This window comes from Equus quagga, chromosome 7, assembly GCF_021613505.1.
Source record: "Equus quagga isolate Etosha38 chromosome 7, UCLA_HA_Equagga_1.0, whole genome shotgun sequence".
Taxonomy (NCBI): domain Eukaryota; kingdom Metazoa; phylum Chordata; class Mammalia; order Perissodactyla; family Equidae; genus Equus; species Equus quagga.
The window spans coordinates 84,903,198-85,026,100 of NC_060273.1; the positions used below are offsets into that span (position 1 = coordinate 84,903,198).

At 46.5% G+C, this 122,903-nt stretch overlaps 2 protein-coding genes across 8 annotated transcripts; one reads left to right on the forward strand and one right to left on the reverse strand.

The window, feature by feature from the left end:
- Positions 1-41,418: 41,418 nt before the first annotated feature.
- On the forward strand, positions 41,419-49,692 carry IRF1 (interferon regulatory factor 1). 4 transcript variants are annotated; one of them, XM_046665394.1, is made up of 11 exons: positions 41,419-41,506; positions 42,237-42,461; positions 43,509-43,600; positions 44,859-44,958; positions 45,782-45,958; positions 46,072-46,121; positions 46,229-46,361; positions 46,556-46,678; positions 47,094-47,143; positions 48,280-48,415; positions 48,701-49,692. In XM_046665394.1, exons 1-11 carry the CDS (start codon positions 41,434-41,436, stop codon positions 48,811-48,813), a joined length of 1,272 nt encoding a protein of 423 aa, XP_046521350.1. In that variant the 5' UTR covers positions 41,419-41,433; the 3' UTR covers positions 48,814-49,692. The 4 variants fall into 4 exon arrangements, with proteins under 4 accessions (XP_046521350.1, XP_046521352.1, XP_046521351.1 ...); XM_046665396.1 differs by lacking the exon at positions 42,237-42,461; XM_046665397.1 differs by lacking the exons at positions 41,419-41,506; positions 42,237-42,461 and adding an exon at positions 42,486-42,737.
- A 10,832-nt stretch (positions 49,693-60,524) lies between these two features.
- On the reverse strand, positions 60,525-120,801 carry LOC124241554 (translation initiation factor IF-2-like). 4 transcript variants are annotated; one of them, XM_046665398.1, is made up of 5 exons: positions 120,205-120,801; positions 108,292-108,404; positions 101,937-102,048; positions 80,249-80,289; positions 60,525-61,152 (listed from the first exon to the last, which is right to left on the reverse strand). In XM_046665398.1, the coding sequence occupies exons 1-5, from the start codon at positions 120,735-120,737 to the stop codon at positions 61,055-61,057; spliced, it is 897 nt and encodes a 298-aa protein (XP_046521354.1). In that variant the 5' UTR covers positions 120,738-120,801; the 3' UTR covers positions 60,525-61,054. The 4 variants fall into 4 exon arrangements, 3 of the variants coding, with proteins under 3 accessions (XP_046521354.1, XP_046521357.1, XP_046521356.1); XR_006889246.1 differs by lacking the exon at positions 80,249-80,289 and adding an exon at positions 117,964-117,997 and having other exon boundaries at positions 61,035-61,152; positions 101,937-102,067; positions 120,205-120,282; XM_046665401.1 differs by lacking the exon at positions 101,937-102,048.
- Between the last annotated feature and the right edge of the window lie 2,102 nt (positions 120,802-122,903).

Genomic DNA, 122,903 nt, shown 5'->3' on the forward strand with positions numbered 1-122,903 from the left:
TTTCATGTAGAGATCTTGTTTTTAAATTGCTGTGCTTTCAGATCCATCTTATTCATCTCTGTATATGTATTAGTCAGAATAGTCTAGGTGATGCTGCAGTAACAAATAATCCTTGAATCCCAGTGGCAGGAGACAACAAAAGTCTGTTTCTTAATCACACAGAGTCCACTGTGGATGTGATTCTGGGCAACCTTCAGAAAAACTGTCCTCCATGTGTTGGCTCAGCATTCCAGGATGCTTCCATCTTATGGTGCCTCCATATCAACAATTGCTTTTACAATTCCCTTGGCAAGAACAAGAGTCATGTAGAATCACACAATAATTCTTAACTACTTCCTCTCACATCACATTGGTTAGAGCAAGTCATACTGCCATGAGTAACTTCAAGGGGCAGGGGGCATACAATTCTCCCATATGGCCAGAAAGAGAGGAGGATCAGAAATATCAGAGAATATCACTAATATCTAACACAATAGGCCCTCAACAAATGTTCACGATGTTGCAGTGTGTTGCCAAGACAGGGGACCAAACTACTGTTTACTGATCACCTACTATGGGTTAGGACTTTCCTAGACACTTTAGATCACTATCTCAGTTAATTCTCATCACAAGCCAATGTGAGATAGTATTATTCCTTTTTTTTTGATATGGAACCAAAGGTTCAGAGTTTAAATTATTGACCAAAGTCACATAGCTAAAACATGATACAGCTGGAATTCAAATGCTGGTATATGTCATTCAAAAACTTCCCATAATTTCTGAGGAAGCCTTAAGAAATCGGTGAAGTAGATAAGATGGCAGACCAGGCTGTTTGTCATCCTCAGCACAGTTAGTGGCACCCTTAAGTGCCTGCAAGAGGAGGAAAGGAGGGAGAGCAAAGGTGGAGAGCAAGGGTGGTGAAGGTAGAATGTGCTTCTTGATAGAATTCTATCTTTGCTGCTGTTTTTGCATTCCAGTCTGCATTAGAGGAGGTACAGGCATGTTTCTTTGGTTTGGACCTTGTCTATCAGTTCACTAGATCATGAGGTCTGTTTTCTCCCAATCTATCCACCTGACCCAGTGAGTAAGTAGAAGCTAATCCAGGTCCATAAGACTAGATATGCAGAGACAGGAAACTCACTCAATTCACTCATAGTCACTACACCCGTATTTACTTAGATCTGTAGCTGGTGCTATGGTTGTTAACAGAAACAAAGAAAAGTTGCTTTCCTTGAGAACAGACCCTGCCCTTTTCCGAAATAAACCTGTGAGAGCCGATATAATCAACATCTTCAATGTGAAATGCTCAGAGCTGTGGCCAGCAAACTGACAACTTGTTCCTAATAAACTGGACCACTTTCATATCATCCCTTAAATCTCAGTCATCCCAAACCAGGGACCAAGTGATGCACCACAGATACTCAGGCAACCTAGGCAGGTGCTTGTTAAGCAATCTTCCTCCAAACACTTTTGCACAGAGTCAAGTACAGAAACCTAAAATTTCCATGTGATTAGCTACCTCTAAGCAGAGAAGTCAATACTCAGAACACCAGGAGGAAGTGGCCCAGGTGCCCCTGAAATCTGAACAAAGCACTGAGATGGAACCATCTGACTTGGCCACATTCCGGTGGGGAAGACCCCCTCCCTCATCACTATTATATAACAGCAAAACTGCCTTCAGGGCCTTCAAAGAACTAATTTCCCCAAGCCCAGTCCAGTCCTGCTCTGCCGATGAACTAGCAGCTTGAAGATACAGAGCTGAAGCAAGGTGCACACCGTGTTATAGACATACCTCAGAGATATTATGGGTTCAGTTCCATACCACTGCAATAAAGCAAATATTGCAAGAAAGCAGGTCACATGAATCTTTTAGTTTCCCGGTGCATATAAAAGTTATGTTTGCACTATACTGTAGTCTATTAAGTGTGCAATAGCATTATGTCTCAAAAACAATGTACATACCTTAAAAATATTAAAAAATATTTCATGATTTAAAAAAAATTTAAAAATTTAAAACTATTTAAAAAAAATGTTAAAAAATATTTCATGGCTAAAAAATTCTAACCATCATCTGAGCCTTCAGTGAGTCATAATCTTTTTACTGGTGGAGGGTGGTGTGAAAAACGCAGCATCTGTGAAGCACAATAAAACAAGGTACACCTTTAATTTGCTAGGGCTGCCATGACAAAATGCCACCGACTGGGTGGCTTAAACAACAGAAACTTGTTCTCTCACAGTTCTGGAGGCAGGAAGTCCGAGATCAAGGTGCCGACAGGGTTGATTTCCTCTGAAGCCCCTCTCCTTGGCTTGCAGATGTCTGCCTTCTCCTTGTATCCTCACATGGCCGTCCCTCCGTACACGTGCATCCCTTGTATCTCTCTATATGGACCAATCTCCTCTTCTTACAAGGACACCAGTCACATTGGATTAAGGCCCACCCTAACGGCTTCCTTTTAACTTACATTTCTAATGCCCTATCCAAATACAGTCACGTTCTGAGGGACTGGGGATTAAGGCTTCAAAATATGAATTTTGGGAGAATACAATTCAGTCCATAAAGCACACTAAAAGGGAACATTTTCCTTTGGTGTCTGGGATAATGCAGAGGCACACCTCCATGAGGAGCAGAGAGATTGTATGTCCCCTCTATCTTAGGAACTCACAGAAGATGGAAACGGCAGTCTGCACATCTGATAAAGTGCTGACACACGTGTGGAAAAACCAACTCAGGAGGCCCTGGGGCCTTTCTAACACAGTGAAGCATGGACATTTGCACAATGTAGCCTCTGCTAGGACCTCTCAGGCAGACCAGGTGAACCTCATGGCACTCTGGTATGTGCCCAACCCTAGAGCCAGTAGCTTCTCTCCTCTGTGGGCCCTGTGGGGAGATCCCAAGTTCTGGGTGAAGATTTCTCACTGAGAAAGCTCCCTATTGTGGCCACAGAAAGACCAAAGGAAATGCCAGACAGCTTCCTGACGGGTCTTCCCATTCTTCCGCTCTCCAATCCATTCTCAGTGCTATTGTCAGAGCGATCTTACTAAAACAGAGCTGAACATGCCATTCCTCCACTCAAAAATCTTTCCTGGACTGCCCTGTACCCATAGGAGGAAGCAATAGGAGATATGGAGGATAAAATGAGAACATCTAACGCGTATCTAATCAGAGTTCTAGAAAGAGAGAGCAAAGAGAATGGGGAAGAGGCAATATTTGAGGAGATAATGACTGGGAATTTTCCAGTATGGATGAAAATACCAATCCATGGATTCAGGACATCTAGTGAACTCCAGGTAGGATAAATTAAAAGAAACTCATACGTAGATACATCATAGTAAAAACCTAGGACACCAAAGGAAAATATCTTAAGAGTAGCCAGAGAGAAAGATTAGATTACCTACAAAGGAAATACCATTAGACCGAGAGCTGATTTCTCAACAGTAAAAAATGGAAGCCTGGTGACAGCAGAAAGTTATTTTCAATATGCTAGAAAAAAACTGTTAACCTAGGGCCTGCCTGGTGGCCTACCAGTTAGGTTTGCACAGTCCACTTTAGCGGTCTGGGGCTCATCGATTCAGATCCCGGGAGTGGAACTGTGCACAGCTTATCAAGTCATGCTGTGGCAGGCATCCCACATGTAAAATGGGGGAAGATGGGCACAGATGTTAGCTCAGGGCTAATCTTCCTCAAAGAAAAAAAAAAACTGTTAACCTAGAATTCCATGATCAGTGAAAATTTCCTTCAAAAATAAAGATGAACTAAAAACATCTTTTTAAAAATAGACTTTAGGGGCCAGCCTGGTGGCATAGTGGTTAAGTTCAGCACGCTCTGCTTTGGTGGCTCAGGGTTCACAGGTTCGGATCCTGGAGAAGGACCTACACCATTCATCGAGCCATGCTGTGGCAGTGTCCCAAATACAAAAAAATCTAGGAAGATGGGCATAAATGTTAGCTCAGGGCCACTCTTCCTCAAAGCAAAAAGAGGAAGGTTGGCAACAGGTGTTAGCTCAGGACCAATCTCCCTCACCAGAAAAAAAAAAGGCTTTATTTTTTAGAAAAGTTTTAGGTTCACAGCAAAATTGAGCAGAAAGTACAGAGAGTTCTCATATGCCCTCTCACCCCACATGTGCACAACCTCCCCCACTATCCACATCTCCCATTAGAGTGGTACATTTGTTATAATCTGTGAACCTACATTGACATGTCATTATCACCCAAGTCCGTAGTTTACATTTGGGTTCACTCTTGGTGTTGTACATTCTATGGGTTTTGGCAAATGTATAATGACATGTATCCACCATTATGGCATCATATACAACAGTTTCACTGCCCTAAAAATGTTCTGTTTTTCACTTTTTCATCACTCTCTCTCATCTGACCCCTGGCAACCACTAGTATTTTTGTTGTTTGCATAGTTTTGCCTTTCCAAATGTCGTATTGTTGGGATCATGTAGCATACAGCCTTTTAATTAATTAATTAATTTATTTTTTTGAGATAACTGCTGAGATAACTGAGCCCTGAGATAACTGCTGCCAATCCTCCTCCTCTTTTTTCTGAGGAAGACTGGCCCTGAGCTAACATCTGTGCCCATCTTCCTCTACTTTATACATGGGCTGCCTACCACAGCATGGCTTGCCAAGCGGTGCCATGTCCTCACCCGGGTTCCAAACTGGCGAACCCCGGGCTACCCAAGCAGAACATGCGCACTTAACCGCAAAGCCACCGAGCCGGCCCCCGCATACAGCCTTTTCCGATTGGCTTCTTTCACTTAGTAATATCCATTTAAGGTTCTTCCATGTCTTTTCATGGCTTGATAACTCATTTCCCTCTGTATCCGTGAATGCAACCAACCATGGATTGAAAAGCCTGAACATGTAAAGACTCTTTTTCTTGTCATTATTCCCTAAACAATACAGTATAGCAACTATTTACACAGCATTTGCATTGTATTTGGTATTATAAGTAAGATAGAGATGATTTAAAGTATATAGGAAGATGTGCACAGATTATATGCAAATACTACCCTATTTTATGTAAGGGACTTGAGCATCCATGGATTTTGGTATCCACAGGGGGTCCTGGAACCAATCCCCCACAGATACCAAGGAACAACTCTTGTCCATGATACAGATGTACCACAATTTATTTATTCATTCACTTACTGACGGACATCATGGTTGTTTCCAATTTGGGGCAATTACGAATAAATCTGCTATAAACATCTGTGTGCAGGTTTTTGTGTGGACATAAGTTTTCAACCCATTTGTGTAAATGACAAGGAGCAAGATTGATTGAATTGAGTGGATTGAATGGTAAGAATATGTTTAACTTTTATTAGAAACTTCCAAACCGTCTTCCAAATTGGCTGTACCATTTTGCATTCCCACCAGCAGCCAGTGAGAGTTCCTGTTGCTCTATGTCCTTGTCAGCATTTGGTGTTGTCAGTGTTTTGGATTTTGGCCATTCTAATAGGTGTGTAGTGGTATCATTGCTTTAATTTGTGATTCCATAATGACACATGATGTTGAGCATCTTTTTGTAAACACAAGTCTACTAGGACCAGTTCAACTGACCCCATCTTAGCAAAAATTAAGAGTTGTTTTTCATGATCTGACATCAGAGGGCTGAAAACTTCACCCTTAGATTATGCTAACACCATGATTTTGTGAACATACATCCTATGAAGAGCCATGAAGCTTGACTATGCTTGTGAAGATCATCAATTACCTCACTTCTCCCTACCTCCAAGCATCTGCCTCCACACTTCAGACTGCCCTGTCCTTCATCCCATAAATTTTGCCCCAAGCCCTGGATTGGGGAGACAGATCTGTGAGCATATGCCTCCCTGTCTCCTTGCAGATCAGTCTAGCAACAAAGCTGTTTTCTTTTCCCAAAAGCTGATGCTGTAATAATTGGCTTTTTTTTTCACGTGCATCAGGTAGGAAAACCCCAATTTTGTGCAGTAACAATTTTGGCGACCATGAAGGGACTAGGTCCTGTGACTGCCTGCCCGATGCTCTGGAGCCCCTGATGGGGTGTGGGGTCTTTTTGCTGACCCAAAGCAGCCACCTAGACCTCTTTGTCTGGAGGATCAGCTGATTGGATTTCTGTTTCCCACCATGGTGTCCCCGGCTCCCTCAATGCTTTTTTTCCTTTTTAGAGAAGAAACAGCTCCAGGATGAGATATCTTTTGGGGGAGTGACCTTGTTAAAACATACCCATGCCTAAATTGTCTAATAATCTCATCATGATCATGGGTTAGAGTCCCCACTGGGGAGATTTTTTTCCAGGTTAAAGTCCCAAGGCTATAATTGTGGGTCCAAGTCTTACTCCAAGGGAGACAATATAAAAAAGTTACAGCCACTGGGGCACTCAAAGAATTGGGTTGGAGTCCTGAACTCTGGTGTACGGTCTCAGAGTATTGGATTTCTGTGTCTCTTCATGTTTTCTTTGCCTGACTGTTAAATTTGTTAAAATTGGCTGTTTGGGGACTGAGTTTCTCAGTGACCATAACAAACTCTCTTTAGAAATTACCTTGTTCCTTGCGGCCACCTTGGGAAAAGCCCCCTAAAATGAGGATAACTGTAAACAGCTGGAAAGATAACCTGGGATAATTTAAAATTACAATGGCCATTTTGGACTCTTTTTGTGTCTCCAAACCAAAGAACAAGGAAAATCTTTAATCTTTAGAGTCAAGTGCTCCACCTTCCAGCACAATTGCTCAAAACCTAAAGGTTCTAGAAGTTGCAAATATTTACAAAGAACTACAAAAGCTTACTAACCTTGTTTAGTGTCCTGCGGACTTGGTTTCATAATCATCAGGTTGGAGGTCCCCAAAATACGGTTGGACAAAAATGCAGTTACATTCCGTTTTGTGGTCAGAGATAGTTGGACAGACATGTGAGTTGTGCTTTCTTTTGCAGCTAAAGGTCCTACCAAACTGCCATCAGTGTCAGAGGAATTACTTTGGCCATTAGAAAGAATGTTGTGATTAGATAAATCATTTATAAGTGCACTTAAAAGCAAAGACTTCAAAATTCCACAGTAATCTTATTGAAAGTTTTGTTGCAAAAAGAAAAAAATAGTTTATAAAAGATACCTAAAAGAAATGCCTATTATGTCATGGCTTTACAGACACCCCAGTAATCTAGGAGGACCCAATATAAGCCCTTCCCAAAGTTAAAAAGACTCAGAGATTTTCTGGAAAACTGCTACGTTAAAGATTATTGGAATTGTTCACTACTGCCAGGTGTAATTACTGTTTGTCCTGGCTGAAACCTGACAAGATATTTGGAAAGATTTAGCAACTTACAATCAGAAATTCAGCCAAACTGGAGGCTGATACTCTGAGCCTGATAGGAATTTTTTCCAGGCTTTCTTCCTTAAATTAAAATAAAACTAATCACCTAGAGGGAAAGAAGCAAATTATGGATGCTGTGGTTGGACAGGTAGATCAACCTATAATGTTGTTTAAGTTGCAACCCAATTTTCAAGGAATTAAGAGCAACTGTCCTTAAAAAATCCTTGCAAGACTGGAAATGCAGCTCTACAGGCAGTTCAGATTCCACCCATTTCCTCTTTCTCAAAAAGCTTGTAACCTCTCTGAGAACTGTTATCTAGCTCATCATTAATTCCTAGACTGAAGAAAAAAAAAAGGAGAACAGGGGGAAAAAATGGCCATAAGAGCACCCTTGTCAACATCTAGCATCTTGAGTGTCTTCTCCACAAATATTAGTAGAAAAAGTTTAAAACAAAATTTGGATTCAATTATTCTTTCATAACTAGTGAGCCTTATATTACTTTAGCTGATTCATGACATTAATTTTAAAACAAAAGCTGTGGAGTCTTGTGTATGTGTGTCTATATGTGTGTTATATGTGTGTAATATTTTCCCTCTGGATGGTTTAATTTCTAAAAGAGCTCTATTCAATTGGCTGAAAGTAAGTGCTTATATAAATTATTTCTAAATGTAATAGAAACTAACCCAAATGTTTTTCAAGCTAACATAATATACAGTCATCTTTGGTAAATGAAAGCTTATTGAAGTATGTTGGTTCAATTAAAATAAACTTGTTTTCAGAGTTATTCACATTGGATATGATACAGACATTATCTCTGTTACAAAACTGGTTAGCAAAAATAATAACTTAAAATTATAGGTAATTTTGTCTAATGTCTTATGAAGTTTTGCAGGCAATCTAAATAATTATTAGGAACAAGTAAACTAAATAGATGTGAAAAAGATAAAGTGTTGGGTGAATTTTTAACAATAATTATGTGTTATGGTATATGTACTTAAAATGACTTCAAGACCTTTTGATAACTTGAAACCTTAGAGTTTTACTAAATTGAATTAAATGGTAAAGTTTGTCGAGTATCAAAATCATTTCCATGTAAGATATAATGTTAGATATTAATTACTAAACATAGATTTATCTACCCTTGGCTTTGTATTATAGAGAAACCAGAAAAATACTTGGATTTTATTGATAAACATGTTCTGTGCTACACTGAGAAAATTTCTATACAGTATTTGTGGATCTGCCAATCCACAAGATGTCAATATATAAAAAAATAAGGAAAGTAAGATGTACGTTTTAGTAAAGAAGATTTAAGGAATAAAGATATTTTTGTTTATTTTGCTAACAAAATTAAATTTGTCCTAAAGTACTAGGAGGGAAGAAAGAAGGCATGGGACAAGTCCTGAATGTAGAAAGAAAGTTATAGGTTTGTGGAAGAGGAATCCTGAGGAAAGAATTTTGTGCATGGTCAAGATAAAAATAAATTTAATTAAGTGAATAAGTTTTAGTATCAAAAGTAAGCTAGTGCAAAATTAGAATTTGGTTTTCTCTCTCTTAAGAGAATAATTTTCTTGAACGTTTACTCTGTTCTTGATAAAGAGATTATAAAAGGTTTTTCTTTATTTTTGAGCAAGTCTACCTAAAAGACAGAACTTCTATGTTTTATCAAAATAATTTCCTGTGTTCTGAAAGGCTTAAATCTCTCTATTGAGAGAACTTAGGGATTTAAAAAAGTGTTTTACTCTGTATCTTTGCCTTTAACATTTCTGTTGTCACTTTGGTCAAATGGATAACTAAGCATTGTTTCACAGTGAGCATTGTTTCCTGTTTGACCAAATGTTTTAAAAACTTTTGATATTTTGGGATGCAAACTTCCTGAAAATTTAAACTTTGAGAATTTCAAATGAGGCCCTAGGGCTTCTCAAAGAATTTGTTCTCTCTTTCTATTAAACAAATTAGGCTTATTTGGCATGTTGAATCACATGGAAAGCATTGTCAAATAAATAATGATAAACCTTTTTAGATTATACTGTGTGGGTGAATGTTACCGATATAGTGTTTTAAAAATCATACAACACTCCTAAAATTCTGATCTATCCTGGCTGTCAGCCATAATTCTAGTTATTATCTTAAAGTGCTGTATGTCACAGAAATAACCAAGTCTCTTTGTCAATTGCCCTTTTTGAGTCTTTTGTCATTTGCACACAGTTGTGTTTTTCTCTGATATTTTTGCAGATGTATTTCATCTTCAGAGAGATTCATGGAAAGGATGCTGATACTTACTTTAGAATAAAGTTTCTGATAAGCTTTCAGATTATAAGACTGAGTTGGGTAAGAAATTACAGAACTCTAATGGAGAAACTTATGGCCTCACAAAACTGCTAACAGAAGATTACGATCAAGAATAAATTACATGGAACTGGATGAGCTGATGAAGATGATTACAATTTTTATGACTTTAGAGATTTTGCTGATTTTTACTGTTTTACTTTTTCAGATTGAAGGAAACTTCTTCTCTTTTCTCCTAAGTTAGCTATGACTTATAGCAGTTTGGTGAATTATACCTTTGTAAGCAGAATAGAAACATATCTTTTCCTCCCTACCTGATCCCTCCAGAATTTGGAAACTCCTGATGAGTGAGTATTCTTATTTTCATGACACTATAGTTATTTGCATAAGTTCAATAAGAATCTGATTTCCTTATAACAAGACACAATTGAAAACATTGGTTGTATTACTGAGGCTTTGACTGGAATGTCATATTTGAGAGAAACATGCATAGACTCAGACAGCTTTGAGGAACAAAGATTGACCTTATGAAACAAAGCTGTGCCTGGTACCTTGCTTACAGGGTTCCCATCAACCTTATCTGGTGAGTAAATAAGATCATCACTTCCCTGGCAGGTGCAAAATATCCTTTAGGATATTTGGGGGAACCTCAAGAGAAGAGAGGAATTCACCCAAATCTATAGGTATTGCAGATGGAGTCTGATGACAAGTCCTTGGCTTGGCTTTGCTGGCCTCAAGAGGTCTTTAAAGTTCAATCTGAGATTACTTATAAAAAAGTTCCAGTAAAGCAGATTTGAAAGAGCCTATGTGATCAATTACTATTATTGCTGTACTTATGTAAATAATTGGGCCAAGATAATGGAAAGTAGACTTATTTTGCAAACCATTAGTCTTTTTTTTTTTTTTTGAGAAAGATTAGCCCTGAGCTAACATCTGCTGCCAATCCTCTTCTTTTTGCTGAGGAAGACTGGCCCTGAGCTAACATCTGTGCCCATCTTCCTCCACTTTATCTGTGGGACATCTACCACAGCATGGCTTGCCAAGCAGTGCCATGTCCGCACCTGGGATCCAAACTGGCGAACCCCAGGCCGCCGAAGCAGAATGTGCAAACTTAACTGCTGCACCACCAGGCTGGCTCGCAAACCAATTAATCTTAATTTGGCTATCTTTGGTAAAAAGGAGGTTGATTTTAGAGAGAAAAACTATGTTTCAATAGAAAGCATAGTACACATTTGTGGATTTTAGGTTCTAGTTCTGTTGTCTTTGAGGTTTTTGTTTTTTATCTGTAAACTGGACTGGATCCTGAATTCTCCTAGTCTCCTCAAATGTCTGGCTACAAATCTCCAAACTAACATTTTCAATTTTTTCATTTGGAATCATTGAGAACTGAAACCACTCTTTTTCCTGAAGCCCTGCAAACTAAGGCTGGACAACTTGATATAAATTTAAGAGAGATTCATGCCTGTTGCTGCGTAATCCACTCAGAAAGATACCTGAACACCTGAAGATATCATCGAGGCTATTTCAAACTGCAAAAGATGCTGCGATCCTGACAGCTAAAAATATTCTTAACTGGCTATGCTTTGGGCTCAGAAACAGGTTTATAATTTGCTCCAACTATCAACCTTGTTTTTCTAGAAATGCTTCTTACTAAATACCTGGTTACTCCCTTACATAATATAGGCCTAACTTTCAGAGCCCACCTTCATCATCACCTTACTAAGAGACTGGTTCAGAGAGATGGAACAACCTATACACCTTGTCAGTAGGAAGAATCCAGAGTGGTTCTTGACCTATAGCCTTCGTGATTGAAGAATGAACAATAAAAAGGAGGAATTTGTAACCACAGACCTACTAGGATCAGTTCGACTGATCCCATCTTATCAACAGAGAATTAAGAGTTGTTTTTCAGGGGGCTAGCCCCGTGGCTGAATGGTTAAGTTCGTGCGCTCTGCTGCAGGCGGCCCAGTGTTTCGTTGGTTCGAATCCTGGGCACGGACATGGCATTGCTCATCAAACCACGCTGAGGCAGTGTCCCACATGCCACAACTAGAAGGACCCACAAAGAAGAATATACAACTCTGTACCGGGGGGCTTTGGGAAGAAAAAGGAAAAAAATAAAATCTTTAAAAAAAAAAGTTGTTTTTCAGGATTTGAGAGTCCCCCGCCTTGTCCAGTTCAGGCCAGTTGAGACCACTAACCCATCAACTTGGCCTGTGCAAATGTCTGATAAGTAACCCTTTTGACACCAGAGGGCTGAAAACTCCACCGTCAGATCATGCTAACACCACTGTTTTGTGAACATATATCCTATGAAGAGCCATGAAGCTTGACTACTCTTGTGCAGATCACTAATTATCTCACTTCTCACTACCACCAATCATCTATCTGCATACTTCAGACCGCCTCACCCTTCATCCTATAAATTTTGCCCTAAGTCCTGGATTGGGGAGACAGATCTGTGAGCATATGCCTCCTGTCTCCTTGCAGATTGATTTAGCAATAAAGCTGTTTTCTTTTCCCAAAATCTGATGCTGTGATAATTGGCTTTCTTTTACATGCATCAGGTAGGAGAATCCCAATTTTATGTGGTAACATTTTCATATACTTATTTGCCATTTGTATATCCTCTTTGGTGAGGTGCCTGTTCATGTCTTTTGCCATTTTTAAATCAGGTAAAAACATTTCAAGAGGAATACAATCCAAGAGAATGTATTACCAATAAACTCTCACTAAAAGGACTTTGATAGGTCATACTTCTGGAAGGAGAAAAATCATCTCGGAAAGAAGGTCTGAAATGCAAGAAGGAATTACAGAATTGCTGTTTTACACAGGATGATGTTATCTTCTTCTAGAAATTATTTGCTTTACTTCTAGCAAGCGATTAGGGTAGTTTATCATCTTAATTTAGTCTGAGATACAGTTGATTGAAAGTTGGGTTTTGGTTTTAACGGACTGATCTATTTTAAGTTAGTTCTTATTCTTAAAGTATAATTCTTCAGGGGTCCCAATGGAAAGCCTGGAAGTATTTACAGGAACCCCTCCTATTTGGTGGGCCTTGGACTCCAATTTTTATTCTTCCATACTCATAACATTGCCTAAAATTCTGCTTTATCAACAGTCCCTCAGCCACAGCTTTTCTCTCAGCATCTCAACCTCTAGACCACTGCTTACTAATCACTAAATGCCTCAAGGCAGAAATCTATGCCAAATGTCAGGCTCACTGCTAAGCTTTCCTGTTCTCCAGGACTTTAGTCTCTTAAGTCTTCTTGGCCATGTTAGCTTTGTGTTTTAAATAAATTTGAAAAACTATCCGGCAGCTTTCTTAATTGTTCTTAGCTAGAGGGCTAGTCTGTACCAGTTGGTTTGCCATAACCTGAACTGAAACCGTCCTTCTGGCTTTTGCAGAGGCCAGAAAGGTAAATTGAACGGGAATATGATAGGGACCACCACTTGCATGTTTCAAGTTTATCACGGTGGCAATCATGCAGGGATACAGTATTGCCTTTCATTTACTATCTTCAGCAGGGTCAGGGTAGTTCCAAGGCCTTCCACTTGATCATTACTCCAAGAATTAGAGAACCAATATGAGGTTTCTCCCAGGTGCTAAGAATGTTTAGCCTATTTATACAGTAAAGAACTAGACCAAAAATCTTATGCCAAAGGTCCATTTATCACTTGTCTTATGTAAATTCCATTCTAACCAGAAAATCATGATGGCATTTGGTTTGCCAGGTGTCAGTGTCAGCTCAGATCTCATATGCATCAATCTTTGAAAAGTCTAAGTATTTCCTTTACCAGTGTATGATTATTCTGACAAATGGCTCTAAGTCGCTTTGGTAAAGAATCAAAGAAAGTTTATTGCACATACATGCAGCAGGATTGCAGGGTCCTCCTGTTTGATTAATGGACACTGGGTTTATGAACTGCCTTACATCTGTGAGATGGATGAAAGGCCTGATTCTCCATTGTGTTGGCTAATGTCAGGCCTCTACACATAAGCTCTTGATTTTATCTGACTATATATACATTGAATGGCAGGTTGATTGATTATCCACTTCTCTTGCCTCTAGGAACACTTTACTATATTAGCCACCACTATAGATCCCTGAGGGTCAGAGATCAAGATACTCTGATTGCCACGATAGCCTTGCTGCTCATTGTAGTAATTATGTCCACTTTGCCTCTGATGGTTAAGCACTACCAACCTGGCCTTTGTCATTCTAGGGATCCCATCTTGCCCACTGATATTAGGGAGCATCAATGCATCAATGGTAGCATCCCTCACTCACCTTCAACCCAGCTTACAAAGAACATCCACTACTTTATACATATACATATACATATACATAGCTTTATACATATACATGGCTTTGCAATGATGCCTATTTCTCTTCACTAGGGTGTCCCTTGCTGTGTTAGTGAAAGGGGCATTCTCTGTGCCCTCCAGGGAACATAGTCAGATAGTGGGTTCTCAGATCATACACAATAAGTCCATTTAGTGTTCCCACTTCCCTGAGCTATCTGCTCTCTTCTTCAACACTATGGAAGGGAAGATCTGGCATCTCCGTTTCATATTCTGACCATCATCAGGGTCAGGCTTCAAAGAACCATTCCAGCAAACTCTTAGGATCAGCTCTAGAGGTTCTTACCAAAACATTAAATCCTCAGTCATAGTGAGTAGCCCTCATATCAATGAATTCAACCCCACCCAACTCTGTATTCTTGTGGACTAACAGCCTTAGGATCTTCCCTGCCCTGGATTCTGACAGTACATATTAGTGAGCTCCTGCAAGGCTTATACTTCCCTGCCAAGACTGTATGTCAGTTGTGAACTATTGCCTCTCAGCTTCAAACCCACCTTCTATACTCTGCTGGAACCAGGATTCTGCAAACCAGTTTCTCCTTTGCCAGCTGATTCTCTCTTAGGATCTGTTAATAGGGGGTGCTAGGCCAGGAGGCTGGAAGAAGAAGGGTCTTGCTCCTTCCTGTTTGCTCCCCATTCCTTGTTTTTGTTTTCTAGTCCTCTTTTTCATGTTCCTATTCCTAATCCTAACGTTAACCTGGCAGCAGCAGTTTGCTCCAGTAGCAGCAATTGATCACGGTTTGCGGTTTTTCCACCATTTATAGAACCAACCTTAGCACACTTCATTTCCCTCTGAGACCCCAGCACCAGCCAACCAGCACCCCCTTAGATATCTGGATCCCATTCCCATAGGATCCCTTTTCTGAGCTCGGAAACACCACCAGCAGCCAGTGGAAGACCAGTGCCCCTTCCACAAAGGTTTGAGTTCCAGGTCCACAAGTTCCTTCCTCCAAGTTTCTGAGTTTTAATAATTTCAACCTCTTCCCTTTGATCCCCAGTTATAGGGCTGGGAGCTGCTCCCCACAGTTCCCACTTTCATAATGTCTTATTGTTGCCTTTCCAGTTTTCCAATATCTGCTTAACAATTATTTATATTCAATTCTCTCTATTACGATAACTGGTATAGTTTCTAGCTCCTGATTGGGCCCTAATTGATACAGGCTGTTCTGAGATCTGACTCTGATTATCGGTCTGGAGGCAATGAGGGGTGTTGAGGGAGGGTAATGAGGAGAATAATGTCATCTTGTGAAGCACATGTTTCAAGAAAAATAATTATTCTGTTTCCAAGCAAGGAGAAGCTGCTCTACTCTGACAAGGCAGAAAGGCCTGCTTCTGCTGGTTAAGGAGGGCTCAGAAGAATTTTGGGTTTCAAGAGTCTCAGGTTTGGGGGCCGGCCCCGTGGCCGAGTGGTTAAGTTCACACGCTCTGCTTCGGTGGCCCAGGGTTTCACCAGTTCGAATCCTGGGCACAGACATGGCACCACTCATCAGGTCATGCTGAGGCGGCATTCCACATGCCACAACTAGAAGGACCCACAACTAAAAAAATGCACAGCTATTTCCAGGGGGCTTTTGGGGAGCAAAAGGAAAAATAAAATCTAAAAAAAAGAGTCTCAGGTTTTCCCACCCACATGCTCCTATCCCACGTCTCATAGTCCCACCCTTTCCCTACGAGGGCCCCAACTTTGACATAGAAGAATGCCAAAGGTGCACAACTATCCTCCTCTGAAGCTCTACAAATACATGCAAATAATCAGATCCTGAGCCTAATTTTCAGCTCAGTCCGCCCTGTGGCTGCAGGAGATAAGGGTCTCCTTTAAAATTGCCATAGAAGTCTTCCAACATTCGGAGCATACCTTAAATTGAAATTCGATTGCCCTGAGCCTATCATTCTCTTTTGGTAAGGTTTCCCATGCTGTCAGAAGAGTCATTGTACTCTGGAATCTGTGTAATTGACATGGTTCCCATATATCCCAGCCACTTTATCTTCCATTGCCTTGCTCTCCATCTATTCTTCATCCAAATTAACCAGAGTTAAAAGCTTAAGAAATTGAAAAGCCACTGCATGCTAGAAACTATTGCCAACCCACATGTTCTCAGCAATAGGTTCCTATTATATTAAGAGATGAGCAATCCAACTTCAAAATTTCATTCCAAGGGCTTGTTATATCTGATAATAACTGTCATAGCCCAGGTCTCCTCAGAAAGCAGAGCCTGAGGCAAAGATTAAAGTGTTGACACTTCATTTGGGAGTTTAAGCCTGGATTGGTGAGGATGAGGATACAAGGAAAGTGAGGCAAGAAAGATGTGTAACAATGTGTTGTGGTACATTACCACACTGGCCACAACTTCACGCTGGGGCATGAGGAAACAAAGCAAGTCTCTCAGCAGGTATGTTTGCCTGTCACAGGAATTTCTCCAGAAGTGTTGAAGGGAGAAAGCATACCTTAGAACAGTGCAAAGAAAGGGCGAAGGAGTGGGGACTGGAGATGCCAGCCTCCCTTTTCTCTCCCTCATCCCGTTGATCAGGGTTCACTCCACAGGAGCTAACTGCCTTGACTTCCAAACCGCATCATCTGGTCACTGGCAGCCACTTAAAAAGCCAGACCCCATTCCACATAGCGTGGCACTTCATCTATGTCTGGAAGTGAAGGGATGACTTGGTGTGGGTGGGGTGCCATCCAAGAGAGAGAGAAAGGAGGAAGTGGAGGAAATCTGAGAAGGCACACAAAAATGTGTCCAATACAAATATAAATTCCAAAAGCTAATGTGAGAAGACAAAGAAAATCTGAAGTGTTCTATAACCATTAAAGAAATTGAATTAATGATTTAAAATCTTTCCACAAAGAATACACAAAAGCCAGACAGTTTTGTAGATGAGTCCTCCCCAATTTTCAAGTCACATCTATTTCCAAACACATGTAAACTCTTACAGAAAATAAACAAAACTAAATATTTCCAAGCTTATTTTGTGAAGCTAACATATATTAGAGTAGAATCAGAGGGGGACAGTATAAGAAAAGAAAATTATGATCCTATACTCACTCATGAACATGGATACAAAAATTGTAAACAAAATGTTATCAATCCAAACCCAGCATATATAAGAAGATATTACATAATAACTACATTGAGTTTATTCCAGGAATTCAAGATTCAAGATTTAAAAATCTATTAATGTAATTTACTACATTAACCAATTAAAGAGATAACTCACATTATATCAATGCAAAAACCGCATTACTGAAATTTAATATCTACTTAACATAACTTCTTTTAGTGAAATTGAAATAGAGGGGAATTTCTTTAATCTGATAAGCTTACAGCAAATAAGATGTGCTCAATGGTGACATGTTAAAAGTATACCTTTAAAAACAGGAACAATGCAAGAACACCTGCAAGACCACTGCATGTGGACTGTGCAATCCCAGGGAGAACCACTGACATCACAGACATTGTAGATTTGAATACGTATTGTGACAATTTCCTACCAGATGGAAATAAAGTGTCTTGAGGAAGAGGCTTCTTTTTCCAATTTGCACAAAGTCTTTATATGGGCTAGTGGTGGCCCTGGGTAATGATAACTCCATTTCTATTAAAAAGTGTGACTGAAGGTCCTGACCTTTGCAATAAGATCAAAAATAGTACAAAGAAATATGAAAATGGTAATGGAAGAAACAAAATTCATGTGTATGTATATATACGCATATATATATATGCAGATGATACAATATGACAAAAATAAACCCAAAAGAATGTAGAGTCAGTCAAATGATTATAATGAATAAGAGTTTAGCAAATCGCTGGATCAATATACAAAATCAATTACATTATTATACATGACCCACAAACAGAAATGTAATTTTAAAGAAGATATCATTTATAACACAAAAATGTAAGGTGCCAAAGAATAAATCTAACAAATATGGGAAAAATTTTAAAACTTTATTGAAAGGCATTTTAAAAGGACCTTAACAAATGCAGAGGCCCAGTACGTCCATGGATACAAAAACTCAATACCATAATTTGGAACCTGATCTATAAATTCAGTGCAACTCCTATCAAAAGCCTAGCAATTTTTTTCATGGTACTTACTAAGCTGATTCTAAAAGTACACGGAAGAACGAGGATCTAAGAACAGCCAGTACAATCTTAAAGAAGATCAGGATGGGAGAATTTGCCCCACTAGATATCAAGCTTTAATAATTAGATCAGTGTGGTATTGATACAGTGTAGAGTAGTGGCTCTCTACAGAGGGTAGCTTTTCCCCTAGGGAACATTTGGCAACTTTTGGGTTTCACAGCTGGAGAGGAGGGAGGGGATGCTACCGTTATCTAGTAGGTAGAGGCCAGGGATGCTACTAAACATCCTACAGTATACACAGGACAGCCTCCACAACAAAGAATTATCCCACTTAAAATGTCAATAGTGCCAATGTTGAGAAATCCTGGGATAGAGAGATAGATCAACAAATAACTAATTTTTTAAAAAGTAAATATGACCTTGGGGTGGGCATATCCAGCAGGAAACAGCTGGAATATTCATATTGGGTAAGTTGAGGAGAGCTTATTTAATAAAGGGATCATTACAAAAGTGAGAACAGAGTGTAGAGATATCATGAGGGAAAATGCAGTTCTCTGGGGCTAATAATAGGAGCAGTAACAGGAGAGGGAACTGTGATTGAAACTCAGAGATACAGATGGCTATGTGGAGAGTGCCACTGGTAGAAGATGGGACTTTCAGGCGAGGGACACAGCCAGACTGCAGCAACCTTGACAGGAGAGAAGTGAGGGGACAAATACCCTGACTTCACTTAGCTCCCATCTTTTGATCGCTGTCAACCATCCTCACGGCCAAACCCAAGAGGGAGCTGTAAGCAAAGTCATGAATATAGTCCAAATGGGTCTGCCTCCCAGGACACAGAGAAGGCTAAAGAAGAGTCGAGAGTACGTCTGAAGGAGCAAACAGGAGCTCTCCAGCATGAATGGAAGGTTTCATAAGGAAAACCCCCAAAGCACAGATCATTAAGGAAAAGATTGACACGTTCAACATTCATCAAATTTACTATAAGGAGAGTGAAAAAAGACAAGCCACGAGCTAGGACAAATATTTGTATCACGTATACATTACAAAAGATTAGTTTCCAGAATGTGTAACAAAGTCCTCTCAATCAATAAGAAAAAGATGAATAACCCACTAGGGAAAAAAAAGGTAAATGACATGAATAAGCATTTCTCAGAACAGGAAACACAGATGGCCAATAAACATATAAAGAGATGTTCAACCTTGTTAGTAGTCAGGGAAATGCAAAATTAAACCACAATGAGATAACATTTCACACCCACCAGACTGGCAAAAATTAAAAAGTCAGATATTACAAGTCTTGCCCAGGATGTGAAGTAAAAGGAATTCTTATACATTGTGCGTACGACAGCAAGTCGGTACTTTTGAAATGTAGTGCCTAGTAAAACTGAAGATGCACATACTCTATGACCCACAATTTCTATCTGGTATAGATTCCAAAGAAATCCTTGCACATGGGCATCAGGAGATATAAGCAAGTATATTCATAACAGCATTGGGTTTTTAAAATAAACTTTTTATTTTAGAATAATTTTCAATTTACGGAAAAATTGTGAAGAGAGTACAGAGAGTTCCTACATACTCCACACCTAAGTTCCCCTATTATTAACAGCTTACACTACATTTGTCACATTAATGAACCAATACTACATTATTAGTAATTGAAGTCTATACCTTAATCAGATTTCCTTAGTATTTACCTAACGTCCTTTTAGCATCATTATTTTTAATAGCTAAAACTGGAAACAAAAATCCTAAATATCCATCAGTATAAAATAAATAAATAAATTACAGTTTATTCATTCACCAAATTACAGTAAACTACATACAGTAGAGTAAATGAATGTACAGCTATATGGGTCAACATAGATGAGTCTGAAAATATTTTGTTGAGCAGAAAAGGCAAGTCTTAAATACATCCAACATGATCCCATTTATAAAAGGCTCAAAAATAGGCAAAATACACTCATATATAATTTTAGGATATCTATATATGTGATAAAACTATAAAGAATGGCAAAGAAATGATTAACCACAAGAAGAATCAAGATAGTGGTCACCTCTGGTGGGGAGAGGCTGGGATGCTTCCTAGGGGTGGAGTGGTGGGCACATAGATTTTTATTTTATGTTTTAAACTGTACGTGTAATTATATTTTCTTTTGTGTGTATGATATGTTTCATAATAATAATTTTAAGGGCTCTTATCCCTTTGCTCTTTTTTTTCTCCCTAAAGCATATTTTCCACACAGCCCTCATCCTCTAGAATCCTGGCTTAAGGGAAAAGGCGATGTATTAGAGCCAGAGCAAACAGGAACCCCGCCGTCCATGCCCATACCAAAGAAATGTGATTATGTCTCTTATCATCCTTTCAAACCCCATCACACATCATGGTGCTTCCTGTTTCTCAGAAGCTGAAAAAGGTGCTGACATCCTATAATGAGTGGAAGTGAGGCTGTTCATACAGATCCACCCAGAACCCTGGGTATCACCCCAGTGGACAGGGTGGACTCTCAGCCGTGGTCAAGAGCAAAGGCCAAACCCAGGCCCTAGTCTGGGAATGAGCCAAGTTTGATGATTCATGGAGCAGATGACTCTCGCTGTAAGAGTGAGCAAGACCACTGTCATCTGCTTTAAAAGATGCCTTCCTCAACAGCAAGAGGCAACTGCTCAGCAGACCCCTTGACCAGGCTCTGGGCACTGGACTCCAGCAGGGCCTGGGAAAGTCTGCGCCACTGGTGCGCTCAAATTCCTCTACACTCATCCCTCATTTGTCTGTTCACTTGGCTGTTTATCCATTCAGCCAACACCAAGCACCTACGACGTGCCAGGCACTGCTCTAAGCATTGGTGACACAGCAGGCAGCAGGACACAGCCCTACTCTAGCAGCATCATACCAGCAGAGGGGTCAGATAATAAACAAACAAAACAACTACGAATTGTGGTAAGTGCCATCCAGGAAAAGAGGTAAAATAACCCAATGTCAAGCATTAAGCATGAAAGTCAAGCTGCCTGAGTTCAAATTCTGTTTTTACCCCCATACGTTAGGTAAGCTAATTAAGTTCTAGGCCTCAGTTTCCCTTTCTATAATCAAACCTACTGAATAGAGTTGGCGGAATATTTGTTATCTCAAAAAATATTTATCGAGTGCCTCTATGTGCCAGGCACTCAGGATTAGTAGTGAAGACAACAGGCAAGGCCTTGCCCCAGAGGTGCTCACACCACAGTGCAGGAAGAGTTACCGGAGAAGCAAAGGCCATTTCAGATAGTGACAAGGGCTGCGGACTGATGTGATGGAGGGAGGTTAGGCAGGTTCTGGGGAGCAAGGGCCACCTTATACGTCAGGAGAGGCCTCTCTGAGGAGTTGACATTTGAAAGCTTAGTGATGAAAAGGAGGTAGCTATGTCAAAGTCTGGGGGAAGAGATTATTAAACAGAAGGAATAGCAAGTAGGAAAGTCCCGAAGTGGGAATGAACTTGGCGCGGTTGAGGAACACCAGGGTGACAGATGGCTGGAGCACATTAGTTGTGGGGTAGGAGATGAGGCTAGGGAGGGAAGAGAGGGCCGATGCAGGCCATAGAGAAGACTTCGCGTTTCTTCTAGCAATGGAATGTCACTGAAGGTTTAAAGCAGAGGAGGGATGTTATCAGACTTATGTTCTTAAAAGATCTCTTGCATCTGTGTAGAAACAGACAAGAGTGTTAATGTTTAATCAGGGAAATGAGATAGGAGGCTATTGCTCTAGGGTTGGTGGCTCGAACCTGTGTCTGCGTGTGATATGGGGTGAGTGGTGTAGGATGGGCTGGAGGAGGAGGCAGGATCCCACCACACAGCGCTTGTAGTGGCACCTGATCTCTGTCTTCTCCCACCCCTGCAGCTACTTCTCTCCCCTCAGGATGCAGATCTGAATTCCACTTTCTGCTGGGAAAGCCCTCTCCTCTTCTGAATGCTATTCTCTCTGCAGGTGGTGGGGGCCCTGGACCTGGGATCACTGGCTCCTTTCTCCTCACCTGCAGCCTCATGGCCCTGGAGCCTTCTTGTGTAACTCAGATATATGCTGGCCTCTCCCAGGCTCCTGAGACCTGGATTTGTGGGCACAAACTCCCATCTGCCCACATGGAAGTCCAAAGTTTTGCCCATGTGTCCATAAGACCTGAGGGGCTTGTGTTCTCACGACCACCGCTGGGTCCCTGCTCTTGCTCTCTGTGTGGTTCACCCAGACGTTCCAGGAGTGCTGCTCCCTTTCTGCACCCTGACAGAAGGCAGCCCTTTCCATTGAATCCTGTTCACACAGCAAAGCCGCCCAGCCACCCGGCTCTCTGTGGCAGAAGCAGTCTCAAACTGAGTGCGGGTGCTCTTGTTCTTTGAAGCCAGTGGCCATCCCACTGTGGTGGGTTTTCTTCTTCTCCACCCCCGTTTTCATTCCCCTTGTCTCCAACCTTGTGCTATTTTGCCAGCTCCTCTTCTCACCCGATTCCAGTTCATTTCTAATACAGAGCAATTTCTGTAGCCTTTGTGACCTCAGCTTGTTGGTCACTTGTGGACCCAAGATCTCAGCTCCCCACCCGCCTCTACTGACTGATCCAGGTATCTCCCCAAGAATTCCCGCCATTGTGGGATTCTGGGACGGGCAGCAAGGCTGCCATTGAAGCCCCTGCACACGCAGTGGTTCTAAGAGTTTAAAGTACTCAAGACATATGGAAAGGGGCCAGCCCCTCGGCGCAGCAGTTAAGTTCGCACGTTCCACTTCAGCGGCCCAGGTTTCACTGGTTTAGATCCCGGGTGCAGACATACGCACCGCTTATAAAGCCATCCTATATATAAAGTAGAGAAAGACGGGCACGGATGTCAGCTCAGGGTTAATCTTGCTAAAAAAAAAAAAAAAAAAGAAAAGAAAAGACATATGGGAAAAGCAAATGAAGCCTGTCTGACACACGAGCCAGAGCTGAAGGAAGCCAAACTGTTTACTGTTCCCTGGCTGAGGCAGAGTTTTTTGGGGTGTTGACATGCCCCAACACTGCCCTCTGGTGGCTGACAGGTGTTAATTCTAGAAGCGACTGCCCTACCTCAGAGGCGAAGCACCAGCCTTCCCAACCTGGTCCCCCAACGACCCAACCATCAAGTGTGGACAGAGCCACACTTCGACTGAGTTCTGTCCTCTGCACAAGAGCCACTAAATTTCTAGGGGTCTACTCAGTTAACTCTCAGCAGGGGCCTGAGTCCAGTCAAGGAAAGAGGTCAGCTGGCACCCTGAGCTTCGACGGCCTAGAGCATCTAGAGATCACTCACCCTTGGTCTTAAGTCCTTCTCGTGACCACTCCATGCCTCACAGCTTCTTGCTCCCCAACCCCAAAGACTGGCCCAGTGGGCAGCAAGAACAAACTCAGGGGACAAGGGTGACTCTGGCTAACGAGTTGGGAGCAAATGCACTGACAGAACTGTAACAAAACATCACTTTTTTAATCTCCTCATCCCATAGGCCCATATCAGCGTTAGCTCTTGTCGTACTCATCCCCTAGATGCACACAGTGCTGGCAATGAGATGGCAGAATTCACTCCCTCCTGCCTTCTCATCTTGCCCCTGGAGTGCAGCACGCTATGGGTCTTAAAATAATCTCCCACTCAACTCTCCCCTACCCTACCGCCTCCTGCCCGCAAGTGGCCTTGGTCCCAAAACTCTGCGCTTGTTGTCAGAGCACTGGGCTATGAGCCAGGAGTCCCAGCTCTGCCACCAATGAGTCCTTTAAGTCTCTCGTGGCCCCATTTGTAAACTGGAATGGGACTCTCTCTTGGCCCCAGGAAGGAAGTGGACGGGAAGGGACCCAACATTACTTAGGACTGTGGTGTCCTGACACAGAGTTGCAGTTCTCTCTCTCTCTCTCTTTCAGCATCAAAAGTGTTACATGCATAATATAAAAAAAACACATATATATATATATACATTCTTAGAGGTATAAGACAAAATCCTCCCAGAAGTATCCTGTCAGTTGGGGATATGTTGTTACTTTATAGCCTTGATGTCATTCACTCCTCACACAAACCCTGCCAGGTGGGCACTTGGATTACCCATGTTTCATAGATGAGGAAAGTGGGGGTTAGAGAGGATTAGAGAGGCCAAGTAACTTGCTCAAGGTAACGCAGCTTGTGAATGGTAGGCTGGGATACAGCGTGAGGACAAAAGATTAAGTGCTGGGAGAGCATTCTGAAAAGAGCAAAAATTTCCTCATTTTATCATGAGCTGGACCTATGTTTTCTGTCACTCAGGCTGTGGATGCGAAAGTTAAACAATGCTAGCTGTAACCAGCCACAGGAGGATTTCTGAGTTGCAAAAGGGTAGGGGCGGGTGGGTGGGTGGGTGGTGTTCCAGCTTTGGGCTCCCACAGCTTCTGTTCCTGTAGCTCTGGGTTACAAAACTGTCTATTTGCTCGTCACTGGATCCTGTGCTTCTTGAGGGCGGCCAGTGTATTTTATTTTACAGCTTTACCGAGGTACAACTAACGTAGGAAAAACTGGACTTAGATAAAGTGTATAATGCAATAGGTTTGGAATCTGTATGCAACCACACACGATGAAACATCACCACAATCAAGATAGTAGTGATCAATCACCTCCAAAAGTTTCCTCGCGCCACTTAACCATCCCTTCCTCCACTCCTCCTCACCTCCCCACTCCCAGGCAATCACTGGTCAGTTTTCTGTCACTACAGATTAGTTTTCATTTTCTAGAATTTTATAAAAATGGGACCATACTCAGCCTGGTTTCTTTGACTAAGCAAATTACTTTGAGATTGATCCATATTGTTGCATGTATCAATAGTTTATTCCTTGTTTGATTTATTTTATTTTTAAATTAACGTACAGTAAAAATAACTTTTCTGATGAACAGCAGTAGGAATTTTAACACAGGTATAGGTTTGTGTAACCAACACCACAATGAGCATACAGAACAAAAATTCCCTGGTGCTATCCCTTTGTACTTCCACCTCCCTCCACTCTGAATCCCTGGGAACTACTGATCTGTTCTCCATCAACGTAGTTTTGTCTTTTCGAGAAGGTCATATTAATGGAATCAGGCAGTAGGTAGCCTTTTGAGACTGGCTTCTTTTACTCAGCAAAATGACTTAGAAATTCATCCAAATTGTGTGTTTGTTCCTTTTTTATTTTTATTCTTTTAGCTAAGTAGTATTTCATTGCACTGATGTATGAGTTTGTTTGTCCATTCACTTGCTGACTATTTGAGTTGCTTCCAGTATTTGTCAATTGTGAATAGAGCTGCTACAAGCATTCATGTACAGGTATTTGTGTGAACATCAGTCTTCATTTCTCTAGGATAAATACCTGGGAGTAGGACTGCTGGATCATGTAGTAAGTGTATGTTTAACTTTATAGGAAATTGCCAAATTGTTTTCCAAAGTGGCTGCATTGTTTTGTATTTCCATCTGCAATGTATGAGAACTCCAATTGCTCCATCTGCTCACCAACACTTGGTCTTGCCAATATTTTTTATTCAACCATTCTAAGACATGTAGTGGTATCATAGAGTTAATTTGCATTTACCTAGTGACTAGTGATGTGGAAACATTTGCATTTAATATAATTATTGATAAACTATTGCTTAAATCTGCCATTTTATTTTTTGTTCTCTTATTTCTCATTTTGTTGTTTCTTTTTTCTACTGTCTGAATTCTTTATATTTTAGATATAAGCCCTTTATCCAATATAGGATTTGCAAATATTTTCAAGTCAACAGCTTAGCTTTCCATTTTCTTGATAATGTCTTTTGAAAAGCAAAAGTTTTACATTTTGAAGTCCGCTTTGTCAATTTTTTCATTTATGGATCGCACTTTTGATGTCATAGCTAAGAAATCTTTGCTTAATCCAAGGTCACAAAGATATTTTCCTATGTTTGCTTCTAAACGTTTTATAGCTTTAGTTCTTACATTTAGGTCTATGAGCCACTTTGAGTTAATTTTCACGCGCAATGTGAAGTAAGTGTATAAATTCTTCTTTATGCATGTGGATATTCAATTGCCCCAGCACTATTTGTTGAAAATACAATTGAATTGCCTTGACACCTTTATTGAAAATGAATTGACTATAAATGTAAGGTTTTATTTTGGTACTCTTAATTCTGTTCCATCTATATAGCTATCTCTATTAAACAGATAGATTCAGCTGTTTTTTCTTGATTAAGCACTTCCCTGGTTACTGTAAACTTTTGATTAGTTTCCAGAGTTCCAATAAAGTTGATTCTGACAGTTTTTGCCAGTTTATTTGCTGCTTTTGTGTAGGGATGGGTTTGGGAGTTCCCTACTCCACCATTTTCGCTGACACCACTCCTAGACCACTGACATTTAATGTAATCATTGATACGGTTGGATTTATGTCTACCATTTTATTATTTGTTTTCTCTGTTTTCTCTCTCTCTGTTTTCTTTTTCCTGCATATGTTTGGGTTATTCGAACTTTTTTTAGCATTTCATTTAAATGCATCTACTGTGTTTTTTAACTCTCTCACTCTTTTTTTACTGGTTACTCTAGGGATTACAATAGACAGACTTACCTTTTCAGTTCTGCTTAGAATAGATCTTTCACCATTTTAAATGGAATGTAAAACCTTACCACCACATAGGTTCCCTTATTCTCCCCTCTTTATGTTGTAGTTTTCCTATGTATTATATATTCACACATTGAAAACACCATCAGAAAATGTTATAATTTTTGTTTCAACCAGAAGACATATTTTAAAGAACTCAAGAGCTAAAGAATAGAATATTAAATTAACCCAGATTTTACCATTTCTTTTGGTCATCCTTCATTCCAGATATTCCAAGTCAACTGCTGGTATCATTTCCCTTCTGTCTGAAGAACTTCTTTTAGCAATTATTTTAGAACAGGCCTGCTGTCAAGGAATTCTGTTAGTTTTCCTTGATCTGAGAATGCCTTTATTTCACCTTTACTCCTGAAGGATATTTTACTGGATATAGAATCGTGGGTTGATGGTTCTTTTCCTCCAGCACTTTAAAGATGTGATTCCACTTCCTTCTGATCTCCCTAATGAGACTTCCTTCTGTCCTGCTAATGAGAATCAGAAGTCATTTAAAAGTATGTTATCCAATAAATAATGGACTTTTTCTGGCAAATATTGTATATATTAAATATCATATTTATATGTTAGTATTAATATATTATAGTTATATTATGGTTATATATTATATATTTAATGTATAATTAATATATAACATTAAATATGACATATTATATGTTATAATATAAATATATATAACATATTATGAAATATATAGTGAAATACGCTCCAATGACGTGACTGTTAGACCTTCTGGTATTGTATTTCAGGCTCTATTCATTTTTTAAAAAATCTTTTTCTCACTGTTATTCAGATAGGATAGTTTAATTGGCCCATCTACAAGTCTACTTACTTACTGACTTTTTCCTCTGTCATCTCTATTCTGCTCTTGAGCTTATCTAGTGAGTATCTAAATTTTGGTTCTTGTATTTTTAAATTTTCATTTCTTTATTTTTTATATCTTCTATTTCTTTGTTGAGACTTTCTGTCTTTCCATTCATTTCAAGAATGTTTGTTTTTATTTCTTGGAGCATTTTCATTATACTACTTTAAAATCTTTGTTTCTTAATTCCAACATCTCATTGTTGGCCTCTTTTGATCATCTTTTTCCTGGATCTTCATATGTCAAGTAATTTTGTTTTGAATCCTGGACATTTTGAATGTTATGAGATCCAGGGTCTTGTTTGAATACTATGGAGAATGTTGATATTTATATTTTAGCAGGCAATTGACTCTATTGGGCTCAGGCCGCAAGTTCCGACCAGCTCTCTGTGGATTGTGGTTTCAACGTTAGTTCTATTTGCAAAGCCTTTGAAGTACTGTTTAGATTTGTCCTGTATGTGCACCCTCCAGTGGTTAGTCTGAGAACAAGGTGGTGGTTTATCTTTTAGTTCAGTTCTCAAGTCTTTGGCATGCTGCTTAGGCTCAAATCCACGCATGCTCATCTTGGAGATGAGCCTAGGAGTTCATAAACAACGTTATAAGTCAGTTTCCTGAGTTCCTCTTTCTCCATGATCTCCCTGGTCCCTTTGAGTTCCCTGGGGCTCCTCTTTTTTGTCCTCTAGCCAGAAAGCTGGAGTTTTAGTTACTTTGCTTTGCTGTGTCCTTCCTACAGCTGTGCCCTCAACCAGAGCCAAGTGGTAAAAGGACAAAGAAAGAGAGAGAGAGCAATGGGATTTGTCCCAATCACTTGAGACTCCCCCAATCATCTCTAACTCCCTTAGAGTTTTAGGTGCCTGCAAGCCTCAGATGTTACTGCAGCAGGAATGTTAGGGGGCCGGGGCATGAGAGAATGGAGGAAATTTTAAAAGGGGGTATTTCCTCACTCTCTCTGAGCATTAGGAGTTCCTTTCCCATTCTTCGTCCCAGAACTAGAAGACTTCTCCTAGAGTTTGCACTGCCTGTGCCCCTTTGCCCACCTTCAGGTTTCAGGCTGCTTTGAGTCCAGCCTAGGGAGCACTAGAGGGAAAATGGGAAACTCACCCCCAGTTCAATGGCACTCCAAATTCTGATTTTCTTCCCCAATTCACCTGCTACTATTTGCTCTTTAGAGTCCTCCATGCATTCTGTCCAGATTTTATTGCTTCATTTAGTGGGAGAGACAGGGTGGAGTACGTTTACTCCATGTTACCTAGTGCATTCCTTTTTATTGCAAACTGGTATTCCATTCTATAAACACACTACAATCCATTTATCCATTCTCTTGTTGATGGTCATTTTTGTTGTTTCCAGTTTTTGCTTATTACAAATTAAACTGCTAAGAACATTCAAGTACAAGTCTTCATGTGGACCCATACTTTCATTTATTTTGGATAAATACCTAGGAATGGAAAGGCTACATTATATGGTAGGTGTATATATTTTCTAGAAACTGCCAAAATGTTTTCCAAAGTAGTTGTATCATTTTACATTCCTGCCAGCAGCTTAGGAGCATTCCAGTTGTTCTACATCATTGCCGACACTTAGCATAGTCAGTCTTTTTCATTCAGCCTTCCTAGTGGATGTGTAATAGTATTTCATTGTGGTTCTAATTTGCATGTCCTTAATGATGACTGACTTTGAGCATCTTTTCTTGTGCTTATTTGCCATCTGTATATCTTATTTTGTGCAAAATCCATTTAAATCTTCAGGCCATTTTTAAAATTGTGCTATCTTCTTATTATTGAGTTATAGGTACTTTTATTTTATTTTTTTGCTGAGGAACATTCACCCTGAGTTAACATCTGTGCCAATCCTCCTCTATTTTGTATGTAGGTTGCTGCCACAGCATACCTGATAAGTGATGTAGGTCTGCGCCCGGAATCCAAACCTGTGAACCTGGGCCACCGAAGCAGTGTGCTGAACTTAACTACTATGCCATGGGGCCGGCCCCGTAAGTATTCTTTACATATTCTATATACAAGTTCTTTATCAGATATATGAGTTGCAAATATTTTCTCCCATTGTGCAGCCATCACATTGTATTCATCTCTGTTTGGCTTCTCCTCCATCCTCTGCCTGGATGCATTCCCTGTTCTTTCCATTGACGCCACCATCACCCTGGTTCATCTCTCCTGGATCATCCTCCTACTCCAGCCTCCCTCGTGGTCATCTTGCTTCCATACTTGCAGAAAGATTTGGACTAGACTACAGCCCAGTCTGCAAACAGCAGTCAGTGAGCATTTAAAAATACACACAGGATTATTTCACCTCCATGCATAACATGCTTCAAAGGTTCTTCATTCCCTTGGCATAAAGCCCAAGCCCCTGACAATGGGCCCCAAATGACCCCCATTATCTGACCCCTGCCTATCTTACTGGTCTCATCTTCTATCATTCTCTCCCTTGGCCACCATGCTGCAGCTACCATGATCTTTTTCCTCAAATGCACTGAGCCTGTTCTCTTCCTGAGGCCTTTGCACTGGTTATTGCCTCTGCCTGGAGTGCTCTCAGCCCTGCTCTGCACAGTTAAAATCTCACTGCTTCATACAGACATTCCTTGAACACCAAATCTAAAGTGGTTACTTCCATACTCTCTATGACATCATGCTATTCTATTTCTCTGCAGAATAGTTATCACAATACGACTATTGTTTATTGCCTGCCTCCACTAGAATATGAGTTCCGTGAGAGCAGGGACTTTGTCTTGTTCATTTCTATATCTCTAGTGTCTAGAGCCATGCCTGGCTCATAGAACAGGTTCAATAAATTCTTCCTGAATGTCTGTGCCCAAAGCACCTACCTCTGTGCCTGGCACCTGGCCACAGAGTAAACATTTGCTGTCTGAATTTGCCAAGTAATCCATCCCCATGACACAACGGTCAGAAAGCATTCCTGGGCTAGAAGAGGGAGAGAAAAGACACACAGGCAGAAAAATGACAAGAGAAAATTTGCAGAGGAGCCTGAAAGAGAAGATCAATTCCTCCAGAAGTGTTTTGGGAGCTTTGTGACAGAGTTGCCCTGTGTCCGGTTCTGGCATAGGCTCCCACCCAAGGCAGAGTCTTATCTTGGTTGCTGGGGCTGTTAGGCCCACACAGAATGCAGACAAGGCAATGGTGCAGTTGGCAGGCACAGCCCCAAAGCCTTCACGAGGCCTGCCTGTCAAAGGAAATCAGACTCTTTTAACCTCATCTGTTCTTTACTGTGCTCCTCTGCTTCCTGCTGTCTGCAAGTCGGTTTTCCCATCCCACAATCCTCAGCACGGTGGGTCAGCCCTCCCACAAACTGCTGACAGCTCATGGCTCCCTTGGCTCCCACCCTCTCTCAGGCCATGTGGCACCAGGCCTACTGACTGAGCCTGGCTCCTAGGGTGCATGGGCATTTTTAACACATAGCGCCAGTTTCTTCTCTTCACGGACTCTCTCGCAGGTCTCATCTCTCCCTGAGAGCCTGGGAGGTGAGCAGTCTGAGGAGTCTCTGTGAGGAGCTTACACGGTCCTGGTGAGTCAAGATGGCTGCTAAGGCACGGTGAGGAGCTGCTTCCTTGAGCAGTAGGCCCTCTCTGAGTTCTAAAGAGAACAGTGGCCACCCACACTGTCTTGGCCTGGGAGAGATGTTTCCCTGCAAACAAGGCCCCTGTCTGGGCTCCCAGGAGCCAGGTGAGGCCTCAGCCTTCACTGCAACCGAGAGTCATAATGTAAACAAACTCCCAGAAGCTTCTTATCTGAGCTGGGGACTCCAGATGGCAGGGCCACGGGCGGGCAGAGCTCATCGCAGAAAGCCACCCTCTTTTTGTGGCAGAAACTTCTGGGAAGTGGTTGCCCAGGGTGTGGCTCCGTTTCTAGACTTCCTGGCTCAGAGGTAAGGGGACTGAGGCAGCTCACACGGCGTCCTCTCACTCCTCTGTCCACTGGGCATCTCATCCAGCACTCCAGATCGGTCCCTGTGCCCCTAGGCACTGAGGCCTGACTCAGGAGGGGAGTGAGTCCAGATAAGGTTTGAATCTGAGGAGCCAGGCAGCTGCTCAGAGACTCTCTGATTTTGTTCTGCTGACGTGTCCTTGCCTCCATTCTCAGCTTCAGGTGGATAGTGGGGGCAGGAATTCTGTGTGGGAATGCCTCTCCCTCTTTTTGGAGTGCCTAGGGCACTGCCCTCTCACAGGCCTGTCCCTTGGACCCCAGTCCCAAGCCAAATCCTCTATGGGGCTCAGGGGATTTGCTCTGAGGGAATCTGAGGCGGCACCTGAACCCACCTGAGGAGACGTGTGCTCAGCCTAGGATGCAGGTCTTCCTAGGCCATGACACCTAGGAGGAGAAGACAGGGTTCTTGTTCTCTGGCCTCCCTCAGCAGTCACCTTAGAAAATCCTATCTCTGCCTTTGCTTGAGTCCCTGCTCTCTGGTGCCTGCTCAAAGGCTACTGACCAGGAAGCAGGTGCTCTGTTTACCAGGAGGCACCTGCCTATCTGCCTTAGCCAAAGTCCATCCTCAATTCCAGCCCCGGCCCTTTGAGCCAGCATTGTCCCCGTACTCTTCTCTCTCCCGTAGATCCATCCCTATATCCCTTCCCCTAAAGGAGGAGAAGGGGGAGAGTCTCTATGTTAGCCAGCAGGGGGCACTGCTGCCACAGGGTCAGAGCTTCCACCGGTCTCGGGCTGGGAGAGCAAAACTGCTAATTCTCTGGGTACAGAGGTGGACCCGGAGATGAACTCTGGTCCGGCTGAAGAGCAGAGGAGCGATGGACTGATACACACACCCCACCCAGCAGTGGGGGCACCCTTATCCTGCCTTTCCCGACTGTTGTGCCCACACACCCAGTATCCAAAGGGCAGGGAAAAGCAGTGTTGGTGTATCATTTCAGGTTCTAGCTATGGACACCAGTGACCTGGGCATTCCTGGGGCAGGCTGTTACTTTTTTTTTTTTTAATTTTTTAACCTCTTTCCCTATTCTCTTTAGCTCAGTGCCCTCGGCCCCCCCTGACTCATAACCTAGGACAGAAGCCCAGGCCCAGAATCTTGCCTTGGCCCTGGCTGCAGGCATACATGCCCCTTCGGCAGAGTGGGGGTCTCCCTACATTTCTCCCAGGATGAAGAATCTAGGGAGGGCCTCCGAAGGGTCCTGCTCCAACACATTCCACATCCTGGTCATCTTCAAATTCTGTCCTCTGATCTTGCTCTCAGGCAGGCCCAATTCTCTCCATCCCCTAGGGCCACAATCTTAATCTACCTGGATCACTTGAGCTGCCCCTTGTCCATCACCCTGCTCCAGTATGCAGTAGGGTCCCAGACTAGGGTGAGGGTGGTAGGTGCCTCAGTTTAAAAATTTGAGCAGGCACTCCCTCTCGGGGTCATGCAAGTACAGAGTTGGCCCCTAAGAGTGGGTGCCTCCTTAAGTTTTGTGGCCTAGGAAGCTGTTTGCCTCCCTAGTCCTGCCCTGGTGTGCCACATGTTGGCATATGGCTTTTGGCATGTGGCCATGGCAGCCACAGAAAGTTTTCTAAAGCACAGGTCAGACTCCCGGTTACCCTCACAGGCCTGCCCTCGAATTTACTTCAACAAACATCTGATAATAGACCCTGGTTCTCCAGAAGAGGAGGAACCATGGGTCCTGCCCCAAAGAGGCCCCTGAATGACAGGATAAAATCTAGACACCTAAGTACAGCATTCGAGCTTCTTCACAGGGTGGCCCCCCTTGACTGCTTCAGCCTCCGCTCCTGGGCCAGCCACATATGTCTATATCGCGAGCAGCAAGCAGGATCTGTCCTGCACTTTTGAGCTTCCAGGCTTTTCCTTGGGCTGTTCCTGCACGCTTTCCCACTGCTGGCCTGTTGAACTTTGACTCATCCTTCAAGGCCCTGCTGAATGCCAGCTCCTCAGGGTAGCCATCTGTGAACACTGGCTAGGATAAATTGCTCCTATCCCCACACCCCAGCAACTCTGCCTCACCCTCCAGGCATGACATACATCTTTCATTCTGCAAACAGAGCACACTTACTAAGTACCTATTGTTTGCGAGGAGTGTGCTGGGTGCCAGGGAGTTGCCTCTGACCAGAACATCCACATCCTCTGCTTTCGGAGAGCTCACATCCAGGTTAGCAGTCGGGACCTTGGCTGCTCACTTCTAAGTCCCCTACACGGCTGGCACAGGGACAGGGCTGAGCAACATTCCATGACCATCAGATGCCCCCAAGTCTTCAGCCTTCTGGAGTCACCACTCCACTACAAGCAAAGTAATATATGTGTGCTCCAGCCCATGAGGTGGTGGGAAGTCCTCTCTAACATTCTTGAGGGTTCCTGAGGAAGGGAGAATGGCTTTTGTTTCCTAAGGGTGACCAGTCACCAGAGGCCTCCTGGCTCAGAGCTCCTTCTCCCAGCACACCCTGGCCCATTTTGCCCCCCAATACAAACTCAGTCCTCTGAAATACTCCCAAAGCAGCATTTCACATTGGCTATCTGACACGGTGACACACTCACTGTGGTTTGTCACCTGCCAAGCTGGAGAGCAGACAGTCATGCTTTCTCCTGGACCATCCAGGCAGGTGGGTCTCTGCTGATCCTTCACCCTTCCTGCCAGTCAGTTGGTCAGTCAGTCAACAGACGCTTTCCTGAGGACTTACTCATGCAGACAATGGACCGGAACTTCTCACATCTGGCTGAGGTCCTATCTAAGTGGAGCCCCTCTGTGGACCTACCTTCCAGGAGAGGCAGAGAGCACCCACCTGATGGTAACAGCCTCTTCCCCTTGTTCTGTGGCTGGCTGGCCCTTGTCACTGGACTCCCAGTCTCTCTGCAGGACTTAGAGGGGCCACATATGTGAACAGCGTTATGGGAAAGGGAGCAGAGGTTCCCTTGGAGGGACAGAACCAGACAGAAATTACCATAGTGCTGCTCAGGGAAGCCAAGTCCCTCCCTCTCTGCCTTCCTTTGGGACATCCACGAGTTTCTGTGGAAACTCTCTTGTTGCCAACACCCTCAGGGAAGATGTGCACGCTGCTGAGACAATCTGAATCATCCATCCCCCCATCCATCCCCATCCACGCCACACTGGTTCATAGGGCACCTGCTGTGTTCAGCTAAGGCTAGATCCAGGGCTATGGCAGTGAGCAGAACAGAGCACCGACCAGGCCTCCCTGTTCCTCTCCTGCCTCTTGCCCTGCTCTCCTTCCACGAATGAACCATAACTCGGCACTTGCTGAGGCCAAGTTACAAAGACACGTTCTTGTTGATATGTTCTAGCTTAAGCTACATCTACTGTTTCTAAAACATGACCTCAAATGGAGCCCAACACAGACATTCTTAAGATCAGGTCCTCTCCCAAGACAAATTTATGGGCTAGGATCAGGGTTGGGCTCCCTGCCTCAAAGATATTATTTGGACTAGGCAAAGGACCAGCATCAGTGGGTCCAGCCTTGGGCCACAGGAGAAGGAGGGGACAATGAACTATTGGTCTGGGGCCTCACTAAACTTCTGCCATAGTCACTGGTCCCCTTAAGGGGACCCCCTCACTGTCCTGAGCCTTATTGCCAGGGCAGCCCCTGGAGTAGGGATTCCCAGGCTGAGCTCACAGCACAAGCTCCACTCTTACAGCATTTGGAGTTTCCCTGGCCCTCTCCCAGGCCAGCCAGCCTCATCCTGAGCCTGGGCCAGAGGGAGTCAATGCTGGCCTAGACAAGGGATGCTTGAGGGTCTATCTGCCTGTCCCTCCCCTGGCTAGCTGGCTGCCGCCAGAGTGGCCACCACTGCTACCTGCCTCACTCCCAGCTCTTCTGGAGTGAGGGAGTTCTACTCATTTGATTTGTCTTCCCAAGAGCCATTGTCTCAGGGATATAAGGAAGGAGACCCCTAACGCAGACTTGGGGGCTCAAAAGCAAGAATTTAGGAGATATGGGCTTCCAGGTGACACTACCCACCTTGACCTCAGGTATTGCTTTGGTCTGAAGAGGTCAAGGAGGGTTCTGGACTCTGCCTCACCATTCCAAACTCCCAGCCTCTTTGGCTCAGATCGTGGCCCAACCCACAATCATCCCTGGCCTGAGCTGCAAGCCCTGGGGAGGGAAGGAAGTGGCTGACCCCCACAGCCAGCATTCCTCTGTGATGACTATAGTCTGCTCACTGCCCCACCAACCCATCTGGAGGGCAGTTCTCATGGAGCCACGGGAGAGTCCCCACAAAGGGGCTAAGGTCTCGCCTACAGAGTGGGCCTCCTTCAGCTGGGAGGATCAGCAGGACCTGACTGGGCTAGGGGGCTAGGAGAGCTCGGTTCAGAGGTCCCCTGGGAGCAGGTCAGAAGGCCACAAGGTCCACCCTAGATGCCTCTAACTCACTCCATTTCTTCACTTCTTCAATAGGCACTCACTGAGACCCTCTTTGTGGTTAGCCGCATTCTAGGCCCTGGGGACCCAGCAGGCTGGACTAGGCAGACAGGGCTGCACCCTCAAGGGGCTCCAAGTCATGTAGGAGGAATCCTCCAACAAATAAAGTCCACAAAAGGGTTAATTTCAACAAGGATAAGAGCTATGAAGACAGTAAAAAGGGATGTGACAGTGACTGGTACATCTGGGGACCTCAGCGTTTGAGGGGGCCCTCCCCATTCCTCAGACTCCACCTGCCTGCACATAGTCCGCTCCTCTCCTGCGTATACAAGCCCCCTCAACTCCCCCGCCCCGCACTCCCCTTTCTGTGGGAACACTACTCGGGAGGAGGCTGGGAGCAGGTGCATTCAGGTGGGGCTTTTCCGGGGCCGGTTTTCCCCTGCTCCCGCTGGAACTTCCAGAGGGCCACTGGCCCGCGACACTGGACGCCTGCCTGTTCCCCGCCCCCCTGCCGCCGCGCGAACATCACCGCTCCCGGCGCGGTTCCCGGAAACTCCTCGATTTCCCTGTCGCCGCTGCGTTTGCAAGAAACCGAAACCCAGTCCCCGCCCCTCCAGCGCGGCCCCGCGGATCCCCGCGCCTCCCCCGGCCGCAGTGCCCAGGCGCAGGGCTGGGGGGCCCTCTGAGTGCCTGGGCTCGGCACGGCGCTGACCCCCGGTGGGCATCGTCCGCCCTGCGGCTCAGCACAACCTTGCCTCCCATCGGAAAGCCTCGAGTCTAACCCGAGTCGTCCTGGCTGCAGCGGATGGCGGAGGGCCCCAGCGTGGGGACGCAACGCGGCTTCTCCCCGCGGCAACATAGAGGTGGGCGCCATCTCTGTGCGCCTACTGTGTGTCCGCCAAACCCGGGAGGCTGGGGGAAGGGGCAAAGGGTTGGCTAAGAAGGAAGGGCAGGGGCATTTACAAAGAGCTCTGCACCCTGAGTGTTGCTAGCTTCATGGGGGGAGCGGTGCGTAGGGGAGAGTATAGTGGGCACAGAGAAGTTTAACAACTCGCCCAAGGTTGCACACAGCCTGCAGCTGCGAAGCTGGCTGCAAAACCAGGACCCGCAGCGAGAGGCTGGGCGGGGAAGGAGGAGGAAGTGCCCTGGGCCGCGGGCAGGTGAGCTGCCTGGCACGGGCGCGGCAGCCAGCTGGGGAGGGGGAGGGGCGGTCCCAGCAACCACCAGGGCAGCACGGCTGGGAGGCTTTGCTTTTCTCCGTCTCTCCCTCCCTTTCCAGGAAGCCGGCCAGCGCGGAGCCGCCGCTCACCCCGACTCACCCCCAGCCCGGGGCCGGCAGGAATGTGGAAGTTGCCTCAAAAGACTTGTGCCCCCTCCCCTCCAAAAACACATCCAGCTTAGGCCCAGGTAGCGCAATCGTGGGTCACCTGGGGGCGAGGGGCTCCAAACCAGAACTCGGATTCCCCAAGCAGAAGTAGGGGTGCTGCTGCCCCCATAAAGGCCAGGAAGCTGCCATCGGCGCTCCGGGCTGACGACAGTGGGCGGAGGCCGCGCTGTGGGACCCATTCACGCGGAGGAGGAGGGTGCTGCTCCAGTCCCACTCCAGGTCGAGGCAGCCGGGCCTGGCCCCAGAGCCGCGCCCCCCCCCCCCCTCCCCGCCTCCTCGGGGCCCCAGGGGGCGGATGGGAAGCTGAGGCCTCTTTCCTCCCAAAGCAGTGTTTATAAGAAATGAAACTGCACAGGGCATCAGCGGCAGCCCACATGGCAGCCCACATTGACGCCCCGCTCCACCTCCGGGGTTCCGGAACAGCCCAGAGCGCTGGAGCAATTCCTCAGCCCACTCTAACATCGCAAGACCCCCTAGTGCTTTTCCAGCCATCAGCAGCCTCCCACTCTGCGTTTAGGGCTTTTATAACAGCACAACGTTTATTCTGCTGTGTCATACAGCATTTTGCCAGAGCTGTGAGAGGGGAGGAGCCAGTCTCGTGCCCCAGCATATCCCCAGGGCCAAATCTGGAGCTGACCCAGATCAGGAGTGCGATTCCTATTTTTGAATGAATTAAGAAACGACTTACTTTCTCTCCGACTGGGCTCCTTTCAGGCAGGGTGATTATGCCTGGATTCTATGTTCAAGTTTTCGGATGATTTTATGCCTGACTGGTGCTGCATACTTTATAGTTTAGGACTGCCTGCTTCCCAGGTTTGCTGTGAAAATAGAGATGATGGCTGGGAGGGACTTTGAGCATCTAAAAGAACCCTCCCTCTGAACCTGGAAGGCTGTCACACCTGCTGGGGGTTCATCTACTTTGGAGATTGTGGCCTCTTCTCTGGGTAGCAGGCCCCCTACTCTCAAAAACCTAGTTAAAGCCTCGCTGGGTCCTGCACTTCAGGACTAACTGGAGCCCACATAGGGGGTGCACAGTGTGTTCTGAGAGCCTAGGGAGGGGACTGGGGACAAGGTCTGGTCCATCAGGGAAGAGGCTTCCACAGGGGTGATCTTGCCTCCGGCATCCTGATGGCAGAAATCATCTCAAAGGAGGCTCTGCCGGCCAGTCAGCCCCTCCTGCCAGCCTAGAAACCCCAGGGCCTAATAGGGAGAAAGTGCACAATATATTTACCCTTATTGAGTGACAGTGTAGATGGGAGGCATCCTGTGAGTGAGACTGGCTCCAAAGCTGACTCCCAGCCAACTCCAGCTGCAGGTGTGAGGACCCTGGCTCAGGTCTCTTGCAGAAAAATGCAGACTTTGTTCCCCACAAGGTCACTACCCAGAAAGTGATAAGTGGAGAAAAGGCAACATGAAAGCTAAGGGCCAGGGTTTCTGAGGAGGGGAAGGACTTCTAGTTGGCTGCCTTGGGGGTACTAGAAGACCAGGCATTTGCTCTGGGCCTTAAAACAAAGACTGAAATTGAAGTGTGTGTTTGAGGGGGTGGGGGTGGGGGTAGGGGTGAGAGGGGGAGAACAGAGACAGAGAGAAGGAGAGAGAGGTGAGTGTTGCTAAGTATCCCAGGAAGTCAGGGATGAGGAGCAGATGGAAGGAACAAAGACATGAGGAGAAACAAAAAGTCTGTTCAGAGAATGGAAATGCATTGAAAGGTTCATGCATTACTGTTAACACATGTCATTTGACTAATGATTTACAGTTTCGAAAGGAGTTTGATAGTCTATCTAATTTCATCTCCACAACAATTAGGAGAGATGTGCAGAGAGTATCTCTATTTTACAGATGAGAAAACTGACACCCAGAGGGGGACAGTAACTTGTCTAAGGTCACACAGCAAGTAGCAAAAGCACAAGAACCCAGGTTTTCAGACTCAAATCCTGTGTTCTTTTTCCACTGCCCTTTAGTTACTGCCAAGGGTAGAGGAGCTGTGGAAGAGAAGGTTGGAATGGGACCCCTGGGACTAGAGTGAGCAGTGATTTGAATATGGGGCTAAGGAGTCTGGGAGAACTCAGAACGCTCCTTGGTGGACCTCAATGTTAGGGAGATCATTAAAGTTAGGAAGATCATCCTAGTGCAGAGGTACCGGGAGGGGCAGGCCTGATGAGGAGGGAGGCCCAAGAGAAGACCGGCCACAACAGTCAGGTCCTGGAATGTGAAGACAGGAATTATGCAAGGAGGGAAGACCACCCCCCCCCCTCCCCGCCCAGGGTCAGGTGAGGCAAAGAGGGGAGGAGCTTGGGAAAGACTTCACCAGGGAGGGAGCTGGAATTTGCAAGAGAGAAAGCTGCTGGGAGCAGTGTGGAAAGGGGAGACCAAGAGTTCTGCTTGTGTGTGTGACTCTGTGGATAGGGTTGTAGGGAATGTACAGAAGGCAGCTAGAGCTTGGGTTTGGAGGTCACCTGCCCAGAGGGGATGGCTGGGATTACAGAAGATGAGTGTTTTGAGTCAGAGAGGGGGAAGGGCCCACCCTGAATTACTAAGAACAACCTAGGGAAGACCATTCTGCTTAGGATCACAGGGAATGTGTGCTACATCTTAGAATGGCACTCATCAAGACCAGTTCCAATAAAAATTTGAGGAGCTTACATAGGGGTTGGCTTTATTTTGCTGATTTGGACACCCCCAATCATGATAAGCAGATTCTTATAGACTTCAAAATAAAATAAGAATCCCTAAAGTTAAAAGTGAAAAAAAAAAAAGTCAAAGAACATTTCAAAGATGTAAATGACAATTTCTTTGGTAAATCCTAACATTGGGGAATTTTTCCTAAGCAAAAAATTAATGATGTGTTCAAAGATTTAGCTACACAGTGTTGTATTATGAAAAAATGGAAATAACCTAAATGTCCTACAATAGGGGATTAATTGGGTAAATTTTTATTTATCCTTATGATGGAATAATATATACCCATTACAAATGATATTGCAGAAGTAGATTTCATGACATGGAAAGATGCTCATTATATATACAGATGATTATCTGTGAATTAAAATAAAGCTCTTGTTTTAAAGCACTTTTTACAGACTCCTGTTGCCTTCATAGGGTCATTTTGATCAATTTCTCAGGCCACACGGATGCAAACTTCCTCCCCCTAATCTCATTCTGAATTTTCCAGTGGCTGTGACAGGTTCTTAGAGACGACAAGCATCCATTTGCTGCACAGAGAACAGACTTAACAACTCAAAAACCACTTGTTTTCTGCTCTTCTTGCTCAGATGGTCTCAGTCTCTGTAGTGGGTTCCTGCTCCCATCTGTCACCTAAAGCACTCCAACCCTTCTCCGCCTTCCAGGGCCCCAGCACCTTCAATTTTGCTTACCACCCAGCTAGGCTCATTCCTCGCAGTTCCTCCTGCCTCTGCCTCTCCCAGCTCCTGCACCCACTGCTGTCTGGAGATGGCTCTGACCCACTCGTGTTGGTCTCCTGGGAACCAAGCTTGGCATTATTGACAGCATCAGATTCTGGTGCAGCAGAATTGGATTAACCCATCCATTTCCTCTGTGGGAGGGAGGCAGTAGAATGACTGACAGGTGGAATACTGCATCAATGTGTCTATTTATAGCCTGCATGGTTGCAACTGGGTGCTGCTGTGGAAGGAGAGCTGAGGTGCGGGGAGTGACACAATCAGCCCTGCTTGGAAGAGCAATTAACTTCTGAGTCAGCACCTTTGGGGGTCGGGGGGTCGGTGAAGGAAGGAGCCTGCTGGGCCAGTTATAGATGGAAAATGGACACAGGCCAGCCTCTGAAGTACAAGGGGAGCAAGGTCTCGTTGTAAGCGTGAGTTAAGCAGCTGCCCTTCCCAAGTGGCCTGTGACCTGGGTTCCCAACCCTTTGGCTAGACCCATGGCCTTGGCCAGCCCTAAGCAATAACCTCACACTGCCAAGAACCTCTCTGGGCCAAGCTTTGAGGACCCAGAAGCAACACCAAGGCTGCCACTGAGGAGCTCCCTTGCAAATGCCATGTGAGGATGTGGAGGGTGGACTAAGGCAGGAGTGCTAGGAGGGACCAAGCTGCCCCACCCCAACTCAGCAGTCCTGGATTCTCTGAAACTCATCTCCTCCCTTTCCCTAACGCCAGCCAGCCGTGAGGCAGTCCCAAGGATGTAGACGGCAAGGGGGAGAGGTGTCTCCCGGGTCTCTATTATACTCCCAGCAGGGACTTCACAAACCATGCAGCATCTGCTGCCTAAGTGGGGCATGGTGCTTTACAGACACCATCTCTCTCTGTCACTGGACCAGCAAGGTAGGGCTATTACTATTTTGTAGTTGACGAAACTGAGGTCCCTTGGCAGGCGCGCTGCGCCAGCAGCAGCAAGCCTGGGATTTCCTCTTTTCCGGCAGCCCCAAGGCAGCATCCCAGGCAGCGTAGGCTTTCCTTTACTTCCCCAGGGCAGGTGAGTGATCTGGAGGTGTGTCATCCCTCAAGAGGGGGGCAACGTGAGTCGAAATCCTCCCTTCTTGACACCCCATTAGCGGGCTTGAGGAACCAGGCTGCTTTTCAGGGGTTCCATCCCGGTGTTCACTCTGAAGAGGGCGGCAGGTGCCTGGTAAGCCCCTCACCTGCATTCGGGAGATTGATGTCCCCACCCCCCGGAGAGGAGGGTGAAGAGGTGGTCCCAGGAGCTAGCAGGCTAGGAGAATGCGGAGTGAGGGAAGTAACTGCGGGCCGAGGGCGTTCGGCTTTCCAGGACAGCTTTTCTCCCGGGCTAGCTGCTGTGCGGGCGGAGTGGGAGCGGGCGGGGCGGGCCCGCGGTCGTCCCGGGGCGGTGGCGCCGGGCCGGAGGGGGTGGGGAGGAGCAGCCGCCCTGTACTTCCCCTTCGCCGCTAGCTCTACAACAGCCTGATTTCTCCGAAATGATGTGGCGGCGCGGGCCAATAGGCGTCCTCGCGGCTCTTTAGAGGCGGGGCCCGGCCTGGGTTGGGGGAATCCCGCTAAGTGTTTAGATTTCTCGCCGACGCCGCTGCCCCGGCAGAGCGCGCCACTCCTTCGTCGAGGCAGGACGTGCGCCCCAGTCGCGCGGAGCAGAGGCCAGCAGGAGCCGTGCCAAGCCCAGACCAGCGTGCCCAGCAGCCCCGCGACGCAGGCATCCTCTGCCTTCTCCCCGCTCCCACCCGGAATCGCGCTCCCCGCGCCGGCACAGCAGCCCCAGCCGCGCCGGGACCCTCAGGCGCCGCTGCCGGATCGCGCCGCTGCAGAGGTGAGCCGCCTTCGCTGCGGTGGGGACCGGTGGCGTCGAACAAAGGGGCGCCGGGCACCAGGAAGTGGGGGCCGAAAACCCCAGCCGGGAGAGTCTCGGGCGCGCGGCGTTGCCTGGGTCCCCGAGCGGGCTCAGGAGGGCGCTGGAGGAGCGGCGAGCGGCAGCGCGGGGAGGGCGGGCCGCGGCGTGGCCCGCCCAGCCGGCCGAGGTTGCTGGCGTCCGGCCGTTGTCGCAGATCTGTGTGCGCGAAGCCGCCGGGGGTCTCTGGTTGGCTCGGTATGTTGGTTGCGCGCGTCTACAAGCAGTGCCGGGAACTCGAGTGTGCGTCCGTGCGTGGGCGCTCCAAGCTCCCGACGTCGGCTTTCGGCGGTCCCAGTTCCGCGCCAGGGCCCAGGTTTCAAGCTGTCTGTGCAAGGGGAGGGGGCTGAGGCTTGCTGCCCTGGGTGGCTGGAGGACCTGCTGGAGCTGCGGGAGGAGGCGCCACAGGTGTTCCTTGGGCCACTTCGCCCTAGGAGGGGAGCCAAGGCAGGAAGGGTTAGCGTCCTGGCCTGTGCACCGCGGCTGTCAGGAAGGCGTAGAACAGATGGGGGTGGCGGTGGGGAGAGGACGTCCAGGGTGCAGGGTGATTGCTTGCCCTTCGAGGAAGGCACACAGTTAGTGGCAACAACTCTAGTAGGGAAATTTCTTGGCATCAAGCAAAAGAATCCCCTTCCTTCCCAAAGGATTCGAATTTGGGGAGAAAAGTTCTGGTATCTGTGTATTTTGTCTCTTTTTCCTGCACGTAAATCCTGAAACTATCACTGGCAAGCCTGTCTTCTCCCAAGACTGTCTAGGAGGGGGTGAGGGAAGGGGCAGAAGTGTTTTTGCCCAAGATGCTGAAAATATTTGGAGGGCAGTTTTATTCCAGTGAAGGTCCCTCCCTCGTGGAGTACCTGGGACCTGGCTGAAGGTAGGGGAGGGTATCTGAATGACCTGGGGTGGGGCAGGGTAGTGCCCAGTGGCTGCTCAATAGATTCCAAACAGGAGCCTTCTGTCTTCTCTTTACAGCCAACATGCCCATCACTCGGATGCGCATGAGACCCTGGCTAGAGATGCAGATTAATTCCAACCAAATCCCAGGGCTGATCTGGATTAATAAAGTGAGTGTAACTCTTTGGGTTTTTCTGCCACTATTTTAACCCATTTTCTTTGGGGACCAAAGCTTCAGATGCAGCTAGAAAAGGGAAGTGATAGGGAGCAGGCAGATGTGTTTCCCAGTGGCTCCTGCATGCAAGGGGTGTAGGAGGCCCAACCCTGCGCCCCACTTGCCCGACTTCTGCTTTCCTCCCTTCTCAAGGTATGGACAGGGCACCCACCTGAGGGCACTGACAGTTCCCAGCAGCAGGACTCTCCCAGAATCTGCAGAGCTGGAGTTCTCGTCTCTCCTGAGGGAGACTCCTACAAATACACACAGCATCTACAGGGCTCCAGTCAGACAGATGGGAGACAGAGAAGTGGGCACTGCTGGCAGGAAGGTGGCTGACTCAGCAGGGAGCCCAAGAATTAACCTTGCACCAGTTGCCCAGGCCCAAGAAGCCTCTTGCTGGTGCACAAAGGGCAATATAGACCCTGCAAACTTAATAGTTATAATAGTATTCATAATAATAGCTAATGCTTACTGTACACTCACTAGAAGCATGGTACGATGCTAAATATGTTACTTACGTTGTGTCATTTAATCTTCAAAATAGCCCTTTGAGGTAGATCCGGTTAATATCTCCATTTTCAGATAAGGAAACTGAGGCTATGAGAGGTAGATAATGAGATCACATAAAAAGTGATAAAGCCAAGATTTGAACCTGAGCAGTCTGACTCAAAAATCCATACTGTTAACCACCAGTAATAACAGTGAGACCTCAGTCTTTATATTTGTCACTGTGTTTTGTCATTTCACAGCAGAGAAAACAATGAGGGACAAAGAGGAACAGTGACAGTGCCAGGGTCACACAGGTAGTCAGCATCCAAGTCTGGCCCAAGGCTCCCTCAAGTGTATGGCTGTAGAGCAGCCCCATCTAATTGATGGAGTTCTCACTTCCATGTTGGTGCTGACAAGCCAGAGAGAAGCATCCCAGGGTGCTCTGTATGGGTCCTAGCACATCTGTAACAGGCAGAGGGAGGTCTTTGCTGAGCTGAGGGTGGCACAGCTCATCAGAACCCAGGGCCACTTCTGAGAGATCCAAAGTGAGGGAGCAGCTGATTTAAGCCAATCTCAGGATGGGTCAACCCAAGCCAGATGTCAGGGTGAAAAGGGGAAGTCAGCCTTTTCCCAGACCTGGGGGGCTGGGCAGGGCAGACTCAGGCCAAAAACCTGTGGTCTCAGCTGACACAGCCTTATGTGTATGCGTGTGTGCTGTTCAGGAGGAGATGATCTTCCAGATCCCATGGAAGCACGCTGCCAAGCATGGCTGGGACATCAACAAGGATGCCTGTCTGTTCCGGAGCTGGGCCATTCACACAGGTGTGTGCTTTGGACTTCAGCCCAGGAGTCCCAAGGGCCAGGGAAGGACAAGAGGAGGCACTTCTGTTAATAGAAAGGCTCTTCATTGGCGTCTCTGAGCTCCCTAAGAAGGTGTATAGAATTCAGGGGGTGGACAGGGCAGACCTATGTTTCTGGGGAGAGGGTCCATCATTTCAACAAATTCTCAAAGGAATCTGTGAAGATCTGTGAAAATCGTAGAAAGTGTGGTTTCAGGTTGTGGCTGGATTAAGGTTCTCCCTGGCAAAAGCAGCTATGAGCCAGGACACTAAAAGAGACCCAGGCCTTCCTTTTTCTTGATGTTGACCAAAGTCCTTGGCCCAAGGTCCATCTGATTGGCAGCCTCCTTTTATTCTTGAGGGATGGGGCTCTTGGCCCATCTCAGACCAGTCAGTCCACCTATCAGTAACTGTTCTTTGATGCCTACTCTGTGTCTACTACCATGTTTGGAAATATCAGATAAGCCCCAGTCCCTATCCTCTAGCTGCTGATAGCCCAAGCAAGGAGACTGGGCATGGTCCGGGACAAAGATAGCACTTTTGGGTGTATGGGCCCTCTAGTGCTTCTGGCTGGCCCCTTCAGTGAGGCCTGCTTGATGTGTTTGAGCCAAGTCTGGGCATTTAAGAAGCCCCAGGGCCCAGGGCCTGCAGAGTGTCACCCAGGAATACCTGCTGGTTTGACCAGTGTGGATCTCTGGCAGCATGAGAATTTAGGGGTACTCTTGCCTTCCTCCTTCCCGGCCAGGGGGCAGCCGAGGATCCCCACCCATGGCCCTGACGATCCTCTTCACTCTCCTGCCCATTAGGCCGATACAAAGCAGGGGAAAAGGAGCCAGATCCCAAGACATGGAAGGCCAACTTTCGCTGTGCCATGAACTCCCTGCCAGACATTGAGGAGGTGAAGGACCAGAGCAGGAACAAGGGCAGCTCAGCTGTGCGGGTGTACCGGATGCTTCCACCCCTGACCAAGAACCAGAGGAAAGGTATCCAAGGGCTCTGGGTCCTCGGGAAGCCCTCAGGGAGGGAAGGAGGGAGGAGGAAGGGCAGCTGGGGCTGGCATGCCTGTACCAAGGCTGACAGCCTATCTGTCCCACAGAGAGAAAGTCCAAGTCTAGCCGAGATGCTAAGAGCAAGGCCAAGAGGAAGGTGAGTGTGGTCCTAAGCAGCTGGCCTTTGGTCACCTGTGAGTCAGGGTGGGCAGTGGAAGAAGTGCCACAGCAAGCCTGGGCCTAAGCTTCTTTGTCCTTCTGTAGTCATGTGGGGACTCCAGCCCTGATACCTTCTCTGATGGACTCAGCAGCTCCACCCTGCCTGATGACCACAGCAGCTACACAGCTCAGAGCTACATGGGGCAGGACTTGGAGATTGAACGGGCCCTTACTCCAGGTGAGGTGGGGCCCTTACTCCAAGTCTGGCAGGAGAACACCCAGGTCGGTGGGATGTCTCTTTTGCTTGGGTATAGGAGGCTTTATGTCTGTGGATGGTGGCCTGTTGGAGCAGGCTGCAGGGTAGGGGATGCTGGATGTCTTGCAAACTAAGAAAGCACACAGCTCTGACCTGTGGTTTCTGTTGTCCTTCAGTGCTGTCATCATGTGCTGTAAGTAGCACTCTCCCCGACTGGCACATGCCAGGGGAAATTGTGCCGGACAGCACCAGTGACCTGTACAGCTTCCAAGTGTCGCCTATGCCCTCCACCTCTGAAGGTTCGTGCTTCTGGGGCCTGGCCTGCCTGCCTGACTGGGTCCTGGGAGGGATTTCCTGAGGAAGAAAAGATGCTCAGAACTCCAGCTGGCACTGAGCTGACTGTGGTGGAGAGAAGGAGGAAGGGGGCCAGGGGCTGCATTTTGGTCTAAGGTTGCTGGTTCTCCTGCCCCCTCTGCAGCTCAGTCTCTGAGAGTAAGGAAGGAAGCAAGGGGTAGGAAGAGGTGTGGCTTCAAGGTTGGGGAGGCTGAGTCACCACGACAGTGTCCTGTTCTGGAATCTCTATGGCAGGCAGATGTCCGCTGGGAGGCCAGTGTGTGTGTGCATATGAAGGGGCAGGGGGATCTAGTGGGGCTGGAACTGCAGGATGAGCCTAGGTGACTGCCAGCCAACCTCTCTGCCCTTCCCCATCCACAGCTGCAACAGACGAGGACGAGGAAGGGAAATTAACTGACGACATCATGAAGGTAAGCCCCTTTCTCCCTGGGCACTCTTTTGAAGTAGCTGCCTCTCAGTGAGGAGAGAGACTCAGAGCTTCCACATTGGAGGGTAGGCAGCTGCTGCTGTGACGTGGCTGCTTGCATAGTCCTACAAGTGCCACTATATCCATGTGCCTGGGGACCACTGCCCTCCTTGGCTGAATGGGAAAAATAGTGTGGAAGTGAGGACAGGTAGGAGGCCTAATTTCCAACAGGCTGTTCTGGTGCAGGCCTCAGGGCCTCAGACACTCTGAGTCAGCCGCCATCAACGCTGGGTGGCTGGTGAGTGTCCTCCACCCCAGCGTGCCCCAGCCCTGCTAGTTTGGGAAATGCACATCAGGTTTCAATAATCAGCCTTGGGATCTGTAATATGATGGCTTTTGTTTTTGTTTGTTTTTTTGTTTTGTTTTTTTTACCAAATTATCCTCCAGGGTTTTTTTCTGCTTCTGTTTTAAAAGTGAATATATTGGGGCTGGCTGGGTGGCACAGTGATTCGGTTCGCATGTTCTGCTTCAGTAGCCTGGGGTTCGCCAGTTCGGATCCCAGGTGCGGACATGGCACCGCTTGGCAAGCCATGTTGTGGCAGGCGTCCCACATATAAAGTAGAGGAAGATGGGCATGGATGTTAGCTCAGGGCCAGTCTTCCTCAGCAAAAAAAAAGAGGAGGATTGGCAGCAGATGTTAGCTCAGGGCTAATCTTCCTCAAAAAAAAAAAAGTGAATATACAAAAGTTTTTGCAGTAGTTGTACCCAGACTCTGTTCCATCAGCACAGAAAATTGAGACATGAGTATGGTTCCTATCTCTAGCTTTTCTAGTCATCTTTTCTTGACTTACTATGCTAACCATTGCTTTAAGCCAGACTCCCAGTTGGTATGTCCCTACCCAGTTGAAAGGGAAGTCTCGGATATTCTGTGCCAGAGGCTGGATGAGGAGTGTGTGTGTAGGGCAGACCCTCACCTCCCAGGCCCCTGTCCTAACTGCACTCCACGTCTGCATCCATCTGAGAATGTGAAAATGGCCAGGGTGTGATCCTGGCTGGGAAGCTTTGGCTCACTAAGGGTAGGGCCACAGGGCGAGTCTGTACTGGAAGTGAGCTGATGGCTTCTTGTTCCTCTGTCTCCAGTTCTTGGAGCAGTCGGGGTGGCAGCCGACAAACGTGGATGGCAAGGGATACCTGCTCAATGAACCTGGGGCCCAGCCCCCCTCTGTCTATGAAGACTTCAGCTGCAAGGAGGAGACAGAAGTCGACAGCCATGGGGGTAAGAAACCCCAGGATCCATGTGGGAGGTGGGGAAGGCTTGGGGGCAGAGCCAGGGAGCAGCAGAAGTAAAGCATCCTTCTTAAACTCATCTGGGTACAGACAGCTTGTGAATTCGCTGCTGCTCCCGTGCCCTCAGTTTACCTAAAGATGACGGCGGCTCGCTGTATGGGGTGGAGAGCAGAGGCTGCTGTGTCTGTGGCCTTCAGGGATAGGGTTGGGGGGTCGAGGAGGAACACACTTGCCCCCACCCTCATCCTCACACAATCTTCTTCACATCTTCTAGGGTATATTGGGCTGATATCTTCAGATCTGAAGAACATGGACACCAGCTGGCTGGACAGCCTGTTGACCCCAGTCAGGCTGCCCTCCATCCAGGCCATTCCTTGTGCTCCATAGCTGGGCCCCTGGCCCCCTTTTACTCCCCTAGGTGAGCAGGACCTGGCATCATGGTGACTGTGGTGCAGAGAAGCAGGACTCCTGTGGGCCCTTTTGACATGGCAAAGTGTGACCCCACTGCCGAGTGGGGATGGGGCCTCCCTCCTTGGGACGGTGGCCTCTTGGGGCCTGCCAGGCCAAGGTCTGGGCTCATCTTGTGGGGGTAATGCTGGCCCTGCCTCCTCGGAAGATGGGGTTCTGAGATTGGTGTGTCAGGTGGAAGTCTCAGAAAGGAGTCAGCCTCCAGCTTTCCCCTCTACGCCCAGCTGCCTGGAGAGGGTCTCACTGTCACTGAGCTGGCCCAAGGGAACGGACCAGTGACCTCAGAAAAGCACAGCACCGACCCCAGGGCTGGCTCTGCACTAAGAGACAATTGCACTAAGTGAATCCTGTTCCCAAAGAACCACCTCCCTTCCCAGCTGAGCCCTGGGGACTGTTCCAAAGCCAGTGAAATGTGAAGGAAAAGTGGGGTCCTGCGGGACAGTACTCCCTCAGCCTCGGAGGAGCTCTGCCCTGCTCCCTGCTCGGGCTGAGGGGCTCGGGAAAAAACATGGCACTTTTTCTTGTGGAACTTGCCACATTTCTGATCAGAGGTGTACACTAATGTCTCCGCTAAGCTCTTGGACTTTGCATTTATTTATACAGTGCCTTGCCCTGCGCCCACCTGCCCCCTCAGGCAGGCCCCAGCAGCCCTCAGGAGGCCCAGGGAGGGAAGTGTGAGCGCCTTGGAAAATTTTTAAAATTGGAAAACGCCATCTGACCACTAAGTCATGTGTGATCACATATGTACATGTCTGTAAATTTGTACATTTGTCTTTTTATAAAAAGTTAATTGTTTATAAGGGGTGTGACCTTTTCTTTAGAGATAAATTGCAGATGGTTTTACTTTTTGTAGAGACAATCTAATGGTCTCATTCTTGGCATCCTGCCTGAGCTTGATTTTGGGGTGAGCAGTGACATGCACCTGTTGCAGAATCCTTTCAATTATGTTCATGGAGAAGATGACAGGACGAGGGGACAGTCAATCGCACAGGGACATGCCTATGTAAATAGAGACACTTGCCCTTGGTTTTATAGTCAGGGCTGTGAGTTGAATTTGGGCTTCTGGGGCCTGGGGTGTGTTAGGTTGTGAGTTCTTCTAAGGAATGTGCCATAGACCATATGTCCTCCTGAACTCATGTGCATGTGTACTCAGGTGCTGCGCCAAGAAGTTAACAGGTGGCACAGCACAGTCACAGACAGTCAGCACAGACATAGCCCAAAACAGGTCCCCAAGGCCTGCTGTGCTAGGCATTAGTTGCTGTCCAGTTTCTGTGGTGATGGAAATGTTCCCTCTCTGTTGCTGTCCAATACAGTAGGCAGCGGCACAGTCACATGTGCCAACTGAGCACTTGAAATGTGGCCAGTGCAATGGAGGAACTGAATTTTAAATTTTACTTAAGCAGTTAAAATTTAAATAGCCACCTGTGGCCAGTGGCTACCATATTGGACAGGACAGGTAGATACTGGATTGGGGGCAGAACTGAGGGAGAGGGGCGGGGGTGGCTGGAGGACTCTGGGGACAGGCTTGGGGCTCTTTACCTGCCAATTCAAGAATACTATTTTGACACCCAACAATAACTGTATTGGTGCTGAATACCAGCCCTGCAGTGTACTGTGGAACAGGTCCATGCACAAATGTGTTAGGAAAACCTTGGATGACCTCATACCAAGCAGGTTTCATTCTTCCACGTCTTTTCAGGATTCCAGCTGGGCTAATGCACACAGAATCTCTGTGAAAGGGTATATTTGATCAGAACAGTGTTTCTGAAAACCACAGGTTGAGAACCACTGACATGGCAATGCCCCCTTCAGATAAGGCCCCAGTGAGGAATGTCTGAGGGTGAGAGGTCTGGATATGGGCTTTTCTCATCTCCCTCCCCTGAGATGTAAACAGCACCCAGCAGTAGGCAGTCTGGCCAAGGGAAGCCAGCTGGCATCACTAGCATCATCTAGGGACTGAGGCCATGGCAGCAAGGGGGTTGCTCAGGGAAACCAAGCCCAGTGGACACATCTTCCATATTCTTAGTTCCAGAGACCACTTGGACTGTGACCCTCTCACTGGGCCCAGCCCTCTTGAAGGAGTGTGGGCCCTTGGTGGAGGAGGGAAGGCTGAGTGAGAAAGTGATGAAAAACCTGGGAAAAAGGCAAAGGTCAGTCTGACATTTTCTGCCAAGCTCAGGAAATATCATTCCCTGATCTCGGACATGCTGTGAGAGGGCATTCTGCATGTGGACGCCTGGATAGACCCCGATCTCAAACCCTGCCCATCGAAAGGTCCACCTGAATTTTTCAAGAGCAGTCTCATGTAGGGGCAGAGGGATGGATAAGATGGCCTTTCCCAGCTCCTCCAGGGCCCAGGCCTTACTGAGAAGAATTGGATTGAGGTGGCTAGCCTCCTGTAGCTTGTAAATAGGGGCTTGGCAAGGTCTTCTAGTGGGTGTTTTTTCCAGCTAAGGATGGCCGGGGGTGGTGTGAAGCCATGTAGAGTGGACTGAGGCGGGATGGGAGGGAATGGATGCAACTCAGGGCAAACAGCAGGAACTGCTTCTGACTTACCTACTCTTCTTTTGTCTTTCAACCTAATCCCTGACAGAGTAGGCAGTGGGTATGTGGAAGTCCCAGGCAGTCGTGGAAATATTTCAAGTTGTGATACACAAAATTCATCATTTATGTTACCGAAATGGGAGAGGAATTCCATTTGTCACCTCCCAAACTCCAGGAGTCCTGACCTCCTCCAACTCTTCTTACCCCAGGAATCCTAAACAATTAGGACCAACTCCTTGGAATGTCCAGGGAGGGACTCCCAGAACTCTACCCCCCCACCCGCCATCACAAGGTAGCTGGGTCCTAGGGACCAGGACTGGAAGAGGGGTGTGGCATAGTGCTAGACCTTCTAGGATGGTGAGCTGTCTCTTCATACCCCACCATAGACCTCAGCCCAGGCCTGACAGAAGAATAGTAAGGTCTGACCACTCACCTAAGGGCAATAGCAGCTGACACTAACTCATTAGCCAAAGAATGCCTGAAATGCAGCAACATCAGTATAATCTGAGCCAAATTTGGGCATAATAATTTAAGATCATTCTAAGGACTTGCCAATGCTTTGTGGGTCATTCCCAAGAATTTCAGTCTAAGCACTAATGGTGGAAGCTCTTGGCTGAGGGAGCTGGGAGGTCACTGAAAGATCTGTTTGTTGGGATTGCGATGACGTCATTGTTATCAAGGGCCATTTTCAAAGGGGTAAACTGGTAAAGTGGGGCTCAGCCACACCAGCTAGAACTCCTGCCAAGTCTACAGATGTTTAAGGGCATTTCTGGTTAGTCATAGGGGTTTCCTTGCCTTTCTCCAAAGGTGTCACTTTAATTGGGCTAGTTTATTCATTCAGCTCACCTGACAAGAGGAAGAAAGCTAGATGCTAATAAGCTGGCTGCCCATACAGAGGTTGATGAAGCAGAAGATCTTTAGGGAAGACAAGCAAATAATCTCTTTTGGTATATCAGTTTTCAACATCTCTCAGGGCACTGTGTGCAAGATAAGAGCTTTCTCAGACCTCTCTGGAAGTCTCAGGTGGGGACTGTCAAAGACAGAGCTGAAGTTCTGGGGAAAGTCCTGCGCCTGGCCGGAGGTGGAGTCCTTTCCTCTGAGAGTGATGCCCTCTGGCTAGTGGGGCTCTGTCACACCCAGGCTGTCATTCTCTGGGACCATTTGGTCTTCTTTCACACTGTTTGCACAGATCCAAAAATCTTTGTATTAGTGGGGTACAGGTTTCCTCAGCAGTCCTATTGGAGCACCCCAGAAGCCTTTGTTTCTGTCAGATGTAATGCCCTTTCTTCACTTGGGCACGACTAACCCTCCATTGTGAGGATGCATGAAATTCATCAGAACTCTGCACTTACCTTTCCCTACTTTTGCCAGTGGTCACAGGGGCAGAAGGCCTGGGGAGGGAGAATGGGGAGCCGGTGCACTCCCTTTTCCAGGAGGGAAAGTACTGGACAGAATGAGACTTGTCTTTGTTGGCCAGAGCTCCCTTGTGAGGCCAAGTCTAAGGCAGCACAGGGGCACAGCTAGCTGGCCACGAGGTTTTCTTACCTCTAGGCAGCTCCTAAGAGACTCATTTCTGCTGATTTTCTTGGGGTGGAGAGTTGTAGAAGAAGCCCCCACTTCTGCAGCCTCATTGGTGAGGCAGGCCTAGGGAGTCTATGCTAGGAGCTTAATTTTACTTGGGGAGATACTGGAGACAATGAGACAAGGACATGGGGACTGGTGCGAGAGGAGAGGCAGACATTCAGCCCGCCATCTTTCATCCAGCTCTTCGAGCTCAGAAATGGGTAGAACTGGAAAGGACCTCAAAGTCTGGATTGGTGATGACAACATAGGCCTCAAGTGCTCACTTTGCACCAGGTGTTGTGCCAAGAACCCCATGTGTACCATGGCACTGGCACCCCACCACAGCCCCCTGTTCACAGACCAGGAAACCAAAGCTCAACCAGCAGAAGGTGCTTGCTCAGGGTGACTCGGCTAATCAGTATGGAGCCTGGATTCCAACTCACATCTGTCTATGCCCAGAACCCACAATACCAGGCTGCCTGCAGAGGAGGAAACTGAAGCCTGGGGAGGAAGTTTGGGAGAGCTGGCCCAGGGCAGGGCACTAGCACCTCATGCCAAGAAGGCATTTGGAGACACTGAGGGAAGGCAGGAAAAGCTGCAGCTGCTCTGGACACTGTGTGGGACCCCACACTGTCTTCTGTTCCCCTGCCCCCATCCCAGGCAACGTGGTTCTGCTGCTACAGGCCCCAGGGCCCCAGTGGGGTGGGGTTTGGCTTGGTCCTCAAGGGGAACAATGCCCCACCTATGCCCTGGAGACCACCTGCAGTTTCGAGGGGTGGGGCACGAGGGGGTGGGACACAGGCCTGTAACTTGGCCTCAGCGGAGGGGGCAGCTCAACCACACAAGTCTGTATGTGAACCTGCTCCTAGCTCCAGGGGACTCTGTCCTGCTGGGCCTTATCTCAGCTCTAGGGTTCAAAGAGGACTTTCCAGCCACGTTTCTGTCTGAGCAAGGCAACCTGAACTCTCTTGTTCTCCTGCTCTCAATCAGACCCTTTCTTGGGTCCTGGGGTCCTAAGAGGTCTGGACTCTGGGTGATTGTACAAGTCAAGACCACTCGGGGGTGCATCCTAACTCCCAGTCACAAGACTGGAGTCACCCGATGGCTGTCAGGAGTCTAACCCCAGCTTCTTGGTCCCTGAGAAAACCTAGCACTCTTGGCAGCTGGCTGGTTGATGCCCCCCATCAGCAGGGCTCTCAGACTCACTCACAGACTTCCTTCATGGGAAGGCCCTTCCATGTCCTGCAGACCCAGCTGAGACACAGCCTGGGTAGGGCCCTTGCTTCCATTTCTGGCCAAATGCCTTGGATCGGCTTGGGTCTCTTTCTCTGTTTCCGCCCTCCCCTTTCCCTTAACAGCCAGGCGGATGTTGGGGTGTCCAGTTCTGCTACCTTCCACTGTCCATCCTGAATCAGGCCAGAATTAGGGCAGGCACAGTGGGTTCTTCCACAGCAGTTAAAAATACTCAACCACACCTTTGCTCAGAGAGGTGAAGAGATATGCCCAGGATCTGAGTTCAGGAGCAAAGTAAGTAACCCAAGCCACATGAGCCCTGGGGTGGGGTGGGAGGACTGTGTGCCAGGCTTCTCTGAGAAAGCTGACTTCATGGAACAAGGGAGTTCTGTGGACATGGAGTTGGTGTTTGGGGATCTGGGGTGGATAAGGAGGGAGTCACGCCGGAACAGTTATTACTTTTCTAAAACTAAGAACAAGTCAAGAAGTCCTGTCATGTCGGCCACACCAGGGCAATGGTGGACTGGGGTGGGGGCTGCTGACCTTGCCTGTGGGAGGTGAAGGGTAGCTGACTCTGCTGGGGACCCAGGGTTCCCCTCTACATGCCCCTTTTGGGCTTTCCAGGATGGACAGAAGAGCAGAATGTCAGGATGCTGAGAGCCATGGGGAGGGCTCGGTCCTTAGGTATGGGAGTCTAGCATTCCCATATAGGTGTTGGGGGGGGTGTGGTCATGGGGCAGACAGGAGGGTCTGAAGGGGTGTCCAACTTTCCAAGATTCGAAACAGCCTGGTAACCATTCTCACCACCCTTCCAGCATGGACGGCAAGCAGCCAGAGTTCTTGGACCAGAAGACTATCTCCTCCACTTGGGGACCCTGCCTCCAGTCACACGGGAGGACACCATTTTTGGCCTCCGGCCATACTAAGACATGTGCAATGTGGTCCTTGGACCCTCCTTTATCTGATGGCCCATGCAGGCAAAGTTCACCATCCAGTGCCTGTCCCCCTCCAGTCTGCCACTGCCCATGCTGTCTGTGGGGTGCCCAATCTCTCCAACCAGATTGGAAGCTCCTCAGGGGCAAGCAAGCAGCTTATCTCTTCCATACTCTCACAGTGCTCAGGCAGGATCGGCACTAGAGAGCATCTCTTGCAAAACTCTGGGTCAGCAAAACCCTGTAGTCAGCATCTGCTCACCTGCTCTGCCTACTGCCCACATGGCTTCTCTGAGTCCTTCCCTGGTGGACAAGCCAAGGGTGCAGGGGAGCAGGATTAGAGGCAAGGAGGGCACAGAGTTGCAACTGGCTCTGCCCCTGCATTAAAGCCTTAGGCAGAATGGGCCACAACCAACCAGCAGCCAGGCCAAAGGCTTCAGAACAAGGGCCTCTGTGTCCCACAACGTGTAGCACAGCCCATCAGTGTTCCTCAGCAGGACTGCTGGAGATGGAAGGCTGAGTCATTAATTACTTTCTTTTATTAAAAATGTACACAAGTAAAAGGAACATGGTTTAATTGTACAGAGTAAGAAATACAGATGAGTAAATAAAATCATTAATTAAAGCCACCTGCAGTATACCACCCAGAAGTAATCAGGCTGTTAAATTTTTAGACACTTGAGTGCAAACACAATTTCTCACTCCCTGGTGCATATGTAGGAGCTCTGTCCCATGCAGACCCAGGCATGGTCTCAAGTGATGCTCTTGCTGGGAATGCTGCAAGCAGCAGTCTGTGCTTCCCCAGCACTGGCCTGGGGCCCTTCCTCAGCCCCCAGGTCTCTCTGCACACAGATAACGTGCAGAGATTGGCATCCAAGAGCCAAGAGTCCAAAGGGCCAGCTGTCCAGGCCGCAAATGTAATCTAGAATACATTAGGAGGTGCAAAGGGCCTTGGCGGTTGGGTGACAGACTGTCCCAGTTTGCTCAGGACTGAAGAGTTTCCAGGGATGTGGGTAGTGCCAAAACTGAGAAAGGCCTGGTCAAACTGGGGTGAATTGGTCACCCTACTTAGAGGGACAAAGGCTTTGTCCAGCCCCTCCCTACACTGCCCACAGGCCCTCCTGCTGGGCCATAGATTCCCCCAGGCCCTCATTAAGCAGCCCAGGACAAAGCCTCGGCAGGGGCCTCCTGTTCCCTCTGGCCCCACAAAGGTTTCAGCCTGAGGCCCAGGGAAGGAGAGGGGAAAGGGAATGAGTAAAGGCAGACAGGCAGTTGCCACCTGAGGAAAGGCACCAGGTGAACTCCGGCTGTCAAGGGCAGCCAGGGCTGCAGAGGTGGAGGGGCTCCAACTCTTGGCCTCCTGCCTCTCCAGCCCTGGAGCCACCTTTACACCTCAGTGTCTGAGTCCTCCTGGCTCTGGCCCCAGTCCTTGGAAAGTGCAGGGTCTCTGTGCAGGCCCCAGGGGCCTCCCACAGCCCTGGTGCATCCAGCCTTGCATCTCCCTCTTCCTTGTGTCCATGCTCCCTGGCACTTGCTGCCCAGCTCTTCTCCACCTAAGACTGAGAGCAGAGGATGGGAGAAGAGAAGTCCAGGACTGGTTGAGCTGAATCAGGTAGGTGGGAGGGGACCTGGGCAAATAGGACCTCTCTGACAGTGGCAGCACATCCTGACTGTGCTCTGGCCAGGGCTGCTGTCTATGCCTGAGGAACCCAGAGGAGTAGGCAGAATAATGGTCCACAGTGGCCTAAAGATATCCACATCCTAATGCATGGAATCTGTGAATATGTTATGTTACATGGCAATGGGGAATTAAGGTTGCAGATGCCATTAAGGTTGCTAATCAGCTCACTCTAAAATAGATTATCCTGGATTATCTAGATGGGTCCAATGTAATCACAAAGGTCCTTAAACAGGGAAGAAGGAGGCAGAAGAGTCAGAACCAGAAGGATGGCATTATATGAAAGACTTGAGCAGCCATTGCTGGCTTTGAAGGTGGAGGAAGGGGCCACAACCCAAGGAATGCAGGTGGCCTCTAAAAGCTGGAAAGGGCAAGGAAACAGATTTTCTACTAGAGCCCCCAGGAAGGAATGCAGCTATGCTGACATCTTGAGTTTAGTCCAGTAAGGCTCATTTTGGACTTCTGACCTACAAAACTGTAAGATAATAAATTTATGTTATTTTAAGCCACTTAATTTATAGTAATTTGTTACAGTAGCAATACTGGGAAACCATCTGGGGGATGCAGCTGCCCAAAATCCCTTGGTTAGAGTCAGTCTCACAGAGTTCCACAGTCCCTCTGTGAAAGACCCTATTCTGTTCTGGGCCCATGCCCTGGGCAGGGAATGGGCCTCCATAGCTTGGATGGGTCAAGAAGGATGCCTGAGGAATAGTGCCCCTGCTGGTCATGTCTACAGGAAACAGCTGCCTCCTGAACCCACTCCTCAAAACTCTGAAGCTGCTGGCTCCGAGTTGTCCTGGAGGAGCTGCCCTGAGGTCAGGCCACCCAGCACATCCAGCCAGAGCCTGCACTCGTGGTTTAAAAGTCCCACAGCGGGGTTCTGTGTCCTTTCCACATACCTATAATATTCACAGCACTCTCAGTCCTTCATCTCACTAAGGGGATGCAGTTTGGCTCAGGAAAAGCTAGGACTAGAGGGAAAAAAGTTTAGAGACAAAAATCTCTAAAGTGGATGTCAGCCAGATACGCATACAATCCCTGCTCTGCTACTTACTAGCTTTGTGGCCTCAAATTAGCCACTAGATTTCTTGTAGCCTTCGTTTCTGTATCTGAACAATGGGTGTAACAGCTCTTGTCTTATCTGCCTCACAGCGTGAGTCTCAGTTGAGATAACACATGAGAAAACACTGTGCTGCACAGACTGAGATGCCCTTGTTATTAATAAACAATAACGACCACAACCCCATCTGCCTTTGGATGGAGTGGATGATCACACATCCTGTGCTGAGGAAGGAAGGGTGAGTGCAGACTCAGCAACTCGGTCTTGCCCACAGGCAGGAGGCTGCAGCCTGGCCAGGAGAGGCGAGAAAGGCTTGTCTTTCTCTGAGCCACAGCCTTGGAGCTCACACCGGACGGACGGACCCGCAGCCCTCAGGATGTCCTCCCAACCACCACAGACTGGGCTTTGTGCTTTTTTTTTCCTAAGGAAAAAGTTTTCTAGAGTTTCTTTTGCATTAAAAACAGTCCCTCCTTCTCACAAAACACTTACAATTTCACACAAAAAAGGTGGAACATGGAACTATACACAATACAATTCCAATCTAATGAATATATAATATATGATTTTGTTTTTCCTTTTTCTCCCCAAAGCCCCCTAGTACATAGTTGTGTATTTTTAGTTGTGGATCCTTCTAGTTGTGGCATGCAGGATGCCGCCTCAGCGTGGCCTGATGAGCGGTGTCATGTCCACACCCAGGATCCGAACCAGTGAAACCCTGGGCCGCCGAAGCAGGGCACGCGAACTTAACCACTCGGCCATGGGGCCAGCCCTTGATGTATGGCTTTATGTGGAATACCTACTGGGAGAAATGCATCAGAATACTAATGGTGATTATCTTTGGGTGGTGGGATTATAGGTGATATTTTCTTGTTTATATTTCTATAACTTAAAACTGCTCTACAATGACTCATAATTTTACAGTCAGAAAACAATTATATATATGTATATATGAAAAGTGCTAGGGACTTCCTTTTGTGGGGCCACAACTGGGCTTGAGGAGTCATTTGAGCTGGGTTCTGCACAGGTGGGAGGCTTGGCCCTGGTCCTTGCTGTGGGACCTTGGAGACTCACTACTTTCCCTCCCTGGCCTCTGTTGGCCTGGTCAGACAAGATGCTCTCTAGGATCCTTTGCATCTCAATAATTAAAATACTCACCTTCGTCTCACCCATCCTTGCTCCACATCCAGCTTCCAGTGGCTTCTCTGTTCCTAGAGAAGTCCTTATTCAGGCTTTGAGGTTGAGACCCCCCTCCCTCACCAGGTTTTCTTCCCCTAGACCTGCCCTGGGAGTCCCAGCCTCCTGGGATTTGCCTACATCACAATCTGCACTTCTCAGAACCCTGCCCTTCCTCGAAGAACAAAGCCTGGCCAAATCCTGTGCAGCGTGCTGGCCTGAAGTAACCCCTGCTTCCCTCTAATTTGTGCATAACAACAGCTACCATTTAGTGACTGTTAACTTCAGGCCACAAAGCAAAAGTGCTCTCAGTTAATCCCAGGTCACCAGCAGCTGCATAGACTAACAGGTGGAGTTGTGCTGTGTGGTCACCCTATTTGATCCTCTCTTGCCCCTGTAGGATGTATTGTTATCCCCATTTCACTGATAAGATAACTGAGGCTCAGAGAGGTCAAGTGAACTCATCCATGGCCACACAGTGGGTTTGTGGCAGTGCTAGGACCTGATCTCGAGTCAGTTGTTTCCAAGTCCAGTGTTTTTTCACCCTCAGTGGTGTCGTCCTCAACAACTCCCACATCCCAGCACTGGAGGGCAGGGAGGGTGTGTTCCAAGTTGAACACAAAGAAAGCACCCAATAAATGTCTGGTGGTGGGGGAGCTGATCACAATAAGTTCAACCAGGGTTTATCATTCAATCAACAGGTCTTCCCAGAGTGTCTGTGGGCTCTGGGGGCCAGGGCCAGGCCGATTCTCTTCATTGCTAAATTCCGGCACCCAGCAGTGCCAGAAACACAGCACCTGCTCAATAAAGGACACTGAATTCATGATTGTTCATTCAAATAATAAAACAATTAAGCAAATAATATGAGCTAACATCTGTGGAGTGCCTACCACAAGCCAGCTCTCAGGAAGTCTCCAGGAGAGTTGAGGAGAAATATAACACTGATGACAAGGACTGCAGCGTGGGGTTTTACATCAAAAAAGTGTCTATGTAAAGGCTGTGAAAACACCAAAGAAAGATGATCAGCAGCAAACCCAAACCTTCCTGCGTGTCTGAGGCCATGTCAGCAGCTGTCACAATCACGGTTTGAATACACAGACTGCCGAAGCACACAAACCTGGATTTTCCATCTGCATCCATGGTTCTGCCTGTTCAGACTGCATCTGGATACTTCTGTTGCCTCTCCAGAGTGGATAACCAGAATGCTGAGGGCTATAAAACAAAGAGTTGTGGAAACTGGTGATATTTAGCTTGGAGAAGAAAAAGGAGGGTCATCTTTAACAGGCGATGGGCTGCCAGTGGGCAAGAGCCCTGGCTACCCACTGAGGAAGCCCGCTCTAGCTGGCTGGGCTGTCTGGAGATGGACCAGAGAAGCAGGGAGCCTGGTGGGCTGCCTCTGGGACCTAAAGAGCCCTTATTCTCTCCAGCATAGACTCTACACACTTGCTCACACAACAAACGTTTATTAACTGTCATCCACGGCCTATTCCAGGCTAGGGAAATCAGGATGAATAAAACAGGCTTGCAACCTTAGAAAACGCCAGCCCTCTAGGAGACAGAGTCAGGAAAGCCTCATCCTGTGGCCTTAGACTCCTTATTGTACATCCCACAGGGTCCTGTCTCAGCCACTGCTAAAGGCCATTTTATTCCTTGCATTCTGAAGCAGCCAGGCATACGGCAGATAATCAACAAACACAGGCATCCCTGAAGAGGGGATCCTGGGACGGAAACTCCAGCGCCCTATGGGGGCTGAGTCCCATGCATGGTCATTTGCATTTGTCCTTCTGTCCCTTCAGATGTCCTCAGGTCCAGACAGGCCTTGACCGTGGTGTCTTCCAGCCCCTGTTGCCACTACCAGTGGTTGATCTTCCCTGGCTGTAGTGCCATGTCAAAGGATGTCCTCCACTTCTAAACTGCATACCAGTCTTTATCTTCCATTCCCTCCCCGGCTCCTCAGTCTGCAGTCACAGCTGTGGTTCAGCAACCAGTGTGGCACTCTTGTGTGCTGTTCCAAAGACGTCCACGTGGAGTAGAGCTCATTCTGTTGCCCTGTCCATTCACCACACCATTCAGTGCTGGAATTGACATACATACACTTTTATTTTTTATTGTGAAACAATAATTATGCAGAAAAATGCACAAAACATATGTTCAGTTTTAAGTATAAAATATAAAGCAAATATTTGTATAACCACCACCAGGTCAAGAGATAAAACAATGTCAATCACCCTCAAAGACCCCTGTGTGCCCGTCCTAATCACACTCCCAACCCTCCCCTGTGGTCATAATGAAATCGACTTTTGTGACAATAATTTCTGTGCTTTTTATAGTTTTACCTCCCCTGCATGTATGCTTAAACAATACCGTCCAGTTTTGCTAGTTGTTAAACTTTTCACAAAAGAAATTATACTGTACATAATCTTTTGTGTTTCATTTAACATTCTGTTGATGAGAGCCATCCACTATTAGAGTATTATCTAACATTACAGTATTACAAGTCACTATAGTTCATTCATTTCCACTGTAGGAATGTTGCACAATTTATTTGTATTCTTTGGTGTTGATAGGCACTTGGACTCTTCCTGGTGCTGTGTGGATATTCTGGTGCACATGGGTAAGAGTTTGGTTAGAGAAAATTCTGAGGAGTCGGGCTGCTGGGTTATAGGGCATATGTACTTTCCTCTTTACCAGATCACTTATGTACTTTTTAATTCTGAAAATGTTTCTCAGGGAAACAGTGCTTTAACACCCTAGCATTGTTTGGGGTAGAGGAAATGAGGTATGCCTGCCCTTGCAGTTTGACCGGCCCGCCTTCTGTCCTCAGAACCTCGCCCCCTCCAGCCCAGACACCCTGTTTCCTCTGGCACCCAGAGGCTGGAGCCCCTTGGCAGCAGGCTCCTCTCTGGCCTCCCCACCTCAGTGATGCAGTTGGGCGGAGGTGGAAGCAGGCTGAGAATGAGGAAGTGGAAACCAAATATGAGGGCCACAGAGAAGTCCGGTGCACAAACCTCAATGTTTCAGCAGCACACTCGCTGGGAGAAGAACGTGCAAGCTGCCTGTGGAGCACGCCCAGCAGGCACAAAGCCCACTGGTGCCAAGGCGTGCTACTGGACAACCCACCACTTTGCAGTGGGTTCCTGTTCATAAGTCACTCCGTGCCATCCTCACTCCATCCTGTGAGGTAGGTGTTATTATCCCCATGTCACAGATGAAGACACTGAGGCACAGAGACATTGAGTGACTGGCAATATAGTACAACAGTCAATAGTGTGGGCTCTGGACCTGTTTAAATTGGGTTTAGGGGCCAGCTCTGTGGCCTAGTGGTTAAGTTTGGTGTGTTCTGCTTTGGCGGCCCAGGTTCACGGGTTCAGATCCCACAGGCGGACCACTCGTCGGTGGCCATGCTGTGGTGGTGACCCACATACAAAGTAGAGGAGGATTGGCAACAGATGTTAGCTCAGGGTGAATCTTCCTCAGCAAATTAAATAAGTAAGTAAATAAATAAATAAATAGGATTTAAATTGTGGCTTTCCCAACTTACTGTGCAACCTTGGGCCAGTTACCTGACTTCATTTAGCCTTAGTTTCTCATCTGTAAAATGGGGCTAAGTGACTCACAGCGTTGTTGAGAGAGTTAAAAGAGATAATGTGTAGAAGCAGCTTAGCAGAGTGCCTGGCACAAAGCAGGAATGAGCAGAACTATGAAATGGAGCTATGGAGTTCCGAGGTAGACAGTCAAGACATAGGGGGACAGGCAACTCATCTTGGCAAGCTGGGACCAGGCCACTAAGCTGAGGGAGCTGATTCAGCGCTGTGTGAGGACTCAGTCAGTGGAGTGCTGCCCCAGTAGACTATGAAACATGGGCATCCGGGCAGTCCTCCCCCCCGGCCCCTATGCCCAGAGCTCTCTACCGATCTGTGGCCGCTTCAAAGGGCAGTGGTTTCTGACAGGGAGCAGCTGGATCCCTGCACATGTGGAAGCTTCAGCCCAGCTTCAGCGCTCGCCTCCAGAGACCGCATTGGCAGGCGGCAGCAGTGGCAGCCAATGGGCAGCGAAGCCTGTTGCTAAGGTCACTGGTGAACCTTATTTGGCGACATCAGGCTGACCCTGCATTCACCTCTGAGAACCCTGGGAAACGCCAACCACAGATGTGAAATGAACGTCTCAAAACCACAACTGCATTTCCTTTGAGAAAAGATTTGGCGCTCCTCTCCAGCCTGCCTCTCTAGGGCTGGATGCCTTTTGTACAATAGCTTGCAACCTCAGGAGAGAAGAGCCTGGGTGGGGAGGCTGCTGCAAACCCATCCTGGGCAGGCCCAGGCAGGGAGAGGGCAGGGTCTACTGCACAGGTGGCCTCAGGACCCAGCAAGGACCTCAAGGCTTCTGTTCTCACCCTGGCAGCTGCCGACCCCTGCCCAGACCTCCCCACACACACCCTGAAGTATTCCTGGCCTCACTTCCTGCAGCCTTGGGAAGTGGCTGGTATGAGGAAGACCCGCGGCACGCAGGGAGGAAGTGGGCCAGCCGGGCCGTCACCATCTGCAGCGGCCACACTGCTTCGGTGCAGCCTACAGCTCAAACGGTCGGTGGTTTCAGTTTTTCACCTCCCTTTGGTGCATCTTCTAGCTTAACACTAAATATGTAAAATTGTTGCCCCACCCCAGACAAATGTGGGAAGGAAGCCGTGCCTTCGATATTTCCAAAATAATAATTACTCTTTGTGCAGCACCTTCGAGGCTGGGAACTGTGCTCACATTTGCCATCTTGTTGGATCCTCACAAGCGTGGTTAAAGTAATAACAGACGATGGTGACTGAGCCCTCACCAAGTGTCAGGAATGTGAACTAACTCACGGAATCCACTCTAATTGTTCCCATTTTACAGAAGACAAAAACGAGGCAAAGAGAAATTCAGTAATTGGCTCAAAGTCACATAGTCTGGGAATGACAGGGCTGAGATTTTTATCCCAGATAGCCCAATTCCAAAGTCTGCCCTATTGTCTCCTGTTACATTGTCTTTAAAGGCACATGCACGAGAACAAATCCCATTTACCAATGAGAAAGTGAGGCTGAGAAGACACCGTTTAGTGGCATCCTTCATCTGCGCCCCCCTTTTTATCACTGTCACGTCCCTGCCAACCCCAGCTTGTCTCCTCCTGACCTACAGGCTAAAAGTGGCCTTTCTTTTCCAGGTAGCCCAAGGAGCCAAGTCTCCCTACCTGTCTGGAAAAGGCTATGAGAGCCCATCTGTCAGATAAGGGGGGCCAAAGCCAGGGCCATGGAGGATGTGCCACAGGAAACCCAACACACACACCCCACATCCCCTTGCTAAGCCCGCGGTCCTCAGAAACCACCTGCACACCGGGGCCAGTCAGAGCATTCCGCAGGCTGGGGCCCTGGGACTGCTGGTGGCAGAGCTGGGGGTCTGTCTGCAGCATCCTCAACAGAAGGTGCTCTGAGGGGCTGGGGCTGGGGCTGGGCACTGAGAAGGCCGGTGTAGATCCCTTGCTGGAGTGCTGGCCTTCTCTTGGGTTCTTCAGGCCGCCCTCACTCACTGAATACACACTTTTTTTGTGCACTATTCCAAGCACCGAGGGTACAACAGTGAACAACTCAGACCAGGTTCCAGGCCTTGCAGAATTTAGTTCCAGTGAGGGAGACAGACATGAAGCAAATAATCACACAGATAGCTGGAAAACACAGGGTACCATGAGAGGGTGCAACTGAGGGGTCCTAATCTAAGACGGAGTGTGCTAGTTAGGGTGGCTATTCCCTCGAGGAAGAGACATTTCAGGCATGTGGAGGGATGGAGGGATGGTGTGGAGTTAGCGGGGACAGTTCTTGGCCCCTGTCCCACAGCCCTCCTCTCCTCCACATTCCAGGCCCTTCAGGAAATCTGCTTCCATGAAAGCTGCTCTGCTGGTTTCGTCAGAGTTGCCCCCAAGCGGTGCCTTTGCTGGCAGCTGCTTTTAGTGTTTGTGCCTGGGCGAGTACAAACTCCTGTAGGGGGGAGACCAGAGAGGAGGGGTGACTAGGGTTTTTGATCTTTGATCCTCAGCTAAACTCGAGCAACTCCATTCCTCATCAAAGTTCCAAGTGGGCCTGTGGGAGAGCCCGGCAGGCCAAGGAGGTGAAGGCAGCTGGTGGGGCAAGAAGCTGCTAGTATGAAATGCTTACTTCTGAGAAACATTTTCAGAAGTAAATATTTTCAGATTAACCAAGAGCCACGGCCCTTCCTAAAGCACCTCTGAAAAGAGTTTTTCATCCAGCATGAAATTAGCTTTTCCTAAAGAGGAAACCCACCCAGGGCTGACAGCAAGCCGGCCAGCCTTAGAGGAAGCCGGTGCAGGGCTGTGGCCCTCCTCACTGGCGCCTCCCCAGCCCACAGGCTACCGGTGCAGCCCTGCTCGGTGTGCCCAGGGCTAGGCTGCTTTTGGAACACCCTCGCTGCCTTTACTAAACATGCTTCTCCCTGCTCCTTGGCTTCTTCCTCCCTTGGGGACTCTCCCTGTGGAAAAGAAACACCAGCTTTTGGGTTTGCGAGGCTGTGATTTCCAGTTTCGTTTTCCAGTTTCCATTTAGAAGCATCTCTGCCAGCGCTCCACTCCCCGTGCCCCAGGGCAGGGAGCTGAGAAGTAAGAGAAGAGTGTTGCTGCCAGCACCCTGCTCCCTGCGGCTCTCAGGGGTGGGGACTGGCTGAACTCTCCGTGGGGGAGGTTGCTAAAATGCAGATTCCTGGCTCCCCAGTCCTTGAGGTGGTAGGTTTGGGCCCTTCAGTGCTTCTGATGCAGGCTGTGGACCCCACTATCTCAGTCACAGCCTCAGAGGCCATCAAAACAGCCAGAGGCACAGCACAAGGCCTTGCCAAGGCTCTTCCCACAAGTGTTTGTGAAATTTTGTTCAGCATCCCCTGCCCCTTCCCCAGCTGGTGTTGGACGCACTTCAGGGGTCAGTTCTTTGGGACCTGTAGGAAGCCCAAGCTGTGGCCTTCACACAAGCCCCTCTCTTCATCACATTCCAAATTTCCCTTTACGATGCTAATTTGTAGTAGGCATTAATAGAAACAAAACAAGAAAGAAAAATTCTATTACGAGCCCTCAGGTCCTATTGCTCTGTCCTTTGCTCCATTTATTTGTAATTTATAGCCTAATTCCAAAAAGGATTTAAGGGCATTTATATCTGGTCCCGCCCCCCCCCCCCCCCCCCCCCCCCCGTGCGTGTGTGCGTGCCTCTGTGTGTGTGTGTGTGTGTGTGTGTGTGACTGTGTGTGAGGTGGGTTTTCCAATGTACCCTTGCCCTGGTTTGACCTTGGAGGGGGCAGGTGGGCAGGTCCCCAAGCCTGGCAGATGTAGACCTTTCCTAATCTCTAGGGCAAATTTGTTCTTCAGTGTTTCTAGTATCAGTTTTAGATCAATCATTAATGGAAAGTTGCAATAAAAACCTAATCCTCTCAGGACTGGGCTGTAAAGGTCCTGGCTGAAACCTTGAATAAACCCTTCTGTGGAGACCTCAAAACCGAGAGAGAGCGGTCTTGTGTCTGTAGCTGGATCTGGAGGCAAATGAAGGCACCATTCATCTCTAATCAGTGGGCACAGAAATGGACTTCAGTCACCTGAGTGGCTGTGGATTCTTGCTTTACCTCCAGCTGCTGATGAAGCTGCCTATGCTCTGACTCCTGGACCACGTGGCAAAGCTGGGGAAAGAGGTTGTAGTCGGGCCGGAATGTGGGGGTCCGGGGGCACCTCCACAGGTGTGACAGCTGTGGTGTGGCTCTGGGGTCAGGCCTGATGGCAGTGGACACAGGGCAGCCCCCTGGGCCCCCAGGACCCATATACTGGAGGGAGTCCCTATCTCTGATAGCTTAGCTCATTCCTGCTGACTTACCGCTGTGCATGGCAGATTGGTGCCTGAGATGAAGGAGAGGCCCACTTCTCATGAAGGGAAGAGAGGAAGCAGCTGCTCCTCCCCAAGGCCCAGCAGGGATCAGAGGCCATGGAACCCTCACTCCTTTCCAAGCTCCCTCAAAGAGGACAGGGTGGATCTGCTCTTTGGGGCATGAGGTCACAGGCTCCTGACAGGCTGTAGAAGCCAGATCTAGGAGCTAGAATCAACAGGGATAATGCGAGGTCCAGCACCAGGTCCAAGAAGCAAGGGCCCCCAGGCAGGGCACGGGAACCTGGTCAAAGCACAGCCTGGACCCACAGACTTAGGGGTTTAGTTGTCAGTAACCTCCGCAGGAACCACAACAATGACTGTATTATCCAAGAGAGCCGACACGCTCACATGGACATTTCTAAGATGTTCAGCCTCTGAGAAGCTGGGAGAGGCACTCATTCTTTTCTCCAGCCCCTTCTGACTCATTACTGGGACTGCTGTGCTACCATGTTTTTAGACACACGGAAGAAATGGGCATTTTGAGAGAAGTGAAAGCCTGGAGGTGCAGGGGAGTTGAAATTAGGTGTGAGAAATTGTTCAAAGAACTGATGTCCAGAACAGTGACAGACTTATTCTGAGTGGCTCAAAGGGAGGAAGCAGCATCACTGAGAACAGGGGAGAGAGAGAGAGATGTGAGGAGGAGACTTCCAATGGGTCCAATGTGGTCTCTAAAGATAGATGTATACATATATATATATATATATATATTTTTTTTTTTTTTAAGAGAGAGAACAAGAAGGGAATGAAAGATACACACAAAGTTTAACAGCAGCTCTCTCTAGCTGGTAAGATTATGAATGATTTAAATTTTTTTCCCTTGTGCTTACCAATAGTTTCCAAAATGTCCATAATACACCCAAATTACTTTTTTTTATCATGGTAAAATATACATAATATAAAATTTACCATTTTTACCATTTTTAAGTGTGCAATTCAATGGCATTAAGTACAGTCACACTGTTGTGCAGCTATCACTATCACCCAGCTCCAGAATTTTTTCATCCTCTTCAACATAAACTCCAAACTCATTAAGCTAATGCCCCATTCCCCTCTACTGCCAGCCACTGGCAATCACCAGTCTGCTTTCTGTCTCTATGAATTTGACGACTCCAGGTACCTTATATAAGTGGAATCATACAATATTTGTCCTTTCGTGTGTGCCTTGTTTCACTTCTTAGCGTAATGTTTTCAAAGTTCATCTGTGTTGCAACATGTGGCAGAATTTCATTCCATTTTAAGCTGAATAATATTCCATTGTGTGTATATATTACATTTTGTTTATTCATTCATCTGTCAATGAACATTTACTTGGATTGTTACCTTTTGGCTATTGTGAATAACGCTGATATGAACATGGGTGTACAAATATCTCTTTGAGTCCTTGTTTTCAGTTCTTTTGGGTGTATACCCAGAATTGGAATTGCTGCATCATATGGTAATTCTATGTTTAATTTTTTGAGGAAACACCGCACCATTTTCCACAGCAACAACACCATTTTACATTCCCCCCAGCAAAGCACAAGAGTTCTAATTTCTCCACATCCTCATCAACACTTGCTATTTTCTATTTTTTTATGATAGCCATCCTAAAGGGTGTGAAGTAGTATCTCATTGCGTTTTTTTTGTTTTGTTTTTGAGGAAGATTAGCCCTGAGCTAACATCTGCTGCCAATCCTCCTCTTTTTTGCTGAGGAAGACTGGCCCTGAGCTAACAACCGTGCCCATCTTCCTCTATTTTATATGTGGGATGCCTACCACAGTGTGGCTTGCCAAGCAGTGCCATTTCCACACCCGGGATCCAAACCGCAGAACCCTGGGCCACTGAAGCGGAATGTGTGCACTTAACCACTGCGCCACCGGGCCAGCTCCCTCATTGTGGTTTTGAGTTGCATTTCCCTAATACAACCATCTTATTATCATTATTTTTAAAAGATTTTATTTTTCCTTTTTCTCCCCAAAGCCCCCTGGTACATAGTTGTGTATCTTTAGTTGTGGGTCCTTCTAGTTGGGGCACGTGGGACGCCGCCTCAGCATGGCTTGATGAGCGGTACCATGTCCACGCCCAGGATTTGAACCAGCAAAACCCTGGGCCGCCGAAGCAGAGAGCTCGAACTTAACCACTCAGCCATGGGCCAGCCCCCAAACATCTTATTTTTTAATCTAATTCTGCCTAAATCAAATCCTCTGTCCTTTATTTCTAGATAATATGGACCTTTCTCCCTTTTTCTCCTTTTATGGACTTATTCTTTGCATTATTATTTTTTTAAATTATGGTAAAACACACATAACATATAATTTACCATCTTAACCATTTGTAAGGGTACGAATTACTGATAAGTAATTCGCATTGTTGTTTCTAACCCAAGTTATTTTTATAATGATAAAAAGAAGCAAAAAGCTATTAAAAAAAAAAAGGAAAAAGAAAGCAGCAGATTGGCAGGGCCTGGAGACGTGCATCCACTTTGGCTCAGACTTGGTAGGGACTGGCACTCGTTACTGAGCACCTCTGACACAATGGGCTCTGGAGGCTCTGAGATGAGTGTGATCTGGTCTCTACCCTCAGGTTGCAACCTCTGTGGGGAGCAGTTATACTCAAGGCTGTTGTGAGCCTAGAGGGCTACCCTGTCGTACCGGTGCAGTGTTGAGAAGGTGGTACAGATGAGGTGGCATGTGAGCTGAGCCTCGAAGGACGAATAAGTTTGCAGGTGCACAAGTGCAGAACAGATCTGGCCTGTGCTGTTGGGCTGTGGCAGCACTTATCGCAACTGCCATTACACAAGCATGTGTTAATAATTTATGTCTGTCTTCCCTACCCGATTATAAGCCTCATGAGAGCAGGGCCAGGGGGTCTTGTTCACCATGGAATCCCCAGCACAGGCTGGTGTAAAATAAATACTTGCTGAATAAATGAGTGGTTGAGGAGGAAGAGGAGAGCAGACATCTCCTTCCAGAATCTTGGCTGTGAGAGGCAGACAGCATGGCTGTTCTCCACGGGGAAGGGGGTGGAGGAAAGCATTACACAGATGATGGAGGCAGAAGCATGCCAAACGCTGCACGACAGAAAGAGAGAACTGAAGGGCATGATTGCTGTGTAGGGGCCCTGGAGAAAGGGGAGAGGCTGGGATGCAGACTCAGTAGAAGGAAAGGGGTCTCTCTTTTTATGAGACTCAGGTAGCCAACATGAAAAGGACGGAGACTATCAGTCATTGGCAAAAGTGTGAAGCAACTGGAACTCCCATATACTGCCGCAGAGAGTGTTCTTCCTGTCATTATCCCAGGCTTCAGATAGCACTCTGGTGGCTGGCTGCTGGTTCAGGCTACCCTTTGGGCCAATCAAGGGGACCCCAGCATCCACACTTGGACTATCAGACATGAAATGCTCTGTATCCAGGATGATTTCCAAGATGGGTCTGAATCCACAGGACATGGCACAACTGAGAGCCCAGAGTTGGCTCTGTGCTCACCAGCCTCCAAAATGTCAACATTGCCCGCATGCATCCTTGCCCTTCATCTCACGTCACACAGTTGGCAGGACTTCAGTCAACAGAAGGTGGACCCTGCTCTTTTCAAAGAGCACATGGGATGGGCACTGACGAGGTGCTCCCCCCCTTCACTGAGCTCTGGGCACTGCAGTGAACTCCATCAGGGTGTTCAGAGCCCCTGTGCCTCAGGGGCCTTTATGCACAGCCAGTCAGGCACCAACATCCTAGCCCCCTGCTGGTGGTCCAACTCTAGACTCCCTGAACAGAGCTCCATGCCACCAGACATGTGGCACATGTGCCAAAACAGTGCCCACATAGGGCAGCTCTGCTTGACACCTGCACAGTTCAAGTCTGAGGGAAGGAAAATGCTGACTCTGAGTGTGGTCTGTATTTTTATTGCATCTTCCTTCTCAAGTTGGAGGATGTTGTCACTGAGTTACCAAATGACACTTTACTCACTGTGAGGGAGCACAGAGAAGTGCCCAGTAGTCCCTAGGATGAGGTTGCAGTCCAGAGGCAGGGATGAGATGAGCACAGATGACACAATGGGGACTCAGTACAAGGCAGTGTATAATCAGGAGCCACACTGTATGCTCTCACTCTCAGTGCTGCAGGAGCTCAGAAGAGTGAGGGGATCAGGTAGAGGTCAGGTGGCCAGGGAAGGTCCTGAAGCAGGGCCCCCATAGTGGGGAGCAGAAGATAGAGGAGATCATTACAGGTAAGGGAAACAACTGGGACCTATATGCAAACCCACAGAACTCAAGAGCTGGCCAGGCCTGGACCCATGTGGGAGAGCCCCACTGGCTGTCTTTCATGCAGGAGAAAGGCCACAGAAAGCATGCCTCCCTCAGCACCACACAGGTCCCCAGAACACATGCTCCACTGTCCCCAGCCTGACCACAACCCCTATATGAGCTGTGTCCCATTCATGCTGGCCCAGAAACTGGGAAGTACCTGGCATGAGGCCCCTCCACTTTCTCCACATGATTGCCTGGGGCTCCAGGAGAACCAGTAAGGGGTCATTTTTGTGGTCAGGAAATGTCTGTGGCAGCTGTGGACACCACAGGCCCTCCCCAGACCCTTCTTAAGTGGAGGCCACATTCCCAAAGATTCTCAAAGGCCTAAGCTCCAGTTCCAATCTCTTTCTTCTTCCTAGCAGGCTCGTTTGGTGTAGAGGGTGAAGGTTATCTTTCCCCAGGTCCACGAAGTCCCCTCAGATCCCAAATACTCTTAAGTTCAAGGGCAGGACATCGAGAAACAGAGCAGCAGATGCTAACTTGCGGTTTAGTTCAATGGTTTTCAACCTTGGCTGCACATTAGAGCCACCTGAGGAGCTTCTTAAAAACACTCATGTCTAAATTCTTCAACAGGCACTTTGCAAAGAAGGGTCTAAATGGCTAATAAACATGAAAAAGTGCTCAACTGTGTTAGTCATCAGGGAAATGCAAATTAAAACCACATTGTGACACCATTACATACCCACCAGAATGGGTAACGTGAATAAGGTAGACAATACCAATTGTTGGCAGAGATGCGAAGCGACAAAAGCTCTCATACATTGCTGGAGGGAGTGTAAATTGGCACAGTCACTTTGGGAAACTATTTGGTATAAGGTACTAAAGCTGAACACACTCACATCTGTACTTGTCCAGCAATTCCACTTCTAAAAACATACCCAACAGAAATGCATACAAATGTGCTCCAAAAGACACCACTAGAATGCTCATAGCAGTAGTAGTCATAATAACCCCAGGCTGCAAACGACAATCCAAATACCCAAGTAGCCATCAGCAGTAGAATGGACAAATTGAGGAACATCCATATGGTAGAATGAGAGTGAATGAGCTACAACGACGACAAGCAACGGCTTGCAAGAACCTCACAAACACAAGATTGAGTGGAAGAAGCCAGACACAAAAGAAATATATACTGTATGATTCCATTTATATAATATAAAGCTTGAAAACAGGTAAAACTAATGTACACCATTAGAAGTGAGAATGGTGGTTACCTTTTGGGGCACCCAGGGATGTTGGTAATGTCATTTCTTGACCTGGATGCTGGTTACTCGGGGTAAGTTCACTTTGTGAAAATTCACTGAGCTTTGTACTTATGGTTTCTGCTTTTTTTTGTTTGTTTTTGCATGTACGTTATCCTTCAATAAAAACCTAAATTTTTTTTTAACTCAGATCAATTTAGTCAGTATCTTTGGGGTGGAGTAAGGTCCAGGCATCCGTATTTTTTAATATCCTAGATGATTGTAATGTGCAGCCAGGATTGAGAGCCACTGGTTTAATTTCTTGGGAAAAGCAGATCCACTCAAAGGCCTCAAATGGTCTGAGGAAAAGGCACGTCCAGCTCAGTGGAGTGAGATACTGGAGTGGGAAGAGGTCTATCTTTGCTGATGTGAGTAAGCCTCCTGCAGAGGAAGTATTGCAGCATGCTGTTGTAATGTGTTTCTTCTCTGGCAGCGTCTGTTGAAAGTTGGTTGCATCAGTTTGTAATGGAAACAAGGTGGGCCCTAACCCCGCCCCAAGGAAGTGGCTCACTCAGCACAGCTGCTGCACGGCCATTTATAGAGAGATGGCAGCTGGACTTCCCAGGGACTGCTACCCAGGCCAGAGGCACTGTTGAGGCTCTGATGCCCTGTATATTGGGGGGTGTATGTCCCATTCAGGGTGTCTATGTTTGTGGGTAACAGCCAACTCCGGTTTCCAGATGATGCCCAAACTCCCTGTCCTCTGGGGCCAGATTAGGAACTTGCAACATCTTGCTGAGGACCGCAGCGGGCTTGGCTCAAGTGCTCGAGCTGAGAATTTTCCTTCCTCTCTATGTGGTTAGTGGCAGCCACCCTAGTTAGCAATGGCCTACCTCCAGCATACTCTGGTCAAACTACAGGCAGCTCAGACAGGACAAGAAAGGACTTGGGCCTAAATACTACACAGGTGTTCTGCCCACCTGGGCCCCATCTACACTCCCAGAAGTGCATGGACCGTGAACCTTCTGCTGTGGGAGGAGCTGTGCAGAGAGGCCTCAGAAGCTTCCCCCAGCCCTCCAGGGCCCTCCACTATCAAGCCATGGGCTGGCTTTTCTGGCAGTGTCCCTGCATGTCTGCCTCCCAGCGTTGCTTCTACAGAGCAAGAGTGAACAGGAAGGGACCTGGGGCCACTTGCACCTCCCCTTGGTGGGACACTGAGGGGCTTCGCTGGGCTCACTCGGCCAAGGGACAAGAGTGGCGTGGGCTGGAAGAGGACAAGCTAAACTGATAAAGGCTACATTACTCAAGTCTAGCGACATTAAAGACAAACAGACCTGTCTCCAACTGCTCAGACCCCACTCCCTAAATTAAGAAAAAAAAATCCCTGGAGGTAAAAGAATCAGGAATGAAGAAGGAAGCCAGAGTGTAAGAGCGTCTCTCCACTGAAGTGGCGCCTCTCCACTTCCCTGGCTTCAGACCCCTCCCTGTGCAATGGGGGTGATGTCCCCAGGCCTTTTCCTCCTGCCCAGGAGGGCTGAGGGCCCATGGCTCTGCTGAAGGGGGCCAGGGGAGGCCTAGGCCCCTAGGGCCGTGCCTCTGCTGCCCTGGCTGGGACCTCAGCCCCCATGTGCCACCTCACCTCCCTGTCTGTGAAATACCACAGTGGTGACCCCTGCCAGCCAGGGTGGCACTACCCCTTCCTGTTGTCTGCTTTAAAAAGCATTTATGAAATGTTTCCTTTTCGTGCTTCAGGAAATGGGTGGTCAGGAAGAGTTCTTGATTCTACTTTTTCCCAGAGGTACATGTGTTTCAAAGCGGTGCACAAATTAAACAAAACTGAGGGCTGACCAGGGTGGCAGGGTGAGGAGGCAAGAGAATCCCGGGAGCGTTCCAGCAGGAGAGTCCTGCGGTGCAGGTTGACCTCAGAGGTGGCTGCAGGACAACTGGGCTCCCGGTGCTCCTTGGGACATGAAGTGTGAATGGCGGGCAAGGCTGTGGCCTCTCTGGGTTCCAGTATATCCTCATTGCAGTGGATAGACAAGTACAAGACGTGGTACTCCTCAGAGCAAAAGCCTCAAAGAAGCTGCTGACCTGGAAGGACACAGGCCTGGCAGGTCTACCCGAGGGACTCCCAGTGTCACATTGGGGAATCTCACCCAGACACAGCCTGGATGTCCCCCAAGCATCCACTTTACCTTAAGACCCAGCAAGGATCTGTTATCCAGGGAGGTACTTAATCCTTTTCTGAAACTGTTGATATTTTCCAGCCTGTTACATAATTTCTGAAAGTCATCATAATTTCCCTATCCTAGTTTCCTTTTATTTACATGCTTATTTTCCTTCTCAAAACACTCCAATAAGTAGTATTTCCCTGTATGGAGAAGTCACTAATCCAGCACCCTCTATTAATGTATATAATTAAAAATTAGGAAATGAATTTTAAAAAGCCACACAGTAGCCCAGAGATATCACAAAGCTCAGACACAGGACTTCTAGGAGGATCACTCAGGGTTCCCTCAGGGACTATTCTTGTTTTAGATACAAATCAGAAAAAGTTTCTGAATGGTCAGAGTCCCATCGGAAACAAATGCACATTCCCCGGGTAACAGAGGAGAGCTTAGGAAGGACTGTTCACAAGAAGGGGGGGATGGACGACGAAGGGAAACAACAAAGGCAGGAGACACACCCTGGAGCCAGCAACAGTTGGAGCTGTTACCGTGGCCTGAAGGGAGGAGGAGGAGGGAGTGGTTACAGAGCAAGAGAGAGCTCTAGGAACTGTGGCTTTAAGATGAAGAACACTCACCCTACTGACCTGAGGCCTGGCAAAGGAGGGAGGTGGGGGGAAAAAGCATCCTACAGCGCCTCAACATCACTCTCCAATCTCCTGCGGGGTCTTCAATTGGCCAAACCCAATTGGAACATGAGAACATGGAGGCTGGGTGACGCAAACCACAAAGGTCAAATGCTGGGAGGTGTGGGGAAGGGCGGCAAACGGGTGTGTGTGTGGGGGGGATGCCCTGCGAAGTCATCCAGTTTAGCCATTTAAAAGGAGTAAATCAGAAGTTAACGTGCTGTGATGTGGCACCCTCACCACAAATAAAAAGGACAAGAAGCAGCCAGAGACAGAGATGGCCAGGAAAAAACGTTTAAGGAGTTTTAGTACAGTGATCCGGGTGCCCATCATGGAGAGACAGCTCTACTTAGTAATTCCAACATAAACATATATGTTCATAAAGATGACTCTGAATTATCAACAAAAGGTTAAATGTGGTCACTGTACTACATAACAGAGCCTTAACAGGGCAGGGAAGATTATAACACAATTTAGAGATATATCCATCCAAAAGAAGGACAACAGGGTTTCCAGTTAAACATGTTAGGTTATTCACATGTTCCAATCTCCTTTCTCTCCTGAAGAGCTACTAAAATGCCCTTCACGAAATGAAATGATATAAACTCTCAAGAGTAAAATGAATGGTAAAGGACACATCAATGGATGAGAGAGCTCAGCTAACTCTGGGAAGCTGGAAAGCAGATGGAAGAATGATGGCTGACATGGAGGAAGTTAGTCTCCTAAGGGCCTGCAGAGGGGAATATGGACAGGAGGTCAGCCACTTCCCCCACAGAACCCTGGAGCTCAGATCTTGGGGAGACCAGATATTATGGTGGTGGGGGCTGAGGTATAGGAGGGGGCAGGGTAAGGAACCAGGGAAATTGGTAGGAATTATCCCAGATCCCACCCTACACTGCCCCACACAGCAAGAGACTGAAGACACTGAATAGGAGAGACTCAGGGAGAAGAGGGGGCAGATGAACACAAGGATGAAAATAGGGGGATGAGGGCAAAATCTGAAGACTGAACAGTGGGACTCAATGTCCCCCCTCTTCACACCCCATCCTGCCCCAGGCATATATCACCTCGTACTGGAATGCAGTAAGTGTACAAAATGGCTGCACATTTTTTTCACACTTCTTCCATTGAGAGATGGGTCTCTGTCTCCTTCCCTAAATTTGGATGGTTTTGCGACTACAGTGGAAGTGATGTCATGTGATTTCCAAGGCCAGGCCATAAAAGGCCATGCAGCTTCCATATTGCCCGGTGGAACATTCACATTGGAGCCCTGAGCTACCACACAAGAGGTCCAACTACCAGGCCACCGCGCTGGAGAGGCCATGTGTAGTCTCTCTGGTCACCAGTCCCAGCTGAGCCCAGTCTGCCAGCCATCCCTGCCAAGTGAAGACCCATCTTGGAAGTAAATAGTTCGTCCCCAGCTGTTCCAACTCCTAGCCATGTGAGCCACCCTCAGTCATTCCAGCCATCCCAATCTAGGCCCCAGACATTGTGGAGCAGAGCAGAGCTGTGTCTTTTCTGAATTCCTGACTTGCAGCATAAAAAAATTGTTGTTTATGCTAAGTTTTGGGGTGGTTTGTCATGCAGTAATAGACAACAGGAACAAGGAGTTAGAATGCTTCTCTTGAGAAGCTGAATGGCTCTAGAGTAGTGGTTCTCAGAAGGGTGATTCTGCCCTCAGGGGACATTCGGCAACGTTTATAGACATTTTTGGTTATCACAATTCTAGGAGGGGGGTTACTCCTGACACCTGGTGTGTATAGTTCACTGATGCTGCTAACCATTCTACATTGCACAAGAGCCCCCAATAATAAGAAATTATTCGGCCCAAAGTGTCAATAGCACCAAAGTTGAGAACCCTAGCTCCAAAGAAAAGAATCTGACCTTTAGAGGCTTGTTAATGAAAAGACTGGCTTGCTTCCTATAGTGAAGCCTCAGTTGATAAGTTCTCCCCAAATACACAGTCTAATGCAGCTTTTTACTGCTTCATTCATAAGTAGCAACAGACAGCCAGGACATTTGACATTCAAGGAAAGCCTCCAACACCAAGGAGAGAGGAAACAAACAGAAAGAAGCCAGCTGGGAATGAAGACAATATGGAGAATAGAAGAATATTAAAACAAATAGACAAACGAAAAATAAATAATACCTTCAGAGAGAGAGTATATCCGTAAAACAAGAACGTGATATTATGAAAAAGGAACAATCAGAAAACAAGAACGATTACTTGTATATTAAAAATATTAAAGCCACAATTAAAAAAATCAACAGAAGGGTTAAAGGATAAAGTCACAGAAGGTTTCCCAAGAAAGTAGACCCGAAACACAAAAGGAGGGGAAACAAGAGAGAAAATATAAGAAAATCAGAAGATTAATCTAGTAGTTCCAACAGATAAAACAGAGGGGAGAAAATTATCGCAGAAATAGTATACAATTTTCCCCAGAACTCAAGGACACGTATCACTACTTAGCTCTGCAGTGGAGAATATGTCCACATTCATTACTGAGAGAACCACAAGTCGTGTTATACTTTCCTTGGGAGGATGGAGGGAGGAGAGCTGGTGGTGCTTTTGCAGGAAAGCTCAATTCTCATCTACCACAAGAAGTTAACAGATGTCTAAAATTGGTAAGTCAAGAAACAACAATATAAACAGAAATAGAAACTAATGAAAGAGTTGAAAGAGGCAACCTCTAGAGAAAGTGGGACTGAGAAAGGTGAGGAGGGGATTTTTACTACGAGCCTCTCTGTACTATTGATATTTAAACCACGCATTATTTTGATAAATTTGATAAAATAAAAATTAATTAAAAATGAGTACAACAAAAAAATTATGTGACGGGATTAAATCTAACTCTTTGAAAAATTCACTTATGCGGACGAGCCAAGCCCCAAGAATGCTCAATAAATTGGCAGGGGGGCACATAAACCTTCTCAATGTGGAAGAGTTTCTCCTGACATCACTGGCGGGAAAGGCAGTTGGTGGGGTGGGGGTGGGGAGGGGGAGCAGGCACAGCAGCCCTTGGGTGGTCACCAGCTCCCTTTCCCAGAAGGTCGCATTTGCTTGGGAGACTCTGCTCTTGAGGATGAATCCTAAAAGGCTGGCAAAGAAGAGAGAAGCTAGTCATCCTTTAGGGTGACTTCTGGGAATTCACTAGGATTCCCTGCCTTTGCTATCTGGACACAGACAAGATGCTGGGTTTCTGAAGGTGGGGGAGGAGCTGCCCCAGGGCTGGAGCCACAGGGCCCCTCCCCAGATGTGCCAGAGTCAGGTTTTCTCAGCAGCTGAAGGTGGCTGCACACACTCATTGTCATCTGAAAGGACAGATAGACCTTGAGTCCCCATATCTCCTACCAGGGGCTCCCTAGAGAGGGGCCAAAGTGGGGAACATGCCTGCAGGGGCTTGAGCCTTACCTCTGAGGTACATCTCCTTGGGCACCAGCCCTCACACCCAAGGGTCCTTTTCTCTCTTTTCCTTCCACTACCGCCCTTCCTCTTCCCCCTCCTCCCTGCCTCCACCTCAGCCCTCCAGAGCTCTGCCTGGGGGCGGCTCAGCCGGCTTGCCTGCCAAATGGACTGCAGTTTCTTTTTTTAAACCTTTTCAATTGTTATGTCCTTTTTTTCTTTTTTAATTACACCAGCATTATATATGTAACACGTATTCCTTGTAGAAAAACAAGAAAATATTGAAAATCACCCATAATTCTACCAAAAGTAAAACCACTATTTGTCTATGAATGTCCAGAATGTTTCCAGGCTTATACACAGGTAAAAATACCATTAGCCCACATCTCACCTTGGTACCCATCTGCTAGGCACTCACCATATACCAGAGCCTGTGCTGGGGCCTTTAGATGTATAAATCCCCTGAAACCCTCACTGCTCTGTGAGGCAGGTGTTATCATGCCCATTTTACAGGCAGGAAGCAGAGGCTTAGGGAGATGATGACATCACTTGCCTGAGTTCCCATACCAGTTAAGAGGCTGATCTGGATTTCAACCCTCCAGGCTGAGCCTAAAGCTGCTTTCCTTGCAAGTTTTGTAAGCTTTTCCCATTTCTTTCTTTCTTTCTTTCTTTTTTTTACTTAGCAATATATGCAAACATCTTTCTTGTCAACATACACCTAGGTCATTGTGCTGCATGACATGCCCTTGAGGGATGCGCCAGGTTTTAAATGACCAATTCCTTTTTGTTGGGTTTTCCGATATTTCCTTTTTTTCTATAATAAACAATGCAGTTATAAACATCTTTGTACATACACCTTTGCACAAATGTGATTATTTTCCTAGGATAAATTCTGGAAAGTGGAATTGCTTGGTCAAAGGCTACACACATTTCTAAAAGCTGCCCCTCTTCCAGTCACATCAGGAGTACACCCGGCTGCACATTCCCTCACATCCATTACTTACTGAGTATTTTCAGTTTTTAAAATTTGGACTGCAATTTAACACAGAATCAGAGAACCCCTATGCTGGAAGATCTGGTATATTCTTCTAGATCTAGAACCAAACCATCCTTGCCTAAATATAAAAAAAGACCTAGAGACCCTGCTGAGGCCTGGCCCGACCACAGCAGGCTGGGCAGAACCTCCAGAGGGAGCGAGGAAGGGGAGAGGCCTGCAAGGAGGCAAGGAAGACAGGGCAGGAGGGCCAGGCTGTGGGCTGGGGGGAGTTTGCCATGTTTTCCCAAGGGAAGCACTGTCTCCCTCACTCTGAGGACCTCACCCCACCTCTGATGATCCACTCCCTGATACTGAGCTGTCCTCACCGCCGCCAGTGCCCACACTCCATCCAGGAAGCCAACACGAGTCCCCCGGACCTTCATGTTATCCAGTTGCCAACGCTTTCAGTACTCTGGCTTCCCGGAATACCTCCCAAGGCTTTTTAAGTTGAGAAGTCCCAAACTAGACACAGTCTTATTGTTTTCTTACCTTGATGTTGTTTTCCTCCAACAGGTTGCAAACGCTGGCACCTGGAGAAAAGAAGGAAAGTAAATGACTGAGGCAGAGCATGGAGGGTGGGCCTTCGGGCAAAGCAAGCCTGGCTGGAGAGCGAGTGACGAGTGCTCATCGACTGCGAGTTCTTCAGAAGCCAGAGAGGTGAGAGTTGACTGCAGGCAGGTCCAGGGCAGACACAGGCACTGTGACCTCCACACAGGGGCACTCTCTACTCGGGGCATTACTTTCTCACTTGGCCTGTTAATGCTCCTATGCTGGCAGAAACCCCAGTGCTCTTTCCACCTTGCCTCAAGGCCTTGTATAAACAGTAAGTGGTCCTTTCATATGTTTTTATTCAGACATCCATTCACTGGATATTTATGGAGCAGCTACTACATGCCAGGCACTGACCTTGGGTTCTTGGCGATACAGCAGTAGACAAAACAGACAAAAACCTTGCCTCATGGAGCAGCTTTGCAACAACCAAAGAAAGAAAGGAATAAAATATACAGTAGTCAGAAGATGTCAGTGCTCTGGAGGAAAAATACAGCAGGAATAGGGGAAGAGAGTGTTGGAGCAAGAGGTGGGAAGCAGTGCTGAAATGCTAAATAGCATGGCCAGGGAAGTCCACACATCTGAGAAGGTGAATTGTGAATAAAGATCTGAAAGAAATGAGGACATGAACCCTGAGAATTAATGGGGAAGAAGCTTTCTAGGTGGAGAGAACAGCATGTGCAAAGGTTCAGAGGTGAGAGTCTGCCTGACATGGTAAAGATCAGTGGGGAGATCAGTAGAATGAGTGAAGGGGAAGTAAGAGAGGGGATCAGAGAGGCAGTGAGAGGTTCCAGAGTGCGCAGAGCATTAAAGGAGGGCCCTTGTATGAACTTGAGCTTTGACTCAAATGGGAGCCACTGGAGAATTCTACAAAGAGAAGTGATATGATGTGTCACTTCTGGATGTGTATTGAGAATAAATTGGGGAGCATAGGTAGAACCAGGCAGGAGGCTACGGCAGAAATCCCAGAAAGAGACAATGGTCACTTGTCTAGAGAGATAGCATGGAGGTTTTGCGATATGGTTGGATTCTAGAAAGTAGAGCCAACAGGATTTGCTGATGGATTGGAAGTGGGAGCAAATTGGAGGACACCATTGTCTTTATCTGATTGCAGAAGCCTGCTAATGGAGCATGTCTGGGGTAAGAGAAGGAACTCAGTTTTGGACATTTTAAGTTTGAGATGCCTTTTAGATACTCAAGTACAGAGGCCTGTAGGCAGGTGGATAGATGAGTCTGGAGTTCAGGGGAGACGTCCAGGCTGGAAATAAAGACTTGTCAGTGCTCAGCATGTAGCTCTTTAAAGCCATGACATAGGATTAGATCACTAAGGGGGTGATTGTCAACTGAGAAGCTGTCCAAGGACTGAGCCCCATTCAACTGCTTAGCAAAAGAGACTGAAAAGGAGTAGCAAGTACAGTAAGAGGGAAACCAGGAGAAAGGGTTTCAAGGAGGATGGAGCAATCCGCTGTGACAGGTCAAGTCATATGAGGACAGAAAATTACTAATTGGATTTAGCATCTTGGAGTCACAGGTGATCTTGGTTAAGGGCAGATTCAGTGGGGTGGCTGGGATGAGAAGCTGATTGGAATGGGTTCCAAAGAGAAGAGCTGAAGTCGTGAGCTGGGGGACAGGGGGCTGCAGCAGCAGGAGTGTTGGGAGCGAAGGGGTAGGGGCTGAAGATAAACTGCTTCTACCTTCACTTCACTCGTTCACAAAATGTAAAGCACAAAGCTGGCACTTCCATAACACCTGTAAATGGCAGCCATTGTCACCAAGCTGGACCAGGTTCTCCAGGTTCCTGGGCTTCATCCAATTCTGGCCCCATGAGCTGGCTATCTGCCTGTTTCTAGACTCCCGTGAGATTGGTCTTGTGTTCTCACTGTCACGTGTAGCCTTAGGATCCATACCCAAAGCTTGGGGCTGCTGAGCAAGTCCTCCATTCCTTACAAACCAAGATCCCACCTGGGCCCCTTCTCCCGAGGAGAAGGCAGAGGGAGCAAGGCAGGCAGGGGCCCTGTTCTCAGGGAGCTTGTCTTCTGGTGGAGGAGACAATCACCAAGGAAACAGATGAGCAGGCAGGTCACTTCAGATGCAGACAAGTGCAAGGAAGACGAAAAAATGGGGTGAAAGAGGGAGAAAATGTGGGAGGAGCCTTCTTCAGCTAGGGCGGGTGGTCAGCTGGCCTCTCTGGAGACGGCATTTAAGATGGGACCTGGACGATGACACCTGGCTAATTCTCCTCAAGCTAGCTCCTACCCCACTACTCTCAGGCTTTGGAGTCTCCGGAGGCTGGGTGGGGCCTGGGGCCATCTAAGTACAGGGCCAGAAGGAGACTCTCTCCTTCTCTTCTCTCTCTAATGTATATTGCGGGCAATTTTTCTCCACAATTACAAAAGACATGCATTTTCACTGAAGGAATTAGAAAATATTGAAAACAGAAGAAAACAAGTCACTTACAATTCCACTGCCCAGAGATAACTACTGTTGATATTTGATATGCATCTTTCTAGACATTTTTCTATGCATATATGGACATATTTTTAAAAAATGAGATCATGTTGTAAATTCTGTTTTGTGTACGTTGTTTCAGTCAAGAATTTTGACTAAATCTATTAGGACTCTTCTCATTTAATTTTCTTCTGTATGATGATTTTTAATGGCTGCACAGTATTCCATTGAACGCAAACTTTCACTATGTTTTATTTAATCCATAAACATTCGCCATTTTGATTGTTTCCAAGTGACTGCTACTATGAGTAAATGCTATAATGAGCAATCTTGTATCTTTTTTTCTTAGTGAAGGAGGCTGATTGTTTCCTTGTGTTAAAACAAAGTGCCACTGCCCAACGGGAGTGCCACAGGTCTCACGGCATCAGGAGACAGCCTGAGGCTGAGGGCAGTGGAAGGGCAGTGCTGAGCCGTGAACCCAAGAAGCCCCGAGTTCACTCAGATGCCAGAAGCTGATTCAATCTTCTGACATACCCTGGTCCTGGAGTTTTCCTCCCTTGAGGGCCTGAGCAGTAGGAAAAAAATAGGTCCCTCCCGTAAACCCAGTGAAATCCAAAGGGAGTCCCCACCTCAGCTAGGAAGCGGGTGTCACTCTCTGACCCAACCACAGAGAGCACCCCCATCCTCCCTTGAAAACCCCTTAGGGAAGCTCCTCCCTCCATCCTTCCCTGGGGAAATAGCCCAGTGGTCAGGCATTTAGCCTCTTTGGGACAAGGCTGCTGGGGAGTCCTCAGGAAGCAGAGGGTTCTACAGAAACAGCAGCTCCTCTCTTATCTTTGACCCAGCTTTGCTCCTGAATCCTTGAATTCTCCAGAGGGGCTGGCAGGGACAGTCTACGCTCCCCGTGAGAGGAGTGTCCTGAGGGGCAATTAGTTCTGGGGTGAGGTGAAAAAAGCACAAGCCCAGGAGGCCACCTGGCTCTGGCACCTTCCAGCCTCATCTTGAGCAAATGCCTTCGCCTGTGGAATGTAAGCTCCAGGAGGGAGGGACTTGGATCCGTTTTGTTTAGTGTTATATTTGTAACATTTAGCACGTAGTAGGGGCTCAATAAATGCTATGCCAGGTCAATGCATGAGCCTTTCTGAGCCTCAGTTGGCTTGTCTGTAAAATGGGGATAATAACACCTATGTCACAGGCTTATTGTGAGGACTAAATAAAACATGGGTAAAATACTTAACAAAGTGTCTGGTGTTCAACAAACCCTAGACTCCAAAGCCTTGGAGAGTTGCTTCCCCCATGCCCCGCACCCCATGGCAGGGACAGGAAGCTCTGCAGTTTCCCCTTGTTAGACAGAAGTAGTTTGCCTCCACTCTGCTCACCATTGCACCCCAAACATGCCTTGGGTGTGGTACACATCACTCTGTGTGTGTGCTTGTCCAACTCCTCTGTTAGGCTTCAGAGCAGCTTAAGGACAAGACTTTTGCCTCTGTATCCTCTGTGCCTCTGAACAACACTATGAAGTAAGCAAGGTCATTATCTCCACTCTACAGATAAGGAAACTGAGGCTCAGAATGGTTGGGTGCCTTACCCTAGTCACACAGCTGAGGAGTGGGAGAGCAAGATCTAAACCTCTTTCTGTTTTCTGGGCCCCTGCTCTCTTCTAGGTGATTCTCTTGCAAATGGGATTCAGGAGTGAGGAGGAAGCAAGCCAGTTCCCACATCCCTGAGGGAAAAGGCAGGCAGAACTCCAAGAGGAAGGAAGTCGTCAGGGAGTCGGTGGGGCACTGGTAGTCACCTGACCCCCACATCATCTTCCCGTGGATCATCACGCATGCAGCAGCTGCAACCCCCAGAGGCTTGTGGTCTGGCTGGTCTGGGACAGGCTGATGCAAAGGTGGGGATCCCCAGGCTGCCTCTATCAATGTGGAGCCCAGCCAGCAAGGGGAATCGGGTTTCCTCAGCCCAGAGTTAATGGCCATGGCCCCAGCAGCAGGAGTAGTGGCTGCAGGGCACCTGCTCAGGACTGGCCTATCTCCAGCTACAGGGCAGGAAGTGCTCCCCACCAGATCACAAGCATCTTGATTTACTCATCTCTATGATCCCAGTATCCTGCTGAATGAGTGAGAACTCCTGCCCCCAGCACTAGGGAGTGAGGGACAGAAGGCAACTAGACCTAAGCAAGGGACACAGAGGGAGGAAACAAGGCACCAGGTAGGAGGGTTTTCAATGACCAAGAATGGCCTCTATCTCCTCTCCCCGCATTACATTTTATGTTTCTGGAGGGCAGGTCCATGGCTGATTCATCTGTGTCTCTACCACACCCAGTAGATTACTTTGCAGAAAATTAATACTCAGTAAGTGTAGTTTATTGGAGGTGTAACTGGAAGCCAGTACATAGGATGACAGATGGCCTCTGCTTTTCAAGCCTGGGTCATCTGGGAAAGGGGTAGTCCAGTCCTGCTGGTCTAGTGTCCTGACCAGGATGGCCTTGGGAAGGGGGAGGGACTCTTCACCTGGCGCATTCACAGAACGTGCCCTCCTCCCCAAACCCCACCCAGGCAACTAACTCTCCCTTCCTTAGCCAATGAGAGACCATTTAGGGGAAACCTCCTAGATTTAAGTGTCTCCCTGGTGATAGAAATAGACTGGGTGTGCGGTGTAACATCTTTTTCCTTGGGAATCTGGGAGGTCTGTGGGCCAAGAAAAAGAAAAATTCAGAGCAATTCCCTCTTTATTAAGAGTAAATCTGCTGCTTTTGCCTGAATGGTCAGATCAGCAGATTCTTTTTCCACCTGCCATCCTCACAGCAGACATGTACTGCATGGCTACAAATATTCCTGATGTCATATATTTAAAATAACTCCTTCTTGTTTGTCTATCAGTGTAAACTGTGCCTCCCTAGGCAGGTGTGCTATGAGCCAGCCTTGTCTCTGCAAAGCCAAACTTAGTATGTGTTTATCACCTGGACATCTGTATAGCTTTAAGCTTCTGGCTGAGGTTACCCAGACCCTGGAGTAGGATACCCTGGAGACCAGTTATCACACATGTCCATCCATGTAGCCCTAAATTAAGTCTATAGAATTACGTCTAAACTTCTCAGACAGCAGCCAAAGGCTTCCAGGCCCACTCTACCTGTCCACACCCCTCATCATCTTGCACTTGGCTTACCTAACACTGTGGCTCAAGAGAGATGCAATTGCCTGAACCAGCTGACTTTGGCCTAAGCCAGTGGTTCTCAAAGTATGGTTCCCAGACCAGCAGCATCAGTAGTACTTGGGTCTTGTCAGAAATGCAGATTCTCAGGCCCTGCCCCAGACCTACTGAATTAGGACCTCTGGGCTGGGGCCTAGCCATCGTGTTTTCACAAGTCCTCCAGGTGAGTCTGACATGTGCTATAGCTTGAGAACCACCTGGTTATGCCATTCCCTGAGCCTGGGCTGCCCTTGTCAGGCCTTTTCACGCCATTGTCTTCTCAAACCACCTTTCAAAGTTCAGCTCAATACCAGTCATTTCAGGAAGCTCTCCTAGTCCTCTGCACACCTGCGAAGGCCTCTTCGTGGAACCCACAGCCCCTTTGCCATCCCCCTCCCCATTCGGGTGAAAGGGCTTTATTTCTGCTTCTCTTTACAGCACGTGTTTTCTGCTTCATTTTAGAGAACTGTGAGCATCTGTTAACTGCCTCCCAGACTGATTCCACTCTAACACACACACAAACGTTACTCTGGAAACACCTTGGGGAGTAAAGGCCATGTCTTACTTCACTCACTCTGTCAACAAACATCTACTCAGGGCTGCTATATGTGGCAGGACCTGTGCTAGGCACTGGGGCTTCAGAGATGAAAGGTATGATCCTATCCTCCAGGAACACAGAATCGTAAAATATGTACTTTTTTGGTGTCTGGTTTCTTTCACTCTACAAGTCTGTGAGATTCATCTATGTTGTTATGTGTCGCTATAGTTTGTTCCTTTTTAAAATTGCTGTGGTGTTTTCCATTGTATGGCTATGATACAATTTATTTGTCCATTCTATTGTGGATGGATATTTGGGTTGTTTCCAGTTTGGGATGTCTATGGATAAAGATACTACAAACACTGGTGGATACATGTACTCATTCCTCTTGAGTGTATACCCAGAAGTGGAACTGATGGTTTATGGGACAGGTCTAATCTTGGCTTTAGTAGATATTGCTAAACAGTTTCCAAAGTGATTATACCAATTTACACTCCTGCCAGCAATGAATGAGGGTTTGCCACTATTTGGTATTATCAATCTTTTAACTTTTGGTCCTTTGGGTGAGTATATAAGGGTATCTTATTAGTTTTAATTTGCTTATTGGCTATTTAGATATCCACTTTTGAAATATTCCTGTTCAAGACTCTTGCCTATTTTGTCTGTCTTTTTCATACTGACTTGCAGGAGTCCTTTGTACATTCTGGATACAAGTCCTCTATCGGGTATGTTACCGAAGATCTCAGTCTGTGGCTTACTTTTTCACTCCTTTAATAGTAACTTTTGATGAACAAAAGTTCATGCAAGTTCAATTTATCTATCTTTTCATCTATGACTAGTGCTTTTTGTATCCTGTTTAAGAAATCTTTATTTTACTATCAAGAAATCTAGTGAACATAGAAATAATAACAAAAATTACAAATATTAAAAAACCCAAAAAGTGAAGGAGAAAGTTAGATGGTGCGTGTGAGAGGACAGCCTCTGATCATGAGGGTGTGCCCACTTGATGAGGCCGTCCAGAGCCTGGGCTTGGCTTTATGACATGATGTGGGTGAGAGGTGAGCTTCTGACCAATTCAACAAGGGTGTGCTGTGCCCAGTTAGAATAAGGTGCTGTGCCAGGTGCTAGGGATGGCTCTGTGGGGGCAGGGGGGTGGTGGCTCAGGAGAAGGACCACCCCTTTTCATGTGTGTTAAAGTGGGTCCAGTCCTGAAGACCCTGAAGACTCCCCCTAGTCCAGGCTCTGCTCCTCCTCCTCTGTGCCAGAGCCTACAAAGAGAGCAGTGTTGACACTTGTCCAGCTGGCTCAAGAAGGGGAAATTCTCCCCTCCTTGAGTCACCACAGACAGGAGGAGCTTCACATAACAAGCACGGGACTACAGATGATCACAACGCTTGTTTCACTATGCTGCCTCACTTCCAAAATCCCCTGTGATGCTTTCAGATGAAGCCTAGATCCAAAAACTTTCCCCATGTTTCCCCCAGTGTGAACAGAACAACACCCAGGGAATCACAAGGTGCCTTGTAAAATTGACTTCCCCAAAGAAAATAAAAGAGATCTCAGGCTCAAAGTTACGAGTATACAGTCCGGAGTGACTAAACCCCCACCTTTTATGCTGGGGGGTGGTGGTAGCAGGCTGATGGCCCCTGTCACCTTGTCAAGAGGACTCCAACCCACCAGATGGACACAAGTTGTCTTCTGCCTCCTCCAGCAGAAAGCCAGCTCCAGTGTCCACGGGACAGTTTTCTCCCCATCCAGCTTCATGGAAATACACTGCACATGGTCTTGGGAGCTCAGCGATGTGGTGCACAAGTTCCCAACATGACTGCTGACAGAAGCACACCTTCTCTCTAGGGCAGGGCAGTAACCACAGCCAGGTGACAGACATTCATTTCTGATAAGTTCACATTACTGCTCTTGGGGAAAACCACACAGTGATGTCTAGTAGCACCCAGGTTCTCGGTTTGAACTGTTGCCCACCCCTCACCGCTACCTCTTCCCATTTACCATCCCCTCATAAGAACTCACAACTCCAGGGGAGGGTCCACGGGGTCCTTGAAATCCACAAATGGTATGCAAAATTTGGGATGCTTGTACATTTTTCTGGGGAAAGGGCCCATCTATTTCCTTGGATTCTGGAAGGGGTATATGACCTCAAAAAGGCTAAAAACGACTAGACCAGGCCCTCTTTAAATAGAGTGCACCAGTTTGATAAAGTTAATTTACACTAATGAGTTATGCATCTTTAGCTAACTGCACTTCCAAAATATCATCTGGGGAAGGAGAATGCTTAACTAAAAATATATTCCTAATGGCAAAATTGAGATACAGTTAAAACCTGAGGGGAGAGGATGACGTTAAAGCAGAAAGGCCTTCTTGCTATCCTTTAAGCTATGCCCACTGGTGCATAAGACCAGTTTTTCTGTGTAGACGGCTTTTCGGAGGCTACTGGAGTGGGGACGGGAGTTGGCAACTAGGATGTCTCAAAAGAGACATGGGCACTTCTCAGATAAAGCCCAGCCCCACAGGTTTAAGAAACCCTCAAGGCCACTGAGGCTGCTAAGACTTTAAGAAAGAAGGGAAGATTTCCACCATGACTTAGGGGCCCCGGAACCTTGTTCCTCCCATCATGTCAGATCTCAAATGGGAAGACTGTGACTGATCATATTCTCCCTCCTTTAAGGGCCAAACCCCCAGAAGACCTATATCTGCTGTATCCTGGGTCCCTGCTCTTGCTGGTGATACACAATTGCCCTTATGGGGAGCAATCTGAGGCCTCCTTTTTCCTCCCACTGCACCAGGCTCTTCCTCCTCTGCTCTCTTTCCCAGATTCCTGACCAAGCCAGGGCCCTGCCTCCCCCCCCACCCCCCCACAACCCCCCGTCAGGAGGAAGTGATTCTGCAAGGCCTCCTAGGGACTCCCAGGGCTGGCTCAGGCATCAGATGGTTAAATAAGTGGGATTTTTTTCAGTGTTTTCAGAAACTGTTGTTTAAAAAAATGTAACCATCCAAACTGTTTATGTAACCCTTGGGAAGTCTCAACAGATATGGTTCCCTATTTAAATTGTGGCCAGGACTTAAAAAACTAAAGTAGAGGGGTTGTCAAAATCGGAGAGGCTGTCACGTTAAGGTTCTGTGCTTTCGTAACCAAGTTCAATATTTTACTCTAATTTGAGAAGTTTCTTCTTATGCACTTTCTCCCTTTTCTAGTTTTCCTTTCCTTTGTTGTTCACTGTTATGCACCATATACTCTTGATGTTTTCTGGGAATCTCAGAACTGTCGCCCTGAAATGGAGACCAGAATCTGCCCAGAACTCAGGTTGTTAGGGGTTTTTAGAATGACTATGCTGGGATTCACTTAAAAGCCTAAGAACCATGCTCATAGATATTCCATGCTTACAGGGTAACATGGCTCCCTTCTCCCCCTCCACATACCTGCGGGGTCTGTTCTTTCTCTTCTGTCGTCCTCCTTGGAGGTGGGTGTCAGACCACAAGGTCCAACTCTAAGGGGTTCAGCTCTCTGGATCTGTGCCAACCGAATCCATATGGTCCCTAACCCATAAATTCTGATTGCAGGGGAATGCAAAGGTCCTGGGAAGCAACCACAGTGTGAAGGTGATGATCTGGGTGTCTTTCTAGAATCACCCTGAGGTCTCCAATACTCAGTGCCAGCAATCCAACTAGAATCCAGCTCTTGTAGGAAAACATCCTCTTTTTTATTAGAAGGGCCATTCTTCTTTGGGTTAAAACAGTGGTTTTGATCACAGACTTTTCTGGTAACAAAGAATCTGATGAGAACTATGCCTCCACCAAATGCACAATTTGATGCCACTTGAAGGAGGAGGGTGAGTTCACAGCTCCTGAAGATGAGCCTGTGGACCCAGAGATAAGAACCTCAGGCCTACGATGGGCTTCCTGACACTACAAAGCCTCTAAGAATTCCTAAAGACTGCCAAACCAGCACCAACAGCCAAGGCCTCTGCTGAGAACCTCCTTGCTTCCCCTTGCACTGAACACCCTAACAGAGAAGATAGAGTCACATGGCCTTCACACATTGATGAGAAAACTCTAGGGTTTCCCCTGAGGGCTCAACAGCTTAGAAGGGTTGAGGGAATAGTGGAGGGTGTGGCCACCCCAGCCCTACCCTCTTTCAGCTGAGGGACAGCAGCCAAGGGACATCTAAAGGAGGGTGGAGAGTCTGGGCCAGCAGTTCTTCCTCTCTGTTCTCTTCACCCACCCTCATCCCCACCAAGCCCTAATGTTAGCTCTACTATGCCCACCCCGGAAACCCTCGGTGACGTCCCACAGGTCCCCTCCCAGGGAAGTTCTTTAACTGGGGGGTGTGAGAAAGAGGAAGAGGAAAAATATTTCCATCCCTCCCAACTCCCTCCACTCCATGAACACCCAATTAGAAAATGATTACTCAACCGACCTGGAGATGTCATCCCAGGTATCATAATGGCTCTTCTTACACCCATAAGGAGAACAAATGATGAAGAAAAGCAAAATCCCAACTCATAAAAATGTGGTTGAAAAAGGGAAGCTCCCCAAAAGTTCCCATCTGTTGACCAGAGGCAATAAAATAATGACTTAAAAAAACCTTTGGGGTCTTTCCACATCATGGAGGAAAATATAAACAGAGGAAGACATGCTCTAGTCTTAAAACTCCGAGTTGGTACCAAACTAGGTGATTCCCAACAACAGTAAACACCTTCTTCCCAGCACCCTCTGCCTACCTTGCCCCGCCCATATGAGGTCCCAGACAATTCAACAAACTTTTATTGACCACTGACTGTGTGCATCCAACCATTCTATGAACTGGAGCTCTGCAACGTCGAGGTGCTTTTAGAGGAGCAGGGAAACAGTTCAGTCAACGCTTACTGTGTACAGTAGACTCCCTTATCTGCTGTTCCACTTTCCCAAGTTCCTGTTATCCACGGTCACCTCGGTCCGAAAATATTAAGTGGAAAACTCCAGAAATAAACAATTCATAAGTTCTAAATTGCATGCCACTCTGAGTAGCGTGATGAAATCTCGCGTTGTCCTGCTCTGTCCCGAAGGGGGCATGAATCATCCTTTTGTTCAGTGTATCTACTCTATATGCCTGTACCCACTACCCGCAGGTTAGTCACTGAGTAGCCTTCTCTGTCATCAGATGACTGTGGGTACCGCAGTGCTTGTGTTCAAGTAACCCTTATTTTACTTAATAATGGTCCCAAAGTGCAAGAGTAGTGATGCTGGCAATTCAGATATACCAAAGAGAAGCCATAAAGTACTTCCTTTAAGTGAAAAGCTGAAGGTTCGCAACTTAATAAGGAAAGAAAAAAAATCATAGGCTGAGGTTCCTAAGATCTATGGTAAGTTTCATTATAGTATATTGTTATAATTATTCTATTTTATTATTAGGTATTGTTGCTAATCTCTTACTATGTCTAGTATATAAATCAAACTTTATCATACGTATGTATGTATAGGAAAAAACATAGCATATGTAGGGTTCGGTACTACCCACGATTCAGGCATCCACCAGGAGTCTTGGAATGTACCCCCCACAGATAAGGGGGGACTACTAAACTTACATGGTGCTAGGTTTTGAGGTTTGAGGGGACAAGAATCTGAGAAAAGAGCAGCTAAGAATACTCCAACCTGGGAAGTACTAATCCACAAATAACACCTCAGGTGCAAGGAGCGATTAATTCTGCACGGTAGGATCAGGGAAGGTGACCCAGAGAGGTGACATTTAAGTTGGACTTTGAAAATGTATTAGGAGTTTGATGGGTAGAGCTGGGAAGGAGTGGCATTCCAGGCAGAAAAAACTGGGTCAGGGTTGGGAGTGGTATGGACAGTTGGTCATGTGGGGTGTGGCATGTAGTCAGGCCACTGGCACCAGAGCATGGTGTCTGGGAGCAGGAAAAGGGGAAATAAAAGGCAGCCTGCAGTTTACAACAGCCATGGACAAGTGCCATTCAGAGAACGTGTTGCACAGAGTGACAGGATCTGCTGTACCATTCAAGTCAAGGCCACATCGCCTCCTGGGAAGCTCCCAGCCAATGGCAGACTATGGCCGGGTGCTAGGGCCTGTCCATTTCTGCCCACAGTGGGACTCTTCTAACGGGCAATCTCTGTGCTGGAGCTCCCCATTGGGCTGGTTGCGATGTTCTCAAATCTGCACCACAGTCAGAGGATCTTCCTACCCAATCCTCCTTCCTGCCCCTTCTCCGTTCCCAGGAGTTAGACCTCAGTTGCAGTCTGAAGGCTGCCTTCTCCCTGCCTACTCCTGCTCCCTTCCCTTTATCTTTCACAGGTATTACCCCCCAATAAATCTCCTGCACTTTGAATTCCGTCTTGGTATCTGCCTCCCAGAGGACCCAAACTGAGAAGGATCCTGGATGAATGCTCAGTGTCTGGACTCTGTCCTGTTGGCAGTGAGGAACCACTGAGGTCTTTTAAACAGGGGAAGCCATGATCAGATCTGAATTTTGTGAAAGTAATCCAGCAGCAAAGGAAGGAATGAACCAGTGGGGAGAAAAGGAGTGGTGAAAGGACCATTTAAAAGGACACTGCATTTATTGGTACAAGGTTTTGACAAGAGGCGACTGGCAGCATGTATAATTTACTATGTACGTACTCTTTAGCTCAATGATCCCAATTTTAGAAATCCTATAGAAACACTGGCACAAATGCATAAAAGTATTAGGATGAGGATGTTAACAGTAGCCTCATATATATTAGCATGGCACTGGCACATTCACCTGTAGGAAGAAAGACAAAAAAATGGTACAGCCGTGCAGTGGAATCACATCACACAGCCTCTAAAAAGAATCCAGTAGGTCTCTTTGTACTGTCTTAGAAAGAGGTACACAACATATCACTATTTGTAAAAAACCAGTTGTTGAAAAAGTATACAGCATGATCCAATTTTCAGCAACAAAATTATGCATATGTATATCTTTTACATTTTTTGTATAAATAAGTCTGGAAGGAGATACATCAACTGTTGACAGAGGTTACTTCTTGGGGTGGTAGGGCTTTCATTTTTTACTTTATGTGTTTTTACAGTAGTAATGGAGAGATTCTGGCTTGTTTTTTGGTATTTTTCTGTATTTTCCAATATTTTAGATGATGAACATGGTTCATTTCTCTTATCAGAAAACAAAATTTTAATTTAAAAAGCTCCATGTCCACTTGAGGAAAATTTAAAAATTCTTCATATCACCTTTCCAGAAAAAAAATAACAAAAAGCTCCTGGGATAGTCAAGAAGTCTGTCAATGGCCTAGTCTAGGTAAACAGGAATTAAAGATAAGCTGGAATAGAGCTGAACACAGGGTAGTGAAGACAAAAGTTCCAGAAGAAGCCCAGAGTGCTATCCTGGGTAGCCGGTAGATGACCTACAGAGGAGGAGAGGGTGGGGGAAGGAGCAGGAGGGGTATGTGCTGAGTGTGCTAGCCTTTAGGAGGCTCAGGCCAGGACAGGTGGTGTTAATGAGAGGTGATGCTGGCTCCTGTCCCACAGCTCAGGAGAGTAGCTGGGGCTAGAAACTCATGACCTACAGAAGATTCGAAACCCACCAACAGCACTCACCAATGGAAACAGTGAAATCATAAAAAAAAAAAAAAACTCTAGAAAAATATTGGTGAATATTTATTCAATTTGAATGGGAAAAACTTTAAATATGAGAGCAAATAGTATTTAATAGTCTGAAAATTTTAACATTAAAAATAAACACCTATCCTTTGGGGGCTGGCCTGGTGGCACAGCGGTTAAGTTCGCATGTTCCACTTCGGTGGCCCAGGGTTCGCCAGTTCAGATCCCGGGTGCAGACATGGCACCGCTTGGCAAGCCATGCTGTGGTAGGTGTCCCACATATAAAGTGGAGGAAGATGGGCATGTATGTTAGCTCAGGGCCAGTCTTCCTCAGTAAAAAGAGGAGGATTGGCAACAGATGTTAGCTCAGGGCTACTCTTCATCAAAAAATAAATAAATAAACACCTATCCTTTAAAAACAAACTTCATAAACAAAATCAAAAGGCAAGCAAAAATGGGGAGAATCTTCACAATATTTACAGAGAGGAAATATCCTTCATATGTAAAAATCAGATTGATAATGGAAAAAAATACTGCAGAAGAAAAACAGAGCATTTTGTATTAGTTAGAATTTGGTTCAGTTACATATAACAGAAAACAACAGTGGTTTAAACAAGATGGAAGTTTATTTCTCTCTCACATTAAAAAAAAAAAATGTCCAGAAGTTGTCAGTCCAGGGCTGGTATGGTAGCTCCAGGAGTCATTAGGGACCTAGGCGTTTTCTACCTCATTCTACTCCAGCCCTAGGGTACAGCTCTCATGGTCCATGTTTGTTGCTAGAGCTCTAGTCATCGTGCCCTCATTTAAGGAATAAGGATGGAGAAAGGGAGGGTGGGTAGAAGGGCACACCCCCCTCCCTTTAAGGAAACTTCTTGGAAGTCCCACATGATACTTTCACTTACATCTCATTGGTCAGAACTCAGTCACATGGCCATACTTAGCTGCAAGAGAACCTGGGAAACATAGACTTTTAGTTGGGTGGCAAAGGGCTCAGCTAAAAAATTGATTTTGTTACTAAGAAAGGGGTGGGGAACAGATATTGGAAAGCAACTAGCAGTTTCTAACATACATGTGAACAGAATCATCAAAACAATACAAACATAAAAGATTTTAAATGGGTCAACCTTACTAATAATCAAATAACTGTAAAAGAGCCCTCTTATATAGTCTCCTCAGCTAAGATCTTTAAAGGCTAGCCAGACAAGCCGTCAAGAGGACAGTCAGGCACTAATTCTCTTAACACCCTCCACACAGCTGCCCACAGATAGAGTCCCAGGGTGAGGGCCCTTGACACCTGCTGAACAGCTCCTGGCCCTTCTCCCCAGAGTCTCCCTCCAATTCCAAGTGACGTCAGACCCTGTAAACACTGGGAAGTGGAGAAAATTCTGCACCCAGGGCTTCTCGAATTCAACTATGGCTACAATTAAATTTTAGGTGTTTTTTTGAAAGTTCCTTAAAAAGTAATATCCTCATACAAACTGAATCAGCAGTTTCAGAACTAGAAAGAACCTCTGCCCTGGACTTGGGGTGTCACAAACTGAGCAGGAAAACTGGCCACTAAAATAAGGACCAGTGTCAGGAAGAATTAGGCAATCTCGTTAACTCTTTTGGCAATTTCAGAACCTTACTTCAGGCTCCAGAGGACTGTCATGTCAATGCTGCCATCCCTCAGAAGGCACAGAAGACACGACAGGTGTGGACTCTGAAGTTTTCTGAAGTTCTTAGGCCTATTTTTAATAGTTACTATGCCTTTTCTCCATCTCAGACTGTCACCAGTCACTTCTCACAATTTACTTGAAAGCCTGCCTTTAGCATCCACTTCTAATTTTTGTTATTTTTAAATAGTTATGGATTGGGAAACAAAATACAAGAGCAAAAAGATATTTAGTGGAGTCTCGGGGAGGTGGTCTTTAGTGCGTGGGAAGCAACATAATATAATGACTAAACATACACATGCTCTGTCGCATGTATCAGGAACACCTGGATTTGAGTCCTACTTCTACCATTTACCAGCTGTGTGTCCTTGGACAAGCGATTACACTTCTCTGAGCCTCACGTGCCTTGTGTTACAATGGGGATAGTATAGTGCTTATGTCATAAAGTTTATCCTACTGTCAGGGTCCTGTAGGAAACAGAAGCATCCTCAAACTGGAAGGGTTTAAGGAAATCAACAAGGGATAGTGGAGCACTTTAGGCCTAGCAACAGCGGGGAGCTGTTCCCACCTCTAGCCTGAAGGTGTGAAGGAAGGGAAGAGGTATGGAAACCCAGTGAAGGCAGCTGTTGGAATGGGTGTCTGGCAGGAGCTGTGGCCTCTAGTAGAGGGTGCAGTTGGCCTATAGTGACCCAATGGGGACCCAGCGGAATAAATTCTTGATCTAATTTTCCTGTGTCTCCTGCTCTCCTGCCAGTACTCCCCATCGGCCAAACCTAGCCAGAAGCCAGAGGCAAGATAGATGGTGATGCAGTGCGAACGGTTCAGCCTCAGGGCACAGAGCAGATGAGAGGGTAGAGAGTAGATCTAGAGGGGCCAATGGAAGAGCTTTTGGGAAAACTGAACAAAAGAGAGAAAGTGATGAGCTTAGCACAGTGCCTTGGACATAGTAAGTCCACAAGTCCTCAATAAATGTTAATTAATTTTGGACTTTGCTCTTCTCTCTCCCTTTCTCTCACTCTTTCTTGCTGTCTTTTTTGCTTACTGCTTACTTCCTGGTTTTCAACCGGTCACGCGAATGGCTGAGGTGACTTCCAAGTAATTAAGGTTGTTAGCTATACTGGAGGGACTTGTGGGAGTAACGAGCATGTAAAAAAGATAACCAGGGGGCTGAGGAAAAGAGAGGGAAACAAAAGAAGGGAGAAAGTAAGAGGAAAGGATGGGAGAAAGATGTCTGTTCCCTATCAGGCTGGAATGGACACAGGATTATCTTACTTTATGATCAAATTATGCATTTACTGGGACGTGATAACAGTGTCTTTGTAATTTTACAGCCTAGCGAGACTTGTAAAGGTCTTCCTGCCTTAAACACAAAACCTTGTTCTCACTTCCAGAATAATAGGTTTTACCTCAGTGCTCCCTTCCCTCCAAAAAGCAAGTAGTCAAACGAGTTCACATGGATATTCAAATACTTGCATGCTCCCGTCCAGGTGCCAGTTCAGGTGAATCTTCTATTCTGATTTGGGAAACGGCTGCGTGGAGCGAGCTGGTCCTCCCATGGGATGACTCCCAGTGAAAAGTGAGGTCCAGAGAGTGGTCTGAACTCGTGAACCTCAGCATCCTTTCCTCAAGCCTTTGCCTGCTGCTAACTTGGCCCCTTAGGAATCTGTCTTAACTCCATAAGCTATTCTCGAGTGTCTGGTACAGGTTCCAGAGCACAGCATTCTCAGCTACCTGTTCAGCCTCCAGATTCCTTCTTGCATTCACTCACCCTCCCCTCCAGGCCTTTGCACAGGCCACTCTCTCTGCCTGGAACATATACTCTGTCTTTTTCACCTGGCTAACCTCACCTGATCCTTCAAGCTCCTCAGGTGTCATCTCCTCCAAGGGGCCTCATTCGACAGTGTCTCCTCCCCTCCATGTCCACGGGCATTGGGAAGCCCCTCTGCATCCTCCCAATAGCGCTCTTTGATTCTCTCACCCACAGCACTTGTCCTGTCTTGGTTACCTGCCCTAACTCTCCCAACAGACTGAACACCTCTTGAGAAGGGACCTTGACATATTCATCTTGGTTTCACCACTGTCCAGGAGAGTGCCTGGCACACAGAGGTCAATAAAGGTTTACTGAATGAACCTTTAGGGCATGATTCAGAAAATAAGAAAAGAAGTGTCAGAAATCCCAAGGCATCAACCAAGCTATATGTTCTAGAACATTCTTCCTCTCCTTCTGTCACCCTGGCTCTCCTGCCCCAACAGCAGTCAGGACAGGTAACCTTATGACTGTTTACATGCTCTTTCGTCAATCTTCTTTTTTTTCAGGTATCCTCTTACTGCCACTTCCTCAGACGCTTTCCCTGACCACCCAATCCAAAGTGACCTCAGTCACTTGATTATACATCAGTGTATTTTAATTTGCTACACAGCACTTATTGCTAGTGTTAACATTTTCTCTCTGTGTTTGTTTAATTATTTTTTCTCTCCACCACTAGAGTGTAGGCTCCATTTGAGCAGGGACCTTGTCTGTTCACGGTTGTATGCCCTGCACCTAGCACAGAGTGTGCCACACAGCAAAGTGTTTATTAAATATTTGTTAAATGAATCCATGCTATTGTTACTGCATTCTAATTTGATGTATGTCTTCTGTCTTTGCCGTTGGATTAGGTACTCCAGAGAAACTCAGAAGGGTCTCCCTCATGGCATTGGAAAGTAGGAGGGCGACCTCAGTTCCCTTCCTAGGCCAAGGTGGGGTATGCTGCCTGCCTACAGCTCCCTTGAGGCCAGGCACTGAGGAATCTCAGCTCATGTGTCTGCAGTTCCCAGATGCTGGAAATGCTCCTCCACCTTTCTGTGAGAGCAGCTGTAGCTGCCCATTGCCCAGAATGACAGAGGAAAAGTGCCAGGGCTCCTAGCTGGCGTGACACCCAGCAGGAAGCAGGCACAGTGGCCAGCACACTGAGGAGAGACGTCTTCCTTTCCCCATATCACCACCCCGAGACTGCACGTAGCTGCCCAGCCGGGTCCAGAAATTGGCCCTGCCCCACATAGCTGGGCAGCATGGCTCTCTGGCTCTGCTGTGGAACAGGGCTAGCCTTGAGAAGGTGTGGCCTCGCTCCTGCCCCTCCCAGGTCTGTAGAAATTGCTCTGCCAGCTCAGTGGAGGAGCAGGCCTGAAGTCTCTCACCTGCCCTGGCCCTTCCTTGAAGTCCTCTAGTTTACTGGAAATCATAAACCTGTGAGAGACAGCCTTTATCACGCCCTGAACAGTGCACTCTTAATATTTAACAACAGATGCTGAAACAACCAGGGACGCTGGCCTCCTGGTTACTCCCAGTGACTGATATTTGCACCTGGTAACTGAGGTCAGATTTGCTTCTCTTAAGTCACATGATTTGCCTCAAGGCAGGAAGGTTCAGGGGCCACTTGTTGCAAAGGGACCCCGAGGTGATCACAGAAACGCTGCAAACCAGCTTCAGCAGCAAAGGCTGTGCTTTCCAGGGAACCAGCCCTGGGAGCACGAAGCTCAGCTGGCAGCTGGTAAATGACCCAAGTAGGGCCTAATCCCCAACAGTTCACTCAGAGCAAGTTTAGGACACCTTCTTCTCTCTAAGACACCTGCTGAATGAAGCCACTTTGAATCCTTTCTGGAATAGGGTGGGACATTAATTAATTAACAAACTAATTAAGCATATTGAATAGGCCACCCAGAAGATCCTGGTCACTTAAAGTTCTCCAAATCACCGTATAGGCCCCACCCTATCCAGGCACCTAATCTTGCTCCAAGCTTTGCTTGACCTCAGGTATTTATCTCCTGGTTGTCATGGAAGCTGTCCAGATAAACAGCAACTCAGCCAAGCTGGCTCCTCTGCCAGCCTTGAATCCTTCTGAGAGCAGTGGAGCTCCCTGGTGGCCACTGGTGACCCTGCCTGCTGGGCTGGAGGCAGCTCTACATCAGCTCATGTCTGAGATCTCTTTCACCTGGCTTTTTGAGGCACACAGTAGGTGCTAAATAAAAGCTTGTTGAATGAAGGCAACCCCAGGGGGTATGTTAGTCAGGCTTCAAGGTCCCTAGATAACCACTCAGTGGCTGCTCACGGCTGGAGCAGATCTATCCCTCCCCATCACCCCAGTCACCCCTGGGACTGCAGGCCAGGCTGAACATGGCCACTCAGCTCCTCAAGTGATCCAGCTGGCCCACAGACCAATTCCCCTGCTCCTGGGCCGGGTGGGTGCAGACCTGTGAGGAAGGAGCCTGCTGTGGTCAGGCAGCTTGGGTGGAGAGCAGGCGGGGATGGTATCTGGCTGCACCTGCACTGGATGCCACACACCAGTCAGAATGGCAGAAGGCCCCACCCGCATGCCAGTGCAACATCGCCCTCACTGTCCGCGTGTCTACTTGAGGACTGAGCACACTCTCAAACCGGGTTCCGAACCACTCTCGAAGGATGGACAGATGGCCTTAAGGGGACACTGCAAGGGGACTAAGGAAGAAGTCACTGTCCCTGCAGACCCTGAAATGGCTACCAAAGGAAGATCCGCAATGTTCTCAGGAAAGTTCCTAAAGTAGGACAGATTTTCCCCTCAGTGACACACAGCTCAGTCCAGAAAGGGGGTACGGGATAAACTAGATTACCTGACCTCTCAGGGCCACCAAGGTCACCCACTGCCCTTTTTAAGGAGGCAGCAGGGGGCTGAGTTTGGGCTCTGGATTGGACCTGTGAAGGCCGGGTCTGCGGCAGGAAAGCAGTGTAGCCTTAGGTATCGTTTAGCTTCTGCGTTTCTTCATTTGGTTGTTATGTGAATTAAAGTGGATAATATGTGCACAACTTTTAGTATAGCAAACCCGCAATACATTTTATCTATTTAACTATTTTTTCTTTCAAGAACACCGAACTAAACAGAAAAGAAATGGAAATAAATGGCATGGCGTTACACATCAGCAGAAACTTAATTCTCTATCCTGGATAACACAAATGACTGCAAATAGCAATATAGCAAAGAGAGGTTTGAGCTCTCTGGCTCAATCCTTCTAGGCTCCTGAGTCACGGCAGATGCACAGCCTGCATGAGGCTGAGCCACACATGAAAGCTGTTTCCACCCACAGAGTGGTGGAGCCCACTGATATGCTTAATAACAATGACAAGGATGACAAAAATAGCTACCATGGGCCATGCACATGCTAAGCGGTTCACACAGGTTATTTTGTTTAATTCATACTGTAAATCTGTGAGGTAGGTATAGTTGTTCCCATTTTACAGATATAGAAACTGAGAGTTGAAGAGGCTCAATAATTTCATGAGCACCCCCTACCCACTCCACCCCACCCCAACACATACGTACACACACACAAAGAAGCAGAGCCGGGATTCAAACCCAGGCTTAACTGACTGTGGACTTCTCTACCGTGCTATATCACTGAAGCAAAATTCTAAGTGCTGTCCATTTCCTGGGAAAGACTTCCCACATGGGAAGTCTTTAAATCTACTTTGCCAGAAGCAAGGGCCATCACTGTGTATCTAAGACCGGTGGCAACTGTCCTCAGGTGACAGGGTGACCAGGGCAGCTGGAAAGGGCATCAGCCACCCCTGCCCCAGAGGGCAAAAGTCAGGTTTCTTTTTCTAAATGGGCTTAGGGAGACTCCTCCCACACGCAGGTCCCAGGCCTGAGCCACAGAGTCCTGCCACAGGAGTGAGGGCCCAGCTTTGCTCAGGATGGAGAGTTCTAGAGTACCCACCTGCCACGTGCATGCTTGTCTCAGCCCCCTCCCCCCTCCAGGCCAGGTCCCTGAGATACCCCAGGGGTGGACCGCAGGACTTGGCCAGCACCAGGCGTGGGTTGGGGAAAGGAGGACTGGAAGCACACCACCCTCAGGCCCCTCTGCCTCTCAAAAACAAAGAGGGATGCCCCTCCCTGAGGGCCTCTTAATGCCTAGGATTGAGGGTCCTGTGTGTTGAGGAGCCCTATCCCCCAATCCCCTACAAAAGCCAGATCCAGCTGCCAAAGGGCTATGCTCTGACACAATCCTCCGTGTATATTAACATTTTCTCCCAGAGACCAAAAGGAATCCTGGGGAGAGAGCACTGGCCTGGGACTCCATGAGCCCTGGCTCCCATTCCAGGCTTTGCCTCTAACTCTCCACATGACCTTAAGCAAGTCACTTAACCTCCCTGGTCTAGGCTTTTCTTCCTGTTAAATGGGAATAATTACACATACTCACCACCGCAGCTGACGTTCACCGAGGTTCCACTCTGAGCCGGGCCCTACGCAGGATGCATCATCACATTGATTCTCAGAGTGCCCGTTGAGGTAGGTAGGTATCATTTTCAGTCCTATTTTCAGATGAGGAAACTGCGAACGAACAGGGAAATTAGGGGACCTGCCCACAGTCACACAGTTAATAAAGGTGGACCTGGCTCTCAGTACCCTGTCTGTTTTTCCAAGCTCTTAACCACTGTGACATACAGAGCTATTTTATAAAGATCAAGGACAGATGTAGAAGTGTTTTGAAAGCAAAAAAAAGCAGGAGGGGGGGAGGGTTGAATAATACAAATATAAACCTCGACCCCCTGGACATGACTTAAGGAACATTCCTAATCCCTTTAAGAACATTCTGTGGAAACTGTTCAAAGAATCAGAGACCTCCAAGATGGCAAAGACCCTCAGTATGTCATTTTTTTCCTTTCTCCCTCCTTTCCTTTGGGCAGGAATGCTATGACTAGCCAAATTCTACATGTAAGACCAGAGAGGTCAAGCAAGGGTGACTATCGTAGGCCTTCAGCTGGCAGGTGAGGAGGGAGACAGAACCGGCCTCCTGGCTCCTGGAGGGGGGAGGTAAGGGGGGCAGTGATGATAAAAGGCCCACTTGTGTCAGGGCAGAGCCCCTCCAACCAAAATTTGAACATTTTAACGTAATAAACAAGTACATCTTTCCTAACCTTAAAAACATTTTATTTCATGACAAAGCGGGACGATATTCAGTTCTAAATGTAGTTGGTCCTCCCTCTCTCCTCACAAAGCTCTGTATCAGACAGGGCTGAGAGTGGCAGACAACAGAACTAATGGTGCTTAACACTGCCGGAAAAGGGACTAGATAGATGGAAACTGAGTAGATCAAGACTCTCTGGGAGGGCCACAGATTTACAGGCCAACCAGCCAGGAACAATGCCTCAAGCACACCTTAGGGCCAGGCCAAGAACAAAGTCCTATCTTCCTATGGCAGCCATCAAGGCTGCGCCGCCAGCCCCTCCTCCCCTGCAGCCTCTGCTCCTCCCACTCTCCTCCTGGCTCCCTGAGGCGCTGGCCTCCTTGCCCTCCCCAAACAACCCCTTCTCGCTGTGAATTTGCTGTTCCCTCTGCCTGATCACATTCACACTGCTTGCTTCCTGGCTTTGCCCAGGTTTCTGATTGAATACACCCTCCTCAGAGAAGTCTTCCTGGACTGCCCTGCCACTCTATCCTCTCCCCCTGCTTCACTCTTCCTCATAGCACCTACTGCTCCCTGACATCGTACTGAGCATTTTCTATCTCCCAGACGGGACCATAAGCTCCATGAGGGCAGGAACTTGGGTTGTTTTGTTTGTTGCTGTAAGCGCATGGCCCAGAGCAGGGCCTGGTACATTTTAGGAGCTTCACTATTTGCTGAATACTCTGTGAAGTAATGAACGAAGGAACAAATGGAAAACTCCAGTACACACCGAGTCCTCACGTTCTCCAGCTGCACTGGAGGATTAGGGCAGGAACAAGAGTCAACTTGTGCCACGGCTGCAGCTGTGCTGTCAACCCTGCCCGGATTGCGATCAGCCCTGCGGCTCCCACTTTGGAGGGAAGGCTTGTCCAGGGACCTACAGCTCTAAAACTCCCCTGACAGACCCTGGAGCTCTTAGACCTTGTCTGGACTGTTGCCGTGCAGACCATGGAGGCCTGGTCAGGTTCCTGCCCCTGCTTTCCCTAAGCCCCAGATAGGTTGAGAAGTGACTAACCAAAGTCCCTGTTCCCCTCCTAACCGGTTCAGCCCAGGGAGTGACACTGACAAACAGTTGCTCAGTCATGTATAGACCCACAGGGTCACACGAGGTCAGAGCTGGGTGAAGCCTTGGTGATCCAAAGGCCAACGTGTGCTCTGCAGATAACACAGGCCAGGGCAGGGGAGAGCGTGTGTGTGGACTCCGCGGTCTGGCAGAGCCAACCTCCACCAGACATGTGACCTTGGAGAATTACTGGAAAAGATAATATTTGAAAAGCACTGCTTTTCTCAGGTGTAAAATGGAAATAAAAGACTCTACTTTAAACAGGAAGCTTGACCTCTTGTTCAAAAGTCTTTATTTCCTAATCTTTATGGTGTTAAAGTCAAACTCCTTGACTTGATAGTTCAATCCCACTAGCACCCAAATCAAAAACCCCACCGACCCCTTGTGATCCCTCCGGACTCCTCCCCACACTCCTGCTCCTTCTCACACCCCTGTGCCCGGAACCATCACTGCCTTCTTTTCTTCCATCCCAGCTTACTACAGCCCTAAAGGCAGGCCTCACAGAGTCCTCCCTGACTCGGGCTTTTCTGGGTCCTCACACTGGACACTCAGTGGTGTAAATGGTGTGTGTTAATAGGCAGGAGCAAAGTTTTGACTCTCCAACCAGAACGTGGGATCCTTGAGGGCAACTGTTTCTTCTCTTATGATGTCTCCCCACACCAAGCATTAAATAATACATAAAAATTCCTGCTGACTGATTCACCTGAAGTTAGAATTCAGCTAAAATGCCCCCAAATACTCCCTCTACTTCCCAAGGGAAGGAAAATGAAGATATAGAAATAAATTAAATTGAAGACAAACTCAAATCACTCCTATTTCTGTGTGCCTGGTCTGTGTGGAAAAAAAAAATCATCTCTATCTCCAACCCAGACTTGACGAGTAGAGGAACTCCCTAAAAACAATACATAGAATAAATCACAAGGACTAGCCTCACTTAAAAATTTCAGGAAGGAAAACACAGTTAAACTGAAAACTGTTAACTGATATTTTAAAAAAAAACACAACAAACAGCCCGGAAATGTTTTTAGGACTATGTCTATCAAAGTCCCTTAGGTGCTGATTCATCCTTCAACACATTCTTCCTAACACCTGCTTTTACTAAAAACCAACAGCCCAACACCAGAACTTTATGAGTCAGACGCAGAGTGAAACTGGACACAGAGGTAGTCAGCCGTGACGAACATCACCCAGATAGCGAGCAACAGCCACACTAGGTATTACCAGCCAGTGCCCTGTGGCCATGAGTGTGGGCCATGGAGAAGCTGAATCAACAGCAGATGGGTGTCCACACCACCCAGATTCTCCTCCTGCCTTATTCCTCTCTCTGGTCCATGCCTCTGCTTCCCCCACCCGCCTGCTAAATACATCTGGAAGAAAGTCTTGCACAACCCTTCACCCAAACTAATTCCACATTATTTCAAGTGAGACCTCAGGACCAACACATATTTCTTTCTTATGTTTTTTTTTTTTAAAGATTTTATTTTTTCCTTTTCCTCCCAAATCCCCCGGGTGCATAGCTGTATATTTTTAGTTGTGGGTCCTTCTGGTTGTGGCATGGGGGATACCACCTCAGCATGGCTTGATAAGCGGTGCCATGTCCATGCCCAGGATCCAAACCGTGGAAACCCTGGGCCGCCAAAGTGGAGCATGCAAACTTAACCACTCGGTCATGGGGCCGGCCCCCTCTTTCTTATGTTTTTTAAACAAGAATATTAAAAGGCAGAATTTAGAAAATTCAAGTGATATGGAGAAGAATTCGATCTAATATCTTTTGATTTTAACCTCACGTTAGACAATCTTTTTGAATACAATTCCACATCTACACAAACAAATAAATTTTCCCTTTAAATTTCAAACAACATCAACTTAGTCCTCTTCCTCTCTTGGATTTTTAAAAACAAGACTTGCTCATTACAGCTTACAAAGTCACAAAACACAATCAGAGTCTACACAAAAACCTGTACACAAAAATGTTCATGGCAGCATTACTCACAATAGTCAAAACATGTAAACAACCCAAATGTCCATCAAATGATGAATGAATAAACAAAATGTGGTATGCCCATACAATGGAATATTATTCAGCAATGAAAAGGAATGGGGTACTGACACACGCTACAACATGGCCAAACCTTGAAAACACCATGCTAAGCAAAAGAAGCCAGATACAAAAGACCACATACTGTATGGTCTATTTATATGATATCCAGGATAGGCAAATCCAGAGACAGAAAGTAGATGAGTGGTGGCCAGGGGCTGGGGAAAATGGGGAGGTTGGGGAGGCGGTGATAATTTAGGGGTACAGAGTTTCTTTTGGGGGTAATGAAAATCTTCTAAAATTGACTGTGGTAATGGATACACAATTCTGTGAATACACTAGAAATCACTGAATCGTACATTTTAAATGGGTGAATTGTATGGTATGAGAATTATGTCTCAATAAGATTGTTAAAAAAAAAAGGATAAGAAAATAATACCCCACAATCACAAGTTAGTGACCTGTTTGTGAGAGTGACTATCGTGTGAGTCTATCAGTCTGTGACATCCACAGTTAACGTGTCCTTGAGGCAATTTGTCCTGAGTGGCCAGAGAGGAAGTGCCCCAAAACAGAGCTCAGGAAGGCGTCCCCAGGATAAAGGATAGCTTTTCTTTCACTGACCACAGTTTTAACGATAATATTTTAAAACGTTCAGATATCAGCAGGCACTCATGGGTGACCTGGTTTATAAAATAATGGACGTGGACAACAATTTAGACTTTGGTTGCATCAGCTATCAGAACTAGGGTGAGACAGCGTCACGCTCAGGGAGCTTAGGGTTCATCAGTGTGCGTGTCCTCGAACAGGTCACCGAATCTTCTGGGCTCAGAGGGAGACTTTTCAAATTTTTCAAATAAAACTTTTCTAATTTATGGAGGTTACAGGTCCTTCAAATGAACAACAAAACTGCCTTGCATTAACTGGTACACATAGTGATGCACATAAGGCAAACAGCTATAAAGGAATATTTTACCAGTGTGTACCCAGGAGTCAGGTTAAATGAAATAAGAAAAAAAATAGTACTGTGTAAAGTTAGGATAGTAAATTTAGAAATAGTAGTTGTTTGGGGATTATAATTTTGTTTCCACTAATTTCACTTTGTTCCCTTTCCAGGTCTACAAGAACAAATGTGATTCATCTTCTACCCAGAGGTGGCCAGCCTCACTTTCTGATAAGAGGCAAGAGCTACAGAGACCTTGGGCTGCCACCCTGGCTTCCTACATTTAGCTCTGTAAGTAACTGAATCTCTGCGCCTTGGTTTCCATATTTGTAACAAAGGAATAATATCACCTATTGGACAGGTTTTTGTGGGGATTGAATGAGATGTAAACTGTGTAGAAAGTGCCTGACACACAGAGGCTCGGGGCAAAGCTGGCACAGGTTGTGGTGAAGGACAGGGGGTCATCAAGCTCCCTGCAAAGAAAGACTCGTGACGCTGAGGGAAGATGTCACAGAATCCTAAAGGGGCTACAGCTAAGGGAAGGACATCGCCAAGCCCAGCAGGTGCTGAAAATCAGGGAGGATCTTTGCAAGATTCCTCGTTAGAACACCAAGAAGTTGTGTGGTTGCCCTTAGCATTAAGGACAGACAGTACCCTTATTCCCAAACATGAAACTTAGAATTATTGTCTGTTGAGGGCAAAGCTAACAAATGGGGTCAAAATAGAAGAGAAACAATCCCCACTCAACTGCTCAGATTGCAGCACAAATAGGGTCTCAGGATCAATAAGCTAGGCTGTGAAATGACCAGCTGTGGGAGGAGGGGAGGGTCAGAGGGAGAAGCCCACCAAGACGGCTGTGAGGTCTAGGTGAGCAGAAGGAAACCCTGAGTTCTGCCAGGCCAGGGCTGGCTCTCTGGTGGTACGTGAACAGCCCACCCTGTGAGCAACTGGAAGAAAGACCACAAGGCCCATGCAGAGAACACCTTACACTTCCGGCTCCCCACACACTTGTTGAATTAAAGGGAACTGTTCTGGGTGGGTACCGCCTCCCTGGATGGCAAAGGGGATGGGCCCCAGGTGTAGACGGGAAGGACACCACACTCACAGCACAGAGGTTGCTCCCTTGCCCCTCATTCCCTCTGCAACATTCTAGTAATACTTCTGGCTTCACTGCTATTGTTCTGTGGGTTTTTTTAGATTTTTTTTTTTAAATTTTTCCTTTTTCTCCCCAAAGCCCCCCAGTATATAGTTGTGTATTTTTAGTTGTGGGTCCTTCTAGTTGTGGCATGTGGGATGCTGCCTCAGCGTGGCTTGATGAGCAGTGCCATGTCCGCGCCCAGGATCTGAACCCGAGAAACCCTGGGCCGCCGAAGCAGAGCACGTGAACTTAACCACTCGGTCATGGGCCAGCCCCACTGCTGTTGTTTTTTATTTTTGTAAACAAAACTGTAAAAATCAACAAACCACCTCAAAATCAAATACATGTGATTTACACCGATTCCTATACTGAAAAAACAAATAATGTAGAACAAATAAGAGGAAAACTCTGGTCAAGCTCTAAACTCACCCATGGCTGGTGGCTGAGTTTCACATCTCCAGAAGGGAGACCATTTTCTCGATTCTCTGCAGTCCAGCCTCAGGACTGCCTGGAGTGCAGAGAAGCCCAGGACGTGCTGCCACCTGCAGACAAAACAAGAAAAAGTACAAGTTATGGCCCAAATCACTCACCTGAATCCAGGAGCCTGGGCCTGTCATCAGGCAGCTGGAAGACCTCAGTCCCGTCCTGGTGCGAGAGCCAGGAGAACTCACTCAGTTCTGTGCTTGGGATCCCACCACAGAGCTGCAGCAGACGTAGTCAGCAAAAATTCTAAACTATCAAGGGCTCAAGCATTTCTTAACAACAACAGCAAACTCTTACACAGGGCTCACCATGTGCCAGACACTGCTCTAAATGATTTACATTTATTAACTCATTAGTCCTCACAAAAACAGGTGACTATTTTAGAAGGTCTCTGCCAATTTGCCTGATTATTGAGTTAGGCTGAATAATTAAAATGAAGAACTTGACAATATTTGATTTCAAAGAGGGGTAAGATATGAAAACTCCATGAGAGATTCTGAGCATCCTGCAGACCATTCATTCCCCAAATATTTATAAGTGCCCGTTAGGCACCAGATGCTCTAAGACCTGGGAAGAGAGGCGTGAACCCAAAAGACAAAGCCCCTCTTCTCGTGGAGCTTCCGTTCTGTTGGAGGGAGGTCATAATGGAAGAGGTGATAAATGCTGTGCAGAAGAAAAAGCAGGGTGAAGGGGAGAGGGAGTGACGACAATGCTATTAATATTCATTCTTTCTTTCTTTCCCAAGTACTTACTAAGCATCTACCACAAGCCAGGCCCTGTGCAAAACGGGCAAAAATAGACATGGTCCCTGCCCATATGGAATACTTACATAGGAGAAGCATATATTAATCAAATGGTCACCTGAATAAATGCAAAGATGTTAACCTGCGGTAAGTATGATAGCAGAATGGCACAGGTCTCTGACCTTGTCTGGAGCCTCAGGAAGGACTGGGATGAAGCATGGGGAGGAAGAGCATCCTTGGTAAAAAGCACCCCACGTGCACAGGCTGGATTGTGGACAGCAAGCCAGAGGTGGAGTGGGGAGAAAGGAGGCAGGCGGAGGTGGAGAACGGGGGTGAGCAGCCCTTTCATGGCACTCCCAGCCACAAGAGGTCTTTATCCTCTGAGAACTAGAGCATCACACAGGGTCTTAGGCAAAGGAGTAATGTGGTTGGATGTGTGTCAGTGCGTGTGTGTTTTTTTTTAAGGCAACCTTTTTTTTTTTTTTTGGTGAGGAAGATTGGCCCTGAGCTAACATCTGTTGCCAATCTTCTTTTTTTTTTTTTCCTCCCCAAAGCCCCAGTACATAGTTGTATATCCTAGTTGTAAGCCATTCTAGTCCTTCTATGTGGGATGCTGCCACAGCATGGCTTGATGAACAGTGAGGAGGTCCACACCCAGGATCTGAACTAGAGCATGCGAACTTAACCACTTGGCCGCAGGGCTGGCCCCGGATGTGTGTGTTTGAAAAGATTACACTATGTGGCAGGCTGAATAATGGCCCTGACAAAGATGTTGATGTCTGAGTTCCCAGAAGCTGTGAATATGTTCCCTTACAGGGAAGGGATATTGTCGATGTGATTAAGTTAAGAACCTTGAGATGGGGAGAGTATCCTGGATTATCCAGGTGGGCCCAATGTAATCACAAGGGTCCTGATAAGAGGGAGGCAGAGGGAAATCTGACTACAGAAGAGGAGTGTCAGACGGATGCAGCATGAGAAACACTTGTTGGTTTTAAAGATGGAGGAAAGGGCCGTGTGCCAAGAAATGCAGGAAGCCTCTAGAAGCTGGAAAAAGCAATGAAATGATTTTCTTCCAGAGCCTCCAGAAGAACACAGACTTGCTGAAATCTTGATTTTAGGACTTCTGACCTTCAGAACTGTAAAATAATAAATTTGTGTTGTTTCAAGCCACTAATTTTGTGGTGATTGGTTACAGCAGTAATAGGTGACTAATACACACTGGCTTCTGTGGAAAAACAGACTAGAGGTAAGGGGAAGGGTCGGCAGGGACCAGCTGGAGGTCACCATGTTACCCAGGCAAGAGATGTGAGAGCTTGAACCACAATGGTGGCAGTGGGGGTGGAGAGGAGTTGAAGGACCCCACGAGGGGAGGAGTCGGCCAGTCAAATGTCTTGCTGCAACCTGGTGGATATTGCTGGAATGCCACAGCAGGACTCTCTCAGGCTCAGGACCTGGCTAGCTCACCCTGGGCAGAGCCCAGCATCCTTTGCAGGAGGAGTAAACTCACACCAGGGATGTAAGACCACTCCCAGAGAGAGACACCATTTACTCACTTACCAGGGACCTGCCAACCCCATTCACACAAAGGAGCCCAGGGTTTCCAGGAACAAGCTCTAAGAAGTAACATCCTGGGAATTTATATTAGGCAAAAGGTAGCAATTATTTCTTCCAAGCATTAGGCCTTGCAGTGAACATTTTTTTCTTCCTAAAAGAGAGATTTTGTAATGCTGGAAAGGAGGCATCCAAATTTAAATCTGCACATCTCCAGCCTAGGTGATGCAGAACCACGATTATATACAACATGAAATCTCATGGTCACTAGAATACTGCAGAAATTAAAGAAAGAGAACAAATGAGAAACTAGGAGACCCTCTCTTAGCATCTACTCTATTTCTATTTAATGATTCAGATCTACTGAAAAAGTGGGATCTTAATTTGGTCCTGCCTAATAGGGCTGTTGAGAAGAAAAGGCAACAAAAATTATTTCAAAGAATTTTAGATATATTGTCCCTATTTTACTCCAAAAGTATAACTATACACCCACCAAGACCAAATACCTTGGAGTGTACTGAGGGGTGACAAGGAATTATAAAGGGCACCATCCCCCATGGCTTTGCAGCTGGCCACCAGGACCTAACTGGATTCTAGGAGCATGTGAGGAGCTGCAGATGCAAAATACCAGGCAGTCCTGTTACGGCTGGAACAGGTTAATTAAAAAATAGACACATGTATGTATTGTTTTTCTGGTGACAAAAGTGACATATGTTTATTATTAGAGAACACAAAAATCTCCTGTAGTCCCAACCATCCAGAGATAACTTATTTGGAAATACTTTCTTCTAATCTTTTTTCCAATAACTTCAGTATATAGAGTGTATAAATATGTAGCTATATAGATATATATACTTTCTTCTTAACTTTCTTGTGTATATTTTCCTTTTGCAACCAGTTTTGTTTTATTTAATAGTATATAATTTTTCCATGTCATTAAATATACTTTTTAAATAGTTGGCAGTATTCCATCATAGGAAGGTATCAAAATCACTGAACCAATCCCTTATTGCTGGAAAACTGAGCGGTTTCTAACTTTCTGATAACAGAAGTCACACTGGGAGGAACAACCCCACAAAGAACACCCCCATTTAACATCTGTGTCTAAAGCTTGATTATTCCTTAGGGTCACGTTTCACACATTTCAGTCATCCATACATCACCATTACTAATTCACCGTTATTAAATATATCCGTATTTACCATGTCTCTGTAAATCAACTCATTTTTGTCCTTAAATAAATGTATTTTAAAAACCAACCTTACTCACTATCGCAAATGGGAAACTAGCATCCTATGTGCTCAATGAAAGCAACAGTAAAAATAAACACAATGGAAAACAAAACAGCATAGCGAAAATATAGGTTAGATACTGCTGCCCCTTTGCTTATTGTTTTATATCAAAAAGGAGATTAGAAAAGCTTAGAGAAATGTTCAAGACATACTAGCACCACGCTAAGATTTTTCTTCTTCCCACGATCAAAAGATGGACAAGGAATTGAGCAGGGGAATAACTTTCTCACTGCGTGAGTCAGTGTCAGACGATGCTGCAAATGTGCTTCACCTAGAATTACCCTGTGCCACCTGTAATAACCTCACGTGGGAAACACGTCTTAGGATATAGTCCTGAAAGTAGAATTATTGGGATAAAAGTTTTGGACACTTTAAGAAGATTTTGCTAAACACCATCCAAGTTAGTTTTACCATAGTTTTACTACGAGAGTGCCCACTGTACTTCACCCTCAATACTGAGAGTTATAAACTAAAATGTTAAGCTTTTTAGTGTAAACTATTCAGCAGCTGAATTTCCAAAGCTATTTTCATACTCCTGCCAGTCTCTGACCCTGGGGCAAGGCCATTGCATGAACCTTCAGCTAGTGGTAAGTTTAAACAAACTGATATTGCGCTTGGTTTAACCAAGCTAAAGTAAACTCAGCAAAACATGAGGAAGTGACTTTAGCATTTGCAAATATTTCAGAATGTTTCTTTGCCAGCAAAGGTCAAATGAGGATCAGAATAGCATGGATTCCAAAGTACGCTTTTGAGAAATAAGAGACCCAGAGAAGCACTACTCATGAGACACAACTCACTATAAATTTTCAGCAAATCAATGAAAACTAAAAGAAACACACGTTGAAGCCTTCCTATCCTGGCTTGATAGGCAATTGCACAAATAGGCTACAGATCAATGCAACTGTCAAGAAAATATTTCTAAAATAGAAAAAGGAAAGTGTATTTTGAAGCAAGCATGGAAAGTTAATAATAGGAAGCTTCCAGATTATTTCAATAATTCCTGGGCAGACACTCATTAGCGTGTGGGCCTGTGGGGGAAAGGTGGGGAAGGAGAAGAGAATTAAAAACATGCTAAAAAGTTTCTTATGTTTGGAAGGAGCTTAGAGATTCTGATTAATTTTTGACATTTATAGGGAAATAGTTTATCTACACTTAAGAACTTAATGAAGGCTCCTAGTAAGATACAGAATTCCAAGTCACTAAATAAAAAGAAGGTAGGAATGGGGACAAAGACACTTTGATGAATCCAGAAGAAGTCACAAGAAAAAAAAAAAGGAAGAACTCATGATAACTATATGACAAAACAAGATGTCAGAAATCAGGTCACAGGGCCAGCCCAGTGGCACAGCAGTTAAGTTCGCACAGTCTACTTTGGCGGCCCGGGGTTCACCAGTTTGGATCCCAGGTGTGGACAAGGCACCACCTGTCAAGCCATGCTGTGGCAGGCATCCCACATATAAAGAGGAGGAAGATGGGCATGAATGTTAGCTCAGGGACAGTGTTCCTCAGCAAAAAGAGGAGAATTGGTGGCACATGTTAGCTTAGGGCTAATCTTCCTCAAAAAAAAAAAAAAAAGAAAAGAAATAAGGTCACGCTTATCAGTGATGAAAATAAATATGAATGAATTAAATTCCACTACTAAAAAACCAATACTTTCAACCTAAATACCCATTAATGGAAAATGGATAAATAAATTATGATATTCCATTTTAATGGATATGTGTGTGTGTGTGTATGTGTGTATACCACAGAAAGAGGCCCATAACTTATATAGTTTAGAAACTTGTAGAAAAATGTATAAGCAGAGAAAAGGGTCCAGAAAAATACACAAATTTGGTAACTCTGGCTGCCTATAAATAATGGGATGGCAGGAGACAGGAGTGGACTTTCCTATCTCACTTTATGAGTGTCTATATTAGTTGAATCTATTACAAATAGGATGTAACCAGAGAAACAAGAAGAAATGAAATAATAAGTATAAGGACAGAATCAATGAAATAGAGGATATACAGGAAAAAAAATAAAGGAGGTTAATAAAATCCAAAGTATTTCTTTGAAAATAGACAAGCCTCTAGGAAAACTTACCAAGAATAACTGATAGAAGATAGAAAAAAAGAAAGACTACAGAAAAAGAGAGAAAATTACAAATACAGCAGACATTTAAAAACTTATAAAAGAATAATATAAGTAACTATATGACAAAACATTTTGAAAATGAATAAATTTCTAGAAAAATTGCCAAAATTAGCATAAAAATGATAGAAAATGTGAACAGCCATTTAAGAAATTGAAATGATTTTAAAAATCTCTTCCCCATAAAGGCTCGGGCCCAGAAGATTTACAAGTGTATACTACAAACTTCCAAGGAACAAATGATCTCTATCTTAAATGCATTGCTTCAGAAAACAGAAAAAAGAAGAAACACTGCCAACTTAAGGTTACTATAATTTTGAAATCTGGAATATGGACTGTTGAAAAAAGAAAAATGCAGGACAGGTCTACTTATAAATATGGATGCTAAACATCTAAATAAAATATTATCTAATCAAATCCAAAAGCATATTAAGAATATATCATGATAAAATAATAAACAGTTCAAAGTCAGAAAAGCTTTCAATGTTATTCACTACATTAATGGGTTGTGGATGAGGTTACTATTGCTCACCATCTCTCTGTTCTCCACTTCCTCCTGGGAACACCATTATACTTCCCAACCACCTTACAACCAGGTGGGACCATGTGACTAGTCCTTGCCAAAGGAATGTGAGTAGAAGTGATATATGTCATCTCTGGACAACATAAAGGACCCACTGATCCTTTATGCCTAGATGGGAAAGCAACTGCCTAGAAAGAGCCTGGGTTTCTGACAACTAAGTGAAGAAGAGCCCATTACCTTGCCAGCACCCTTGGACTGTGTCAGGGGCGATAAATAGCTTTATTGCTTTAAGCCACTGAAGTGTTGGAGTAGTTACAATAGCTAACATTATATACCCTAATAACACATGGAAATAGGAGTGAGGAGGGAACCACATCATCATCTCACTAGATGGAGAAAGAGCTTTTGACAAAGTTCAGTACTAATTGGTGATTTTTAAAAAAAACTCTTAGAAAAGGAGAATTATGAGAACAAGCCTCTGTCCTTCTCATCACCTATTTTTCTTCATAGCTTGATTATTCATTGGTTTAGCCACCACATGTGATACATTTCATTATTAATTTTTTCATTAGAAAGTAATGCATGAGATTTTATTTATTTTCCTTGGTATCTCAGATCCCAAGGAGAGGGACCTCCTTTACTTGTTAAAGATGATCATCCACAAACCTATAGCTGACATCACATTTAATAGAGAAACTATATTTCCTTTAATGAATGGAAGAAGACAAAGATGCCTGCCATCACCACCACCATGTAATAGAATTGTAGAGGCAGTAGCCTCTATGAGGCGATAATAAAAAGGAAGAAAAGTATAAAATTGGAAGGAAAGAGACAAAAGTTGTCAGTGTCTGCAACTGGTATAGTTATTTACATAGAACTCACAAGAGAATCCACAGAAAAACTATTGGAATGAATAGGAGTTCAGAAAGATAGCTGGATACGAGGCCAACCTAAAAGCAATTGATTGCATTTCTCCACACCACTAGCAACCAACTCCCTCACCCAAAAAAAATGAGAGAGAGAAAATACGTAACAGTACAACAGGCAATAACGTAACAAAATAAAATACCACTTATAATAGCAATATTACTGAATCTAGGGGTTATCTTAATAAAGAATGCATAAGAGCCTTGCGGAGAAAATTTCAAAATTCTATTAAAGTACATAAAAGAAAGCATGAACAAATGGAGAGATAGACCATATTCACGGGTGAGATGACTTGACATTGAAAAGTACCAATTCTTCCCAGATCGATCTATGATTTCAACTAAATTCCAATAAAAATTTCAGGAGGACTTTTTGTGAACCTTCCAAACAGATTTTAAAATGTTTATGGAAGAACAAGTCCATGACAACCTAAGAAAAGTTTGAAAAAGAAAAGCAAAAAGGTAGGTACTAAGACATATTACAAAGCCATAGTAATAAAGACAAAATCCAATTGGATGAAAGACGTAAATGCAGAAGAGGAAACAATAAAGTTAGTAGGAGAAAACATAGAAAAAAATTTTTATGATCTTCAGGTAGGCAAGGATTTCTTAAGACACAAGTAACACAAACTAAAAGGAGAAAAATTATGGATACGACTACATAAAGTTAAAAAATTTATGTTAAAAACAGTAGACTATAGACCTAAATGTAAGAGTTAAAACTTTCAGGCTCTTAGCTGAAAACACAGTAGTAACTCTTCATGACCTTGGGTTAAGCAATGATTTCTTAGATATGACACCAAAATCACAAGAAATAAAAGAGAAGATTGATCAGTGGGATCTCAACAAACCTGAAATTTTTTTGCTTCAAAGAACACCACCAAAAAAGTGAAAAGACAACTCACAGAATGGGAGAAACTATTGGCAACTCATATATCTCATAAAGGACATATATCCAGAATATATAAAGAACTCTTACAACTCAATAATGAAAGACAAATAATCCAATTTAAAAAATAGATCTGAATAGACATTTCTCCAAAGAAGATATACAAATGGTTAATAGGTGCATGAAAAGATCCTCAACATTGTTAATCATCAGGGAAAAACCACAATGAGCTATAACTTCACACCTGCTAGGACGGCTATAATCAAAAAGACAGACAACAACTGTTGGTGAGGATGTGGAGAAATTGGAACCCTCATGCACTCCTCGTAGGATTATAAAATGTTTTGGAAAACAGTCTGGAAGTTCCTCAAAAGTTTAAACATAGAGATACTATCTGATCCAGCAATTCAATTCCACTTCTAGGTATATATCCAAGAGAAATGAAAATATATGTTCACACAAAAATGTAGACATGCATGTTCACAGAAACATTATTCATAATAGCCAAAAAGTAGAAACAACCTAAATGCCTATCAACTGATGAATGGATAAACAAAATGCAGTACATCCATATAACAGAATATTATTGAGCCATAAAAAGGAACAAACTACTGAACGTGCTATAATGTGGATAAACCTCCAGAATGTTATGCTAAGTGAAAGAAGCCAGTCACAACAAACCACAGATTGCATAATCCCATTCACATGCAATGTCCAGAAAAAGGCAAGTATAGAGAGACAGAAAGTAAAATTAGTGCTTGCCTATGGCTGGGGAGGGGCATATTAAGGATATTGGAGAGTGATTGCTAATGGAATAATAAAAACGTTCTAAAATTAGATTATGGTGACAGTTATACACTCTGTAAATACTATACAAATCACTGAATTTTATACTTTAAACAGGTGAATTTTACGGTATGTAAATTATGTCTCAATAAAGCTGTTAATAATAAAAAGGAGACTGTAAATGAGGTTAACAGATGGGTGACAAGACTAGGGAAAGAGTTACAATATCTACCTTTGACAAAGGATTAACATCGTAATATGGAAGGATATTAATAAATAAGGAACAAAATGCAAACCAGATAGAAAAATATCAGAAACTCAAAGAAAAGAAGGGCAAATGAAACAGACAGGCACTTCACAAATGGCAAAACAATAAGATGAGATGCTCAATTAAAACAGAACTGGAGTACTGCTTTAACCTACCAGTTTGACGAAAAACAGTAAATTAGATAATAGTAAGTGTTGACAGATGTTGAAAAAGGCACTTCATGCACTCCTGGTGGGAGGAAACTGATGCAGCCATTCTGCAGCACAAGGTAGCATTTTTAGCAAGAGACATCATGCAAGTTTCCTAGAACCAGCAATCTCATATCTATCTGTCATCTATCTCAGAGAAACTCTCACACAAGACCACATGGAGACAGCACCGTTTGTAGAAAGAAGGAGTTGGAGGCCACCCACCCAATGTCTAGTCCCAGGAGATTGGTTAAATACTTGTAGGATACGCTTTTGAAAGAAAACTATGCAACAGCCAGGAGTAATGAACTAGACTCACCTACAGCAACGTGGTCTGATTCAAAAACATAATGCTGAGGGGAAAAAAAGAAACAGTATGAGATTTACAGCACAATGGTATTTATTTAAGTAAGTGCAACAAAAGCAAAACATGACCTATCTTTTAAAGACACACATTTTCTAAGAAGATATAATGAAAGGTAGTTTGGAAAAACAAACAAATATACCAGCGCCACTGCTTAAGTCTGGGCCGGGTGGGGCGGGAGGTGTTGAGAGAGAAATGGAGGATAAAAGGAGGAAATAATAAAATAAAACAGAACGAAAGAGAAACTTTAAATGGACCAAGGATTATAGTGTGCCATGAACTGTGGAGTATGAGCAATTCAATTCTGTAGGCCTGAGATCCTAAGAAAAATAAAGTCCCATGCATTACTTCCTAGCAAAAAATGTAATAAAGTGCATCACATGCTGGTGGCTAAAATAACGAATGATAAAGCTAAGGAGAAAAGAAGGCAGCGGGGAAGACAGCGGCTCGCTTGGTCTTTAGCTGAGTCATTCAGTTTTCAGCAACATGGAAGCAAGAACCTGGGGTGGTGAAAATGTGGTGGATGGGGGCTACCACACCACCCCTCCCCGCCACCCGCAGACAGAAGATGAGAGGAAAGGGAGAGAACCACCTAGTACAGTTTAAATTCAGGTAACAGGAGGGAGAGAGAAGAGAGGGACATTAGGGAATTCAGAAGAAAAAGAATAGCTCATTGAAGGTAAGTGACAAAAGCAAAGAATCTGATTTTCAGGCTCATGATAAAGGCAGTATTTTCTAAGAGCAGGGGCCGGCCCCATGGCCGATAGGTTAAGTTTGCGCACTCCACTTTGGCGGCCCAGGGTTTCCGGGTTCCTATCCTGGGAGTGGACATGGCACCGCTCATCAAGCCATGCTGAGGCAGTGTCCCACATGGCACAACCAGAAGGACCTACAACTGGAACATACAACCATGTATTGGGGGGTTTGGGGGAGAAAGAAAAAAAAAGACTGGCACCAGATGTTAGCTCAGGTGGCAATCTTAAAAATAAAATAAAATAAAAGCAATGAATACTCCACATGGGGGGGAACCCCATGTTTTAAAAATTAGGACCTTGGGCCATCTTTTGTCAAATTCAGACCTCTATTTTCAAAGTTAAGATCATTCAACTTTTGTTTTAGTAATGGGCCTTATGAACAGATCCATGTCACTAGGCTGAATTTATTTTTATTGAGACAAAAGTTGGGTAAAAGGCGGGTACAGGCTACGAAAACTGCCGTCACTCAAACGTCCTAAGTCAAGTGCCAGCAGATTCAGCCACTTTACTTTCCAACACTCAGTGCCTTCTCCCATGTATGCTTGTCTCACACAACTGGCCCTGTGGGCAACGTGCATATCCATTTTCTCTTGCCAGGGCATGGGAAACACCCCAAGGACAGAGGCTGTCTCCACAGCCTTTAGGTGGAGTCCGATTCTCGCTACAACGAATGAGCTGGGCATACTTGACCAAGGGCAAAGACCAGGGCACTCATCTTTCACTCTTCTGCTGTAGGACGCAGGGGACAGAAAGTTTCCTGGTCTGGGAAGGACTTGGTCCCTGAGTGCACCCATCCCTGACCATTTGTGCCAGCCTGGGGGCTGGGGCTCCTGCAGAGTGAGCTCCTGTCTTCACAAGAGCAGGGCGGTGGGGAGGGAGCGGCATCCTGGCCTAGCTGCTCTCCATGCCTGCGACCACCGAGGACAGCTGCCAGACGCTTGGGAGGCAGCTAGTCGCGCCCAGGCGCACCAGATCTGAAAACGTTAGAAAGTCACACTACACGAGCGACGGTGCTGAGTGGGGAAGGAAAGTCTGATCGGTAAGGAGGGGTAAGTCCCGAGCTGCTCCCTGCTGAGCTCAGGCGAGGCCCTCTGCTAGGCATTTTACATACATCCCCCCACTTTGATGTTTACCGAAACACGGGCTAGGGGGGAGTCGATGTTCTACCTAAAGGAGACGTGTGCTGGGAGCGGTGGCCTGACTTGCCACGGTCCCACCTCGACCTCAAGCTGCCAGATCCTTGGCACTTGTGTCTGACCTCCCCCAGGTCTTCAGCCGGGCCTACAGCTTCAGAACAACACAAGCCCCAGGGGCGCCGCGCCGAGGCCCTCCCAGCCCCGCGCTGGAACCCAGGCCGGGCGGCCCGCGTCCAAGGGCCGCCTGGCGTCCCGCCCGCCCGTTCCGCAAGGAGGAGCCCGCGAGGCTGCCGGCGTTTACCTACCTCGCCGGGCGCGGGCTGCGGCCCGGCTCCCGGCTCCCGGCTCCCGGCTCCCCGGCTGCTCGGCTCCGCGGCTCCGGGCCGGCCGCCGCCGCGCTCTGCGCCCCTCGCCCAGCCGGCGGCTTCCCGGTGCTGGCCACGGCCACTTTCATTTTCCTCATCGAGAGCGGCAGGAAAGCGAAAGCGAAAACGGCCGAGAGGCGGGCCCGGCCGCGAGCGCGCGGCGAACGCGGGGCGCGGGCCTGGGCCGGGGTCTGCGCGCGGCCGCCAGCGGACTGGCCCCCCGCGCCCCCTCGCCCGGCCCCGCGGGCCGCCTCCCCCGTCTGCCCTGCAGCCCGCGCCGGCCCGGGCCTCGTGGCTGCCGGCGGCCCCGGGCCTGTGCTGGCGGCGTGTGGGGATTTCTGGCCGGCGGAGGCGGGTGCTGGCCGGGGCGGCCTCGGAGGGGTCCCAGTCGCAGGCGCTGAGCGAACCGGTATAGGTTTTGCTGGCAGACCCCATGGGTCGGCCTGTCTCCCAAGCCCAGCTGGTGGCACCATCACTTCTAACAGCCTGGTCCTGACCGTGAGGTCCCAGACCCTTCATCCTGGGTCAGCAGAGAAATCGAAAGTCAGTGAAGTCGGTGAAATGGGGGACCCTTCATTTGATTAAAAAACTGGAACAGCAAGCTTAAGGATGGACTCCCTGGTCTAAAGGGTGCCCATCAATACCCAAGGACTTGGAGATTCCGGGGTTCAAGCTCTGGCTCTCTCACCTATTGGCTGTGTGATTTCGGGCAAAATATTTACTCCCTCAGGCTTAGTTTATTCCCCTGTAGGATGGAGCTAATAACCATGCCTACCTCAGAGTTGCTGTAATTAAGTGAAATAATAGAAGGGAGAAAATGCTTAGTATTTTCTCTTAGGCTCTAGGTAGGTTCTTTGAGAGCAGTGACCAAGTCATTGTTTTTCTGGATGCTTGATAGACATTCTCTCATGGTCAGCTGAGAAAACTGGAGGGCTCCGTGACTAGGATAGTCTTCAAAGTTTGGACATAGAAGGACTGAGGGGACACTGCTGTCTTTTTGGAAGGCACCTCACACTTAAGCCTGACAATTACCCTCTATAATTATGCCACTGGACCGAGTTGTTGTTAGAGAAGAGCACTGCTACAATCAAAGTTTGATGGAAGGGCTTACAGCTCTGTCCAGCCTGGGCCCCGGAGATCTGAATTTGTAAGCGTTTCTACTTGGAAAACATTGGCAAGACTCCATACCCCAGACAGAATTTGCCCTGTGTTTGTTCATTTTCATCATAGAGCAGTCTGATAACTGGCACAGAAAAACAAAATAAACTGCATAATTTGCCAGAGTCACTTTGGTTTGCCTGTTTGTGATTTGGGGACACTCCTTGTATGATAAAGGCCTTGATCTATGACTAATGTTGTGGCTTTCTATGTGTCTTTGCAGTATTTCCCTTGAGAGCAGGCGGGGAAGTGGGGCAGGCCAAATGATGATAGAAGAAGAACAGCCCATGTTTCCCCTGCAGGAGATGATGCTTTTGGTCTGTAGTATGAAGGAAAAAGAGAAAAAGTCAAGGCAAGCCTTGGAACCTCTTCCTTGTCACAGGACAATAATTCTTGACTCCATGAGAGCAACGTAGAGCTATACTGGCTTCTACATAAAAAGTATGTCTGGGAGATGACATGATCTTATATATAGAAAACCCTGAAGAATCCATTGGAAAACTGTTAGAAGTGATCAACAACTACAGCAAAGTTGCAGGGTATAAAATCAATTTGCATAAATCAGTAGCATTTCTATACTCCAGTAATGAACCAACAGAAAAAGAACTCAAGAATACAATACCATTCACAATCGCAACAAAAAGAATAAAATACCTTGGGGTAAATTTAACCAAGGAAGTGAAGGACCTATATAATGAAAATTACAAGGCCTTTGTGAGAGAATTGGATGACGACATAAGGAGATGGAAAGACATTCCATGTACATGGATTGGAAGAATAAACATAGTTAAAATGTCCGTTCTACCTAAAGCAATCTACAGATTCAACGCCATCCCAATCAGAATCCCAATGACATTCTTTACAGAATTAGAACAAAGAATCCTAAAATTCATATGGGGCAACAAAAGACCCCGAATTTCTAAAGCAATCCTGAGAAAAAAAGAACAAAACGGGAGGCATCACAATCCCTGACTTCAAAACATACTACAAAGCTACAGTAATCAAAACAGCATGGTACTGGTACAAAAACAGGTGCACAGATCAATGGAACAGAATTGAAAGCCCAGAAATAAAAACCACACATCTATGGACAGCTTATCTTTGACAAAGGAGCTGAGGGCATACAATGGAGAAAAGAAAGTCTTTTCAACAAATGGTGCTGGGAAAACTGGAAAGCCACATGTAAAAGAATGAAAATTGACCATTCTTTTTCACCATTCACCAAAATAAACTCAAAATGGATCAAAGACCTAAAGCTGAGACCTGAAACCATAATGCTTCTGGAAGAAAACGTAGGCAGTACACTCTTTGACATCAGTATTAAAAGGATATTTTCGGACACCATGCCTTCTCAGAGAAGGGAAACAATAGAAAGAATAAACAAATGGGACTTCATCAGACTAAAGAGCTTCTTCAAGGCAAATGAAAACAGGATTGAAACAAAAAAACAACCCACTAACTGGGAAAAAATATTTGCAAAT

Coding starts and splice junctions, on each gene's coding strand:
- LOC124241554 (XM_046665398.1), bottom strand. CDS start 120,737: ATGGTGCCACCAGCTGGGCTTGGGAGACAGGCCGACCCATGGGGTCTG. Junction 108,405..120,204: donor CGCAGCCCGCGCCCGGCGAG/GTAGGTAAACGC, acceptor TTTTGTCTGCAG/GTGGCAGCACGTCCTGGGCT. Junction 61,153..80,248: donor TGGAGGAAAACAACATCAAG/GTAAGAAAACAA, acceptor TGTCAATTCCAG/CACTGAATGGTGTGGTGAAT.
- IRF1 (XM_046665394.1), top strand. CDS start 41,434: ATGCAGCATCTGCTGCCTAAGTGGGGCATGGTGCTTTACAGACACCAT. Junction 45,959..46,071: donor GACCAAGAACCAGAGGAAAG/GTATCCAAGGGC, acceptor TCTGTCCCACAG/AGAGAAAGTCCAAGTCTAGC. Junction 46,122..46,228: donor AGAGCAAGGCCAAGAGGAAG/GTGAGTGTGGTC, acceptor GTCCTTCTGTAG/TCATGTGGGGACTCCAGCCC.